Source organism: Cyclopterus lumpus, chromosome 6 (genome assembly GCF_009769545.1).
Source record: "Cyclopterus lumpus isolate fCycLum1 chromosome 6, fCycLum1.pri, whole genome shotgun sequence".
NCBI lineage: Eukaryota > Metazoa > Chordata > Actinopteri > Perciformes > Cyclopteridae > Cyclopterus > Cyclopterus lumpus.
In genome coordinates, this window is record NC_046971.1 from 21,359,978 (window position 1) to 21,495,133 (window position 135,156).

The 135,156-nt window shown below is 42.5% G+C and overlaps 4 protein-coding genes across 7 annotated transcripts; 2 read left to right on the plus strand and 2 right to left on the minus strand.

The window, feature by feature from the left end:
- Positions 1-19,378: 19,378 nt before the first annotated feature.
- On the plus strand, positions 19,379-34,519 carry n4bp1 (nedd4 binding protein 1). Of its 2 annotated transcripts, XM_034534871.1 has the most exons (12): positions 19,379-19,905; positions 22,537-22,764; positions 22,933-23,106; positions 23,927-24,438; positions 25,124-25,469; positions 25,809-26,144; positions 26,763-26,998; positions 30,259-30,389; positions 30,548-30,644; positions 31,318-31,425; positions 32,091-32,192; positions 32,360-34,519. In XM_034534871.1, exons 1-12 carry the CDS (start codon positions 19,594-19,596, stop codon positions 32,724-32,726), a joined length of 2,949 nt encoding a protein of 982 aa, XP_034390762.1. In that variant the 5' UTR covers positions 19,379-19,593; the 3' UTR covers positions 32,727-34,519. The 2 variants fall into 2 exon arrangements, with proteins under 2 accessions (XP_034390762.1, XP_034390763.1); XM_034534872.1 differs by lacking the exons at positions 31,318-31,425; positions 32,091-32,192; positions 32,360-34,519 and adding an exon at positions 31,094-31,289.
- Positions 34,520-44,336: 9,817 nt separating this feature from the next.
- On the plus strand, positions 44,337-64,555 carry siah1 (siah E3 ubiquitin protein ligase 1). Of its 2 annotated transcripts, none has more exons than XM_034534882.1 (5): positions 44,337-44,483; positions 55,897-55,953; positions 60,799-60,980; positions 61,343-61,639; positions 62,292-64,555. In XM_034534882.1, exons 2-5 carry the CDS (start codon positions 55,944-55,946, stop codon positions 62,661-62,663), a joined length of 861 nt encoding a protein of 286 aa, XP_034390773.1. In that variant the 5' UTR covers positions 44,337-44,483; positions 55,897-55,943; the 3' UTR covers positions 62,664-64,555. The 2 variants fall into 2 exon arrangements, with proteins under 2 accessions (XP_034390773.1, XP_034390774.1); XM_034534883.1 differs by lacking the exon at positions 44,337-44,483 and adding an exon at positions 44,709-44,786 and having other exon boundaries at positions 62,292-64,325.
- An 8,435-nt stretch (positions 64,556-72,990) lies between these two features.
- lonp2 (lon peptidase 2, peroxisomal) lies at positions 72,991-97,016 on the minus strand. 2 transcript variants are annotated; one of them, XM_034534876.1, is made up of 18 exons: positions 96,885-97,016; positions 96,515-96,792; positions 94,612-94,747; positions 93,926-94,039; positions 92,206-92,337; positions 91,299-91,421; positions 91,055-91,212; positions 90,740-90,834; positions 82,502-82,620; positions 82,253-82,392; positions 80,157-80,298; positions 79,709-79,859; positions 78,988-79,114; positions 77,848-77,987; positions 75,355-75,440; positions 74,847-75,054; positions 74,554-74,744; positions 72,991-74,451 (listed from the first exon to the last, which is right to left on the minus strand). In XM_034534876.1, the coding sequence occupies exons 2-18, from the start codon at positions 96,745-96,747 to the stop codon at positions 74,221-74,223; spliced, it is 2,526 nt and encodes an 841-aa protein (XP_034390767.1). In that variant the 5' UTR covers positions 96,748-96,792; positions 96,885-97,016; the 3' UTR covers positions 72,991-74,220. The 2 variants fall into 2 exon arrangements, with proteins under 2 accessions (XP_034390767.1, XP_034390766.1); XM_034534875.1 differs by lacking the exon at positions 96,885-97,016 and having other exon boundaries at positions 96,515-96,839.
- A 9,039-nt stretch (positions 97,017-106,055) lies between these two features.
- On the minus strand, positions 106,056-120,273 carry il34 (interleukin 34). The gene is made up of 7 exons (XM_034534888.1): positions 120,228-120,273; positions 111,409-111,512; positions 110,733-110,810; positions 110,288-110,365; positions 108,904-109,011; positions 108,475-108,658; positions 106,056-106,090 (listed from the first exon to the last, which is right to left on the minus strand). Exons 1-7 carry the CDS (start codon positions 120,271-120,273, stop codon positions 106,056-106,058), a joined length of 633 nt encoding a protein of 210 aa, XP_034390779.1.
- Between the last annotated feature and the right edge of the window lie 14,883 nt (positions 120,274-135,156).

Sequence of the window (135,156 nt, forward strand, 5' to 3'; positions counted from 1 at the left end):
TTCATCCGCTCGTTTGGTACATTGTCGAGATCAGCTTTATGCACGGCACTGATGGTTCCATGCAGGGCGGGGTGGTGAAAGAGGATTGTTTATGGGTTTACTTTGTCAAAGCAAAGGTTAAAAAAAAAAAAAGAGAAAAAGTCTTCCACAGAAAACTGTTTGAAAAAGTGAAAGCTTTTTAGTTGGCCGAGGTCATCAGTCAGCCCTGAATCTTTTATAGCACATCTATTGCTCTCTCACCACCATCTCAAACACACACACACACACACACACACACACACACGCACACACACACACACACACTTCCTGAAGATGGTCCATCAGGCACAGTAAACCAGAAGCACACACATTGACTGGAGATGGGCGTACACATACAGTAGTAGCCTGCTGTTACCCGCACTCACACGCAGTCCCGGGTTGGATGGGCAATGAGAGTTCACCACGCACACACACACGCACACACATAGCATGGACCCAAAGCGCTAGTTTGCCCGTTTGAAGGGCAGAAGGGCAGAGTTGAGAGGTGACCAGCATCCAGGTGTGCCTCTCCAATTATCTGCCACTGCCGGCTCTCAAAAGTATACACACACACACACACACACACACACACACAGATGCAAGCACATGCAGAATCACACACACACACACAGATACAAGCACACACACACACACACAGAAGCAAGCACACACAGAAACCCACCCTCCCATCTCCAATTCCCTTCTCATCTCCCCGCCACACAATTAAAGCACCTCCCCGCTCCAGCACCTGGTCTCCCACTGTGGGGAGGCAGGTAGAGGGGGAGAGAGATCAATTTGATATCCTGTTTGTATTGCCCCTCTCTCTCTCTCTTGTCTGCATCTCAGGCCACCTTTTATTTCTCCTTTATTTGAAGTGAGATGGCAACCTGTGAGAGGCGACCCGCGTGGTCCTATTTGGCATGCCAGCGACTGCTATTTGACTTTGAAAATATGAAATCCGTGAGGAACAGGGGGATACGGCTGTGGAGGAGGATGGGGAGGTGCGGAAAGAAAAGATTGAGAAGGAGGGGTGTGAACACACTGATGTGTTCGTGTGAAGAGGAGAAAGAGTACAGGTGATGGAAACAATGTGGCGGAGGCAGGCGAGGTGGAGGTGAACGGGGGTGAAAAAAAAAAAAGAAAAAAAAAAGTTAAACAAACAGAAAGTAATGACGGGAGCTGAACGTTAGAACATTGTGGGGGATGAAAAGGAATGCGGGAATGGCAGCAGATCAAAGCGCAGAACGGCGAGGAGTGAAATGGTGAGATGAAATAGGAAGCGGAGAAAAGACGGTCTAACAAAACAGGTGAGGCGGAATCTGGGGGAGGCAGCATGAGAGAGGTCGCTTGCCATCCACCGGGGTCAGAGGTTAAGATAGCGCACACACACTTCCTGAGGCTCGTGCTACGAAGCAGGATTTGGGGTTAGCGAGGTTACTTTAATTAACCCTGAGTTCACTTCTTACCAAGGTAGATCACCATGGTAACCTAACCTGCTCCTCAGATAACGGCTCAACTAGTTAGGTAACTATTCCGGTTTCAAGTCTTCTTCAATCCAGCATGATGTTCATTTCGTAAATTATGGTCCATTTAAAGTCAAATAGGTCAATAAGCACTTTGTAGGAGCGTGGCTACCATGTGATTGACAGTTGATGTTACCACGGTGTTGTCCTGTCTGAAAGTTGTTTGTATTTTTGTCTTTGAACTTTAAGCGTGTTTCCAGTTCATGAAAGTAAATTGTAATCTTTTTGGTCGCAGTTGTGCTAAGCTCCACCCCTTTGTATCACTTCTGGTTGCAGAAAAACCAAGATGGCGACGGCCAAAATGACGAACTCAAGGCTTCAAAACAGCAGTCCTCAAACTAATGGGTGACGCCATGGTGACAACGTCCACTTCCTCCAGTCATGATGACATGTGGTGTCAGGCGCATTGAGTGGTTGGAAGACTAGAAATTAGCTTTTTTGAAAAAGAGAGAGACTGAACTATTGCATAATGTTCCTCTAAGTTATGTTAAATAAGAAATGCAATAAGTCAACGTTATGAATGAACCATTTAAGTACTGGGTAGGCTGCAGCTCGATAGTACCAGTCACACAACACTATTTTGAATTTGACAAATGTGGAATTAGGATCGACAAGCTTTTCTTTCAACAACTTCTTTATTTGACTTCTTTTCAAATAATTAAAAATGGAGGCTATTATATGGCTATTGACGACTGTCAAAAAAAAGAAGAAGCCCACAGCGAACCCTGCTCTCATGCACGTAAGTAAGGCAAAGGTAAGTCTCATAAGGCATTCTGTTGTTGCATGAGTAAAGATACCAGATAATGTGTCAATATTCTGACGCCAGCTCACAACCGTGACTCTTTATTGTTCAGTAATTAAGTTCTGGTATGTCATTTAGTGGCCCTTGCAGACCCCTGCATTAAATGGTTAAAGAACAAACGTGCTAACACATTAGCATAGAAAGTGTTAAGACACTGTGATCTCTCGCTCTCTCTCTCTCTCTCTCTCTCTCTCTCTCTCTCATACACTCACAGCTGGTAGCTGCAGGCATGGTGATGCGTGTATGTGTCTCTAATGTAGGTGTGATTACAGTGTAAATCATGTGTCACGGGTGTGTGCATATATTTGTCTTTATTTGTCCTGCCACATCTGCAGTGTTGGTGAACATGTACCGTGTGTGTGTGTGTGTGTGTGTGTGTGTGACTGGCCCCCTGGATGTGCGTAACGTCATTAACGATGGAACCGTCCTCCCAGATAAGTGAAGTGGTTCATCTCTGTCAGTTTAGCTTCTCACCTGCACCCTCCCCCACCCCAAGCTGCACACACATACACACACGCAGACAAACACACATGTGGCACAGCAAAGACATGCTCATACATAAGGCCTTCGTATGAGAAAGCTGGATTAATGGAAGGAGGCGATGTGCATAGACAGATGCTGTACTGCCTGAATCTCCAGTTGGCGGGGCTGGTTTTGGCTGCAGACGTCTAACTGCACTTCAGCTGCAGATAGCACATTACACACAGACGTTTGTTATTCCCAGTGAAAGGATGTTGTATTTTATTTGTCTTCTATATTTTTGCAGGCATCTGTTAAAAATGAAATTAGCGTGTCTTTTCCTCCACAGTAGTTTTTTGGTTACCTACATCTATACTCATAATTTTGAAGTGGTGGGAAACTTGATGTATTAACACATTTTTATATTGCTCTGTATATGCTTAATCCTTGACCGTGTCATTGTTTATGAGGTGTATTGTTCATGTGCCTGTTGATGATAGCTTTGGTATTTATATTGATATATTAAGATTTTGATATGTTGATAATACACATGTGATATATATAAATAACCCAGCACCTTTATCTTACAGTCTCTCTCCACCTCCCTACACTCGGGGGTTTGAGTGTAATCCATTTGCCTAAACAAAAAAAACAAAAAGATGCACAATAAACAAAGTTAAAGATGAATTTGACCGTTAGCATTATTACTTCTCAAAGTTTCTACAGATAACGCAATAATATCATTCTTGTGAATTGTTCTGGCTACAATATTCGTGTAGTAAAAATCTGATATTGCATCAGCCCCAAAGTGTAATATGCATAATCTTTATTATGGTCATGGTATCCCATTTTTGTGTTTGCAGTTATAAATATATGTACAGTAAATACACCAATGTGATCACCTCGCTGTTCAAATGCACTTCAGGCAAACGCAGGAAGTTGTGTACCCTGTATGTAGAAAGGCGGGTCTTAAGGGTGTGGAGGTCTGGGTGCATTCGTCCCTAATATTAACCATAACCATGATCTTTCCCAACCACAAAAGCCGGAAGCAAGAAGACACTATTTTCCGCTCAAGTTAGAACACTTTGGTTCAAGACTTATGTCACAAAATAATGCACCAATCAGAGATGAGCAATGTTTGACTTGCCTGCTTCAGACAGTTGAGGGCTTGTTTGCTGACGTCTGCAGACCACCGTCTCGATGAAGTTTTCCTTCTTAAGCTAGATCCATTTTTTTATTTGTTGGGGATCTACTGGAAAATGCATCGCAGAACACAGAACAGAACATCTTATCGAATAACATATTGTTATATATAAACATCTACAGTACAATGCAATATGAAGATGAATGCTTTGCCATAACCCCAATCTTTCTCTGTCCTTAACCGTACTATAGTTGCCATGCGAGATGTTGTCGAAAACAAGATTCTTTAAAAACGTGGCGTTGGATGCCAAAGAGTCCCAGGTTTCTGAGAATCTTCCTGTTATTTGTTTACAAATAAGGTTATTTGTTGCAACATTGTGAGGCATTGTAGGGACGCCTAATGCTCATCTTCATTTTTTTTTTTTAAGTTGCTTGTGTCGGTCCGAACGCACCCTGAACATTCTGGTTATATTGCAAAAGAGTCAAACGGATGCTTTGTAAATAAAAGATCTTTCACCGACAAAACCTTAAATACATATTTGTCTTATCATAGCTTTCAGCATTAATCTGAAATGGACTCTTTTGAAATGTCAGAAACATTAATCTTTTTTTTTTTATAGATTTCACCTGTTATCTGTTTGAACGTCCTGCAGCCGACACATAATACAAGGAGTTATATGCCATAAATTCTTAATGAGTAAGGAAAAGCCAGACAGTCACAACACACACACACACAGCACCAAGCTCTGTAGGTCTTTACTTAATGAGCTTCATGCAGCTCTCCCCTACTGCGCGGAATAGGAGGAGAAAGATGGAGGCATTAGAGAGGAGATGAGGGAGGAGGAGACGTGGAGATGGGGGGATGAGGGGGAGGAAAAGGTGTGGATGAGGAAAATGGAAGGAGAAGAGAAAAGGGACATGATGTCTGAATTGTCTGGATGAGATATCACCAAATGTATGTTTGTTGGTCTTTATGTGGTGTTATTGTGAGCGGTTGAAATGTAGTTTTTTTTTTCCTCAGGGAAATGTTAACTACTCAGTGAAAGGATCTGAAAGGAAAGTACGCCGTGTACTAGAGTCTCCATTTTTGGGTAAAAAACAGAGCAGCGCAGTGGAAATGACAGGAGAGACGAGCGGCTGCAGCTCTGTCTTAATGTGTTGCCTGGTGACACTTTCACCTAGAGCACATTTTAAATCTCGTTTATTGGATTGATTGCCAAAGAGTTTGTCGTTATCGTCTTTAAGTCACCCAGTGTTAAGCTCTGACACTTTGTTTGTCAGTGAAATAAAGACAATAGTCTTTCCATCCATTATCAAACCTGCCACCGTGACAGCACTACTGCGTCTTTGCAACAATTTATTTGTCAACTTAACGCAATTTCTTTACCCTTAATATTTGTTGCAACATAGTACTCCCGTTCCTCTCAACTCATGAAAAAACACTTGGAATTGCAATTATAATTTGTTCTATTACCGGTTATTAATGCTGCAACAAAAGAAACAGGATGAATCAATTAAATTAATATTAAAATGTGTTTGTTGGCATCGATCTTAAAATAAAAAATATCACATATGTAGTGCAGAAACGGTGCACATTATATTTTTTTAGAACGATTTTTAAAGATTCCTACTTAGAAAATGCTGTATACAGTCAGATTTGTGTCGCTGTATACAAACAATGTGACTTTACGAAAAAATTCTTCAACAAAAAATATTTGGATATCATTTATTTGATAAAAGTCAAGCAAAACCTTCAAATGTAACACATGATTTTGTTTCACAAGAAAACCAAAGATTGTCAAGTTATACTGGGAAAACAATCTTCTTTTTCTTTATAATTATCTCATTATCACAAGAAAACAACTTGTTATTTTCAAGTTATCTAGAAAAGATACTGGGATCTCAAGATAATGGGAAATATTATATATTTATTATAGCTATTGGATAAATCACTTAAAGCCTGCGTTATTATGATAGAGGCCCAACGGATTCAGTATGAGATAAATAAACAAGACATTATAGATAAACATAAATACTAACTAATAAGTTTATAATGTAACCAAAACACTTAGAAAAAATCGAATTACAGTTTTTTACGATTGAATATACACTCAAATCAAAAGTATTACACAATTATCCAAGGAGCAAAACTCGGCCCAGATTTGCGCCACTATAAGCGTAATGTCTGATCACACTGTTTGCAAAACAATACGCACAGTGATTTGCAAAACACTAAACACGCTTCTATCCATTACACACAGAAGTATATCAAGATGTCACTTCCTGGCAATTCCAAAGCACTGAAAGACAAATGACCACGCCTCTGTGCCAATTGATTAAACACAGCAGTCAGGTGCGCAAACACAAGATTGCTTATTTGTAGACACACCAATCAGGTTTATAAGCACAATGAAATGCAGCAGGTGAGTTCTATCTTCAACCAAGGAGGGTGATGCATGAAAACTGGGACATGTTTTGGTTGAGACTCTCCAGTCTGCAGCATTGGTCTTGTGTGGTGTCTAATGTATACTGATCAAGTGTGTTTAGTGTTTTGCAAATCACTGTGTGTATTGTTTTGCAAACAGTGTGATCAGACATTGTGCTTATAGTGTTGCAAATGTGGGCGATGTTTTGCACTTTCTCTGTGTACTTCACAATGTACTTCGAATTGCTGAAAGTGTTTTAGGTTTTCAACAGCAGTGTGTAACTGGTCCAAACCAAATTAAGTCATATGCAACGTGTGTGTTTCATATGGTAACAAAATATGGTTTTGATACATTAGTGTATAGTTTTTACAAGAGTGTTTCATTTTGCAAAGGATCTGAGGTGTTTTGCTAATTGGGTTTGTGAGTGTGCTAATTGTGTGTACTGTTTTGAAAAACAAAACAAAACCATCAAAATTGTGCTTAAGCAATCGAGAAAAACTGTAAACTCAGCTCAATAGTATTTAATTTGATTGGCCAACCGCTAATTCAGACCAAAACAGCCAATCACATGGCTTGATCTATCTGGTTTTCTTGATCTTGATTGGCAGAAAAAGACTGTGATTGAGGCCTTTTTTTATAAAAATTTTTTTGAAAAAGGATATTTTGAAATAAAACCACTTGGAATTGCAATTATAAATTGTTTTATTACTGGTTATTAATGCTGCAACAAAAGAAACAGGATGAATCAATTAAATTAATATTACAATGTGTTTATGTGTTTTCTCTGTATACATCATTATTTATTGTATAATGTCTTAATTATCTAGTATTGAAAAACTTGTTAATAATTTTGTTATGAAATATTAGATCTATAATACAGGAAGGGGTGACCAAATGATAATGAATCTCCTGCTTTAATGAAACTTCAGTCAAACAATCGTTCTGCAGGTGTTTGTTATACAGTGTTCATCTTCATTTTTAACTTCCTTGTTGCTGCGATTGTTCTCCCCCAGACTCTCATCCGTACAGCAGCTGTGTGACGCTTTCTGCCTCTTTCCATTTAACTTCCTTCTCCTGACCACTGCATTAAAAGCACCGTGGCAGCCTTGACATGCTCAGACCCCCCCCCCCCCCCCCCCCCCACACACACACACACACACACACACACACACACACACACGCACACACATTTATAACCCCCCTGTCCCATGTTCTCTCTGACTGTCCTGGCTCCAGCTCCAATTACCTGGTGGCTACGGCGACAGGGCCCTAAATGTGTTGTAGCACCGAACAAGCATATCTGCCATGGATTGCCCAGTGGGAGGGAAGGAGGAGGAGGAGGAGGAGGAGGAGGAGGAGGAGGAGGAGGAGGAGAGAATGCTACAGAGAAAATGAGTGAAAAACAAAGGGGGATGAAAAAAAAATGGAAGTTGAGACCGAGAAAGACGAGAGGAGGTATAAGAGAGAAATGCAAGACAGGAGAAGAGGAGGTCCTTGAGAAGATTCAGAAGCAGGGCGTAGGAGGAGGAGGAGGAGGAGGAGGAGGAGGAGGAGGAGGAGGAGGAGGAGGAGGAGGAGGGGAAATGTGCCACCTGCCGCTGGCTGGCAGAGAATTCAAGAAAAGGGGAAGAAAAAACGAAGACGAGGAGGCTACAAGATGGAGGCACGAGGCCAATTCGTCTCAGTTTTGTTCATTCAATATTTGATACCATCATTATTGCAGGTTTGAATGGCGTGAATGCATGTTCACATATTGATGGCCGTTGATGTGTTGGATTCTCGTTCTCTCAGGGGTCCAACATCTTTGTATCATTCCTCATTTTTTCCTCCCACCCCACAGCACCACGATATTAATCTCTCGGTGTTTTCGACCACTTCGCTACCACTCTGTATGTTTTCCTCTTGTCTTTTTGCTCTAATGCCTCTTTTCTCGTCTCTTCCCTCTTGTCTCTTTTCAGCGTGTGAGGGGGGTGAAGGACAAGGGGAGGAGGAGACAGAGGAGGCAGAGGAGGAAGAGGAGGCAGAGGAGGCAGAGGACACAGAGGAGACAGAGGAGGAAGAGGAGGCAGAGGAGACAGAGGAGGCAGAGGACACATAGGAGACAGAGGAGGCAGAGGACACAGAGGAGACAGAGGAGGAAGAGGAGGCAGAGGAGACAGAGGAGGCAAAGGCCACATAGGAGGCAGAGGAGACAGAGGAGGCAGAGGAGGCAGAGGAGGCAGAGGAGACAGAGGAGACAGAGGAGACAGAGGAGGCAGAGGAGGCAGAGGAGACAGAGGAGGCAGAGGAGGCAGAGGAGACAGAGGAGGCAGAGGAGGCAGAGGAGACAGAGGAGGCAGAGAAGACAGAGGAGGAAGAGGAGGCAGAGGAGGCAGAGGAGGCAGAGGAGACAGAGGAGGCAGATGAGGCAGAGGAGACAGAGGAGGCAGAGGACACAGAGGACACAGAGGAGACAGAGGAGGAAGAGGAGGCAGAGTAGACAGAGGAGACAGAGGAGGCAGAGGAGACAGAGGAGACAGAGGAGGAAGAGGAGGCAGAGGAGGCAGAGGACACAGAGGACACAGAGGAGACAGAGGAGGCAGAGGAGGAAGAGGAGGCAGAGGAGACAGAGGAGACAGAGGAGGCAGAGGAGACAGAGGAGACAGAGGAGGAAGAGGAGGCAGAGGAGACAGAGGAGACAGAGGAGACTCAGGAGACAGAGGAGACAGAGGAGGAAGAGGAGGCAGAGGAGACAGAGGAGACAGAGGAGGCAGAGTAGACAGAGGAGACAGAGGAGGCAGAGGAGACAGAGAAGACAGAGGAGGAAGAGGAGGCAGAGGAGGCAGAGGACACAGAGGACACAGAGGAGACAGAGGAGGAAGGGGAGGCAGAGGAGACAGAGGAGACAGAGGAGGAAGAGGAGACAGAGGAGACAGAGGAGACTCAGGAGACAGAGGAGACAGAGGAGGAAGAGGAGGCAGAGGAGACAGAGGAGGCAGATGAGGCAGAGGAGACAGAGGAGGCAGAGGACACAGAGGACACAGAGGAGACAGAGGAGGAAGAGGAGGCAGAGGAGACAGAGGAGACTCAGGAGACAGAGGAGACAGAGGAGGAAGAGGAGGCAGAGGAGACTCAGGAGACAGAGGAGACAGAGGAGGAAGAGGAGGCAGAGGAGACGGAGGAGACAGAGGAGACAGAGGAGACAGAGGAGACAGAGGAGAAGGAAAGCAAGCAGAATAAATGGCTTTTACCATTTATACTGTTTTTAAAATGCAGCTGTCCTGCCTTTACAGCATTATTATGGTTCCATTGAGAATCGAGGCATCACGAATTTCCCTCACAAAACAGCAGTATTTATTTATGTGACAGTAAGTAAGTACGCTTTATTGTCCAGTTCAACAAAATGTGCTTCATATATTTTAACATGACGCCAATGTGGTAAGATTTTACTTTAGTATATGCTGAACACTGAATATGCAGTTTATAACACAAGACTTAAGGATATTTTATATATATATATATATATATATATATATATATATATATATATTTAAGTTTTTATTAATATATTATCAATTAATGAATGATTGATAACTCTGAATACTGTAAGTCACAAAATAGAATATGATTATACCCAAATAATACAGTTTGTAACCACCTACTACAGTTTAAATGAGTCCAAACCTGATATGTGGAGCAGCTTAGCTTAGTTCAGTCAGATCTCATGGCTAGATAAATAAATACTTCATGATTAAATAATACCATGTAACTAATTATTACATATTTCACAACAATGTAAAGTAGAAAGACATTTTATGTGATTATTATATTGTCAGTTATGTATTGTCTTTTTCAGATACTTAAGAAAATGGCCTTAGGTCTTGACAAATAGTTAATATCCTTATATCTCCTAATAACTATATTACAGTGTGTTATAAACAATATGTTAATGTTTATTCGCTGCCTATCAATGTGAGTATCCTGACAAACATCCAGGAAGTCATTATTCACGGTTAAGTGAAACACGAGCTGACGTAGCAGCCGGTGTCTCTGAGAGTACTTTTAGTTTAACAAAGACAATCAACATGTTACACTTTACTGCATCTTAAAAAACTTAAAAAACTGAGGCTTGTTCCTGTGTTCCTGTGTTTCTACCCATCAAACGGTTACACCCTGTATCCTTCTGTGTGTGTGTGTGTGTGTGTGTGTGTGTGTGTGTGTGTGTGTGTGTGTGTGTGTGTGTGTGTGTGTGTGTGTGTGTGTGTGTGTGTAGATATATATATATGTCACCCTACTTCTACAACCAAAACAATAGTGATGGAAATATTAGACCAGTGGTGATATTAAAGACCACACAACAGTGAGGGCAGTCTGAGTGTTAGGTTGGTGAAGATGTCAAGGCCTAATAAATTATTACAAATTATAATATGTTTGTGATCCTGCATCTTTTCCCCCCCCCCCCCCCCCCCCCCCCCCCCCCCCCCCCCCCCCCCCCCCCCCCCCCCCCCCCCCCCCCCCCCCCCCCCCCCCCCCCCCCCCCCCCCCCCCCCCCCCCCCCCCCCCCCCCCCCCCCCCCCCCCCCCCCCCCCCCCCCCCCCCCCCCCCCCCCCCCCCCCCCCCCCCCCCCCCCTCCCTCTCTCTCTCTCTCTCTCTCTCTGTGGTAAACACATAAAGCAGTGTAATGTTAACATTAAGTGACATTAAAGAGGGCTTTTAAGTGTCATTATTATCACAGCATTCAACTCGTATTAAAGATGTACAGACTGACAGGTTTATTGGTGGAGAGGAATGAGGAACACCTGAGTCTCTGTGACAAAAGAAATCACACAAAGATTACATATAGCAGGAATCAGCAACTCTGCTTGTCTGCTCTGTAAATATTGGGGGTCTGCATTACTTTCAGTAATACCCAAGACACAGATGCTTGAAATAAAATGAACCTCAACCTCCTATGTATGTCTCTGAAAGCCACAGCGACGTGTAAACGAACAGGGGTGCTTCACGTCATGGTTAGAGGTCCGACGGCCCTCATTTCATGCTCTTTAGATTACATGCAGGTCTGATACCGACTCCAACAGCTGGGTCCGGTATCGGTGACAATGGGGCCGATCTGGTATTTGGATACCATTATTTGAATGAATCCCAATTCAGTCAATTCATATCTACGTATTTATTTGTGACATTTTGTTTGACAAATTCACTTACACACAGCGAGGCCAACAGTTTATGGATTAATCTCTGGCATCGGCTCGGTACTCGATGGTTGAAACCCAAAGTCCAGGTATCTGTGTCGGCTACATGATGTCGTGTCATATCTGGTATCTAGGTAACAATAATGAGACCACAATGTAAATATACTTCAAGTAAAAGTCATTCATTGAAAATATATCTATTTAATTAACAATACGACACAAGCAGAATACTCTGCATTCCTCACATTTTCTAGTTAGATGACGCAAGTTTGATCTGCACATGCAGCAAGAATGTGAATCGGAGGTCATGTCTCTGGTATTTGGTCCTGGAATGTGACAGAGGGATTGTTTTATAAGAGTTGATATATGTAGTATATATGTAGTATATATGTAGTATATATGTACGATTTTAGGCCAATAAATGACACATTTGTTTGAAAGGTTTTATACCTGTAGTGTTGAGATTTAGATCTTCACTCTGGCACATCCCTGAACTTCAGTTATATAGAAACAAAACAACACAAAAAAATTCTTAAAAGCTGCTACAATCCCTATATTTTACTTACCCATTTTAGCAACCTTCAGCTGGTTGTTCTGGTTGTCCATGCCACTTACCGCTGGCTGGTTCAGTACCTGCAGAGCGTCAAGCAGCAGACAGAGTTAGCGGCAAGTTGGTGAACATAGAGGTGCGTTTAGCTTCTGCAGAGCCAGATATTTCCCCTCAGGAGTTGGTGAAGACACACACACACACACACACACACACACACACACACACACACACAGCTACTAAAAGGAGAGTGAACATGAGATTTGCATTCACCAGGCGGCCATGACTGAGACTCAGAATGAATGCAAATATGTCTCCGTATCTGCAGGATGCGTAAAGTTGGCCGTATGAATTGAAAAGGTGATCAAATGTCGGCGGTGTGTTTACAGCTTGTTTCTGCTGCCCCCATGTGGCCAACCGAAGACTAAACATCTCAATCAAGATGTTCCCCTGGGTCCACACGTCTGTAAATGTTCCTTCTGTCTTCTCTCCGTTATCTCACCCAGTGAATGTGTGTTTTTCCACGTCTCCATATTTTCAGCATGACTCTCTCGTGTTCTTCTTTAGCATGTGTGGGCGGGTGTCTGTGTGTGTGTGTGTGTGTGTGTGTCTGTGTGCTGTGTGTGTGAGTGTGTGTGTGTGTGTGTGAATGGGTAAGTGACTGTTTGAGTGTGTGTCCAACACCAGTCCCACATTTTGCATCACCATTCATCTCAATTTAACGGTGCTCAATGCGTGACTCGCTGCTGTGCAAGTGTGTGTGTGTGTGTGTGTGTGTGTGTGTGTGTGTGTGTGTGTGTGTGTGTGTGTGTGTGTGTACACACCGCCATCAGAGCCTGTATAGATGTATAAATCATTGGTTGAGATTACGGTTGTTTTATTATTCATGATGCAGGCCTTTTATTGCCAGTGATATTTATCTCTTCGCTATCTCCCATGACCTGCAAGAGAAAGAGAGAGGAGGAAGAGGGGGAGGAGAAAGAGATAGAAAGAGGGAGGAGGAGGAGGTGGAAGGAGGCTTTAGCTGAGCTGTACATAAATAAATGTGTTAAGTGGGCAGGTGTGGTTGAATGTTTGTGTGTGTGTGTTTTGTTATTGTGAGTGTTACCTTCAAATCTCCCACCATGAGTCCGAGAAACCAAGCGCAGTAGTCCTGCATGACACATTTTGCTTTTCCCTCCCTTTCGCTTTTCTTCCTCTTCACAGACACAGTATTGTTTATCAGGGGGGGATGAATTAATTATGAGTGCGTGTGTATTAAGTGAAAGTGTGCTGTGTAATCTGCCTTTGCTACGATACAATCACTCATTCCTGCATGTTGATCTGTTTCCTGCCTTTCTTCCTTTATTCAGATGCTGTAGATGATGGATCAATATTTTACTATCGACCGATTTGTTTTTAGAGGCCTGAACTTGTGGATAGTTGCTCATTCATTTGCTCCGTCCATTAAAATCCCTTTGGTCCAGTTTCAGTCTCTACGAGACAGTGGGGGGACGATTTGTCTTTTTTTCTAGTGAGCCGATTTGACCTTAGCTCCAGTGTCAACCAGTCATGGGGCTCATGGTGCATCTTCGGCCTCTTGTGGCCTAAACGAGTACTACAGCAACAAACACTTGACAAACAACAAATGTCACAGAATTACAAAAATCTTATTTTTTCACCTGTTACCCAGATAGTCCCAATAAAACCTTTTTTCTACATGTTCTGAAGTCATAAACACAGAAAAGAAAACTATTTCAGATCAGAATTAGAAAATGGATGACACAAATCATTTTGTTCTCATCTTTGCCTCTCAGGGCTTCCTTAGTAAAACACCTCTTCCTGAATCATGGTGGAGTGAGCTGCTGCAGCAAATAGCACTCGCATGAGCGAGTAATAGTGAGTCAAATTTTTCAAAAATCCAAGCAGGCGTTCATCATAGTAAGGAAAGGTGTTATTAATAACATTAACGGTGGCTCTCAGTAAATCATGTACAATACCAGGGATGTGTCCCAATCATTCCTTTTATTATCAACACCTGTGCTTTTCCTGCTGTGATGTGTAAAAAAAAAAAGAAGAAGTCTCCTTTACAACAGGCCAATATCTGTGCTGATGATTGGACGTTAATTGTTCGCCGATAGCCAGTGATGAATGAAACAAATGATGCAAGCTCACCTTTAGCGCTCCGCCTGTGCTCGTTTCATTCCATTTCCGTTTTTATTGGTCGTACAAGCACACTCCAAGGGGGAGTCTGACCTGTGAAACTCCAATATAAGTCAGAACAGACAGAGACAGAGAAAATATTTGTATGCGAAATGTAACGTGACCGGGGCCTTAACACCGTGCCTCATGTCTCAAGTCTGCAGCTTTTTCTGCCAACGTCTATGAAGCAAACATGGACATAAGATGTATGTGCTACTGCAGAGATCACACATGAGCATTTCAATATGCTTGTAAAGCTCACTAAATGTCAGCAAAGCAATGGACAGTTTCCACCAGTGCCGAAAAACAAACCACTGAAAGCTTCTGGAACACTTGACGTGTTTTGCTTCCAGGTTGAACTCATGCACAAATAAATAATGTCCGTTTTCTCTGCGCTCCCTTTCATTTCCTTCTCTCGGGCTAAATTTGCTTTCTGATTAATTTTTTAGGACAGAATTAAAATAATTATTAATAAAGATCTAAGACCTGCTTGTGCCTTAACAGGCGTCCGCTTACGTCGTCCTATGGATATTCAAACCATGGCTGCAAAATCCAACTTCTGCTGGGTGTTTGAACAAAGTGGTCCCCAAGACGCTGCAGTGGTCTCCATCCCTGAGTGTCTCTCTCTCTCTCTCTCTCTCTCTCTATGTGTGTGTGTCTCCCCACCTCTATCAAACACTGAAACACACACACACACACACACGCACACAGTCATGTGAAACTAAAGAGGAGCATGTGTCGCAGGTCAGCCTCAGTTTCACCTCACAGGTGGCAGTCACAGCTGTTCTTCGCATACGCTCACACACACGCTCACACACACACACACACATACACACACACACACACTGTAACTGCAGTATGGAGCCCCCTGTTGAAGCACTGAGGCAATGGGAGGGTGTTGACTCGGTTTCACTGGAAGCCCTGTTTCTATTTGGACTCCTTAATATTTCCACTGACAGCAACTTGACGGGAATTTGATATTTATTACGTTGGTAAATATTGCTGTGTTTTCCTACATGCTAGAATTCTGAATCATGTGTCTGCTTGTCCACTAAATGTAACTGATGAGTGTGATGTCTTCGACACACAGCCACTGGCAGGATTTGGACAACTTTGTCGACCGACAGCCGGCCCCATGACAGGAACACTGCCACAACCACAGTACAACGGTGGATATGAAAACCTCCGCCTGTGGTTTTCTCCCCCTCTCGCCACATAATACATCACGATGAACTTTAATAAAGACAATATTCCTTTGCTGATGCGTCTGGACCTCAAATAATGAAAAATATTGATTTGAAACATCTTTAAGTCGATATTACTCTCTGTCGTCAGGGAGCACGGACAGAAGAGAGCTGGGTATGAAGTGGCATTCCGAAGGTTACAGCACCATCTAGTGGCTGCTGGCGATGCAGACAGCTTCAGTCATAATTCACTGCCACCCGGTCGCGGCTGCTTTCTGGCCCTGAGCAGCAGTGATGCATATCACAGCTTCCTGTAGAGAGTCACTTAAAGACATTTACCCCCGAATGTTTCAGACCGTATAGCTGCAAATAATGGCATGGCAGCAGGAGCAGAGCTGATCTATCAACAGCAAGTCAACTCTTTTTTATTAATTGGCCCTGACGAAGGTTGCAACGCTCGACTTTATCATGAAATACTTGCGTTGGACGTACATGTGCAGCGGCTTCCGTTCCCCGTGCTTCATATCGTTGACCTTCTTGTGGCTCGCCGTTGTTTCACGAGTGTGACGATCCTCTCAAAAATGCAATGCTGGGTTCCAAGGCAGCAGGGTCACATGTTCCCGTGGCCCCCGAACGCTTCAGGGGCAGCTGCAAGGGCGGAACAAGGTGGGTGAGTCTTTCTGAGTGTCGGCCTACTGTAAGTGTAGGTGCAGTGGAGAGGATGAGCTCTGACTGTACTTAGTGGAGGATGTGGTTTTTCAAGGCACATTATTATTTAGATATTTTTCAGCCTTTTGTGATATTGTGTATACCTGACTGAATAAAAACACGTGGGATGACACACACCCGCCTGGCAACTGCTTGGTTTCACTCACCCTCCCACCTTTTCTTTCAAGTCAAGGTAAGTCACTCCAGAGGTGGATGATGTCACCACAGTCTGGTGTGACCAGAAGCTTCGAACCTGCTGGACTGGCCTTGGGTTGTTCTCCGGCTTCCTAGTGCAGTCCAAAGACATGCAGTTTAGATTCGTTGTTGACTCTAAATTGCTTGTCGGTGTGAGCGTGAATGGTTTGCACGTGTCCAGCATGTGATGGTGTGGCGAACCTATCCAGGGTGAACCCTTCGCCCAGTGGCAGCTGGGATCAGCCCTTTTTCAACCCTAAATAGACAAGCGGTCACAGACAATGCAGTGGTTCTCAAAGTGGGATCCGGGCACTCTGCCCTGCAGGGGGTGCATCATTTGTTATGAATCACAAGCCTGTGGTGTGTCATTAAAAAATGTTTATCATTGTTCAGTTGAAGAACTTTACACTTTACACATCTGGATTTATTTGGACGATGCCAGTCTAGCATTGGTTAATTTTCTAAAAGCTTTTTAGATCAATTACTTGAAAAGTATAAATGCTGTCAAGTTGAGTCCAAATGCAATTTGAATGAAATGACCCTCTGTTTGAAAGTGTGCAAGGAGTGTTAACAGGATTCTCAATGAAATGGGTTTCTTTTGTATCAATCTATAACAGGTCTAAAGTATTTAGGTTGAAAGGTTTTGGAACACAAATAGCTTGTGGCTCTAAAGTACAAGTGGTAGTTAGCTAATGCTTAATCTGTGTTATGATTATGAGGGGCCCTTGGCCAATGATCTCAGCTGCAAGGGGTCCCGGGCCTCAAAAGGTGTGAGAACCCCTGAGATAATGGTTGGATCGATATGAGCTTTAATTGTGTTGAGGTCCACTGGAGACTGATTCGGAAATGAATTTGGCTCATCAATAAAACTGGAGAGATTTGAAAATGCATGTTTTGAAGAATAATATTGTAAACTTGTTATTTGACATTTTGTATAAAAAAACGTGACGTTCAACTTTTGATTGAGATGCTTTTTTGAAGTTGGTTGTAATGCTGTGTATTACATATTTACGGTCATTTATATTTTTCTTGTAAACCTTTTTTACATATCCATCAAGTTTTTTATTCTATAAATAAATAAATATATATACTTTATATATGATGGTGTTGATTCTTAAGTCACATAATTGATTGGCCATAATAAAACCAATAACAACATCAGACACCAGCCTGATGAAGGAGAGACAGCAGGAAAGTTTTGGGCCTTGACGCACGGTGCGCTGAGAGAAGAGGAGTGAGGTACGAGTGCATCCAGGTTGGATATATTTAGTTTCCATGAATGAGGGGAAATACAAAACATCCACATGGTGATACCTTTACAACACAACGTGTCCCTTTGCCACTCTCAGCTAATGTTAGAGCTCGTCATTTAAACTGATTTCAACTCCATATTTGCTTTCTCCAGAGAGCATATCGTCCGATAACAAGGGCCTTTGTCTCCATCATTGCTTGTCAAAACAAATACAAATACAGGTTGATATGACAAATGGTGTCTGAGTTTTTTTTTCTGAGGCAACAGAATCATTTTGAAATTGGTGCAGATTAGTAACTGTTTATGGCAGCACCCCAATTCAAACATGAATATTATGACGTCACTTGTTTTAAGTTTCCGTTTCAATCTGGTAAATGGTTGACAATGTGTTTGCTGTTGGCTTGTTTGCACGTGAATGAGCTCATCAACTGATTTCATGTCGCATTTTTTATTTTTTTGAGGGTGTGTGTCTTGATTTGGTAGTATTCCAGACCATCATTTAACACATGGATATCACTTTACAAAGGTGAAAAGTCCCAACTTTTAATTCTAGTAATTAATGCATTGCCTTTGGCTTTTGATTTTTTTTATGTCAAGTTAATCACAGACTTATACAATCTTAAAAATGTCACCATTTATATTAATGATTATTACAATTACATTGAGAAGTACTACATTATGCCTCAGTAAAAATGGTTACATTTGACGAACACAATACAGCAAAAAGCCCAAACAAACTTGGGGGGAAACCAATCTTTCTTTGTGCTCTATTTGTTACTGTCTGCTTTCTCCACATGGTTAACCAAATAGGATCTATACGGTGTCATATGATGTACCGAGTTCCAGACCATGTTCAACTTAGTCTACATTCAGCCGTTTGTAATAAAGTGAATGTTTCATCATCATTACTGGATCTATTAAAAGCATTTGTGGTCTGATATGTGCTGTATGTCCTTCTTATGTAGTGTAGTCTAGGAACTACTGAGTTGTGTTGTGAAATACTGTAAGAGATGGACAAACCTGGTCCTTCATCAAAATCATTTAGGGCATGGGTTTGCTGCAACACTCTATGGGCCCCCACTGAGCTCCCACCGCTCTGCACAATGTGACTTGTACCTTGTCGCCGTCACGTTGACGTTCCCATCAAGTCCAGTACAACCAGTACTTTGAGTAAACACAAGGCAATGTCATTTTGTGCTGATTCCGGTGACCCTTGTGGACAGAACCGGTAGTGTTTCCACAAGCATCAATGCCACACAATACACTTTAATTACATGCACACACTATTGCTGATATTTTCATTTAGTCATGAATAGTTGCGAATAATAAAATTAGGAATATGTGACTGTACGTGTCTTGTTTGCATTGTGTTTCCACAACAACAGATAATGAAAATAAAGGTGATGGAAAGTAACTAAGTAGGCTACATTTACTCAAGTACTGTATTTAATTGTGAGGTAGTCTACTTTACGCATCTCCATTGTATGCTACTTTATACTTCTACTCAACTACAATTTAGGGGGGAAATAGTTTATCTGTTTTACACAACTACATTGTGATAACTTCATTTTACTTTCCACGTTCAGATTAATTCTGCTAAATTACTTTAAGTAAATGCCAATACTAATCATATGCACTTTTACTTCAGGCAAATTAAAAGTGCATGACTTTCCGCACTTTTACATAAAATATTCGAGTACTTTCACAGCTGCAGATAATCATCTTCGCCGTGCCGTGAGGAGCACAACTGTCGTGTTTTGATGACGCCATCACTGGGACTTTCCGGATACGTCATTCGGGGCTTCCGAGTTATTAAGCTAGCTCTACCTCTGTGTTCATGTCGTTAGACACTCTAAACGTCGCCTCGTTGCTCCGGGCTACACACCAAAAGATACCATGAAAACGCAAAAGGCCCCCAACAGCGCCGAAAGGTCTGAATATTGAGACGTCGGTGTCGGGAGCGACGGTCAGACTGAGAGGCGGAATGTCAACAACGCGGCCCCTCCTCGGAATGAGACGAGTCACCGAGCTAACGTGCGCCGAGCAGCCGGCCAGCAGGCTCCCTGCTACCGACGGGAGGCAGCAGCTGGACGACCCCACCGTGGACGAGTTTACGGTGCTGGAGGAGAAAGAAAACGAGCTGAAATGCGCAAGGCCGCGAATGGAGCAGGTTTTCAAAGTAACATTCAATATTATCGGTCTGCTGGACCACACGGGACAGCCGCACGGCAGCAAAACATCCCGGCAGATATGGCTGCAGCTCCGAGGAAACCGAGACGACGTGTCAAAGGCAAAGGTGAGGTCCCGTGAAAGCCGTTTCACATGCACTCCGTCGTTAAGCCAGCAGCCCACTGCGACGCGGAGCTTGTGTTTTGTCTGTGTTGTTATCCCAAGATAACACTACTTAACTACCACGCTCCGCGGTCCTCTCAACGTCTGCCGGTTCGTGGCTAACGAACAAGTGTGTCGGTTTGCGCCTGTCTGCTCTTTTGTCACCCAGAATGTTAACTGCCGACAGGCGATGATGTCGTATTGAGACTAGGTATGGCGCGTCCATTTGTGTTTTAATGGGCTATAAATGTTGCCTCTGTAAGATGAGAGATACAGTTAACTTTTACACCATTGCTGCCACGACCTCTTTAGCCACCGCATCCGCAGTGCAAACGGTGTGTGTGCGTGTGTTTTCTCGTCTGACTTCAGTTCGCGAGGAAGGAATCCACCAAATGACGTCATGAGTCGCAACCCCAGTGGACATGGATGGGGGTCCGTTCTGTTAAACAAAATGTTTCCGTTTACATGTTGAGTTTGTTTGTTTAAAAAGAGGTCAGACTCCGTGCAGCTTGTCACACGCATACACGGTTTGTTAGCCATTTGTGGGTGTGGGGGGATGTGCACAGACATTACAACATATTGTCTGGTTTTCTTTTTCAGTTGGAATTCCTTTTATTGTGGGGGTGTTAATATCGAGCACGGCGTATTGTACTAATAATAGTTATACAACCCTTATTTCTAAATTAATACTTTCCGTCCACAAACGGCAATCGTATAGGATTTTGGGTCCTGGGGATGTTCGCGCAGGAAGTGTTGTTGCGGATTTATTGTAGAGTTTTATCTGACATCTAGGATGGCTGCATATGATCCTGAGTATAGTAGTCATGTATGCACACGATTCCTTTATGTCTTCCTTTTGTGTATCATGCACTTTATCACTGGTGGCAGCACTCCTAAAGTTAAAAAAAAGCAGGGCTCAGTGTTACTGAATCACACAAACTGACACTAAAGTGAACTTCACAACAAGATTACTTTTTTTTGTTGTTGTTAAAAGCACCTGGGCCTGCAACGCATTTAGAGATCATACACTGCACTTGCATATGCAAAATAGCTGTCGGCATCTGGGGCATTTATTTATCCCTGTGTGATTTTCCCATGCATCTGTCACACTTCTGCATCTTGTGTCATGGGTCTCTTTAGTGCAGGTTGCTGCCCCCCCTCCTCCCAATAACCAGCTGTTCCAAGCTCTGCCAGTCAACCGAGACTGCGCTGTGGAAATTTTAACTTTGCTGTTGGTCTTTTCGAGTCATGATAACAATGATACAGGAGTCATAAATGGCTTGCTGCCTGATCGTAATAAGGTGGTGCTTCCTCTAGTTGGGAAATCACTGCCATCATTCCCATGACAACCTTTCTTGTAATATAGTTTCACCAGTTTTCATCTCACTTGACCCACGAAAAAGAAAAACAACCTGCTCCGCATGATTGAAAATAGCACCGTTTGTAACTCTCTCTTTCAATAATTTGCCAAAGCTATTTGAAGCTGCTTCTCACGGCACTGATGATAAAAAGCTATCTGCTTGAATCTGGAAAATTAATCAATAGCTGATACTTTATTATAACATGATTTGCTTTATAGTGTATTTTTTCTTCAAATAAACAAGAGGGAGAGTTTCTTAGACACTTTGGTTTAATTGTTTGAACTTGAATGTTGATTCTTTGAAGCATATCTCTAAATAAAGCTAAAATACAGCCACTCTGTTTCCCCTCTATACTAAAACATCAGACCAGAATTTCATTCCCGGGGCTTCTTGCGGCCTGTTTGATTTGGTGTGTTGTGTGTTTTGCTTGAAGTGTCAATAGACAAATATCAACCATTTCTACCAGACGCCTGTCTGTATGCTGCTGTTTATGTTTTTGAATGCATGAACTAAAAATTACTGCAGTACACTGACTTCACTGCCAGCAGAGTTTGCTTCCAAAAATGTCAACTAAAATATAGTTTTCTATAAATAGTTATATTTCGGCTACAATCAGCCCATTTGGTGGTTATTGCCGAGGGCCATACCTACTTAGAACCCAGAGTCATTTTATTGGTTGTTTGATTTAAAAAGCCACACCCAAACATGTGTGATCTGGTTCTCTTTCAAGTCTGACGTCTGTTCTTTCTTTCTTTCTGTCCCACTACGTCATTGTTGAATCGTTTTACATTCATTCTCAGTATCGAGTTTTTTTTAAACACATTAATGCTTAAGAAATGTGACACGGTATCTGTGAGGAAGTAACCGCACCCACCTGCAGCTGATTCATCCGAACATTTCCCATAGCCAGGAGATTCCCTGAATCATTGACAAGTGTTTAGTTTCAGTGCGTTGTCAGCTCCGCTGCTCTACAGCGAGTTGCGCTGTGTGCTCGTGTACCGAGAGAGCACGTGCAAGCAATTTTGGCACCAATCTTGTAAATTTCATTTTGTGCCTTATTCCGAATTTTGCTGAGATCACAGATATATTTGTTTAGGAGCATGTGTCACTAAACATCATGTCTGGCTTCTGTTTTTTGTTTCAACAAGGTTTCATTTTTATTGGCAAAAATGTGCTGTTTGTTTGGGAGCTGAAACAAGCAGAAATCACAGTATTTTCCTCTCCTTGTCACGCAGGAATATGTTCGAGGACTCTGTGACCCAGAGCTACAGAAAGAAGAGAGGTACCCAGCGGACATGCACTGTATTTTTGCTGGTGCCCGGGGCCTCTTCCTGGACAGGCTCATACGCGACACAAGTGCCGAAGTTGTGGTGCCTGAGCCGGGCCGCCTGCGGTTGTTGGGCCGGGTAGAATCCGTAGTGATGGCCCAGAGCAGAGTTCAGCAATTTGTAGCGCTGTTCCAGGTAGGGGTGAGAATGATCTGTGGTTTACTATGCAGTAGTTGGGTCCAGTTATGGGGTGGTCATTTCTTGCACAGAGGACTGTTCATGTACCATTAATCCAGTAGTTGCAGAAGGCTTTACATTAACTTTCCTAGTCCCATTTAAAGTCTGTGTTTGTGATGTACCCAGGAAAAGCGAAGTCTGCCAAGTGACAGAGAGCCCACAGTGAAGCGAGCGTTCAAGTCCTTTGTGGAGGAAAGGGATGACAAGTACACTATGGAGCTTCTTCTGCTGCCCAGTGCCCTGAAGGAGGAGTTACTGGGACTGGCTCATAGCCCCACTACAACAAACGCATCCTCCCTGGTTAGTGTATTCCTTTTTATTTTTTACAGTACAGCAATGACCACTGTGTCTAGCGGAAATTCCTTAGAGTTTCTTAGAATGACTTTAGAAAATGTAGAAAACAGTGGCTGGTTTCCAAGTTGCATTTATAGGACATACTTCAGCTGCACTTACAAAGTACGCACTGTCCGTGCAGTATGCATTCAACTGGGACATACTTCCATATAATATTGCACCTTAAACTTTGACACTTTCGCCTATATACCGCTTGCATGCTGCAAAATGTAACCGGATACAGTAGAATATCCTGGTATTTTTTTGGCATTTCACATACTATGTATTGGGACATGCAACATCTTTTTCTGGCTTACTTATTTTGTGGTAGTGGGTATTTGAATTCACAGTCAAATGTATCTACTGGGTTCCAATTGTGGCGATATGTCTGTATGGCATCAGTCAAAGATCTCCAAATTCTGGGTTGTAAGAGTGAGTTTAATTGTAACTTTGCAACTAAGATGCAAGGATTTCATTGGTCTTATTTCAATAAAGTACATTGAATCAAGACAATAACAACGCGCAAAGGATGTCCATTCATAAATATCTCACTCTGACTGAAGTAAAGTTACATCCTGCTCTAGTCGCTGATGCAGACGCATAGCCACGGGTATGTCTCTGGAAAGGCCCAGCCCGAGCCTGTGGTCAAACCCAATCAATCAAATTTGCCTTTTTTTTAACTGGTTCTGAATATTATTGTTACGATATGCATCAAGACCTTTGACCTGTCCTTCCTAACCACGGTGATGCAATGTTGTGTTTCCTCTACCCGATTCTGCTCAACCAGACGCTGCATCCCAGCATGGCAGAGGTCGACCAGGACCGCTCGCAGAGTAGCACCCCTGTGACGGAGCTCTCCAACCGCATACTTGGCACCAGCTTTGAGGAGAAAGGGAGCACCGCGGCATCTGTCAGCGGAGGCGGCAAGGCAGGGGGAGCGACGGGCTCGGGTCCCGAGGCCGCCCTGCTGCTCAACGGTACTCGGCCTTCGCACAAGCGGCGCTCGTCCGGGAGCGAGACCCGCGACACAAAGAGACAGTACTCCCTTGAGCGGAGGGACGAGTCGCCGGAGAGAGCGCGAGAGAGGGACCGGGAGGGCCGGGGGGGCAGTAGCAGCAGCTGCAGATCCAAAACCCCCTCGTCTTCATCCTCCCTCTCCTCCTCCTCCTTCTCCTCCTCCTCGGGAAAAGCAAACACAGTAGTAGGAGCGAACATGTTGGACTCCAGTGAAGGAGTCTTGGATGACGGGGAGGCAGTAAGCCCAGAAACCAACCTCCGCTGCTTGGTCAATTTCTTCAGGTAAAGGTTGTCACAGTTTGAAATGTTTGCAAAGGAATTAATCCTGATTACATGATGCCCATTAAGGGTTAACCGGATATGTATCGTTCATCTTAATTGTTTCTTGTGTGTTTTTAAAGGAAAGGTTTTCATATTTTAAATCTGTATTAAAACCGTGCTCATAATCCCATATGTGCAGGGACAGACTGAACTGCTGCTATAATTGTTCCTCCATTCCATACTTGTCATGAAGACATACCTTTTCATGAAGGGATGTCAGAGGTGGGGGCTCAAAATCCACAGTCCACTTTCTGTGCAAAAATACATTCTAATGTTCCGATGAGGCTCAAATTAGGCTTCAGCGGGCCGAGTTGGGCAAATCAACTGTATTTCCTTTGCTGAGCAGCAGTGGTAGAGTAGTCTAACTGTCACTTCATATTATAGATGGTTGGATTTTTTTTAGCAGTTCTGATATGAATAAACATGGGAACAGGTTGGGACTGGAGTGTAAATCCACTTCCGTGTCAACCTTTACTGTGGAACTGGCCCCCATCTGGTATGCGTTGGGAAGGTAGCCAAGATGGAAAAGAAGAACACCGACCATTAAGTCTTTCAGTGTGTATATGGGCATGTGAGTGTATATTCAAAACATCTGAAGCCATCCTCAACGCCTCTCTTACTGCCAATTAAAACTCATTTTCTTCAGAACCATGGGTTACCAGCAGGAAGTGGTGGAGCGTGTCGTCAAGGAGACGGGACAGACGGAAGATACCTTCCTCATTCTGGAGAAAATCGTTGATGAAACCAAACGCTGTGAAGAGGGGTCAAATGGGGGGGGGAATGAAAGACGATTGAACGCTGTGCGCTCTCCAGACACTCCCTCCTCCTCCTCAACCTCCTCCTCTATGGTCTCTCGATTCAGAGAACTGAGCAGAGCGTTGGTAGACCAGGGCAGGTCTAAAGAGAACATTAAGCCCAGCCAGCATGGAGGCAGTAGTAACGGTCTGGGCCACCGGAGGCAGTGCAGTGGCAGTGAGACCAGCACTCAGCAGGTAATAAACACCCCTGTCTCTCTCTCAAAAAAGAAAAGTTCAACCTTCCCCCCCCCCCCCCCCACCCCCCCCATCACCCAAATTCAAGCAAACCCCCTTGGACACGAGAGAAAGAACAAATCTCCATTTTAAGTCCCCGACTAAGTAAAAAGTTTTGTTTTGCTGTTTTGCGTGATACATTTCAGCTCATATCAGCGACTATAACACAAAGGTCTTCACCTCAGCACCTGCTCTCGCCTGTTCGATGGCCATTTGAAACACAATGGGGCACAATATAATGCACCCTTTTTGCTTCCAAATGAACGATAAAAAAATATATCCTGTCCAATCTCGTTTCAGGCCATCACCATCAAGAGAAGCTCAAGTGCTCAAGGAGGAGCAGGAAACTACGAGGTTATTACCATCGACGACGACGAAGACGTCGTCCTCAGGAATAGCAGAACGGCGGACAGTCGGACGTCCCGGATGATGACAGTGCCGCACCTGGACACCCGGTCCGGATCCAGAACAGACTACTTGGCGCGGGGAGGGGGCAGCGTCTCTCAGAGGGACTACCTGTCGAGGGGTGGGACTCAGACTTTGGGGGGAGCGGTGAAAGTTGAGACTATGACAGCACTGCGCAGCACGCCTCAATGGCTGACGGCCACCACCAGCTCCTTAACGTCGACCCCCAGTGTAGGTATTGCCTTCAAGTTCGCTCCAAAAAACCTGTTGTGCTTTTAGTTCCTTCTCTCGGCGGTCTTGACAAATGTATATTTTACACCAGTGTGACGTGAAAACTCACTGAACTTTAGTATAAAAGTATAGTATAAGAGTGTTTCCGTATGTCTTAAAGTGTGTCTTAAGGGGAACCACCATAAATAAGTCCTGGAAGTTAACGCAACAGATGTTGGATAACTTCACGATTGGTTGCCTTACATTCCTGCTGATGAATCATTTCTGGTTGTAGGCTAGATGTTTGAAGAACCCATTCTACTTCTGAATGAAACGGATGAATAATGAAAGAAAATAAGATTTATATAATATATTGTATGTCAGAAAGAAATCAAAGTATTGATCAATGGATTTCTTCTGAAAACAGATTGTTTTCATTCCATAGAAATAAAGAACGTCTACTTGTTTAAGCCGTGTATATTAACACTCGGCTCCTTCCCACAAACATGTTGCACTACAGAGCTAGGAATGAGATCTTAAACGTTCCCACTCAAGGCGGTTGTTTCCGATTTCATTTATCCCCTCATGTCTTTTTTTAAAATTATTTTACAAGCCATTGTTTTCTATTTCCCCCCTCAGTCAGCTCAGCCCATCCCCCGGCCCTCGGCCTCTCCCTATCAGACCATTGGCCACATGGGGTTCCACGGTGTGGGAGCCAGGACTCCTCCTGCCAACGACCCCCCGGCTCCCCCAGTGACTGGTTTCGCTCGTTTCCATCAGTCGCTGCGGACTCCCTACACGTTGAAGTTGCCCAATGACCCGGGACGCCAGGAGCTCAGGCACATCATCATCGACGGCAGCAACGTGGCTATGTCGTGAGTCTGCACCACACACAAACATAAGCTGTCCTGGCGTCTTTGCACTGGCAAAAAGTGACATATTTATTAGCGTGTCATGGAAGTTGCATACCGACGAGAAACCTTCCTGTGGCAGTAAAATAAATGTCTATGCAGAAATAAGTGAGTCAGTGCACTTAATATTACCGTATTTTCCGCACTATAGGGCGCACTGGATTATAAGGCGCACTGTCAATGAATGGTCTATTTTCGATCTTTTTTCATATATAAAGCGCACCCGACTATAAGGCGCATTAAGCGAAACAAAACAGTCAGTCAGTCAAACTTTATTAAACGTGTTCACAATAACTCCCAACCTTGTTCAGTTGTAACACGTAAAAAAACAGTCTGATAGCGCTAAATCAAACATTAGCGTAACTCTGTGTGGTCTTCTTTACTTGGCGCAGGTCATCTTCTTGCTTCCTCCACTTCCGTACCATTGATTCATTAATGTTGAATTCTCTCGCAGCGGCTCTATTCCCATGTTCTACTGCATGACTGATAGCCTTGCGTTTGAAGTCCGCGTCGTAAGCGTGTCTCTTGACAGGTGCCATTTTGGGGTCCTTATACACACACACCGTGCTGCTGCTCTGGTAGCGCTGGAAGCGGAAGTTATCGAGGTGTGTGCACCTCTGTGTCTGTCCATATTTTGGGGTGCCCAGTTGCGGCTGCACTGCTGCAGCCCGCCACAACTCGGCCGCAGCTTGTCGAGTTTTGTTTTTGTTGTATATTATACAACAACTTCCAGCCAATTTTTTGCATACATCATCGCGTGTTCTTGAGTTGGAATTAATTGTGTTTTATAACCATTGTTTGAGTCCATCCCCGGCTGTTCGTTGGCTCCCTGTTTTGGCCGGTATGTTTGGCTAACCGCTAACGGAACTACCAGTGACTGTCTGTGCTTTGTATGATGTGTCTTTATACGACGACTTTGAGGCGCTTTCCTCCCTTTTTATCGAAGCGTGTTGTTCATTGTTTGAGTGTGGTTTGCAGTGCATGACAGGTCTTTGGGGTCGGGGCAGGAGGGTGAGCCCATCGTGGGTTGTGTTCATGCAGTCACAAAATACAGCAGTGGTCGGTGCGGACACGACTACTGAGTTTATTTGGTGATGTTCTTGTATATTTGCACGTCAAAAAAACAAAAATCCCTTTACACATTAAGCCATCAACATCGCCATCATTATTATTAGTTAAGGACACACTCTGTCATACTTCTAAATGAGCAACCTGTTGCGCAGGTCGCAGCTGCAACCCTTATTGTGTAGATGCACCAAAACTTAGCCCACGGATTCACACAATGTTGTTACTCATCACCTTTGTTTGAGAGAGAGAGAGAGAGAGAGTCTGCTGATGTGTCATCACAGTCTTCAACCCTGGGTGACTTTGTCGTGACTTCTCTCTTCTTTTCACGTTCTGTTCTGTGTCACTCTCCCTCCCTCTTCCCTCCAGTCCTCCTTGCCTCCTCTCCAGTCGACGGGCTAAACAGAAACACGGGATGACCGGAAAGATTTTTTTTAAATTATTGTTCTTATTAAAATAATGCGAAGTCCGAGACACAGTTTTATGTCTGGTAGCCTGTGAAACCACAGCACCCAAGACAACAACATATTGGAAATATTTTCTTGGATCTTATGAATCTAGTTATTGGCAGGGTTCAGTTTTCTTCTTGTTTGTTTACTTTTATTAGAAACAAAAGGCCACAACTGCTTCAAATTGATGTCCAGGTTTCCACGGTGATTTTACTGCTTGCATAATCTCTTCCTGCTCTGGGGTCACTTTCTTTTTTCAACAGTCAATGGAACTTCCCTTTTGAGTTTGCATTGCGTGCGTGTGTGTGTGTGTGTTTTCTCTCTCTCTCTGTGTGTGCTATGTCACACAAAATAAGTAAAGTAAATACTGGGACAGTGAGTGGTAAAATACATCAGTGTTTTTTTTGCACCACTGTGTGCTTGGGGTGTCGGGTCTACGTCATTTTGCTGGAGGCCTGCTGAATATTTAGTGTGCCACCACTGTGTGTCACGAGCAGCCACGCAGACCGTTTGCCGTGCGTCTCTGCTTCACCGCAGCTCAAGCGAGGCCAGATTGATGATCAAGTTAGTAACCCAGAGCGAAAGGGAAGTTGCCAGTAGTGACATAACTGACAGAAATGCACATGAAGAGTAAAAAAAAACAAGAGGAAAAAAAGGGCGAACAGAAGCTCCATTTACCAGTTTAACCTCTCGGAACAATTTTGTCATTTATTTCTCTGAAAACTGAAATACTCCTGCAGCACTACCTCACACTTCTTACAGGTCGGCATATCTCGCAGGCCATTCAGGATTTAGTTGTATTCCATCACAACTCCAGTAAAGAAAAGCGGTTATTAAGGCAGCCTTGGTTTTCTGCTTCTAGATAATAATAATAATAATACATTTATTTATATAGCACCTTTAAAAACAGGGTTTACAAAGTGCTCTACATAGAAGCAAGGTAAAAACATAACATCAATAAAAGAAAACATTTCAGAAAATACATGAGGCAAAGGAGACAATGCCATATAGGCAATAAACACAATAGAGGAATAGAAAAATGCAAATACAAAATAAAGCAGAACAGACAAACTAAAATAGGGGAAACAAAGAACTACATAAAAGGACGACATCACTTAAAAGCAGTTCTATAAAAATGGGTTTTAAGAAGTGATTTAAAAGAAGTTACTGATTCTGCGAGCCTTATCCCCTCAGGTAGGTCGTTCCAAAGATGGTCGCTATAATCTTAAAGGATTGCAACTGTTATATCAGATTCCATACACAGTCAAACATAATTGATTGATTTATAATAACAATAATACATAAATATATCTGAACATTTGAAAACGAATCATTGCAGAGGACGTCACTAGTGTTTTGAATCTGCCTTGCAGCAGCTGGCTTCCTGCTCGGCGAGGCTGGCTGCTCTCGGGGAGTTTCTCATCTTTGTTGTGTGTGTGTTTTTGCGGTTTTCTGTCCTAGCAACCCATTTGTTGTATTACAGCTGTGCGTGCGTGTGTGCGTGTGTGTGTGTGTGTGTGTGTGACACCTCAACTCGTACTCTCTGCCAATACAATGCCAGTGCTTCCTTTAGCCAACATTTTATTTAAATGTTTTTACAGTGACATAAGACCAGAGATGTCTGTGGCAGCCCACACAAAGTTGGTGGCCCAAGACTTCGGAGTGTTTCCGACATCTCACCGTGCCCCTCTCTCCTCTTCTTCTCTCCAGTCACGGCCTTCATCGGTTCTTCTCCTGTCGAGGAATAGCGCTGGCTGTGGAGACCTTTTGGAGGCTGGGTCACCGGGAGATCACAGTCTTTGTCCCCCAGTGGCGCCAGAAAAGAGACCGACTCACAACAGGTACACCTGTTTAAACGGGGCTTTCCACATTGTTTCTAATGAAGTGGGGATTAGCAGGTTCAAGTGATGGCTTTGAGTTTTACGGGTGTTTTAAAAGTGGCATAGACCTTTTTTTTCCATCATGTAATAATAATAGGATTATTGTTATCTTATTACAGAGCAACATTTTCTAAACCAGCTAGAGGACCTGAGGCTGCTCTCCTTCACTCCCTCCAGAGAGGTGTGTGGCCAGAGGATATCCTCACATGACGACAGGTACACACACTTTGCTTAAGCCTTTGATCGAATCTGACTTGTTCGAGGAGCGAGTCCACCAATCTTGAGTTCTTTACATCCAGACAGCGACATGTAGACAGCGGAGACTCAGTCGAGCGTGCTTCTCCCGAACCCAGGGATTGAACCACTCGGTTCCATTATGATCTCTCTCTGGAAGTATCCAACAGTGTGCTCCTTACTCTCATCCCACCCATTGCCAACGACAGTCATGCTGTATTTTCAGAATTGAGATGTGCTCATTAACGAGAGGACCGATTCCACCCGTCCCAAAAAGAAAGTGGCGTAATAGGATTTAAAATTCTGCAACAACTGCTCTGTAATTGAAGCCTGATTGTGAAAGCCAGATCTCTCTGGACCTTTAAATTGATCAGCAAATATATAAGTTCTCGCAGATATGATGGGGAATATTGTGTTTGGGGTTTGTAAAGAGTAACTGAAGACGGATCGAGACTCAGTAATCCTCTACCGGTGGATTCCCCTCTCGGTGACGCAGCGGCGGAATGAACCCTGAACGAGCTTCTGACCTTTTGAGCGAAAGGGAAAATCCAGAGGGTCTAATATATATATACATATATATATATATATACATACATACATAATACATACATACATACATACATACACACACGCTCTCTCTCTCTCTCTCTGTTAGGTTCCTGCTCCATCTTGCCGAAAAAACAGATGGGATCATCGTAACCAACGACAACCTGAGGGACTTTGTCGACACCTCGGACACCTGGCGCAAGATAATTCAACAGAGGTAATTGTGTGTAACGCACACACGGCCGCTCAGTCATTCATTCAATTACCCAACGAGAGGCTGGAAAGTCCACTGAGGCCAGCGGGGTTACAAATGTTAAGGGCGTCAGCTTTTATTGGCTGCCAGTTTATTTACAGTTACGAACATTCTTGTCTGAAGCTGAAAGGAAGAGCAAATGAAAGTGCAAATTAACAGGGGGGGGGGGGATACAAGAGTTTGATTTTGGTGGGGCAATTGATTTGTGTTCATGAAGCCAGGTAGGATAATGGAGATCATCTTCAGGCCACTGTTCCTCTCAAGTAGACGCGTAGCGGTTCTGTTAATTCTACTCTGGAGTCTGCTCACAGGACGCATCTCACACATGTGCAGTAGATCACAGACAGTATAAGTTCATCTTTACTATGACACTTACCTGTGTCTCACGCTGTTTTTGGAAGATTATTGCACCTATTATTGACGTTCTTTTATCAGTTGATATTTGGTTGTTGTTTTTTAAGGGGCGATTATTCCCCACATTTGCCCTGAGGAGTTCAGAGGAAGGAACACAAAGGCCTTCATTCTGAGCCCTGACACTCTGAGTCCAAATTTGTTATCAGTTTAGAAATTGGAATCATCTCTGTGAACCTTTTGTGAAACACTCCTATTTCTTTCCTCGCCACTGATAGGTTGCTTCAGTTTACCTTCGTGGAGGACCACTTCATGATCCCCGATGACCCTCTTGGGAAGAACGGACCTCACCTAGACATCTTCCTGCGTCGAGACAACAGGTGGGTTTTGCCTGAACGTGTTTGGTCAGGTTGGAGGCAAGAGGAAACCTGCTGATATTGATCCTTTATTTTGTGATCGTAATGTCATGTAAATCCTTTCACTCGTGATATGATGACCAAATAGATGTTGACTTGTTGTTGTGGCATTCTCTATTTCTCCCTGTCAGGAGGGCCCGAGTCACTCCTCCCCCTCTGAGACCCCCAGACATCCGGCTATCCACCCAGCAGCAGCCGGTTTACGTCCAGGCCCTCCAGTCCACCCCTCAGACCCTGGCCCCCACGCCTCGGCCCCCTCCCTCCCTGACGCCCCACCCCAGTGTGCCCCACTCCGGTCCCCCCGAATGGCACCCACCCCGCCGCTCCCCTTCCCCCTCACCCTCGCCCCCTCCACAGCGGTCACCGGGGGAGACGTCGGAGCTGAAGAGAAAGCTGTACGACATCTTCCCCGACCAGAAGCAGCGGATCGACCGCATCCTCAGCGACAACCCGTACATGAGAGACCTGAACGCCCTGTCTGGGCTGCTGCTGGGATAAAGAGCCGGCTCACACAGTACATATGAACACATATGCAAGGATATATACGTGTCGGCACAAACATAATTTATTTCACCATTTCTTCCAGCCTGGAGGTCATGTGAAGTTTTTTGATTTTAATATAATTTTTTTAAATAAGCTGCTATTGGCCGATATTTTCCTCTTTGCTCTCAATTTAATTTAAGGTGAACGACGCCGGTGTCCACACGACCAAAATGATAACAAATTGGCCAGTTTGTCAAGCAGCAAAGTCTTTTTGGTTCCGATGAGCATAAATCATTGCAGATCCTCGACAACAGTCCAGAGGGCCCCTGACTGTGGAACCAGCACTAGGAGACTCTCCAGAACCTTGTTTACCACCAGACTCGAACACGTTCTGAATGAACAAGCTCTGAGCTTTTTATGTACACAAATTGGGACAGGTTTTCAACATATTAGTTTATACCCTTGTTATGTTCTGTAACAGTGAATTCACAGCTTTTGAACTGTCAGAGAACAGTTTTCAATCGTCAACAGTACCACTGTTTCTTTTCTTTTTTTTGCAGTGTTTTTCTAGGAAGCGTGATGAGATCACCAGCTTTGGCGTCACACAAATCACTATTACTGACAAAAAAATTCCCCGAAAGTCATATTTAGATATTAGATACAACTTACTACATTATGGAAGAACCTATGTGCGTGTTTTTAAGCTATATTGATGGGCAGTTATGACAATTAGGTCCTCTATTATACACAATGTATACCTGCTGAGTTATTCCCAACTCCATTTCTCATATTAAAGCAGCGCTGCCCATCTCTATGCCTTTTGAAATGTTAACCCGTACACGCCACAAAGGATTACCTGACGGAAGCCAATTCTTTACCAACTGTCAAAACGATAACCGCTAACTTATGAAAGGCGTCGTCCTTCCTCAGTCACACAGCTTGTGTTTTGGATGAATGTCTTCAAGGTTGCTTTCCTATAGAATTTTCATTGTTTTGCAGAAATTCGCTCAATAATCGAAGGGAAATGGAGCGCCGCCACTGTGACATAACCCCCACATCCCGTGTTCTCTGGCAGCTCCGTGTTGCTGCTGTTTCTTCCTGATCTCTGTGGCGGACTTCGCCCCCAGCATCCGTTGTTCCAGTTGTATCCACTTTGAGCCTGTGTTTTCAGGAGGATGCGGTCACGAGTTCTACGTGAGCATTCACTTAGGGGGAGTTATCCGCCTCGGCCTTTTCCGGCCTTTTCCGGCGATACGTTTGTAAGTCCACAACACTACAAGACTTTGGATTTATCCATTGAGCTCATGGTTCCACTTTAATTTGAAATCGCACACCGTACGTTTGCGTGCCAGAATAAAATCTTGCAAAAACGACATTTACCATGTTGCATTTGTAATTAGTGTTTAATAGCTCAATTTAATGCACTGAAGGCAAGTAACGGTGATGTGAGTAAACTGAGGTTTCATTGATGAATCGTCAGGTCTTGTGGTGTTTTCGTTTCTTTTTTACCCTCATACAGCCAGAGAATGCAGGCCGCTGCATCCGAGTTTTGTAATATACACAACATTTTATCTCCTTGTAAGGAAAAAGAATCTGCACAAAACTTTTACAAGGTGTCTCAAAGTATGTTTTGTTTGTACTTGCCATGTTGTTGTAAGGATTACTGAAGGATTCTCTTTTCTTTTTTTTTTGTATTATAGTTATTGTGTATATCAATCTTTTTCTTTTTTGTAAATACATGCATTTTTGGCTACGGTGCACATATGGTGGGGGGGAAAAAGGAAATAAATATGGCAGTCCCCATAAAACATTTTTGTGTGAGTAGTTTGTTGTTCGTTCACTCATCTATCATGTTTCAAATGATTGTTCCTTTTAATTAATTTATCAAGTTTATTGCCATAGATGAAAAAGCAAAATTCAAATGAAATGAAATGCATCTGCCCCAGCTCTCTTGTCCCTTTTAAAAAAAACACATCCTTACGGGCAATTTCCCAGAGGAAAATAATGAAAGGAGACCACGTGTTAGGACATGATGTCATGTGTTCAGCAACCTATAAAAGAACGTCCACGTTCAGGGTTGTCTCATCGAAATGAATAAAGACCCAAAAGAACCGCCGTGTACATTGATTGGTTTCACAATCCCAAGATTGCTCTATTTTCTCTCTCTCTCACAGAGAGCGAGAGAGAACATCTTGTTCTTTCTGGATATTGAGAAATAAGTCATTAAGAAACAGAAGTTCTCTGAAGAAGCCTCGTAATGTTTTAAAGGTGCCCACTTTGCCCTCGTCTCCTTTGCATGTCTTTGTGTGCCTTTTTCAGTTTTGATGGTTTGCTTGAATGTGTTTCAAGTTAAGAGCGTGAACTCTGGATTACTTTAGTTACTTATCTGTTTGTGTTCAAAAAGCAGGAAGATGGCAGATGTCGCAGATAACTAGAAACAGAACCCCACGTGCTCCTCTCCAGTAACCATGGCAGCGTTATCCCAGATGTTTGCTTCTGCTGCGAGTAGTTTCATTTTGATTTGGGCCTGTTGCTGGAAATCCCACCTCCCAGCTCTGATAGCCAATCAAGCGCAAGCTTTTCCGCATATTAGGAATAATCAGATATTAATTATATTTCCAGTAGTTTCTACTGGAATACACAACTCAAAATGACAAAAGAGTTATTGCATCCCCTGGTGCATGTTCACAGTCATAGGACTGCTTCACATGCTGTTTCAGACAGTGCACAGCCGTCCTCTTGTGGTCATGGTTGGTGTTCATTTGTGTTTATGCTTCTACTTCCAGTAAAAGTAGTTTTTTGATGTTCATTCTAAGGATAAAGACTCTTTATTGCTATTATGAAAACGGTTTGAAAACACTCACGTTAATAGCACAGTAAAAATAAAGGATTGACATCATGTGCCACTGGTTAACTTTCTCTCTCACTTCCTCACACACTGTTGCAGCATTCACATTGAAATCCTCCCACGGCACAACAGGCCGGAGTCACTTGCGCGTATTATTCACTAGGGGGCAGTGTGCGCAGTATATATATATATATATATATATATATATATATATATATATATATATATATTGATGTATTCCGTTATATTTTTGACTGCACAGAAGCTGGCTGACAGTCACATGTACAGTTAAATATATGGCTTTGTTTATTGTAATAAAGGCCAGATGTTAGTTGTTATGAGGACTGTGACTTTACTTTCCAAATTTGCATGCTGCCATCTTTTTTAGCTCTTTTACCAGCATTGTTTTTTTCAATTAGATTCATTGCATGGCACATCTTTGTGAGCAATGTTTATAGTGTGATAAAGTAGTAAAGCGACACTGTTTGCGATGTCTCTATCAGTTGGAGGGGGGCTAAGAATACAGGATGACTTTTCTTTACAATGCCAAAGCCCCCTGAATAACTGGTTTTAAAGTTAGTTTTTCTGTGAGGGTTATATTTTAGTAGGGATTTGGGATAATCCTTTTAGTCTGGCAAAGTTTGATAGTCTGACAGTTTTGACTAAAACTGGGGTTTTCATTTTAAACATGGCCTTTAAAACCATGTGTGTCTTTAAGTTGGTCCCAAACCCAAACAAATGTACATTCATACATGTTTCCTGTGTGAGTGTGCTGTGTACAAACTGTGCCTTCCTTGACTCTCCTGTTTGGTTTCTTTGGGGCGGGACCAAACGTCACCTTTTTGCATTTAGTTGATCAGGAAACACTCGGCTTCACCCAACGTGAACCTGAGCAGAGGTCTAATGAGCCTGCATAACTGAAAACACCTGTTTGGTTGTGAAAGGCCTTTGCACAAGTAGCATCCCCCATCCCACCTCGTCTCCGACACCCACATTGCAAAAATACGTTGCATTATTTTGTGAGTAAATTAAATATTTAGCTGGTACGGTATTTTTTTTTTTATGAGACTAGGTTTTTTTTCTTCTATTTTTAACCTTTTCCATACATTTTTAAACAGACATTTAAGATCCTACCAAATTAAATTAAAAAATCTGAGGGTTAAAGGTTGTGAACATGTTTACACAAGGGATGCCAAAAGGAAATCCATCCTGCTGGACTGAAACTTTATCGATGCACTTCCTGGAGGGATTTTAAAGGCCCTGTAGGTGTAAGGAGCGTGCACCTTGCAGCCGCTTTGCCTTCATGCAAAGTGACGTGTACCAGGGGCAGGATTACAGAAGCAACGTGCTTTTCGCAAACCTGGCTCTCATGATGCAAATGCAGGTGTCTTTTCAGGCAAAGCCACACATTGTGTTAGTCCAGGGATTATTCCTCGTCTGCAGAAAACAATACATATATCTATATACAGATGCTAATCGTACAGGTCTGCTTCAGCCAAAAAATGTGCCTCGGGGGAATTCCCTGCAGGCCAGGTAGTTTAATTTGAGACAGATTTGGGGTACTTCTTGTTGCATTAAGAGGCCTTTGCATGCAGTGTGTACCTTCTGCACGACGTTGACAGAAACACTCATTACACAAAGTAACCCTTAGACTACACCACTCTTTAACAAAGTGCTTTTGTGGTACATATGACACCCCTAAAACCTTTTGAATTTTTATTTTGAATTTTCACTTTTTAAATGAACTCTTTTGAAATGTATAAAATGTGGTTTAATTCTTTTTTTTTAATAACTAGGATAATAACAATACTTTTTCATTAAAAAAATATTTAAATAATCCAAATCACTTCAAAGGACCACATGGCATAATTTGTAAAGGCAGCACTCCCACACACACACACACACACACACAGACACACACACATACAGGCAAAATTGGTCTGGCCTGGGTTTATGCTCAATTTAGATCTAAAGTGTGTTTTCTAATGTCATGATGTGTGGCATCTTTTTTTTCTGTCAGACACTCTGTGTCTCAAAAATAGGAGTCTGTCAGGCTTGTGGGCGCAGGATGTGATTGTGCCTCCCACTGCCACTTCTAAGCAGAACATGGGGAAATACTGGTGCCTATTACAGAGTTGTGGCTTTTGTACACTTAATGAGGCCACTCAAACTCAAAGTCTGAGTCAGTTAATTTCCTTTCTTGTTGCTCCGTGATCTTGTGTGTGTCATACACAAATCCGTATATAGTTATACAGACACAGACAGTGCCGTTTGTGCTTTTGATCACTGCCCCACAGACCATAATTTAATAGCCGGATTTCATGATCACATAATTACATGAATCCACCGTAAATTCCGTTGGTGCCCAGAAGATGTTAGGCGGGTGGGAAACACATGACATAATGTAAAGTGGGCCAGAGTTTCTCCAGCCAAAGAATGAACTTCTTCTTGAGCGTGTCCTCGTGTGGGAACCCCTCGTGCAGCAGCTATGTCATGTGACACATTTTGGACTTTGGCACATACTAGACCAGACTCAAGGCGGGAAGTTGAACAGCTAGTCCTGTGGTGCGGTCGCAACAACCTAGAGCTGAACACGCTTAAAACCGTAGAGATGACAGTGGACTTTAGGAGGAGCCCCCCAGCACTGCCCCCCCTCATCATACACAACACTACTGTGTTGGCTGTGGAATCCTTCAGGTTTCTGGGATCCACAATCTCCCGGAATCTGAAGTGGGAACCCAACATCAACACCATCATCAAGAAGGCCCAGCAGAGGCTGTACTTCCTGCGCCAGCTTAGGAAGTACAACCTGCCTCAGGATCTGCTGACCTTGTTCTACACCGCAGTCATAGAGTCTGTTCTGTGCACCACAATCACTGTCTGGTTTGGATCGGCCACCAAACTGGACAAGAACAGACTCCAACGGACAGTCAGGTCTGCAGTAAAGATCATTGGTGCCAACCTGCCCACCATCCAAGACCTGTACACCTCCAGAGTCAGGAAACGGGCAGGAAAAATCACTGCAGACCCCTCACACCCCAGACACAAACTATTCAAACTCCTCCCCTCTGGTAGACGCTACAGATCAGTTAGCCAAAACCTCCAGACTCAAAAACAGTTTCTTCCCCCTTGCCGTCTCACTACTGAACAAATAACACCACTGTAGCATATATATATATTTATATATATATATATATCCATCCATCCATCCATTTTCAATACATATATATATATATTTATATACTTTAAATCCCTGCACTTCTCGCACTCTCCACTTCTTCTTGCACTACTGCTGTGCAACATTCCACAGCCACTGTATATAGCCATTCCGCCTGTACATACTCTTAAACTCCTTAGTCCATTGCACTGTTTGTTTGTATTGTATTGTATATTGTGTTGTATATTTGTATTAAGTTGTATATTTGTATACTGTATTGTATTGTATTGTGTATTGTATTGTGTTGTATATTTTGTGTAAGCACACTGAGAGTCACCTTACCAAGTCAAATTCCTTGTTTGTGCAAACTTACTTGGCCAATTAAACCTGATTCTGATTCTGAAGTCCGTCCCAGAGAAAAGGGATAGCTGGACCTTGTTTTGGGGAAATGTGCTTATGTTAGATGAGAAGACTGGCATGTCTGTGATGAAAATGAAGCTGCCGCCAGTTAGCTTAGCTCAATTTAGAATTAAGACATGGAGAGAACAGCTAGCTTTAACCAAAGGTAATAAAACCAGCCCATCAGCACCTCTCATGGATTATATTTAAATATTTAGCCAGCTCCCCGCCTCATTACCAGTCTTTTTTGACATACTAGGCTAACTGATTGCTTCGGAGTATCTCAGAGCTGCCAACTCTCACGGTTTCGCCGTGTGACACACGCATTTGCATGTTTTCACACGCACTCACGCCACACGACCAATTTCTCACGGCAAAAAAAAATTCAGATTTTGGGCAGAGTGGGAGGTCTGTCCCCGAGACGCGTTCGTTCCTTTTCAAACTCCCCGACGATAGGTGGCGCTAAGGAGCGCATCTGTAACCCTATTCGCTGCATAGACATCCTATTTATCCCAAAGAGTCCCGAAGTTAGCAACAGAAGAAGATTTTCAAAGAGACACTCTGGAGGAGCAGAGACTAAGGTATATTAACTCTCTTAAACTTTAAATCTTGAAAGAAATGATTCGTTGTGTTTTGTGTGGTGAATGTAAACTCAGCTGTCATAACAAGCAGCATGAGAGCACCTTGTTAACCTCTTGTATACTGCATGCTCAAAACATCATAGCATTGTTTATTAAGGCTTCTCACATGGCATTTATCTTTTTATTTACAGGCCAAAGAAAAGGACCCTCTCAATCATTTTCCAAACAGCACTTTGCACAGGTAAGATGTATTCCAAATAATTTAACATAAAGACAGGAAATTTGTGCAATAGAATTAGGCATGTTTTTTGTAAATGAGAGTAGTTATTAAAAAACATTTTAATTATTTAAGGTAGCAAAGATGTCTCGTAAAAGACCTTTGCCAGGCCGAGGACAAAAGAAAAATGTATTTTATTATTTAAAGAACCAGCCACTGTCAGAACAGCCAGAACAATGTATAGAAACAACAGGACAACAGACAGAGGAGCAACACACAGGACAGAGAGAGATATGGACAGATATGGACAGCTTCTGGGCTGGAATGGCAACAAGGAAACATAAGGTATACATTTTTTTTGGCAGGTGTGGCTTGACTACATCTGTTGCTTTTATTGATGCATGCATATATTGTGTCATACATGATGCAAACTATGCATGTTATATCTGAAGTGTGTTACAGTATACTTACAGTATTAATGAAAAGAAAATATGGTATGTTTTTCCATTTTTTTCCTGGTTCATTTTCAATAGGTGACAGGAGCCAAAGAATTTCAGAGGCTTGCTGCCGTCGCCAAGCTGGTCCTGGTGTTGCCCCATTCAAATGCAGATGCTGAGAGGGTGTTTTCAGTTGTGGGACTAAATAAAACAAAGACCAGAAATAGGCTGTGTCCTTCATCATGGCCATAAAGATGGCCGACCTGGAGCCCTGCTTCAGATGGGAGCCCCCCTCAGCGGTCATCAAGGCCTCCAAGAAGGCCACAGGCCAGTACAACCTTGCCCACAAATCGTAAAAAAATTCTGATCTCTGATACCTCATTTTTTGTTATTTTATTTATGTGTTGAACTATTGTTTTGGTTAAAAAGGCTACTGTTTAAGCACTTTATTTGTTGCACTTTTTTGTTTCATAAAGAAAAATATTTCTCCTAACTAATCTAGTGTCATTTTTTGCTTTTTTGCTCTTAAGAATACAATTATTAACAATATAGGTTAGGTTTCAGTTAAGTATTAGTTGAATGCCATTGTAATCAAAATGTCAATCAACCTACCTTGGTCAAATCTTAAACACAGGTCTATTAATTAGGCTATATTGTGGTACATAGACAGTCAACAATAGTTTTCTGGTTGAATGTTCAGCTCAAGTCTAGAAGGCCCTGCAAGTCATGAGCAGATGAACATGAATCAGAATAAGTTCAGGTATTGCACATCTTTAGCATACCACCCAAAAATCCACTAGAATGCATGAAATAACATCTACTTAAACCAAAATTGTCTTCACAGAATGTAACCAATGTTGTCCATCTCCAGTAGGCCCTATCAACGACTATGGGCCCCACAAACCACCAGAATGCAGGGCACAACATGGGTACAACGCCAAATTAATTCCAATTTCCTGATATTTGAACCACCAACGTGCGCGGCAAAATTTTGGTCACCCACGACAAAATCTCACTCCAAGGTTTTTTGAAAAGTTGGCAGCTCTGGTATCTTCATATTTAGCTTACAGGCATGAGAGTGTCCTTTTGACAGTTTCACAATACGAGCTGCGACAACAAGCATAATGAATAAGATAAACAAACATATCCCGAGAAAGATGCTCTTGCTCTGTGGCACGTCAGTGGCACCCAAACAGCAATGCTTCAAAAGCCGATCCAATCCGCTGGTTCCCACGTTTGACCTCCCCGGTGACAGACGGCATTCTTGAGCTGGAGTTCAAAGGACAGGGGTTCAAAACCACTCCTGTCAGGGGTTTCCCACAAGAATCTCAGCGGTGCACAAGTCCTCAGTGAGAATCCTGAGAAACCCACAGCTAAGAATTTGCATTGATTGAGGGTCAAGCGCTGCCAGACAACTTTATGTCTGGAATTTGCTGAATTTCTGCTCCGTCTTCCTCTCGCTCACTCTCTCCTTTCATTTCACACCCCACCCCACCCCACCCTCTGTCTCTGCTCCTCTCACCCTCTCCCATGCCTCCATCACGTCCGTCGCTTCCTTCCTCCCTTTCTCTTAGACTCTCTTCTTGGCCCCCCCTCTCCCCCTCAAACTATCTCCCTTCCACATTTTCCCTTTCCACAAACATCCCTCATTGTCTTCTTCTTATCATTTGGATGTGGAAAAAAAATAAAACAACATGTATGTCCAACCAGAAATTCAAATTCCAGCCGCATACCATGGCAGCTTAACATTCTCTTGGGTTTGGATCACCCCACTTCATCTCCCTTCCTTCCACCAGCCCCTCTCTCTGCAGTTTCATTTTTTTTCATCTCATCATCACAAGGACGTGCGCTCACTTCATCCACAACTGGACACCACTCTAATGATGAGTTAATTATCCCTTTAAGTATTAACGACATTTTTTATGATGAACATGTTTTATTTTTCTTCTTTTTTTTCATACCGACTGCATTGTTTATTATTCAGTAAAGCACAACTTAAATTTGGAAAACGTGCCCTATTATTATTATTATAGCATAGCAGAAGTAGTGTAATTTGTAATATGCTGAGGAGCCGTGCATGCTGTAATTACAATGTGTGCGGTTGAATTCTATATTTTGAAAGGGAAATATACATTGGAAAAGCAGCATTTTAACGGTGCTTTGAGAAAAATGGCCGGACGATGGCACTAAGTAGAAAGTTAGGGGTTTACCAAAGGTTTTACAACTCATTCTGAGACATGGATGTCTGTAAAAAAAATTCCATGGCAAAAGTTCCAATATCACAAATCCCACAAATGTCAACCTCTAAGTGATACTGGATGAAAAGTCAATGGATCACTAAATGCACTTGCACTAATCCACCATGAATATATCCACCAAATTAGTAATCCATCCGGCAGTTGTCAAGACATTTAATAAATGAATCATCATGATAGTGACTTTCAAGGGAAAGTCTAGGGTTTACCAAACAACTGTATAGGCTCCATCCTCTGGAGACCATGAATGTCAGTGCAAAACGTTATAGCAATCCATTTTACAGTTGTTGCGATAGTTCAGTCTGGACCAAAACAATGCCATCCCTAAAGCCTGGCAATAGCGTGGCTAAAATATGGTATACAGGGCAACTGTGGGTCAGTGGTCAGTGGTTAGCAGGTCCGTCTTTCAATCAGGGGGTTGGTGGTTCAATCCCCGCCCTAGTCGATGTGTCCTTGAGCAAGACACTTAACCCTGAATTGTTCCCTGTAGCTGTGTCTACGGTGTATGAATGTAACATGACTGTAAGTCGCTTTGGATAAAAGCGTCAGCTAGATGACATGTAATGTATGATGTTAAGCGAGAACATAGCATATTCACATAGGGGAATTACCAGGGGGGAAAAAGGTACTATTCAACCTATAACTCTTTAGCAAAATGTGTTATGCATAATCCATATATCGGTTAAGGAGGTGACACACATTTGAGAATAATTTCCATCCAGCAAAAAGAGATAGTTGTACACTCAACAGTGGTCTACTTTGTGCTGTTCAGAGAAACATGTCCTTCCTCTCTGCCTGATTACAGTAAGAAGTACAATCACAGTCCCTGAGCCGCTGTTGATGATAGGATAATTGGCTTAGCCCATATTTACAAAAGTCTGTTACTTCTCTCACTTTTCTCGCCTTCCAATGCGCTCAGGCGGCTGCTGGCCTGCTGGGACAATACATTTACATAACCAATCCCTCTCTGTAATCCAGCCTGTGTAGCCACTCCCACCCCCCTCTCCCCTCCAATCTCTCTGATGGTGGTGGTGGTGGTGGTAGTGAGGGGGGGGAGACTGGTACTCCCTTATATCCAGATTACTATGGAGGAGGCAACATGACCTCTTAATCTAATCTCACCCAGTTACATGTTTAAGTATCAAGACTGAATCACATGGCTTCCTTCTCAAGTGCTGAGCCACTGGAAGTGTACTAGTTTCAGTCACCTTGCTGTTCAAAATAAGGACATCTCCGAATTCCTAATGCAATGCTACAGAAGGCATATGGCACATAGAGGCACCTGTCTCAAGACAACCAGATGCATTTCTTGACTTGTTGTCAGATATATGTTTTGGTGTTTAAGCACGAGCGTTTTTATTTTGTTATTTGTTAAGTGAAGGCCACAATGTGAAAGTAATTATACGTAGACCGCACTGCTGACTGCCAACCTCGATTCTCTGGGGATAATGCAGGTGTGTGTGTGTGTACGTATGGTGGTGCGTGCGAGCGTGCGTGCTTTCATATATGTGTCATGGGTTTCGGTGGGATTATTTATGAAATAATCGATCGTAATTGTTTGGGGTGAAAATGATCTAAACAATATTAAGAGTAAGAAACTGAGTGCGTGGCAGATATGTATGCATATATATTATTTTTTTTGAATTGTCCATTTGGACGAATATGTACAATGTGCGATTCGTGCAGGGCGCGTTCCCGCGACAAACTTCAACAACTGTGCGCGCTCTGGAGCGGCTGGTACTTAAAGCCTGGCGTCTCGTCTCTGTTACAGGAGCACTGTGAATATATACACCGAACTAACAAATGAAAGACGACTAGGAGGGATCCCGCGGCTAGCACTCCATTAATTGCAGTGAAGGGAAGGATATTTTGTCCGAGGTAAGCGGCTGTGCCGTGGCGAGCGAAACGTCGGGTTTTCGAGTGTAGTATGTGTTGGTGGGAAAACAACAGCCCTGGTGTAGCAGCCGTTAGCTTCCTTCATTAGCGCGGTGCTAATGTCGGCTGTTAGCTAGCTGTGCTTGGGGGTGGGGGTAAAGCTGGCTAGCCGTGTCAGTAGCTCAGCTTGTTTTCTTGTCGTGACGTTTCGAAATGCACACATCTCTTGCGTTTTCCAGTCGACTGGCAAGCCGGCGGAGCGACCGTGGTTGTCAACGTGTCCCTGGGCTGTGCACGAGAAAAAAGGTGAAGGTGTCAGCTCCTCGGCTTGTTCGCACACTTGCTAAGCTAACAAGTCACCGATTCAGCTAGCTAGTATGCTATGGGCCACTGCTTTACTGCAAGACGAGGCCTTGTGTGTCTGTAACGGTTGATGCTAGCTCGGCTCTGCCGTTGTCCGCCTTGCCAGACGCACAAGGCCATTTTGCTCTCTATGCGTGTTAGTTCAGGTCATCAGAAACCCACTACGGCGTTGTTTGGCCGTCGCAACGTTACCGGCATCGTGTCTGCTGTGGAGGAGGGAGGTGGTGACTAATTTGTACTCAAAGTAACGACCGCGGCTGCTGTCAGAGATCCACCTGGACGTGTGTGTGTGTGGGTGTGTGGTCGACCCGTCTCAAAGGGGAGGACTGGTGAACGTCAGCTTTCGCTTGTTATTGTTCATGTGGTGGTTCTGATCGACTTTATTACGCGCTCGTCTCGTCTGTGCATCGCGAGTGCAACAGCTGAGCAGGTCTCGTTCATGTTTTTTGCTACCATGGACACCTGTAGATGTGTTAACTATGCTGTCAGTATAAAACGACACAATGTATCTCGTGGTTACCTTACCTAAGTCAAGTAAGGGATTGATAACTTTTTTGGTTTGTTGTTGTTGTTCTTAAAGTCCTCTGCTCAGGTTGAGGTGGGATGGAGCTATGCTGGAAATACAACTTTTAAAGAATTCACGATAGGGACATGGTGTAGCTTGTTGTCCAGGGCCATGATGTGAATCAGCTGTTTGGTAACTTTTTGAAGTGATATCATTGTTTTCATCTTGGCAAAAGATCCAGATGCATACATGCAGCAACATAAAAGGCACATATATATTCCGTTATAATTTTGACTGCACAGAAGCTGGCTCACATGTACAGTTAAATATATGGCTTTGTTTATTGTAATAAAGGCCAGATGTTAGTAGTTATGAGGACTGTGACTTTACTTTCCAAATCTGCATGTGTGTACAAGTTTGTCTGACAGCTTTCACTCATGGACTAATAATTTGACACAATATGCAGATACTCTAATTTTCATCATTGTGGGTGCACCCTGCAGGGATGGCAGAGGATTTATTCACACTTTGGAATATTGAATATCGGAACACTTTAAATGTGTGATGGTGTTATAAGTCATAGGACAGGCTGATGAGCCTGGTTGGTTAATGTTTTGAATCACTAAATTATGACTGCATGTGGAGAGAGTAATGTTTTAAGAGCAAGGGAGATGCAGTAAGTGGTCAGATGTGGCTCGATGGACGACTAGGCAAGTGCAGCCACATCATGGGCTTTCTGCATCTCATCAATGGAAATTACATGAATATTTAAACGTATCTAGCATATTTCACAAATGTGTATAAGCTGTACTCGTCTATAACAAATTAGCTTGTCAGAACAACTTTCGAGTTAAGACTACTACACAGGATAGCTCTGCTAACCAATTTACTGGGGAGAAGACCCGTGTCAATCTGAGTGGACTATTGTCAAACTGTAGCTGGAGAACCTCAATGTCACCCCTATATGGCTGATGCCATTGCAACTACCAATAGCACTGAAATTATGCCTCTATTAATTGATAACTACTTGCAGCACATTCGACGGCTTGTTGAAATGGGTGAGAAATATTAACACCGGCTCATTGGTAAGCAGGGTCGTCCTTCAATCAGAGGATCAGCGGTTCGATCCCCGGCTCTGCTAGCCCATGTCGATGTCCTTGGATGATGGACACTTAACCCAAATATTGTCCCGTAGCTGTGCCTACGATGAGAATGCTAGTTGATGGGCAGGTGGCTCCTCCCATCAGTGCATGAATGGGGAAAGCTTTGAGTGGCCGTAGACGAGAAAAGCGCTATACAAGTACACGTCCATTTACCATTTAAATCAGCCCCTGATTGTATGAAATGAACACCAGTGATGCTAGTATTTAAAATATTAATTAAATAAACAAACAAATGTCTAAAATAAGCAAAAAGCATACATGAGGAAAAACAAGCTTTTAGAGAGGCTTAGTCATTTGGTAATGTAGCCACCGGGTCGGTTTTCATATGTGGCTGGATGTTGACAGATGCCAAGATGACAGGGATTTATGTTATGGATGGAAAAGACTCACTCGTGAAATTCTCATACACGGTATTAGTTTGCCATTTCATATTTTATTCAGCCTGGTTGAGTTTCTTTTCAATTGTAGAGGAAATGCATAATGTCGACGGTGACTCCTGCGGCACATCTTTCGACTCTATTATTAATACAAGGGCTGCAGCTAATTGTTTGCTCTATATAATATCAGTAACTAGTAAATGTCTGTATGATTTTCTAAATTCTGGTAATTTGATAAATAGTTTACATGAAGTAAACACAGGGTTGTGTGTACTCGTGTGAATAATCACATTTTCTGAGAGAGTTCAGTTAGTAGTGTTGTCAATGTAGGCTACGTAATTGTGTATCATTATGATTTCATATCGAGATAATGGATTTCCATTGCAAGGCAATAAATCATCATATTGAATTGTCACCCAGCGATACTGTCTGTGTTTATGTGCTTGAGGTAGCGCACCGCAACGGCTCATTTAATATTGTTTTTCATCATAGAGCCCGTGCAGTATTCCGTTTTTTCACGTCGGCCTGCTTTTCCCCACCACTTTCCACACACTACAAAAGCATGTGCCTGCCCACTGTCCCATGGCACAACATGGTTGGTTTTACTAGATGCATATGGACTTAATACTACCAGTGATTAATGATCCTACTTGTGTACACACCTTTAGGTTTATATTATGGTGTATTGATTCAAGCTGCGGATTATATTTTTTTTCCCCCCAACACTCATCTTAAGCTTTCCATAGCAGTGGCCTTCACATAATTTGAAACTCTGATATTTCTTGCTGAAGTGTCGGCGTCATTAATGTATACTGTGACATTTTTATCAACGCATGCTTGTACCTTTTTGACACTTTATCAATAACTAATATGTCTTAAGCAGTGTTTTTTATGGTTTAATCAGTAGAGTTTAATCCTGATTCAAGCCGTAGAAGAGTGACTCAACTGAGTCATGTAGCGTTGTCTATATAGTAAAAAAAATAATTAAATGACACTTTCAGAAAGAGCGTCTCTACGCTGATTCGCGTTGGGCGAATTTGTTCAACTTTGGCGACTGAGGTGAATTTTTCGCTTCACTCTATTCGCACCGCGTCATTCGCGTCTGTGCATTGACTTTGCATGGGATCTGCTGGCGTGAAAAATTCACCGCTTTTTTTTTTGGTGTGAACGCAGCGTTAGACCTAGCTTGTCGGCATATGTTTTTTCTAAATTTTACTGTACTGGCACAGCAGCACATGTGCACTGTATAGAGCCTGGATCCTCTCAGGTGAATGACAGCTGTTCCTGCAGTCCTGATCAGTGTGTAATTGAAAGAGAGAGATAGTGACTCATTGGCTCTGTATCAGTGAGGTAATTCTAGATCTGTTACTAATACCAAAGGGAGTCCCTGCTAGCTTTATTGCTGTCTGTGTGTACGCTGAGGGAAAACTCAACTCCACAAGCGCACGCACGCACACACACACACACACACACACACACACACACACACAAGCTTCACACTTTCTATAGTTTGTGCAGTTGAGTTTTGCCTCTGCCCTGATATCTCGACTCTGCTTGGCTTCTTCGTGGTAACAAGCTGCACAGTTACTGTTGTTTTCCCTGCTTTGGAAAAGATGTGGCTGCCAAAGCAGAATATGTTACTTAAGTTACCCCCAATAGGAAACTGCTCGTGGGTTATTTACTGTTTTTTATATTCTGGGCCAGGGCTTTACACATTCCCAGTGATATTCCGGCACTCTTGGCTAAGACAAATGTCCTTGACTGTGCAAAAACTGCAACCTGAGACTGAGGGACAGCGGAGTACAGTTACTAAAGAAATTGTCATTCAAACGGTTCACAAAGTCTGCACTCTAGCAAGCAGGTCTGATCTTCCGAAGAGGCCTACAAACAACCTAAGAACTAATCTAATGCTAATCCTTTGCTCCATGAATAGAAACAAACTTGTACCCTACCCAAAGGACTTGTTTTTGTCTTCTTGTAAGAATACTTTATAAACAAACATCAGGACCTGAACCACAATGAATTGTAAATGTAGACTAAACAAACCTGAATTCCTGAATTTCCTCTGATACCTTACCTCGCTCTGAGCCAGACGTGGAGTACCTCATTGAAAGTGAATTGACTCTTTACTGTTGCATTTAAAAACGTCAAGCTACTCTCTCGCTCGCTCACATATACACATCTAACCTTTCTCTGTAACATTGACAGTAGTAGCCTCAGACTGTGCCTACTATCATTCTTTTTGGCAGTTGGGCCTTTTTGCTCTTATGTGCAAATTTTACTTCCACATTTTATGCCCTGGAGGCGTTGGATTAACACCGGTGTTTGTGGGGCCAGTGATCTGCAGGTCAAAGGTTGTAAATGGACTTCCCGTTCTCCCCCGTTGACCTATATTCTGCAGGGGTCATTCTGTATTTGGAAAATATGACTTGCGTTAAATTCATTATTTTTTTTTTTTTAAATTAGCTGCAGGATGAACTCTGTAATGATGAAGAGATTGACACCAACAAAAGCTTGAGTGTGATAATCAGATCTTCCAAAGCGTTGTTAAATGGCACGTGTTTGGCAAGTGATATTTTCTTGCAAACCAAGTCTTGATGAAATCCCCAAAATGCAACTCTTGGCAGATAACGGAAGAGAAGATATTTCTGCTTCAGTTACTAGCATTGGGTTAATGCCGAGCAGCAGCAGCAGCGGCGGTGGTCATTTCATATGGAAATGTAGGCTTGCACTCGACCCTATTCCAGCATGTTTTACAACCTCCCCGGCATGCTTTTTACATCTCTCACTCGCTTGTCCTGTTGTCTCCTGCTCCCTTTTAATTTCAGTTCAGTAATGCTTAATTTGCATGACAAAAGTGCATTGAAGATGTAAATAATGTCTCTTCCTCTTTTGTGAACCCCTGGCTGTAGGTGATGAAGTGTAAAGGTCTCCGGTGATGAACTACTGCTAGGTCCAGATGGCTCATTGTTGCATCTGCTGCCCTTCCCCTTTAATAACACACTTTTGGCGTGTGTGTGCGGCGTGTTTGTCACAGTGGGTTCTCTTTGTGCGCACATTTTTTTTTTTTTTCCGCTGCTGGGTTTCTGACTGCATTATGTTTTATATTGTCTGGTGATAATGTGAACAGATGCAGTGTAACGCTGGAGTGAATACAGCAGAGGGAATGCAGCAGTAGTCCTCCTGTCTTCTCTTTTTAAGCTAAAGTTTAAAGGAGCTTTCACACTGTTGGTTTATCCAAAACTCAGGAGCTAAAATGATGCCATTGTGAACCCCTGTTCCAGACGCACTGGTATGGTTTGGATGCATATGACCTTTGCCTGCGATTTGTATTTCTTTGGTTTCTCTGTATTTTGTGACTACATAGAAAAGGGGTTTGTTATTTGCAAGAATATTTACAAATGCGTTATAGACAGCAATTATCACTTATGATACACTAGGTGTGTGTGTGTGTGTGTGTGTGTCGGTCCTCTGCCTGGCTTCTCTCTTCTTTTGCTGTGTTTGGGACTCTTCTGGGTGTCAGCGAAGAGCACTTGGAGCCCACGTGGGGGTGTAACCCCGAGCCAATAAGCAGGGTGTGCAGCCCATTCTCTTTACCATGTCAACCACCACTGCTTTGTCATGCCCCTTTAGTGTGCCGGCGCACGGGTCGTTACATCGTTTTTTTTTCATGTGTGCATTTGTTTCCTCCTAAGGATGTACCGAGAGAAAAAATAAATAAATATATATATATATATATATATATATATATATATATATATATATACATATATACATACATACCACATTGATTCATAACTTTTTTAAATGTAAACATTTTTTCTTTCTAGGAGGGCATCCCCCCTCCCTCCATAAAGGGTATGAGGTTCACCCACCATAGTCTCATGAAATCCTGTGGGAAACACAATACTGGATTAATATCAATATTAGGGAATAAAAATATCCATCAATGTGGCCTCAGAAAAAAGAGAAGGTATGTGATAGCTAGCCTGTATACTCAAAGATAGCTATAATTGTATCGTCTGCAGATGGATGGAGCAAAGGAGGGGTGCACAGCTAGACTGATTATATAAAGTAATAAGTTAACATTCTAATCCTAATGATGGATGTGAATTTAAGAACTGGATCTCGTTGTTTTGATCAACAAATTAAGGCCATTAGATCAATTTGGAAATGTCCGAACTCAGTGGTAACACACACACAACACCAAGTTGTAACTGCTTCTTTTTTTTTTTTTTCCATTCAGTGGTGTGAATTATGATTTTGAATGTGATGATTACACTAATTGCATTGTGGCAAACCGTGAGAGGGGGAGTCAATAGAAGGGCTGAATGAAAAGAAAAAGAAGCAAGAAAGTGAGGTATGGTGTCAGTGAGGGCAGCTGGTGGTGCAGCCTCCACCAGACTCGGCTGAAATATGACACTTGCACAACCTCAGAGCCAGAGGGAGGGGGCAGAGAAGGAGGGCGAGGGCCAATGTCCACCGGAGAAAGAATGCAAAACAATCTATGCTGGTGTGGGGCAGACTGAGGAAAATGAAGAGATACTGATGAAATGTAGCGGGGCAAATAAAATGAGTAAGAATCAAGTCATGCGCTATGTGAACAAAATAAATTGTGGAGAAGAAGAGATTATGCGTTTGGCTGAAGGGGGAGGGGGAGGGTGTGAGTGAGCATGCTCTGATTGGACATTGCTGGCTTAGCTTCTCTCCGTCTTGAACAGAAACACACACCCAGCAGCAGTGACACCGTTCACACTCTAGGGGACAGAAAGAACATGGCTTGAATAAAAGAAACGCAGAGGAGAGGAAAAGGAGTCAGAAAGGAGAGTTACTTTGTTGGGGACTTTCCCTTTTTTTTTCTCTTTTTTTTTTTTTTTTTTTTTTTCTTTTTCTCTTGAGCTCCACAGCCCTCTTCTTCCACTGGGACAGCATGAGAGCAGGGCTTTGTTTTCCAAGGCAGCCAAAGGATTGTTCTTCCAGCAACTCTGTCTTTCTCATAGAGACCAGCCCTACGTTTTTGCCGTGGAACGTGAGCGTCTTGTGTTCTTCCGAACCTGTACGTTTTGGACAATGACGATGTTGGAAGAGGATATACCTTTCTGAATCAGCGGCAAACAGACCCCGAAGACCTGGCTTTGGGCGGGGGGAAACAAAGGTGGAACCTTTTGTGAAAGGATAGTCATCCAGTGACGGAGACGATCTACAGTGACTTGGCTAAAACCATCTGATGTTGTCATTAGTTCCTAGTGGCTGATTGGGAGGGGCCAGGGAGTGTCAGGTTGAACACACAATGACAAGCTGCTTGCACACTTTTGACTGAATTTGCAAGGCCTTCAGTGGCTCGGACATAGACATTGGCGCTGTGGTGTTCTGCTCTCGTCCCGGTCCCTCTTGGGCTGTTTTTCAGGGTGTTTGGCATCTCTGCTTGTCCTTGTTCTGGACACAGCCCTCGTTCTTTTGTAATCTTTTCCCGTACCCTCACAAGCTTATGCTTCCCAAATGGGGGAACAGGAGGAAAAAATGTGATCCCCTGTTTTGTGGTGTGTTCTGGCCAGCGGTGCGGTTTCCATGGAAAAGGCAGAAGAAATATGGCGACGAGGGGCTGCGTGAGTGCTCTACCCCTATGTCTCTGGTCCAAGTGAAATCCAAGCCAGCTAGCGTACTGCAAGCTCCGCCCTGGAATTCCTGGTTGAGACTCTTCTCATGTGTAGCCACCAGGAGCGTGCACAGGACTAAAGGTGAACAGGCTTTTAAAAAGACAATGCACATGGGCTTCTGGGAATACTGAGCTCCCTTTTCTCCCTCATCGACCTCATGCGTTAGCTGCAGCTGAGGCGTGTTGTAAATGCCCGCACTCAGTCCAGCTGTTGATCAATTGATACTTTTGTTTACAGGGAGCTTGGATAACAAAGTGTGTGTGCTGTGTGTTGTGACAAGACTGCGTGTTGTATGGCTTGTCCGGGTACAGAAGAAGCTTTGAGCCTCTGTGCATTGTAAATTCTATGAGTCGAAGTGTATGAACACTGTACTTTGTGTGTGCGTGAGAGAGACACTGAGAAAAGAGTGGGCTCTGAGTTTAGAACAAAGAATGTCATGTTTGTGTTGAAGCCCAGCTTGTTTTCTGCTCGCGCTCCGTTCATCTGTCTCCTGTCTCTTTCTCCCGTCGTCTTCCATATCCTCTTTACTGTAGCCTTATCTTTTATCTGTTTGCTACTTGTTTTGTTTCCCCCTTTTTTTTGTTTTTCTTTAGTTTTCTGCTCACTTTTCTCAGCGCCAGTGTATAATTGACTGTCTCGGGATTCTGAAAATGTGCCTCCCTTTTTTATTTTTATTTAAGTACATTTTTCATCTTATTGTGCGGAAGGCATTTGTGTGCAGTTTTTTTCCTAGAGTGTGAATGTTTTTAGTTTGTCTATTTCAAGTTGCACTTGCTGCAGGTTAACTTTATTACTTAAAGTAAAGCTTTGTTTAGATGGACTGGTGTTAAACCTCACCATAAACTCCCCCTGAGATCGGTCTCTGCTGTGAAACCCACCGACACTTTGCACATTGAAAGAACTCTGATTCCAACCTCTGAAATTGAAATATGTAGCAAATGGGTTTAGGCCTGGGACAATAACTTTTGTTGCATATTGCCCAAGAATAAATTGTGATAAACTATATTATTGTCATTTTTATAACTATTTTATGCCACTGAAATAATGATAATATAATATTAATAATGATAATGCAAGAAGATTCTTTCAAAGAGCAATGAACTTTCAATCGTTAAGAATATTCAGGCAATGTAATACCTTTTTTTTTTTTTAAAAAGGAAAGAAAATAATACCTTTTAAAATATTGTAAATAAATTAAACATGGATAAAATAAAACGCACAACCAAACCAATAAATACGTTTACACACACTCAATAATCCAACTCTCCAATTAAGATGTTAATGTGTGTCCACACCCACACACACGCCCACGCATATAAACCTAAAGACGACAGGTTTTACTCTCTGGAATCTTTCAGCCTGTTAAAAGTGGATGTAAAGAGAGAATGCACTTTTTAGTGTTAGCCAAGGGGTCAAAATCTCTAAAATGAATTACAAAGTTAATCTGAAGCTCCTCTAAATTTAGATTGATCAATATCATTTAAAGTTAAAGACATTAAGTGTAAGGACGGTGTTTCTTTGTTAAGCTGCAGTGGAGAGACTTCTGACCGATTAGTCGACTGTTGTTAACCGATCAATAACCACTGACAAGATTAGTGCCTTGCATGCAGGGTTGCTGTTGTGGTTGAAGTTCCTATTGAGCTGCAACAATAACCAATGCACGACTGTTGAATCCATAATTTCTCACAGGCTACAGCGACCGAGTCTCCAGTTGGCCGGTCTGGGAGAGTTGGCGGCTCCGGTGTTGCGTGCGTTGCGGTGGACACATGGCAGCCACCTTCCCTGGTTAGTCTCCACTGCAGTAATTGGCTGCGAGGTTGTCGGTTGTGCGTCTGCTATTCTGTCGATATTGCCTTTTCAATATAGATATCGCTTGTGCAAAGGTGTTTCTCCTTTTTTATAAATATTCCCGTTCACAGGGAGGTTTTGTGGCCTTGAGGGATAAGAGATGGCAGACTGGAGGCGCTGTGCCTTCCCACTGCATGTGGCATGTGTTGGCGAGCAGTTTGTCTGCCACCTGTGGCGCATAAAGCAGCAAAGAGTCTGCATTGGAGTTGGAATGAGCAAAGATTACTTTTTCTTTTCTAAATGTTGCTGAAATGGAAAGTCTATGCATACATTTCCATGTTGATGCATTCTCCTGATGTAAAACAAGTGTGCTGACAAAGTGTCATGTTTAAATGGGCGCCACCTTACTTTCATTACTGGCTCAGTCACGTCTCCTGCTCCGTTTTTCCAGCAACAAATTGACTTCCAAAGACATGCAGGCTTTGTCTGCTGGGTTGTGGTTTTAAAACGGTGGAGAAGGGAAACTGGCAGACTGTTTAATGGTTTACACTTTATCAACATGTTTTTTTAAATGTATTTAATTAGGTTTCATGTCCAAACCTTGTAACAATGGTCTTATACTGTGGACTGGACTATACGTATGCATTTTTTATTCTGAATATCAAAGTATCGTAAAACGTGATCTCTAATCCCGATACAGGTGTTTCACACTCCGTAACGGTTGTTAAAGCAGTGTAGGATTATTTATTTTTTTATACATATAGTAATATTCGTTTATTTCCTTCAGTGGAGAATGGCTTCTTTGCCGCCGGTAATGGATTCAGTGGCTGCAGCAACAGTGGTGATGGGCATTGAGCCGAGAGCGCGAAAGCATTGCAAATTACCACCACGCGTTTGAAGTCGCTGTTTGAACGACAGACATGGAATATACTGCGGTCAGGATGACATCATCTTTGGCTCATGTGGTCAAAAGGTTCTCAAGAAGCGTATCAACTGTTTGGTCACTTCTGGAAAGTGACGCGGCGGCATAATACGATCCTGGCACGGCACTCAGGAGCCACAAAATGTAGCGCACGGATGTAGCTTCGCCATCTTTATGAAATATGAATGAACGGGTCTGGGAAACCAGTGTGGAGTCAACAGACTGCTCAGCAGGCCGTTTTATGGAGTCTGGTCTAATGTACGTTGCATTAGCGGGCGCAGTAAGTGGCTTAATGCCTCAATGAGCGTTGCTCAGTGTATGAGTGCACAAGATGGGCAGTGCCTTTCCCGGTCCCTTATGGCCGGTCTCCACGGCAGAGATGACCACCGTGAACTTTAGACTTGTGTCATCATGTCAATCGGAGCTCTTTTCTATGCGAACTGATACGCCCTGTCAGAAATGACAGAACCAGGTCATCATCACACAGATTCATTCGCTGGCATATTTAGCTCGTCGTTACTTTTCTCTTGTAGGTTTACTGTTGTGGTGGTTTTTGGTATGATTCTCAGCCACTGTTTTCTAGCTTTTGTTACTCAGTCATGTTTGTTTACCCTCTTTTCTTTTTTTTCTTCTCTTTTCAGAGGTCCCCACATTTCAAGAGAAGACAAAAGCCTTATTTGGAAATCTTATGGACGAAGGTTGGTATTTGTTTCCTTGTCGTCTGTCAAACTGCCCAGTTTGTGCAGCACCACGTACTCTTTTCTCCACTCTTTCTCTGCCACGAGCATGCACAGCCGTAACATCCACAATCCTTTCCCGTTATGTTTGCTGCTTCTGAACTGGGGGCACTGCTTGTGTTCTTCTTACCGTCATCATCCTTCCCCTCCCCTCCTAACACGGAGCAGCGTCGTGCTCATTGTGCTCTCTCTGCCTGGTTAGCTGACTCACTCTTTGTCGCCCCCTCCCCCCTCCACTCTGAGCTCATGCTTTCAACTCCTCTCGCTCACCTTCTGTTAACTGTATTTCATTTTGTTATCAAGGTCCTCTGTGGATGTATCGTTCCTGATGGATGGATGGATAGATGTGTACTTTATTCATCCCCAGGGGGATATTTGATTGTTGCAGCAGCAAGCAAAGTAAAAATGCACAACGTATACAAGCTAATAAAATAGCAGAGCAGGACATATTGAATTTAAGAAAAATTAAATAATAAAGATAATTCAAAGTGTATACAGTGTGTGTGTATATAAAGTGAAAGCGGTGCAAGGTTTATTGATGTTCAATTTGAGGAGGATCTGGTCAGAGGTGATTTATTCTAAAGTCTTATTGCAGTGGGCAGGAATGTTCTCCTGTATCTGTCCTTGTGACGGCAGAGCTGAAGCAGTCTGTTGGAGAACAGTTCTCCATGTCCACAAACCCAGAACCACGTGGACCGTAAATTCAGACTGTAAAAGCCGGTTTTAAGCCACCTGCTATCAACAAAAGGTTGCTGGTCCATGCGGGTTGTTTACTCTTTTCTTTATCTTGGCAGTCCCCATGTGCAACTGAACAAGTGATACTCTGTTTATCCCCCCACCCCCCCACACCCCACTGGCTCTCTTTAGCTGGGCTTGCTGCTACTTCTTGTTGCTGTATATGCTGCCAAACTAGCTATTGTAGCCGGTGTAAGCCAGGAAACAATTGTGTCAGAAGTAATGGGTAACTGCCAAAAAAAAAAATCAGCATGTGTGTCTTCCAGCGAGGGAAGCTTGTTTTTGATGTCCTCATAGCTATTATACTATCCCCAACTCTGCCTATTGCTGCTGGTGGTGCTTTGCGGGCCCAAATCCTGTGTGCGTGTGCGTGTGTGTGTGTCAGCCAATCGGAAGCAATGTGTGAAGAATCAATCGCAACCGAGTTGGCTGTTTCAAACCTTTCTGGGAAAATTGGTCAAGGATGATCTCCTTTCTCTTTAAAAAAAAATTGTGATTTTATAATATCACACAGTTCAATTGAAACGATATGTTAATTCTCTCCTGTAGGGACTGGGTGTGGCAGCTCAAACATTTCTCAACTCTGAGACTGTAAAACGGGCCCCCTTTGCTGGCCTCCAGTGTTGTTCTATTTCAGTAGAGTATGTTTAGCCGTACAGTTGTTCTGCTGACTGAGCTGCTGCCCGTATGCTTCATGTTGTAATAACTCAACCCATTCCCATTTCCCCTGATTTAAGAAAAACTTGGTTTGAGTTGCAAAATTGGATGCAGAACCCCCCCGCCCCCACTATTATTAACCCATTTCTTAAATAAATACTTTGAATTTGGAATTGTCTGTCTCCGTTAAGCAATTGTATTGGTAGGTTACAGACGGCCAGTACAAAGCTAGTGTTAGTTATTTACAATCCCGCATGCTAGCTGACCGTGACACCGGCCTTGGCCCAGCTGAATGTCCCGAGCTAATTTGGTCCCACTGCTCTTAGCGCCGCTGTTAGAATGCTAGCCATGCAAGCCAGCTAAGAAGTTCTATTAATAGCTGCCAAGGCATTATGTCCACCACAGCAGATGTGTTTTCAAGCCGGCGGACACAGTTGCAGCTATCCAATACTCCTTCATTAGGTCCTGTTGGTACCGTGCAGAGGCCTTTACCCGAACAGATGCACTAACAAGAAGTGCCCCCCCTCCTACTTGCTGCCTGTGACTAAGCTAGATGTTTAAAAAAAGGAAATGCAAATCTGGGAGTAGTCCAAAGTGTCAACGTGAAATCATAAATCACTGACATTTGAAGCTTTTCCCTCAATGGGAGCACCGTAAAGAAGTACGTACTTTATAGTGCGGCATTCAGGAAACTAAAACTGACCTAACTGCTTTTTACTTTATTTTCTTAAGCTTTACAAAAAAAGTGAATTGCTAAGCATAGAAGTTGTCAAGGAATTCCAAAAAAATGGATAAAGAATGACTTTCAATGACCACACTGCTCCTCATGCACATGCAAAGACCACCTATGATGTTCTTTGACTCTTGCAATATCCTCTGACACTGCGGCATTGATTTTCTTTGTGTTTCTAATGAGCATCTAAGCATGGCAAATTGATCAGTCATTACTAAAGCTTTGGCTGCATTTTCCCAGCTGTTGAACTGTGTGTACGTATTGCTGCGCTGTCTCACCACCTGACTCCTCTTTTTTTTTTTTTTTTTTTGTGTCTGACTCTCACTCGTACTATCTACTCTCCCACATTTTTCTCTCCTCCATTCTGTGTCCCCCCCTCCTCCCCCGTGCTGCATATGTCTGGGTAGGGCTATAAAAAGGATGAACTCTGCCAGGTAGCAGAGTGGGTGGGGACTCAGGCATGCACAGTCAGCCCACCCCAAACCCTGTACTGCCCAGAAAAGACCAAACAGGTGAAACACCCCCTTATCCACCTGTCCTTCCCTCCCCTTTAAAAAACAAAGAATCTCCACACAACACTGCTGTGGTCACTTTTTGCTAATTTGCTTCCTTTTCTCTCCTCCATTGTCCTCTGAACCCACCCTCAGTGTCCCATGATTTTTATTTTTTTTTTCTCTGTCTTCCACTGCTGTATTAACCCTGTATGTTTCCAAATGTCTCATTCCTCTTCCTACACCCCCCCTCCTCGTTTATCATCTCCCTCCCTTGTCTCCAATAGCGCTCCTTCTGCCCTCTTTCCTCAACGCATGCCTATTCTCACACCTATCATTTTCTCTGCTCCTCTTCTCTGCGCCACAGGCCGCCCCATTTAGACACAAACCCGTTACCAAGGAGATAGGAAACAGCAAACACACACACACGCAACACATCTGAGTTCACTTTAGTGTCTGGTGTTTCTTTTTTCCTTTCTTTTATGTATATCTGACCAAGAAAGTCTGTGCCGCTCTCACTCGTTGCTGTGACAATAACAGACATGTTGCACACGGAAAGCTCAGACTGCGGAGAGACTGACGGAAACAGTCATGCTCAGATCATGGTGTGGAAAGATGGTAAACCCCTCCAAATGAAATCCACATGCCTGCAGTTCCCAGTGTCTTGACTCCCAAACAGTCAAATTGGTTTGAAGCGCTGTCAGTGCAGATGTAACGTAGCCTACCGCAGACACGCAAATGTTAAAGTGCGGTAGTATGACTGGTCTACAGAATCCGATCGCCTCTTTACAGCAGTAAAGCTAGTCTTTGTATTGTACGATAGTGTAAAAGTTCAGAGAATCTCGAGCTACCTGGTGCTTGGAAGAAGCTCCGAAGCTAGAGATATATAATAATCATTATTTAATCATAACAAACAAGAGTCATCTGTATACATACAGTCCAGGCCCGGACGCGCTCACATGGCTTCGCTTCCACAGTCTCCTGACTTAGCCAGCAGTTACTGTCTGGCGTCACCACGTAAGAGACCAAATTCACGTCTTACAATTAGTTTTATTCGCAGTCCATTCGCTGAGCTAAGCTCCCATTGGTTAGTGGAGGTATTCATGCAAATACCTTTCAGAGACACAGCATGCTACGCTGACCAGCGAATAAGACATAAGGTTCACACCTGAAGGTTAGTTCCATTGGCCACTTCAAAGAATGCCTCCAATCGATAAACTAGCGGGGTCAAAGCTCACACTTCCGGTCAAGGACAGGAAGTTCCTCTTCAGAATAAAACCCTATTATCCTGCCTTCAGAATAAAAGCAACATCTCAGGTTTCAATCGGCATCCCTTTAACTATTGTCTAAAGTTTAGACATGGATGTTTTATTGTTTAGACTCTAAACAATAAAACATCCATTCATTCTCATGCATCATACAATTAATCATTACATTTGTCATTAACAAACAGAATAATAAAACAGTGATCCTCTCTTATGCTTAATACATTCCTCAGAATATTCCTCAAATTAATTATAACTTTCTTTATGTATTAATTTAAAACATAACTTCTCTTATCTACATGTGCACGTGTATATAAAATCCACTACAACTCAACAATAGCTTCAGTACGTGTGGAAATCAATCGGGAATGTAGTCGTCCGATAAATGCCATGTTTAATCACCGCTAGTGGATGCTTTGTTTATTGTTGATGGCTGAGCCTGCACTATGGCCAACACACGCGATGGACTCTGCTTCTATTGCTGCTAGAGCTGTTGAGTTACTGACGAGATGTATATTAAAAAAAACATAAGTTTGGCATGTGATCATGCAGACTACTGCAACTAGTGTTTTTCCCGCAGCCCAAAATGTGTTCAATGGGGGCCAAATGAAAACGGAAATCTAGAATGGGCGTTTCAATATTTGTACAATACAATACTCCCAAAGGTAAAATTTTAGTTTTTTTTTCCAGAGTAACTTTTTTGCCCACGTCACTTTTTAGTGGACCACCTAGGCTTTGATGTCGAGGTGTCAGTTCTACAACCAGGGAGGTCATAACTCATAGATGTGCTGTAAGGAAAGTAAGAAGGGAGGTCGAGAACTGGCCTTCTCTCTGCTACAAAGACTTTGTATCTCTGCTACAGTACCTTTTAGAATATGCTGAAAGCTTTAACATGGCGCATTTTCCTTCCTCTCTCTTTTGTCAGAAATGAGTCGCCAGACTGCCACCGCGCTGCCCACAGGAACCTCCAAGTGCCCCCCCTCCCAGCGCGTGCCCACCCTGTCAGGCACCACCGCCTCCAACAGTGACCTGGCCAGTCTGTTCGAGTGCCCTGTCTGCTTCGACTATGTCCTACCCCCCATCCTGCAGTGCCAGTCTGGACACCTGGTACGTGCTGTCCGGCCTGGGAACTAACAGACGGTTTTGGTGTGCAGTGTGTTTTTAGGAACAGTATATTAATGTCCTAAACGGTTTTGATCTTGAGTAGACAAAGTGGCCAGACTGGGCCAAGATAAGTTGTATAACTCAAAATAAAATGTTCCGTGGGACAGCCTTAAAATGTCAACTTTTAAAACTGGTGTCACTAGAACGAGTTATGTTTTACTGATAAATGTGTTATTAGACAACCAGAATATAGAAAATTCAAGAGATTATGATAACAAATGTTGGGTGCCTGAGCATCTGAATACGTCTCCTAAGATGAGAACATCTTGTGGCGGGATAACCGCTAAACTTGTGTCCCTTCCCAGGTGTGCTCCAACTGCCGGCCCAAGCTCACCTGCTGCCCCACCTGTCGAGGCCCCCTGGGCTCCATCAGGAACCTCGCCATGGAAAAGGTGGCCAACTCTGTCCTCTTCCCCTGCAAATACGCCTCATCGGGCTGCGAAGTCACCCTGCCCCACACCGACAAGACGGAGCACGAAGAGCTGTGCGAGTTTCGGCCGTACTCGTGCCCCTGCCCCGGCGCCTCCTGCAAGTGGCAGGGCTCTCTGGACGCCGTCATGCCTCACCTGATGCACCAGCACAAGTCCATCACCACACTGCAGGTCAAACATTGACTCGTCTCCTCGGTGCTTTTTATGAACTAATTCAATTCAATTCAATTCAGTTTATTTTGTATAGCCCAATATCACAAATTACAAATTTGCCTCAGAGGGCTTTACAATCTGTACACATACGACATCCCTGTCCCAGGACCTCACATCGGATCAGGAAAAACTCCCCAAAAATAACCTTTGACAGGGAAAAAAGAGAAGAAACCTTCAGGAGAGCAACAGAGGAGGATCCCTCTCCCCGGATGGACAGAAGCAATAGATGTCATGTGTACAGAATGAACAGCATTTACAAAGTTACATAAACACATTACATGAATATGACAATGTATGAATGGAACTCCAATCCATGAAACAGAAGGAGGTAGAGAGGAGGGGGGGGGGGCATCAGCAGGGCCAAGGTGGGAGGCTGGCTCACCAGGCATCAGACACCTCCAGGTCCAATGGACCCTAAGTGTACAGTGACGTTCGTCAGAGTGTTTCGGACAGTGGTAGAATGTCCGCTTGTTCATGTATTTAAAATTGTGCTAATTTGGAAAATGACTACTGCTACTACTAAAAAAAGAAATATGCAGTCTCCGTGACAGTGTGTGGTAGTGACAGTGAGACATGATGGTTTGACCTGTGTGCGTGTGTCTCTAACCAGGGGGAGGACATTGTGTTCCTGGCCACGGACATCAACCTGCCGGGCGCGGTGGACTGGGTAATGATGCAGTCGTGCTTTGGCTTCCACTTCATGCTCGTGCTGGAGAAGCAGGAGAAGTACGACGGCCACCAGCAGTTCTTTGCCATCGTGCAGCTCATTGGGACCCGCAAGCAGGCCGAGAACTTTGCGTACCGGCTGGAGCTCAATGGGCACCGGCGCCGCCTGACCTGGGAGGCCACGCCGCGCTCCATCCACGAGGGCATCGCCACCGCCATCATGAACAGCGACTGCCTGGTGTTCGACACGTCCATCGCACAGCTGTTTGCGGAGAACGGCAACTTGGGCATCAACGTGACCATCTCCATGTGCTAAGAGCTTTCAAGAGAAGATGGTCAAAATGTTACAGATTGTCAGGGGGCATTCCTTTTTTCTTTTTTTTCTTTTTTACATGGGGGTGGGGGGGGGGTCAAATCCGTTGTGACCTCACAGCGCCCCACCCCACCCCCCTCCCTCCTCTCTGCCTCACCCCTTGAGACGTGGAACTGGACTGTCTGATCGGGCAGCCGTGGATACCCAGGGGGTGGGATGGCTGGATGAGTGGAGGAATGAATTAAAACATGGACAGAACTGTGTAGCGATGGCTAAGGACTTCTAATCACACACACACACACACACACACACACACACACACACACACACACACACACACACACACACACGCACTCGCACTCGCACACACACACAAACGTATATATGTGAGACTTGTGCACGCACTTGCGGTCATGCCCTGTCTGGGTCATGAACAACACGGACACAAACTGAAAGGCTGTTCAGGCAAACACGTCCCAAGTGATTTTCCCACCACTTTATTTTAGTGTTTCTCTTTCTTCTCTTCCCTCAGTCCTCCCCAGACATTTCAGACACTGCGGCTCTGCCCTGACTGCGACACACTGGGGAAACCTCAAGCTATATTTTAACACGGACTCCCGGTCAGTGCTAGCCAGCTATCTAGTGCCCCTCTTCCCCCAATTCCCTACTGTTTATAATCCACCTCAGAACCCCTCAGACCTCCTGCTCCTGGGTTGACCGGCTGACGACATGGCCGTGGCAACGGTTTCACCAGGGTGGGTGTCTTCACGTTTGTGCGAGCTCGGACTGGAACCCAGAGCTCCATAGCGTCACCTGTGACCGATGTGGATATCGGTGGCTGGGGACCAAAACCACCAACCGCAGACGTGGACAGCTGTGGCTCCCTAAACCGTAGACGCCCAGTCGTGTTCAGGCTGGCGGTCGGCAGACTGAACATTCGTACAGGCTCATCCGGTTTCCCTCCGGTCCACAACGGTCCACCCAAGGCTAAAGATTGAGCTTCGGACGCTCTTTAAATAGTTGACTGTCGTCGTTGATAGTTCTTAGAACAGATTCTGCGCTCGTACTGTATGGATTTAGGAAAGCTCTCAGCTACAGCATCCCTAGATTTTCTTTTTTTATTATTATTTTCTTGGAGTCCCACACACAGCACACACCATTCATTACAGACAGTGTGTGCAAGTGTAATAGTGGATTCAGTGTCAGAGCATTTTTCACTCCGTATTAGTAGGGGGGGGGGGGGACTTTTTTTTTTCTTCTCTCTCTCTCCTTTCAGGACAAGGAAAAACAAACACTGCGTTTCAGTTGAGTCAGTTTTCTTTCGGGTTTATTTTATTTTTTTAAGTCTTTCATTTTAATTATTTTATTTTGTCTTTTGTATGAGAGGAGAGAACTCCGTGTGTGCATGTGTCCGAGATGGACTCTTTCTCCTCTCTCCGCTCTTCTTTCATTTGTTCTGTCTGCCAGTGTCAGCCTCAACCAGGAAAGAGGGACAGTTTCTACTGTTGCTATTGTTATTATTAAATGGAGATTATCATAATTATCTTATTTTGTAATGACTTTTAAAAAGAGAAATCAAAAGGCAGTTGTAAAACTTGTGGCTAAACTTCAGTGTTTGTAGTTAAAAAGCAAGTTGTGTTGTCCTTCTGAAGGTTTGTCTCCCCCCCCCCCCCCCCCCCCCAGTTGGATTGTTTTTCCTCATCTATTTGTCTCTCTGTCCTCTTGTTTGTGTTGTAAGTCCTTTATTTTTTTATTGTCTGAGGAGGGAGGGAGGTCAAGCCAATCTTCTCTCCCTTTCTCTTCATGTGGAGTCTCAGAAATGTTGCTGCTCTCCCTCAACTCCTTTACTTTTTTTCTGTTTTAATTTGTCATTAAATAAATCTATCTTTTTCATACCTGGTGTCTTTTCTTCTTACAGTAATTGCAATTCTGATGAGTACCAATCTGTATACTTGAAGTTTTTTTTCTGGGTCTTCTCATCCATGTTTTGTTAAATACAATTTCAGCAAATCTTTGGCTAAATATGTTGAGGCTGCTAATTCATACTTCAAGGCCGTTCATCATGACCCACGTGAACTCTTCAGCTTGTCATCAAGGTCAGATAAACGCCTCGATACAGGAAGTTCAAACTAGATCAATGCGGTTTGCCTGAGACTGAGGCGAGAGCCAGTGAAGCTGTCCCCAGTTTCTGATTGTGTTTATATGCAGGGCAGATCAGTCGTGTGCAGAAGAGCTCGACATCTCTGAAGAACGTAGAGATGTGAATGTTTGTCTGACGAGTCTCCTTTCTGCTTGCAGGTTGCACAGTGAGCTCTGTCCCAGTCTGGAAGTAAGAACTATTTGCATATTTCTATGTAAACTCTACAATTTAAGGATTTATTTTTGCTGATATTTGGAACATTGGAAATACAAACTGAGTGTTTTTGATGAGTTGTATGTTGTTTTTGTCCAGTTTGAAGGAAGTGTTTTTGAAGAGTTAACGAGGTCCTGGTTCCTAAAAGGATCAAGTTTCCCTTTTTTTTTTTTTTTTTTTTTTTTTTTTTTTCAGCTGTACCGGAAGCCGGTAGGTTCGACTTGGCGTAAAACTGGGAAACTGCTTACCTTGCTCTGCGAAGGTGACTAATATATTAATGTGTTTTAATATGCACAAAAACAAAAGGCAACCAGGGGAAAACCTGACTTTCAGGTCCCAAATTGTTTTCTCTACCTTGATAGTTTTCACAACTATGCGTCATAAACACAATATTTATTCATTTAATATGCCTTGAGTAAAATTGAAATATAATTCACATTTTGCGAAAAATGTTCCAAGTAGAGGAGCACCATGAAACCTGTTGACAGCGACTGTTTTAAAGTCTGGAACGTTGCAAATATAATCACTAATTCCTGCACATATTCTCCTGTCTCCGGGGTAACTGCAACCAGGACACCCGAAGCTTTGCTCCATAAATCAAGTGTGCACAAAACGGTTCAATATCTGTTTATTTAATAGATGACTCAACTTTAGCTGTATTTGTTCTCTCTGGCAGTAAGACCATGCGGTCGCGTGAGTGATCCAGTGTGCTCCACCGTGTCCGTCCACAGCTCATCTCGCTTTCTGCTGCGGCAAACGGCCTCGTGTGTCGGGTGGCCAGTTAGGGCGGCATGCCCAGTGACCTCTCGTGGTTATGGTGACTCCCACTTTCCCACACACCTTAAACACCTTGTATTGCAATGCTTTACAGCCCATTGGTTGTATACATCACTGGTTGTTAATTGTCTCGCCGCTACAGCCGAGTGACTTAAATTCAATTTGGGGAAAGATTGTCTGTTGTGTCTCCTGCGATGACTTCGAGCTGTTTGCCTGCATACGTCGTGTGTTTTCAACATGGCGTCTAGACGGGCAGCTAGCGAAACCTGGATTGCATTCATTCAATCCGACAATACAACAGCCACCAGCCATCTTTGAGTGCATATTTTGAGTTTGATATAAACTTTGATATAAAATCCCATCGCTTTCATATTTGTTATTTTGCCATTTTAATGGGCGGATCAGCATTTCCCAGCACCCCTCCACACCGATAATAACTTTCCTTCGCCAATACTGATCCTTCTCCTTCATAGGAGCACATATTAGTTTATGTATTTCATCACGTTAAAAATAATGTGGTGCACAGATATACAATATGTTAATCTCAAGAACTGGACAGTATCATCTGCTAAATGAATTTATGTGTAAGATAAACCCTGATCTGTTTGTTCAATACTGTCTGGGGATTCAGCTCGTCTGCAGGGACCACACCTAAAAGCAGCTGATGCTGATGCTGATGCACACTGTGTGTGTGTGCGTGTGTGTGTGTGTGAGAGGATGCTCTGCCTTGTGAAGTGGGCACGCTGCCAGTATTCTGAGCCCACCACAAGGGCCTCTGGGTCATACATTAAGGTCCTCAGCTCACGAGAGGGAAATGGGTGCTGCTGGTGAGGCTGAATGTAGAATCAACTAAGACTGGTGTGTGTGTGTGTGTGTGTGTGTGTGTGTGTCCGTCCGTCCGTCCGTCCGTCCGTCCGTCCGTCCATCCGTCCGCAGTGAACTGACTGACACGCGTGCAGTGTTCATATATGTTCATAGACATCATAAAAGAGCCGCATACACTTTAATATTCCGGCTCAAGTGTTTATGTTGCGACCAAAAAAAGAGGGCTGTGGAAGCCCAGGGTATGGTGGTGATCTGTGTGGCGGTGAAGTAGGACCTCTTTGGTGCTTTCCTTTCAGACTAAATAGCGGCCCCTAGAGGCTGACATCACCATTACACCAACAACCGCACATTACAATCAGGAGGCGCTCAACTGAAGAGGCCTGTTGGATTATGAGATGTCTCGTGTGCAATGTTGACATTTTAAACTGTTTAAAATTTTTTGGTCCTGAAGAGCATTGGATTCCTGAACATTGGATTTGATAAAAATTAATTTAATTCATTTATTGATAGACGGTTTACAAACCATTTATGAAACTTCCTTCAAAACAACTTCCTTCCCTCAAGAAAAGAAATACTTCAGAAAATGATGCTTTCCACTTGTTTGTTAGGAATGATATGTTAGTGCATAGACGGCTTCGTGGTTTGGGAACTGTTGAAGGGAAATGGTTCCCACGTGAAGCTGCACACAACAAGGTCTGTGGATTATCTTGAGTAATGGTTTCTGTGTGTATTGCTTTGTCACGTTTAGCACCATAAGCCCTGAGGCATGCAGTCCCATTATATTGCAGAGCAGGCAGACATCTGGACAGCCGATATCTATACAGCACTCGGCAACTCTCACCAAAGCAGGTAAGAGGAAACATTTAGACTTTTATTGACATGTTTTATTGAACTGTTCCTTTAAACTAAGCCAGTTTAACTTTAATAAAAAGTGTAGTTGGTGTTATGTATTCTCTTTATTATGATTGTATTTAGCTACTGCCTGATTTATGTAGAATAAAAAAACTAAGATGTGGTTTTAAGCTTTAGACCAGGTTAAGGTTAGCCATGTCTGTCACATGCTGGCTTTAAATGGGCATACATGTAGCTCTCCCTTGCTTCACTATACAGTTCAGTTATAGGTTATAGGGTACAATTCTATAGTATTTTGCTTTGAATGATAAATAAATAACATAAATGGCTGTTAATAAATTATTTCATTTTCTTCATAAATACTATTAAACAATGCACAGCATAAAGAGCAGGGAGAAACATTGTGTGTGTGTTTATTTTTCCCAGTTTATTAGATTATCTTGTTTATGGCCACTTGTTTATTCATGTTTTTCCTGCCTTTTTTTTCTTATGACAGAGTTGACTCCCAGATGGGGGCATATCAGAAGAGAACCAGCAGCAGCACAATGAGCTCAACAGCAGAGGTGCGGCCACAATAAAGACCGTTTTGTCTTTATTGAACCCAAGTAAAAGTCCCTTTTAATAACTTGCAGTACATTTACAAAGCCTGTGTACATAAAATATGAGATAGTTGTCGTAGACTCCCAAGGTGCATTTTAGCAAGAAACATCCAATCAGAGTTTAAAATGACTGAAAACACAATCTAAGGCTTAAATCAATTGATTCAAAATTCTGAGTCAATTTTGGGTGACTTCAGCAACGATGGCGCCGACTTTTGTTCTTAACGACAAAGATCATTTTATTTTGCTACGACTCTGACAACAGTGGCAGAGGCTCATGGCGTTGTAGGTCCTTAAGATGGTCCCAAAAACACCTAGAAATTTGAACCCGGAGATTTGTGTATGGATTAGCGTTTCCTTTTGTAATTTCAGTATTCATAGTTCTGTGTTGGATAGGGTTGTTATACATATTTCCTAAGATTAACAAGTTAACGTTTCTCCCAAAGAGTGACTGACAGTATCCCTGTTAGCAGGTAAAAGCTCCCCAGGGAAATTGTGACTGAAATATCCTTTGTCCACTCGCTAGTTTAACCAGAATTATTTATAATCCATGTCATTAAAATGGGTTTCTTGAAGAATTGTGCTTTTTAATTTCTATAGAAAACAGGAAGGTTGATTTTCTTTTAATATCATCGCCCAGAACCCTAGTACTAAGAGAAGCATACAATAAAGTAGTATTAAAGACATTTACAAATGGTGAGTACACTTATGACTTTCTTGGCATATTACATAATGTATCGACGGTGACCGCTATATATATAATGTACTATACAAACACATATATATATATATATATATATATATATATATATATATATATATATATATATATATATATATATATATGAAAAATGACCGTTTAATAAAAATATCGGTACACGTGTAGACGGAGTCTTTCAGATGTCAGTCATAAAAACATAGGTGCACAATATAAATATACACCATGATAGATTGACAGATACTTACATTGAACAGAACAATCAATGCAGAGACGCAAATATTTGAATATATAGCTTTTTATTTATGTTTTTTGTTGTTGTGTAGATGCACATAAGCCACAGCCATAAAGTACACAGCCACTCCTCCAGACTGCATTGTTGCATTGCTTCTAGGAGCATCCTGCATCGTACACCTTTAAGACGTTCTGTATTGACGCGTTTGGTTGTTTGGACTTGTCAGCGAGGGGTGGGAGGCGGATCGGTTCGGCGGTCTGCATCGTGACCTCTTTCTCTCCGGACTGCCTGTGCAGCCCGGTGGAGCGGGGCGGCACCGGGACGGCGCTTGAGTTCTCTTCAGGCTCCTGCTTGGCTCCACGTCTCCTCAAGGCCTTCCTCAAGTCTGTGTTCTGCATTTTCCCACTCAGGTACTTCTTCTTCATGGCCACAAGCTCATCCACCAACTTCTCCCTCTCTCTCTTGTCCTCTTCAGCCTTTAAGTAGAGCATCTTCACCTGCGCCACGAGCGAACGCACCTTCTGACCCTGCTCTCTGCTGACCCTCTGGCTCTCGGGGTTCAACTCAAAAGGCAGCGGCCGTGACACGAGACGCTCCTTATTCTGCTTCTCCATTTCCTTTATGACGTTATCTTTCAACTCCAGATGTTTGCGCTCGGCAATCAGCTTTCCTACCAACTCGATGTGCTTGTCGTACAGCACGGCCACGTCAAAGGGCTTGTCCAGGCAACTCTTGGTCCTTTTATTTGGTGGCATCTTGATGTGAAGCTCTTTCAAAGCCCGTTCCAGCTGCTTCTCAAGCTCTGAACACCTCTCTTCTGTGACAAGTGCTCTTTGTTTTTGGGCAACTGCATGCTTGTGGTCTTTGCTGGTCTCCTCCTGAAGTTTGTTTTTATTCTCCTGAAGTTCTTCATTCTTCCTCTGAAGTTTACTTGTCTTCTCCTGAAGTTTCTCCACCTCCAGCTTGAGGACATGTGTTTTTCCCATGAGCTGTTGCTCCTGCTTGCTCATGGCCACTTTGAGGTCTCTGTTGTTCTTCCTTAACTGAAGGCATTCTTCTTTGTACGGCAACTGCCTCAGTAGGTCTCTGTCTTTGGCCCCCAGTTGCACCTCCAGTTTCAAGAAATGTTCTCGTTCGTCCTTCCATACTTCACACATTTCTTTTCTTATCTTTAGCTGCTTCCTCAATTCAAGGATCTCTTTCTTGAAGGACTTAGTGTCATCATTTTCCTTTTCATTTAACTTGTAACTATTAATTTTAGTCTGGAGTATAGAATTTTTCTTCTGAACGTTCTTCATCACCTCCAGTTGATCTACGAGACATTTGGCCGTATGTCTCAGCTGGCCTCCGTTTGCCTCATGTAAAGCATGCCACTCCATGTTCTTTGCCTCCATCTTTATCCTATCTGATGTTGTACTTTTTCAACGAGAACGTTTTGTTGCTTAAGTCTGATCTAAAATTACAATCCAGTAACCGCAATTTGAATAATGCTCGATGACATTACCACATTTGTGTTGGCAACACAGCTGTTATGCATCATCACACTCTGCTCTGAAGTTCCTAGACATGAAGCCTTGATTAGGTATTTAGTTCTTAATCATACGGGTGATATGAATTTTAATGACATAGTATACTATAACTTTCAGATATATTTTACGATGACATTACAATGACCTTTTTTATGATGTTTTATAGCATATCAGTGGAGAATCATGCCTATCAGAACGGGACCGTGTTGAAAAGAAGTCCTCGTCCAGAATTTACCAAACAATCAAAGTACTGAATGTCGTAAGAATGCACAAAGTGGTCGTAGTTTGGTATTTAGTAGAGAAAAAAGACACGTTCTCTCCCCTCTGCTCATCTCCCTGTACACCAACGGCTCCGTCACCAATCTGTCTGAACACCCTCATTGGACTCATCTCTGGTGGGGATGAGTCCGCCTACAGGGGGAGACGAACCATCTGGTGACCAGGTGCAGACAAAACAACTTCAGAGCTCAGCGCTCTCAAGACAGTGGAGATGGTTGTGGACTTCAGGAAGAACGCAGCCCCATCCGCCTCCATCACCCTGTGGGACTCCCCGTCAACGCTATGGAGTCCTTCCTCTTCCTGGGCTCCATCATAACTCAGGACCTCAAGTGGGCGCTGACCATCAGCTCCATCACTAAGAAGGCTCAGCAGAGGATGTTCTTCCTGAGGCAGCTGAAGAATCTCAACCTACCAAAGACAATGATGGTGCACTTCTACTCCTTCATCATCGAGTCCATCCTCGAGTCCATCCTCTGCTCCTCCATCAGCGTATCATCCGCTCTGCGGAGAGGGTGATTGGCTGCAATCTGCCTTCCCTCCAGGACTTGTTTGCCTCCAGGACCCTGAAGGTTGTCGCCGCCCTGGACACAAACTGTTCGAATCCCTTCCCTCTGGCAGGAGGCTGCGGTCCATCAAGGCCCGGGCCCCCACTGACTGGCATTTACATATCCCTGCACAACACTTTAAATATATACATGACACTTTAGCATACTCGTATTTGTTTGTTCATTTGATCGTAAATTTGAATATTTTATTTTTAAGTTGTCTTAATCTTAATGTCTTAAGTTGTTATGTGCAATATTGCCGTGTATGCAAACTTGTCAACAAACCATTTTTAATGATATTACTTTTTTCAACATACCATTGTAGCAACATCTCTTTTCCACTAGAGGTCCATGTCCTAATGCTGGCTCTGTCTTTCAGGATGTTGATCATCAGCTGCTGATCCTGAGCCAGCTGTGGTTCCAGCTGCAAAGTCTCTCTGCCTGAACATGTCCGGCCTCTTCCTCAGCCGACATGGCTGCTGTTTACGTTCCACACGTCCACACACACCGACTCTCCGTGCCAGTTGTGTTTATTTATAAGTATTCTTTTAATAAATTCCATGATTGATGTGATAAAGGCAATACTATTGTTTCTGATAATACGTCTATGTATAGGTAATATCCTTGTTTATTTTTATATTTGAAAACTACACTGATTTATTTCTGAATTGGGAATTAGAACCAACCCAGTATTTCCTATAAGGTGGTAATAAGCCTACAACCAACAAAATGCATTTTTCCACTTAATGTGATTAAAGCTGTGAATCATCACAGAGGTTATTTTGTCAAATAAAATACTTGAGTTAGCAGGGATTGCATGTCAAGTTCGAGAGTGGAGAACTGAGTGGCGAGGTTGTTTATGCCATCAAAGTACTCTTATTACTACTTTTATTAGATTATCTCTTAAAGCAACTATGATCAATAGCAAGTTAAAATGTGACGCCAATGGCACATGGGAGAGGTGTGCCTTTAGGACTTTCTGCCAGAAAGTGTTATTTTAATCCAAACCATGAAAACCTAAACCAAGTAGGTTTGTCGCCTCAAGATTTCTGGCAGAAAGCCAAGTGGGCAAACTTGTCGGCAGCTTCTTACCGCTGCCCCAAAGTGGCCAAAACCAGTAATTGCATGTTGGATGTATATTTGTGTGCTTCTCATCAATGTAAGGCACATAATGAGCTGCGTGCTACACATTTTCTTTACTTATGTTATCGCTTGACAAATTAAAAACACAATACATCTCCACATTGCTATAAAATGTCACGGCTGATGTTTGCTTATTTTCTTGCAAAAAAAGTATATTTCTATAATTCACACATGTGCTGTGCCCAAATCTGTACCCACAGAACTCTTGATGCTCTTTGCTTTAATATAGGTGTCCGTGCAAAAGGACCTGCATTAACCTCGTCATGGCTGTCTAAATAAAGTGTGTGTGTGTGTGTGTGTGTGTGTGTGTGTGTGTGGGGTGGGGGGGGGGGATACTGCACGCTTGTGTTTCAGATTACATCGCTACAGGGGAGAGAACAACAATCCCATCTGTTTGCAGAGTTGTGTGATCGATACAGCTACTCAGTGAAGGCAGACGGAAACACTTTCAAAATGTCAAGCATATTTAATTCAACTCTGAATTAGTTATGTAGAAGAACAAAAGTGCGTTGTGTTTCTTTCTCGCTTTTTTATTATGTTTATTATTGATGGATCCAGTTATGATTGGTCTGACCTTTTTTATTTGGTATTTTCGCTCCACACAATGTCAGCTTGGCACACATGATGCACAGGACTCCAGGCATTAAATGGGTCTGAACATTTAAAATCTGTTTTGTTTATTGAAAAATATAATTTTACGATTTTAAATGGCTCTTATACACATATATATATATATACTATCTGTTATTCTTTATTTTTTCGACTAGTCAACCAGCCTCCTGTGTCTGTTTGACTTCCTGTCGGCTGCAGTCAAATAGTCCTTTTTGCTTCTGAAGGTTGCTCACTGAGTGAAACGATCCGAAGTATCTAAGAAGCCGCCATGATAAGAGCTGTTCAAATTCACTTTTCCGAACTCCTCGTGAATTCTCCTTCCCATCTTTGCTTGACCCCGTGACGTTTTCAACAGCGGTCAAGGAAAAGTGGTTAGGAATAGACGTTAGGAGGTCAATGTTTTGACTATTCGACCGCAGCCCTTTTCATGTGATCACCTGTGTTGCAATAGTCCCGTCAGCCTTGCTGTTCCCTTATGTTTCCTCCACCAATCAGCTTTCAGGCTGCAGTTTCTGCCCACCTGTGTCTTGTGGTCTGATTAGTTCCTTGTGTATCCATGGTCCTGTCTTTTTGCCTACTGGTTGTTGATTCGTCTGCTATGTTCCTGTTGGTCGTGTCTGCATTACCTGATCCTGTTTGTGCCATTTTGCCCGTTCTGTTTTGTCTGTTGGATTTTTCAGTGACTCATTATGGCTCCCCTACTTTGTACATTTTGATTTGGATATTTGTTTATTATAATCACTGTTATTCATCCTTCTGCTCCCTGTGTCTCTCTGCATTTGGGTCCATCCCCTGTTTCCTGGGCGGAACATATCATTTATTAAATGTATTAACATGTGTTTTATCATGTTTACACCATCACATTCACAACGTCCAGAAAATCTGAGGCTGAACCCTGAAAGGGACCAACATGACAACACTCTGAATAGCTGTACTGCCAATACGTGATGAACAAAGATGCCAGACCAATACAACCTCGCATAAAGAGATCGTAGCTTAATTTATCTCAAATTACTACTCTGTTCGGTCTATTGAGGAACACAGCCTTCACATTACATTATTAGTGTGTACGTGTGTATTTTTCATCGGTGTGTTACAGTTTGCTGGTCAGCTGAGGCTGGCTGTGTGTGCTGGCTGTCCCTGGAAATCCTCCATCAAAGGCGGCGTTCAGCACCTCGTCGAGGTTTGCGGCTGTGACAAAGTCCAGGTCGGCTCGGACATTGGCTGGAAGCTCCTCCAGGTCCTTCTTGTTGCGCTGGGGAAGGATGACGCACTTCACTCCTGCCCTGTGGGCCGCCAGGACCTTGTCCTTGATACCGCCCACCTGAGGAAAACAGACCAATCCAGTCGGTTAAAACTGGGTGTACATTTCTTTTGGGAATCAAAACGTTTACCTATTATTATGTGTTGAAATGTGACAACTCACCGGTAGCACCAGCCCTCTCAGTGTGATCTCTCCTGTCATGGCAACGTCTGATCTGACCAATCGGCCGCTAAACAGTGAGGCTAGGCAGGTTACTATGGTAACACCTGCAGAGGGGCCATCTTTGGTGACAGCTCCAGCTGGGAAGTGGAGGTGGATGTCTGTCCCTTCTAGTGGGTCTGGACCGCCCACCACTGTTCAAATCCACACAAATGTCGGGTTCAAATGCATGTTAATGAGCCTATTTCATTATTTACCTGCCGGCATATTCAGTTTATATATCTGTGTGAACTCACTGTTGGTGAGCTGGTAGGTTTTAGCATTTGCTCTGAGCCAGCTGATAGCCAGATGGGCGGATTCTTTCATAACGTCCCCAAGCTGACCGGTCAGAGTGAGCTGACCTTCTCCCTCCATTCGACTGGCCTCCACAAACAGAATCTCCCCACCGAGTGGGGTCCAGGCCAGACCCACTGCCACACCTGGCAGGGTGAGCCTCTCAGACACCTTCCAACACACACACACACACACACACACACACACACACACACCAGGGTGAGAGGTGAGAAATATGTGGAGAAGAAAGACAAGTGAGATGAAAGACACTCTGAAATGAAAACTACACCTGACACATTTCATTGTGTTTCCTATTATACTGCATTATCTGTCTTTATGTACAGCAGCTGTGAAGCTCTGAGATTAATGAGTTGTGAGAGCTTTATAGACAGCCAAAGAAAAAAAAAGGGGGAAATTCTGCACAGGTCTCTGTAATTGTGGATTGTGGACCCCTGTTGATGTGTTGCCTACCTCCATTTCAAACAGAGGAAGACCCAGGATGTCCTTTAGGGCAACGTTGTCGATCACTATGGGCATCTCTGGGGGGGCTGCCTTGTCTGAGCACACATGAAATTAAATGTATTGAATCCTTTTGTGAAGAATTGATGTTAATCAGACGAGTGTGAAGAATAATGACATCACTAAAAGACATATAAACACACATATTGAGAGAAACAGAACTTTGGAGTTAATTATGAGGGGCCGTTTAGGCCATAACTATTGAGACACTCTCACACTCACTACTGAAATACTTACACACATACTAATGAAACACTCGTACATTCACTATTGAAACGCTTGTACACTCACTACTGAAACACTTACACATACATACATACATACTCTGTAAATATTCTTACGCATACATATGTGAAACACACACGCATACATATATACTTCTGTGTCATATACACATACATATGAAATGCTTACATGCATACAAGTGAAACATGTATACGTATCTATCTGTTTTCAGTTATATGTATGTATGCTCTTACATGAGGATGTGCAAGCGTCTCACATGTAGTATACATGTGAGACGCTTGCATGTGTATGTGTACTACGCATGCAGTACACATACAAGTAATTTCAGTAGTGACCGTGAGAGTGTTGACTCCAAATATTGGCTCCAAAAAAACAACCGTCTCTCCATCAGGTCCTTCTCTCGAGCGAACCATAGACAACATAGAATTTAGGGTAACGGTGTGGTCATCAAGCTCTCTCAAACATCTCTCTTCTCCTGAAACTTGCTGTAGGCATTGAACGCAGCGCAGCACCCTATTGAAAAAATCAATGATGTCATCGCGATTGCCAATTACGAATAAGGCCTGCAGACTGATTAAAATATATAGAAGTTGCACCTTCATATTCAATCGCAAAAAAAAATATTGATTGGAATAACCTTGAAATGTCACGCTCTTAAGATTGGCGCTTTGTCGCTGTTCAAAACATGCACTCTTTGCTTCCGACTTCCGGTTTAACTGAAATACCTTCCGTATGCTAGTGAGATGTCGTTCATACATACTACTGAAACACTCGTACACTCACTACTGAAACACTTACACACATACTACTGAAACACTTACATACATACTACTGAAACACTCGTACATTCACTATTGAAACACTTACACACATACTACTGAAACACTTACACACATACTACTGAAACACTTACACACACACTACTGAAACACTTACACACATACTACTGAAACACTTACACACATACTATTGAAACACTTACACACATACTACTGAAACACTTACACACATACTACTGAAACACTCGTACACTCACTACTGAAACACTTACACACATACTACTGAAACACTTACACACATACTACTGAAACACTTACACACATACTACTGAAACACTTACACACATACTACTGAAACACTTACACACATACTACTGAAACACTCGTACACTCACTACTGAAACACTTACACACATACTACTGAAACACTCGTACACTCACTACTGAAACACTTACACACATACTAATGAAACACTCGTACATTCACTACTGAAATTACTTGTATGAATACATGTGAGACGCTTGCACATCCTCATGTAAGAGCATACATACATATAACTGAAAACAGATAGATACGTATACATGTTTCACTTGTATGCATGTAAGCATTTCATATGTATGTGTATATGACACAGAAGTATATATGTATGCGTGTGTGTTTCACATATGTATGCGTAAGAGTATTTACAGAGTATGTATGTATGTATGTGTAAGTGTTTCAGTAGTGAGTGTACAAGTGTTTCATTAGTATGTGTGTAAGTGTTTCAGTAGTGCGTGTGAGAGTGTCTCAATAGTTATGGCCTAAACGGCCCCTCATAGTTAATGCCTGAGAGAGAGAGAGACAGACAAAGAGGAGAGGACGCATGCCTGACATCAGTTACCTGGCAACCTAGAGGGCTTTCTGACAAAGCAGTACAAAGTGACTCGCTGATATCCTCCGTTTGTCCCCAGCTCTAATTTTCACTCTTATCTCTTTCCTTCCAGTCTCTTTCTAAATATCTGAAACTGCACCTTTAACACTCTGCAGTATACAAATCTGGTCACTTTTGCTGATTCCCTTTCAACTTGAGTGGTGTCGTTTTGATTTATGATTACCTTATCTAAGATTGTTTGATTGTTTTTCACTAAAAAGAAATGTTCATGTTTTTCACTTTGCTTTTTGATCAAATCAGTCTGAACATTTTTACACTCCAAAAGTTATCCAATAAAAGATGACATTTCAAAGTATTTAAATAATAGCATAACTTCATTCGTATTGATAAGCCTTATTATTTTTTTGTGAGTATGTACATGTTCGTAGATTATTGTGAGTGAGAGTGCAGGTATGCGCTGAAATGCGACAAAGGATTTGACCCTCTACCTCCCACCAATCCAAACATCCCATTGAGACACAGACAGGAAAGAGAGCCCGGGTTCTCACCGCTCTGCTGCGTCGGACCCGCGGCGGTCGAAGCATCTGTCATGGTGACTCTGTGACCTTCAGCGACTTTCACAGCCACCGCTCTGCAGATGGCCCCGAACTTCCTTTCTAGGGAGCGCACGCCCGCCTCACGGGTGTAACTAAAATAACAAGCACACACACAAACACACACACAAGCAAACAAACAGCAGATCATTAGACGGATGTGGGGGGTGAGGTTTCATTGGTGCTGTAGCTTGGGTTGTCAGGTTTGTGACGATGTAAATGATCAGTGTGCGTCAGGTATGTGATCACAACACAAAACGGAGGAAAACCAGTTGATTTTAAACAAGCTGTTTTGGGCTGTCCTGCAAATGTGGTGCCCCTCCAGGGCCTGAAAATCCTAAAAGTTTGTATTAGTCCCGCATTATGAACAAATCAACATCTTTCACATTAGAAATTAACTAAGATTATATGTTCATATGTGAGGACACTTTTATTCACATGGAACTCTTCTGTTTCTCGTTGTTTTAAAGAGATCAGGAGTATCCCTCTAAGGATGAGCACCAAGCTGTCCGCTGTTGGCCGTTTCTATAGTTACCAGCCTGCAGTGAGGCAAGTGTTGTACAGAGGCTCTGCAGGTCTGCAGGCAGCATACGGCTCGCCGTCTGAAAAGACTGAGAGCCTGGGTCAGCAGCTCCATGTTTGCCGATTTCTTTTTTAAACACGCCAGACAGTTTAAACAGGCTGTTGTGTAGGCCAGTTGTTAAAATATGAATATTAAAGGTTACTATCTGGTTGAGAAGTCAGAAGCACTGCTCATCATTCCAAACAAATAGCCGACAAACCACTTAACACCTTAATGACTCACTCTCGGACACTCTGATGACCAGAAGTTTACTTTTCTATTTAATGTTTCTTCATGCTTGTCATCAGTGCCACTGGGTGTATTGCTGGGCCCATCGGAGGAAAGGGAGGCACAGGAAAACCAGAATCATCTGTCAGATCCTGCTGCAGTAAAATGAGAGGTCTGAAGGGAATCTGGCGCTCAGAAACACTACCGCTCTCATCCACAGGGAGTGCTATAATAATCAGTAGGAAATGAAAGTTCCTTGTGGTAACTTTGAAAGAAGCTAGTTTCCATTTTTTCATGCTGAATACCTGCTGATTATATCCTGCGTGGTGTCCTGTGGTATATGCAGCTGTTGGGGTGTTAATCCATGCTGCTCCAGCTGGTTTGGGATCAGATGACGGTGAGCTATCTCCACCTTCTCCTCCTGAGTGTAGCCTGAAACACGAACGCACGCACTTTGATGTGTGTTTTTTGCTTGTTCTATTTTACTTATGTACTTTTTCCTTCATTCATCATGTCCGTGCTATCCCTGTCTTTACACTGTATATGTATGAAAAATGAACTCAAATAAAATAAAATAAATGTAGCGGTAGGATCTCAAGTTGCAGGATCCCGTAGCTGGTAGGGTAAGTTTAGGAGGTGCACAAATAGCAGCTAACAGATACTGAATGTTACAGTGTGTAATACAGAGTAACAAAAACAATGCAGCATGCGTTTCAAAGGAAATATCTGTACCTGACTGTAGGTAATAATGTAACTTATCATCGACGGTTCGTTTATCTCCGCCCCCTTAACATTCTCACTTAGTATCCATCAAGTGCAGGTCTTGGACTAAGAGACGTGGATATACTTCATGTTGAGACTCTTAAACACAGTGTTGCTTTGTCCTGACTACACTGCAGAAACCTCGAGAATACAAATGCACTCAGTTTTGGAATTGTTACATCACCAGAACAAGAGTTTGGCTTCAAGAGCACATGGAAACAGCATAGATGAGTCCTGGGAGTGCCTCTCTGCACCTAAACTCACCTTGAACCTGCAGCACCTCCATCCTGTCCAGCAGGGCAGGAGGAATGCTCGCTGTGGTGTTTGCAGTGGCAATGAAGAGCACTTGGGAGAGGTCAAAGGCCACGTTGAGGTAATGGTCTGTGAAGCTGTGGTTCTGCTCTGGGTCCAGTACCTAAGGGAATATATAGAGACTGTTTCATTGGGCGTGTTTTTAGTGCTTAGTCAAACTTAATTTAATTTATCTCAATTAGTCGGTTATTTCACAGAACAAACACAAACATAACAAAATGCTTATTAGCAATGATACAGTTACGGTATGAAGTTGGAAGGATATACATGTTAAGGTAGAGAGAATAGATCTGATACTGATAGAAAAGGATCTGGACTTAAATACACTCTTCACATGTGGCCCTAAGCCTCTTCCCCAGATACAACTACACGTCATCTCGGAGAGAGAAACAGAGCTGACCTCGAGCAAGGCAGCAGCAGGGTCTCCTTGCAGGCTCTTCCCCAGCTTGTCCACCTCATCCAGGAGGAACACGGGATTATTTACAGCAACCGTCTTTAAACCGTTGATAATGCGGCCGGGCATGCTCCCGACATAGGTGCGTCTGGAGAGTGATGAGAATGATTTGACTTGATCCACTGGGTAAATAGTGACAGCAGAGAAGGTGAAAATCCTGTTTGTTCTGCCACGATGACGCACTGGTCCTGCTCTTGTCACATGACAGTAATTATAGAGTGTACACACAAAGTTCAAATGCAAGCTGGCGACAAGAACTTGCAAGCTGAAAGCTTGTGCCAGAAAAAGGATATAAACAAAACAAATGGAGTGGTCTACCTTTCAGAGTATTCCTATTCTAATTAGATAATTAACTGAAATTACACTTGTGCTGTCGGTGAAGCGAGACACGCGTTTCTCATCTGGCTTTTAAAAAGGTGTCGCAACTCGGTCCTGTCCTCCTCTAAAATACCAGGATCAGCTCCGCCACCTGGGATGAGTGTGTGTGTGTTTTGACGGAGATAAGACTCATTCGGGACTGAGGCTGTAAACAGGCGGATCAAAGGCGAGCTGAGTGATCTGCCTGCCGAACTCTCGTGACTCTTTGACCGACTCAGTGTGAGTCGGTCTCCGGTTCACTAGGATGTTGTAGTTTGTGTTGCGGTCAACTTTACTCGATGTATGATTTGAGGAACACAAACACAGTGATCGCTTATCTCCACAACTGAAGTTCTTTGATTCAGTTCAAATGTATTCAATTCCTTGAAGATTAACAGGGTTGCACTTTTCACAAGAACAGATGACCCCCATCTGACCTCTGACTGAGGTTACAGCGTAATTGATTGAATTGATTGTAATTTGACAGCGTGGTCACTTGTTGTTGACCACACCACAAATACAATTCATGTTGTGCTCTTTACATAAAACAAGCTTTAACCAATACCACATTACATAATTAAAACATTGAGAAATAGCAGACTTACTATACATTGTGTAAAAGGGAATAGCATTTCTATCCAAAGTGCTTAGCGAGAGATAATGAAATCTTGGCCAAATGCTGAAGATTGTATAAATGATAACATAACTGTGGATATGCGAATTGTTTTCCTCTTCTGTGCCTTTTCTGAATTAAGTATTTAATTTGTTACACATTTGGAACCAATCTTGGATTGCAGCAATTCTGTCAATGATTATTTCCACTAAAGTAAAAATGACTTACTTTTTATATGGTGAAAGGAAACAGCATTTTAAAAAACAATGATTTAGTATGAGGGTAGAACTGTGAGAGTTTGTGTAAGGGTGTCAACTGTTATTTTGAAAGTCATTGTGTTATTATGACTATTAATGCCTCTTGGTTTAAAAACATATGCTTGTCTTTTGAAAGATATATTTGATGTTGAATTGAGTTTTGATAGAGAAAAGTCTTTTTGGTATTTTGAATATTTGTTGGTATTTAATGAACAAAATGTGGTTTTGTGAAGAACCAACTATGTAGCTAATGGTGTAATGTACTGTAGGTGTGTTGCTGTGTCAATAATTGAGAACATGTAAGTAAGTAGAGGTTAACACTACAATAACATGTTTCATTACTTTAATAGAGTGGCACAGGGATGAAATATTTTTGGGATATTTTAAATCTCTAAACCACAGGCCATTTTTCAGGCATCTAACCAAAAAGGCATTTAAAGAACAAAAATGCTGATTCTTGCACCACTTTATCTTTTAAGAAAAATAAATTTATTTTTTAGAAGTATATTTAAAAATGCAATCAATGAACTTTAATCACGAGTGCTCATGTTCCACGCAGCAGCACTGAGCTCCGATACACATCCACAGAGCTTGTGTAAGCCACCGAACAATAGACTCACACTGCAGTCAAATTGTTACATCCAGTGTTTCACTTCCCGTGTTCTGAAACTAGATCATTTTGAGACAACTCAGGACTTAATGTATATTTATATGTAATTTATATGCTTCTATGTAATAATACGTCATCCATATCTGTGTTGTCCACTACTACTGCTGCTATAGACTCTCCAGTAGAGACGCTGTCTTATGTATACCTGTGTCCACGGATGTCAGACTGGTCACAGACGCCTCCCAAAGCGATGCGGTGAAACTCTCTGCCCAGGGTCCTGGCTATGGAGCGTCCTACACTGGTCTTACCAACTCCTGGGGGCCCCACAAAGCAAAGGATGGGTCCCTAGAGACAAAAACAACAGCATGAAATCCACAGGTAAATATGAGGTACATCTCAGAAATCCCTGACTTTTTGTCTTTCCACACTTTATGTTCTGATCTATAAGACACACCTTCAGAGAAGTCTTCAGCTGTCGAACAGCCAGGTACTCCAGCACACGCCTCTTCAGCTTGTCCATGGCATAGTGATCGTTGTCCAATAGAGTGCGAGCAGCTTGGATGTCCAGGCAGTCTGAGAGAGAGAGAGAGAGCAACCCTCCAAATCGTTAGATGAAACAGTTATTTGGATTTATTTGCAGGATATACTTGGTTTTAACTCCTGGGCATGCAAACAAATACACCCTGAACATTGAAGTCTCCACTCTCGGAGGTTATCTATAATTGAGGCAGTCTGTGGTCACCAGCAGAGACAAAGCAAAGAACATCAGCGGGGGTACCGACATTCTGATGTGATGGCCGGCCACCACAGATACACTATACTGTATATCTATATATGGCTTCTGGTGGGGATATACTATTGCCTTGGAAACCTCTGGTTTCACATTTGAACATGAACGATACAGGATGTGAGACTTAAGAGGCGTAAGTAAAGTACTTTATCTATTATAAAAATAGATATTTTTATGGGGAAGGGGCAGCAGAACAAGCTGTAAACGCACCACTGACATATTATCAGCCTTTAAAGTTGGTATGACTCTTATGTTAGCAAAACAGTTAAACAACCAGCATTTGTTTTTTTACAACAGCTGTGGATGGAAACTGGGTGAGATTGAATGAGAGTGGTGAGACTGAGCCAAAACAGTCAAAGTTGTGAGCTGGTAAAACTGAACAAATGAGCTGAGAAATGCTACGACACTCGTGAGGCTGCACTCACACCAAATCGGGGTTTGCGGGTGAACGTCAGTCCTCTCTTTCCTTAAGCAGTCCGACAACAACAAACTCTCCAGTGCATCTGAGCTGTGAGTCCAGTTACTTTTGGGACTTCCTGTATCTTGCTGAGTATATTCTTTAAAGAGGTTTCTCTGCTATATTACTACTGTATCTGCTGTATTTAGGTAGGTATGCTAGTCTGTACTGTCTTTCTAATTTGAACATTTTGAGCTGCGATTTCGTGCTTTTTTACACAAGTGACTGAAAAGGCAACCAAAACAGCTAGGATTTAAGTATTTGCTCTGTAATCCAAATGTACTAGGGACTAAGCTATATTCTACTTTCTACCTTGAGGTAAAACTGACCTTTGTCCTTAATCAGTTTGGCACAGAATTTCACATTCTAGCAAACTGAGACTTCACTGGTGGAAAGGTATCCCCTGCCTGAGTGCCGACTCATACCAGTATCGATCGATAAGTGAGCAATTCCTTCAACAACCTGTGGGCGGGCTCATCACAGCTGTAACTAATTATCGCCAACTCAGGTGTATAACCAGGTGGGGGCTTGAAGCATCAGCTGAAGCGTCAGGGAAGACTCCTCGTATGAAGACTCGGAGGATAAAGACCTAGGAGTCTTTCGTGGGAGTCTTCGGTGGTGGCTGAGGGCGGCTGAGTATAAACATTTCCCTGTGATAATGTGTTTTCTTTCCATACCTGTGTGCACATCTACTCGTAGATACTACAGTCTGCGGACTCGTTCACACATGCATCAAAATCCCCACTCTCTTATTTATCCCACCCGCTCCACACAGACCCAGCGCCTCGTCACAGGGGGCCTCTGGAACTGCCAGTCAGCTAACCGCAAGGCGGACTTCATCTCTGGCTTCGCTGTCAAGCAATCACTGGACTTCCTGGCTCTCACTGAGACTTGGATCACACCAGACAACACATCAACCCCTGCTGCTCTCTCCTCTGCCTTCTACTTCAGCCACACACCCAGACCCTCTGGTCGGGGTGGGGGCACAGGTCTACTCATCTCACCCAGTTTTTCTCTCTACCCGCTTCCATTATTCACCCCACTGTCTTTTGAATTTCATTCAGGGACGGTTACTCATCCGGTTCAACTAACCATTGTTGTTCTCTACCGTCCACCTGGCTCCTTGGGAGACTTCTTGGAAGAATTAGACGTCCTCCTATCAAACTTCCCAGAAAATGGCCCCCCGCTCATCCTTCTGGGTGACTTTAAGATCCAGACAGAGAAGTAATGTGACCTGCTACTCTTACTGTCTTCCTTTGCTCTCTCGCTCAGTCCTTCCCCTCCTACTCACAAAGCTGGCAACCACCTTGACTATATTTTCACCAGAAACTGCTCTACATTTAACCTCACTATAACTCCACTTCATGTCTCTGACCACTTCTTCATCTCTTACTCTCTCCCACTCTTTGGAACTGACAACCCTCCCACAACGGACTCTGCACCTGTCCGTCGCAACATCCGCTCCCTCTCACCCTCTCACCCTCCTCTCTGGCCTCGTCTGTTCTGTCAGCCCTCCCTTCAACTGACTCCTTCACACTCATGCAGACTAACTCTGCCACTGACACTCTCCTCTCTACTCTGTCTTCCTCTCTTGATTCTCTCTGTCCTCGTACGACTCGAAAGGTCCACAAGTCCTCTCCGGCTCCGTGGCTGTCCGAACTAGTGCACGCCGAGAGAGCCACTATGCGAGCATCGGAAAGGAAATGGCGAAAATCCAAACACGGCAGCGACCTGCTCGCCTATCACTCTCTTCTCTCCTCCTTCTCTACCTCTATCTCTGCAGTCAAAAGTATGTTCTACCAATCCAGAATTGAATCCTCTTTGTCTAACCCCAAAAAGCTCTTCTCAATTTTTTCCAACCTCCTTGACCCCCCTGGTCCCCCCCCCCCCCTAACCTCCACCCTTCTACCAAGCCACTTTGTTGACTACTTCACAAAAAAGATAGACGACATACGCTCCTCATTCACTAATCCATCTTCTATAACTACACCTCCATTAACTTCATCTTCTTCCCCCTCGTTTTCCTCTTTTATACCCCTGTCTCCTAATCAAGTTCTTACCTTGGTAACCTCTGCCGGCCCAACCACCTGCCCCCTTGACCCCATCCAGTCTCACATTCTCCAGTATATTGCTCCGGACCTTCTTCCCTTTCTCACCCATCTTATTAACACCTCCCTCTCAACAGGCTGTTTCCCTAACTCTCTGCAGGAGGCAAGAGTCAACCCTCTCCTGAAGAAACCCACTCTCGACCCGTCTGAAGTCAACAACTACAAATCTGTCTCTCTCCTCCCCTTCCTTTTCAAAACTCTAGAGCGAGCTATCTTTAACATAGTCTCCTCCTATCTCCACAGCAACAACCTTCTAGACCCCCACTAGTCTGGATTCAAGGCAGGCCACTCAACAGAGACTGCCCTCCTTGCTGTCTCTGAGCAGCTTCACAATGCTAGAGCAGCCTCTCTCTCATCTGTTGTTATCCTTCTAGACCTTTCTGCTGCCTTTGACACAGTGAACCACCAGATCCTTATTTCCTCCCTACAGGACCTGGGTATCTCAGGCACCGCGCTCTCACTCTTCTCATCCTACCTCACCGACCGCACTTACCGGGTAACCTGGAGAGGATCTGTGTCTGAGTCTTGTCCTCTAACTACTGGGGTCCCCCAGGGCTCAGTCCTTGGTCCTCTTCTCTTCTCTCTGTACACCAACTCTCTCGGCTCTGTCATTCGCTCGCATGGCTTCTCCTACCATAGCTACGCTGACGACACCCAATTGATCCTCTCGTTTCCCCAATCTGAAACACAGGTAGCAGCACAAATCTCTGCCTGTCTGACTGACATCTCTCAGTGGATGTCCGTACACCACCTGAAAATTAACCCGGACAAGACTGAACTTCTCCTCCTTCCAGGAAAAGGCTCTCCCACCCACAATCTGACTATTAACTTTAACAACTCAGTGTTGGCTCCGACTCCGACTGCCAGGAACCCCGGTGTGACACTCGACAGTCAACTCTCCCTGACTGCCAACATTACCACAACAACACGCTCCTGTAGGTACATGCTGTACAACATCAGGAGAATACGACCTCTTCTAACTCATAAGGCGGCACAGGTTCTGGTCCAGGCTCTGGTCATCTCACGGATAGACTACTGTAACTCCCTCCTGGCAGGTCTACCTGCTAATGCCATTCGACCGCTGCAGCTCATCCAGAATGCAGCTGCTCGACCGGTCTTCAACCTCCCGAAATTTACCCACACTACTCCGCTCCTCCGCGACCTTCACTGGTTACTGGTGGCCGCCCGCATCCGCTTCAAAACATTGGTACTTGCGTACCGTGCTGCAAACAGATCGGGTCCGGTCTACATCCAGGACATGGTCAAACCGTACACCCCACCTCGTTCACTTCGCTCGGCTTCTGCCAATCGGCTTGTAGTTCCGTCACTACGAGCTAAACACTCGATGAAGTCACGACTGTTTGCTGTGCTGGCTCCTCATTGGTGGAATGAGCTCCCCATTGACATCAGGACAGCAGAAAGTCTCTACACCTTCCGTCGCAAACTAAAAACACATCTTTTTCGACTATACCTTGAATAGGGAAGGTAGCGCCATAGTAGCACTTTGGTAGCACTTAAATGGCTCTTACCGATAGCACTTTGTAGTTTAACACTTTAGTAGCACTTAAATGGCTCTTACTGATAGCACTTTGTAGTTTAACTTTATTGAAGAAAGTGTACTTGCTTGATTCTTGTTGTTCTGAGTTAAGACTCATGGTTTAATGCACTTATTGTAAGTCGCTTTGGATAAAAGCGTCAGCTAAATGACATGTAATATAATGTAATGAATGTGGCTAGTGAGTTCAGGCTGCGGCGGTGGGGACAGCAGGGGATGGCAAAAGAACTACACCAAAGGCTTTGCGGCAAAAGCCTGATTTGGTGTAAATGCAGCCTTTGTGTAGTGAATGCAGCCTTTGTGTAGTGAGTCTAGTGACACTTCCTGTGGGTTCCTCACAAGATACATCTTTCACATTACACGCCGTCACGATATAAATATTGATTAGTGCAGCAGAATGTTAGTATGAATGACGACCATGTGGGTGCATTGGTGTAATCTGAGTTAAGGGTATAAATAAGTATGAGAAGCAACCTGGGCAGTGAATGTATCAAAACGGTTTAATCCTTTATTTCAGCTAACTGGCCGTGACATGTTATTATTTGAGCATATTCATTAATATTTAAATCTGTACCAATCTAACACCTCCATTTGGTGAGTCCAAAGACAACAGAGAGCTTCAGCAAACAAAATCTTCAAAGCAAAATCAGCAAAGACCAATTACGTTTAAATATTGGGCACAGTTTTAGGCATTACATTTAACCTCACTATAACTCCACTTCATGTGTCTGACCACTTCTTCATCTCTTACTCTCTCCCACTCTTTGGAACTGACAACCCTCCCACAACGGACTCTGCACCTGTCCGTCGCAACATCCGCTCCCTCTCACCCTCTCACCCTCCTCTCTGGCCTCGTCTGTTCTGTCAGCCCTCCCTTCAACTGACTCCTTCACACTCATGCAGACTAACTCTGCCACTGACACTCTCCTCTCTACTCTGTCTTCCTCTCTTGATTCTCTCTGTCCTCGTACGACTCGAAAGGTCCGCAAGTCCTCTCCGGCTCCGTGGCTGTCCGAACTAGTGCACGCCGAGAGAGCCACTTTGCGAGCATCGGAAAGGAAATGGCGAAAATCCAAACACGGCAGCGACCTGCTCGCCTATCACTCTCTTCTCTCCTCCTTCTCTGCCTCTATCTCTGCAGTCAAAAGTATGTTCTACCAATCCAGAATTGAATCCTCTTTGTCTAACCCCAAAAAGCTCTTCTCAATTTTTTCCAACCTCCTTGACCCCCCTGGTCCCCCCCCTAACCTCCACCCTTCTACCAAGCCACTTTGTTGACTACTTCACAAAAAAGATAGACGACATACGCTCCTCATTCACTAATCCATCTTCTATAACTACACCTCCATTAACTTCATCTTCTTCCCCCTCGTTTTCCTCTTTTATCCCCCTGTCTCCCAATCAAGTTCTTACCTTGGTAACCTCTGCCGGCCCAACCACCTGCCCCCTTGACCCCATCCCGTCTCACATTCTCCAGTATATTGCTCCTGACCTTCTTCCCTTTCTCACCCATCTTATTAACACCTCCCTCTCAACAGGCTGTTTCCCTAACTCTCTGCAGGAGGCAAGAGTCAAACCTCTCCTGAAGAAACCCACTCTCGACCCGTCTGAAGTCAACAACTACAGATCTGTCTCTCTCCTCCCCTTCCTTTCCAAAACTCTAGAGCGAGCTATCTTTAACATAGTCTCCTCCTATCTCCACAGCAACAACCTTCTAGACCCCCACTAGTCTGGATTCAAGGCAGGCCACTCAACAGAGACTGCCCTCCTTGCTGTCTCTGAGCAGCTTCACAATGCTAGAGCAGCCTCTCTCTCATCTGTTGTTATCCTTCTAGACCTTTCTGCTGCCTTTGACACAGTGAACCACCAGATCCTTATTTCCTCCCTACAGGACCTGGGTATCTCAGGCACCGCGCTCTCACTCTTCTCATCCTACCTCACCGACCGCACTTACTGGGTAACCTGGAGAGGATCTATGTCTGAGTCTTGTCCTCTAACTACTGGGTCCCCCAGGGCTCAGTCCTTGGTCCTCTTCTCTTCTCTCTGTACACCAACTCTCTCGGCTCTGTCATTCGCTCGCATGGCTTCTCCTACCATAGCTACGCTGACGACACCCAATTGATCCTCTCGTTTCCCCAATCTGAAACACAGGTAGCAGCACAAATCTCTGCCTGTCTGACTGACATCTCTCAGTGGATGTCCGCACACCACCTGAAAATTAACCCGGACAAGACTGAACTTCTCCTCCTTCCAGGAAAAGGCTCTCCCACCCACAATCTGACTATTAACTTTAACAACTCAGTGTTGGCTCCGACTCCGACTGCCAGGAACCCCGGTGTGACACTCGACAGTCAACTCTCCCTGACTGCCAACATTACCACAACAACACGCTCCTGTAGGTACATGCTGTACAACATCAGGAGAATACGACCTCTTCTAACTCATAAGGCGGCACAGGTTCTGGTCCAGGCTCTGGTCATCTCACGGATAGACTACTGTAACTCCCTCCTGGCAGGTCTACCTGCTAATGCCATTCGACCGCTGCAGCTCATCCAGAATGCAGCTGCTCGACCGGTCTTCAACCTCCCGAAATTTACCCACACTACTCCGCTCCTCCGCGACCTTCACTGGTTACTGGTGGCTGCCCGCATCCGCTTCAAAACATTGGTACTTGCGTACCGTGCTGCAAACAGATCGGGTCCAGTCTACATCCAGGACATGGTCAAACCGTACACCCCAGCCCGTTCACTTCGCTCTGCTTCTGCCAATCGGCTTGTAGTTCCGTCACTACGAGCTAAACACTCGATGAAGTCACGACTGTTTGCTGTGCTGGCTCCTCATTGGTGGAATGAGCTCCCCATTGACATCAGGACAGCAGAAAGTCTCTACACCTTCCGTCGCAAACTAAAAACACATATTTTTCGACTATACCTTGAATAGGGAAGGTAGCGCCGTAGTAGCACTTTGGTAGCACTTAAATGGCTCTTACTGATAGCACTTTGTAGTTTAACTTTATTGAAGAAATTGTACTTGCTTGATTCTTGTTGTTCTGAGTTAAGACTCATGGTTTAATGCACTTATTGTAAGTCGCTTTGGATAAAAGCGTCAGCTAAATGACATGTAATATAATGTAATGAATGTGGCTAGTGAGTTCAGGCTGCGGCGGTGGGGACAGCAGGGGATGGCAAAAGAACTACACCAAAGGCTTTGCGGCAAAAGCCTGATTTGGTGTAAATGCAGCCTTTGTGTAGTGAATGCAGCCTTTGTGTAGTGAGTCTAGTGACACTTCCTGTGGGTTCCTCACAAGAGACATCTTTCACATTACACGCCGTCACGATATAAATATTGATTAGTGCAGCAGAATGTTAGTATGAATGACGACCATGTGGGTGCATTGGTGTAATCTGAGTTAAGGGTATAAATAAGTATAAGAAGCAACCTGGGCAGTGAATGTATCAAAACGGTTTAATCCTTTATTTCAGCTAACTGGCCGTGACATGTTATTATTTGAGCATATTTATTAATATTTAAATCTGTACCAATCTAACACCTCCATTTGGTGAGTCCAAAGACAACAGAGAGCTTCAGCAAACAAAATCTTCAAAGCAAAATCAGCAAAGACCAATTACGTTTAAATATTGGGCACAGTTTTAGGCATTACTTAGCACTATAACATGAGGCTGGGTATAGTATAGTATTCATCTCATACAGTATCTGAGGCATGTGACATACTGTATGTGGCTTGTGGACCTGGACTAAGGTTCACCTTCAGCTTTCTTTACCTTTGGTGCTTTTGCTCCATGGCAACTCTACCATCAAATCCAAGTAGTTTCTGGTCAGGGCAAATTCAGGCATGGACTGAGGCATCTTCTTCAACCTGAAAACATATAAATAAGATTAACCAAAACACGGGTCAGACTGTGGACCAGGACTCATCAGTGAAATCAAGCATTAAACAGTGAAGGAGGATGGGCTGTGTGTTCAATTTTCAAACTGTGCAATCAAAGGTCAAGTTTGCCCAGAAAAGATACTAAGGTAATTACAGATAATTAGTACAGAGAGAACACACATGACAGAGCTTATCCGGGCAAGTTCACCTCTTGAGCTCTTTGAGGCAAACTTTGAACGCAGCATCAGGCATCTTGGCCCCATGGATCTTCTTCTCCAAGACTGCAGTGTCGTCACCATCCTCATCTTCCTCATCTAGGTTGAGCTGCCGGCCCGGTAAGACTCCACCTTTACGCACTGATAACACCTGAACAGATGCGACACAGAGAGGTAAACAGGCATATAAATACAGACATGGTTGAAAGGAAAAGGATAAATGCAAATGTTTGTTACCCTCTTCTCATTTTCAGGACTTGATTTCCTGGTTTTCTGCAGCAGTTTTAGTCCCTCTATCTGTCTGGTCAACATGGGCAGAGCCTTCTTAAATCGCTCCTCCAAGGTCAGCGCATCCAGGACCTTTACAGTACACGTGGAAATACAAAAAAAATCATTCACAATGAATTCACCTCAGAGAAAATCTTTACATTAAGCCTATTCTAATGTATGGACTATTTAAAAATGTTTCCCCTCACTTGCGCCATTCGGTAGTAGCTTCAAAAAAAGACTGTGGCAGATGTTCCAATACACCCCTCCCCCCACATATCTAACCCAGGAACACCGATGGGCAAGTTCACAGAGAACTATCTCAAGGTCCGAATCGCAAACTAAATTGTGCTGATAATATTACAGCGTCAATACAGTTTGACTGTTTTTGCGTCTGTTTGCAATTATCGATGTGGAATAAACATCAAGAACAACGGGAGAGAAAAAGAAAAATACAGGTCCCGACCAACCAGGTGCAGATGCACTCAGTTTAAATTGACAGAGAGCAACCTTATTTGCGGTTACACATCTCAGTCTGTCTGTCAGAGCTGTAAAACAACATGCAGTGATTTGAAGCAAAAGAACGGAAAGGAGGAAAAAAGAAAGAAAAATATCATTCAATGCCGCCGTGGTCAAAGAAAAGTCTGTGTATGACCTTATTAATGCACTTCAGCTGCCACCAACTTTCTGAAGACGCTAATACTTTCACTGTAACTGACTGTGGCTATTAGCACATTGCACACATTTTCCCAGCGATTGGCTTGTTACTCTACTACATAAATTGTTACAAATATGTTCCATCTGAGAAACATGCTGTCATCGCATTAAAAAGCCCACAATAAGTGGCTTTAAACACAGATCAAACCGTTCACCTCACCTGTAGTTTTTCCTTGTTTGAGGTGCGGATCATGGAGGCTACCACATCAGGTAGAGTTTCTCTGGGCAGACTGTCCAACAGACGCCTGAACTTAGCCACCACTGGAACTGACATGTCCAACATACCTAACAACTACACACACACACACACACACACACACGGTGAAATTTGATTTATGACATAATAAGGCTTTCTTTCAAGGCCTAAGTCCAATCCATCAGTGTATTACTTTTCCTTTTTAAATGCCTCTCCCTTATGGAATGCATGTTGAAATGCCTTGTTATTGAAAGGTGGGAGACAAATAAATGTGCTTGCCTAAAACAGATAGGACAAATGTTGCTGGTTTCATGTGATACACTTTTATTCACATTAAATGAATCATCTATTTTGCCGACTTCATTAAGTGCTTATAACTGCAACCTGCAGGTCGTCCCATAGCAAGATGAGATAAGATAAGAAGGTTCTTTATTCATCCTGAGGGATAGTCCTGTGCACAATGTAATTCTGCAATGCAAAGTTCAGATCTTTGTGTTTTGGAGAATAACACTGAATGTAAACATTTCTCTTTAAGAAACTCCACAGGACAACACCAGCAGCCCCTGTTAGGATTAGTTAGTGAAGAGTAGTTAGTGAGGAGTAGTTAGTGAATGGTAGTTAGTGAAGGGTAGTTAGTGAGGAGTAGTTAGTGAGGAGTAGTTAGTGAGGAGTAGTTAGTGAAGGGTAGTTAGTGAGGAGTAGTTAGTGAAGGGTAGTTAGTGAGGAGTAGTTAGTGAGGGGTAGTTAGTGAAGAGTAGTTAGTGAGGAGTAGTTAGTGAGGGGTAGTTAGTGAAGGGTAGTTAGTGAGGAGTAGTTAGTGAGGAGTAGTTAGTGAGGAGTAGTTAGTGAGGAGTAGTTAGTGAGGAGTAGTTAGTGAGGAGTAGTTAGTGAGGAGTAGTTAGTGAAGGGTAGTTAGTGAGGAGTAGTTAGTGAAGGGTAGTTAGTGAGGAGTAGTTAGTGAGGAGTAGTTAGTGAAGAGTAGTTAGTGAGGAGTAGTTAGTGAAGAGTAGTTAGTGAGGAGTAGTTAGTGAGGAGTAGTTAGTGAAGAGTAGTTAGTGAAGAGTAGTTAGTGAGGAGTAGTTAGTGAGGAGTAGAATAAAACCGGCAATAAAAATGTGTTTTAAGAAAGTGTGAAACACCGTTACCACGAGAAGGCCTCAAGCATTCAGCCATAACTGACCACCCAAAATATTGTGCAGTTTTGCTGCAGAAGAATGGGAGCCTAGACACATACTTGCACACTCGTACACGCACGTACATGTACACACACGCACACAAATACACACGTACACACACACACACACATACACGCACACACTTCATGTTCTAGCATATGCAACCGCAGAAGCTAGATGTGGAATCAACCCCAATTGTTCCACATTTCTAATAGATGTCCTACTGCTCTAAGTTTTCTGAAGGACAAACCTTTCAGCCCACATGGGATCTGAAAATAAATGATCATTTCTGGGTTGAGGAATCTCACCTGGGAAAAAACTAACTCTGTTGAAAGGAGCTCTATAACTGATTTATTTTACAGGCAAACCATGTGAAACCTGTAATATAAATGTGTATGAATCACAAGAAGCTAATTTTCTTCCTTTTAAATTAATCTATTTTATTGAATATTGTGTGTAACCGTTATTGAATTATTTCATATTTCACACACACACAAACACAAACACACCTGTACAGCAGCCTGGTAAAACTTGTTAGACAGCTCCCCCAGATCTCCATCTTTGGCCGTGGCACGCTCTGTTACTGGGGTTGTGTAATGCTCCAGTTGATCCAATTGCTCCACCTGCAATTCATTTTCATCCACATTTGTACGTGTTACATATTAAGTGACAGGTGTTTTTGTACGATACTGTCAAAGAAAAGGAAGCTGTGAGTAAGGACCCCAAACAGGAATGCATCTTTGTCACTGTTTCATTGGAAAAAGCAATATTAGGAGATGTAAGGTACTTTTTTGATTTTTTTGCTTTGGAGTATTGTTTTTACAAAATGGGTCCCCGCTTTGGTTGTATCATGGAAACGCACAAAAACGCTTATGTACACGTGCATGAAAGGGAGTGAAAGGACACGACACGCTGCTGCTGCTGGTTGTTTGTTTTATGCCCGGACAAAAACTCCACAGCGCACCTTTAAGTACTGGCTAATGGTGGTGAGTTTGACCAACTTTCACTGGGTGACTGGTATTAGATGAAAAGAAGTGATTAGAGACATCAAGTACACTATGGGCCAACATCTGTATGAACGGGTCCCAGTTTTGTTTCTCTCATGTATATGCACAAGGACCCTCACAGGGCATTTTAAGGATGATGGGGTTGCTGATTAAATTAACTACTGTCTGATTTTATTTTAAAAGTTTACCTCTGCCAGGACAAAGGGTCGCCCCTTTAGCAGACTTGACACACTGAAGCGGCACAATCCAGTGATGAGGAGGGTGTAGTGGGGCTTTGGCCAGTTGCTGCCCACCACCTGCACCGCTATCCCTGCTGTACCGATTCTACAGAGACAGAAACAGAGAAAGTGAGAGTGAGAGATGACAGACGACTCAAGCCTGTCCAAAGCTTCACAGCGGCATTAACTTATGGTCAACCATAATCAACCAATATTTTTTTCCTGTTTGTTCAGATTCAGTCTTCACACTGTGGATCTGACCAGGACCTCACAATGAATTCCTGTTTCGGATCAGACAACTTTATTATAACCAGCGGGTGTGCTGTAGTATGTGGTAGTCTCTAATTTGAGTCTCCCGTCAACAGCCACAAAGAGCCGCGTGCTCATTTCTCCTCCAAGTGAAGCAGTTTGTTTTTCTCTTCCAGGAAAACAAACTAGATTGTGATTTGGGACTCATTATATACCATATGTATGTATAAATACTCTATACGAGTGCTGCTGACACTTTGTCAAAACGTGCAGCATGGGGGCCTCAAGCACTGCGACGTGAGACACGGTTTACTGACACAAAATTAGGAAATCTTTTAGTGGGACAGCTCCAATAGTTATTATAAGCTCAGAGGCCTTAAATATGGCCATGTGTGAGCATGACCGTGCAGCAGGACATTATGGTACTTCTAGCTGCGTCCATTCACCGATGAGCAACAACCCCCTTCTACACGCATACAAGATGTGCTTCCGATTATGGGCTTGCAGTGGCTAGGACATCAATTTCTGATGTTAATGTCAAGTGGTAGCCACCACAGAGTAAAAGCCTTTTGAAGACACTTGTACTGTTGAAAGGGAAAAGAGGATTGGATAACCAGCATTATACACCTCTTTCCCCCTCACATGTACAACACATTGCTGTTCCTTGTGTTGCTGTGGTAAACCAACACAAGGAACAGGGGCACCAGATTGTCTCTGTTCTTTTTGTTTAAAGGTTCCCCCTTCTGCATCATGTAGCCTCTAATCGAACTGAACATGCTATTTAGGAGCAATAGGGGGCTAAAATGTCAAGTTGGGGGCCTTACCCAAAGGTACTTTTCCAGTAACTGTGATTGAAAAGAGAGACAAACTGTCCAGAGACAATTGCTACTTAGTAACCAGACTGACCTAGTAGACAGCTGGTGAAAGGTTGAAGTCCACTGCGCTGTGCTTGGCTGCAGGGCCACTGCTAAACTGTAACTGTACTGCTAAACTGTAATATATATATATGAAATACTGGACATGGAGCATGTTAACATAAGTATACAAACATTGTATTTTTGTTTATTCATGTATATTAAGCCCGACAAAAGACTGTTATTTGCCCCTCCAGTCATTAACAATGATAGACAACGCTTGCGATACAAACCACAGAACACAACTTCATCTAATCTGTGAGGAGTGACTTGGCTTTTTTTTTTTAGAACAAATTTAGAAATTAGAAACTGAAACTTTCTGTCATTAAACATAAGTACTGCGCAGGAAAATACCGATATGATTTAATGTGACTCCTTTTAGACACACACAAAAGGATAACAAAAAAAAATCCCATTAGAATCATACACTTGGGACGAGTTGTTCCCTAATAGTTAACCATGTCTAACATATGTCTGTATCTGTTTTGGCTTGGCTTTCACTTCTCAAATTGTTTAATTTAATATATTTCTTTAGAGGCTTGAAGAGGTAGAGACTCTTTAGTTTGAACAAGAAGATGGGACATTTGAGAAACTAGGTGGAGGGGTCCTGACCCCCGGTTGGAGGTCCAGAACCTGGCATGCCCCCCTCCCCACCACACACAACACAACAGCCCCCCTTTGAACACCTTATTTGACTAAATGTGTATTACTTGTGTAAGGTGGGCAGGTCGTCGGTGTCGTGTTCTGGGTCTCTGGTGTTGGGAATTACTCCTATGATTGTGCTTTTCAGAGATGTCCCCTTCAACAGCCGTTGGCTGACCAGGTGCATGTTCCGCGGAGAGTCCACGCTGAACCTCACGGTGGAGCCGGGGAGGAGCACCCCTTCGTGGCTCAGCAGCAGCGGGAGGCGGCTCGGTATCTGGATTCCGTCGCCGGGTGCCATTATCCGTTGTTTCCAGAAACCAGGTTGCTGCCTATGACACAACTCCTGAGAACAAATACGCAGTCCAGTCAAACAGACCGGACGAGAGTAAACACAAGACTTCCGCATAGTGTTTTCAAAATAAAAGGCTCACTGACCAGCCAAACACACAATTGAGCTTACTATGTGTGTAAACGACGCATGGGTTTAAAGATATTGTTTCAGAAATTAAAAGATGGTTGGTTTTTTTTTCTCAGTCATGTAAAAGTCGCCGTTCTTTACTCCGAAATGTAACATTTAGGATGTTGTCGGCTCTTACTGGGGCACCCTTTTACTTCTGGTATGCTCTGGTTAGGCTACGGCAAGTACACATGGACAAACTGTACGTTATTGCTGCAAAACAAGTTGCGTTCGATTCCAATGAGTAAGTTAAGTTGAGCCTTCTAAAATGTTCCTGTCTTTTGTAAAGCCTGCAAATGTAATGCTGCTCCGTTTCAAGTGATGAGATACTTGTACCTGCTTGTACACGTTGTTTTGCTAATATCACCCATATTTCATATGTTGATATCAGATTTTGTCTATAGGCTTCTTGCTACTTTACAGATTACAATTGTACATACAAATAAAAGACCGGTTTATAAAAAACACCATTACAATGTTACTTACATGTTAATACATCAACAATACTATTACAAGATAATATGATCTGACAGTGTCCAATATGCTGCATTATGAGTACATTTCACAGATGATACATTACATTACATTACATATCATTTAGCTGATACCCATCCAAAGCGACTTAAAATAAGTGCATTCAACCATGATGAGTACAAACTCAGAACAACAAGAATCAATAAAGTACAATTTCTTCAAGAAAGCCAAACTACAAAATGCTATAAGTAAATTCCATGTAAGTGTTTTTATTCAAGGCATAGCCGGAAAAGATGTGTTTTTAGTTTCCGGCAGAAGTTGTAGAGACTTTCTGCTGTCCTGATTTCAGTGGGGGGCTCATTCCACCATTGAGGAGCCAGGACAGCAAACAGTCGTGATTTTGTTGAGTGTTTAGCTCGAAGTGGAGCAGCTACAAGCCGATTGGTAGATGCCGAGCGAAGTGAACGAGCTGGGGTGTATGGTTTGACTATGTCCTGGATGTAGACTGGACTCGATCTGTTTGCAGCACGGTACACAAGTACCAATGTTTTGAAGCAGATGCGGGCGGCCACCAGTAACCAGTGAAGGGATTCTGAATGAGCTGCAGAGGTCGGATGGCATTAGCAGGTAGACCTGCCAGGAGGGAGTTACAGTAGTCTAGGCGTGAAATGACCACAGCCTGGACCAGAACCTGTGCCGCCTTATGAGTTAGAAGAGGACGTATTCTCCTAAAGTTATGCAGCATGTACCTACAGGAACATGTTGTTGCAGTAATGTTGGCAGTCAGGGAGAGTTGACTGTTGAGTGTCACACCGAGGTTCATGGCAGTCGGGGTCGGGGCTAACAAAGAGTTGTTGAATGTAGTCAGGTCGTCGTGGGTGGGAGAGCCTTTTCCCGCAAGGAAAAGTAGTTTAGTCTTCTCAGGGTTAATTTTCAGGTGGTGTGCGGATATCCACTGCAAGATGTCAGTCCGACAGGCAGAGATTGGTGCTGCTACTTGTGTTTCGGATTGGGGAAATGAGAGGATCAGTTGGGTGTCATCCGCATAGCTATGGTAGAAAAAGCCATGTGAGCGAATGATAGAGCTGAGAGAGTTGGTATACAGAGAGAAGAGGAAAGGACCCAGGACTGAGCCCTGAGGGACCCCAGTAGTGAGTGGACAAGGCTCAGAGACAGGTCCTCTCCAGGTTACCTGGTAAGTGCGGTCTGTGAGGTAGGATGAGAAAAGGGATAGAGCAGAGCCTGAGATATACAGGTCTTGGAGGGAGGAAATAAGGATCTGGTGGTTCACTGTGTCAAAGGCAGCGGAAAGGTCTAGAAGGATAAGGACAGAGGAGATAGAGGCTGCTCTAGCAGTGTGAAGCTGCTCAGAGACAGCAAGGAGGGCAGTCTCTGTTGAGTGGCCTGCCTTTAATCCAGACTGGTGAGGGTCAAGCAGGTTGACTCAAGCCTATTAATGAATCCTAAACTTAAACTAAACTACAACTCATTTGAAAGCCTTGTTCTTAGTCTTTTACATCCAACCTGGAAAACATTACAGCCAATCCTATGTGTTATACTGTACCGGCGTCTAGGTCCATATTCAGAATTTATATCTGAATTTTTTGAGTTTTTATCAAGTTTAGTCCTTAAAACTGATAAGGTTATTATTGTAGGAGATTTTAATATTCATGTGGATATTGATAATGATTGCCTTAGTACTGCATTTATCTCATTGTTTTACTCGATTGGCTTCTGTCAGAGAGTACAGAAACCCACTCACTGCTTTGGCCACACCCTCGACCTTGTTCTTGCATATGGCATTGACATTGAGCATTTGGAGGTCTTCCCACAGAACCCTCTTCTGTCAGACCATTACCTCATAACTTTTGAGTTTATACTCCCGGAGTATACACCGTTAGTCAAAAGTTTCTACACCAGATGTCTAACTGACAGTGCTGTAGCTAAATTTAAAGAAGCAATTCCTTCTGCATTTGATTCAATACCATGTCTCAATGTGACGGAGGACTCCTGTGCTAACTTTAGTCCGTCCCAGATTGATCATCTTGTCGATAGTGCTACAGGCTCACTGAGAATGACACTAGACTCGATAGCCCCACTGAAGAAAAAGACAGTGAGGCAAAGGAGGTTTGCTCCCTGGTATAACCCTCAGACCCGCGACCTAAAGCAAACTTCGCGAAAGCTCGAAAGAATATGGCGTTCCACCAATCTGGAAGAATCAAGCTTAGTTTGGCGAGACAGCCTTAAAACATATAAAAAGGCTCTCCGTAATGCCAGAGCAGCCTATTACTCATCAGTAATAGAGAAAAATAACAACAACCCCAGGGTTCTCTTTAGCACTGTAGCCAAGCTGACAGAGTCACAGCTCTGTGGAGCCATGTATTCCTATAGACCTCAGTAGTAATGACTTCATGAACTTCTTCAATGAAAATATTTTAACTATTAGAGGCAAGATTGATGATCTCTTGCCCTCAACTACTGCCGATCTGTCATCAACAGGAGTGGCCTTGGAAACGGCTGTATGCCCTGGTGTATATTTGGATAGCTTTTCTCCCATTAACCTAGACCAATTGTCCTCAACGGTTTCTACTTCTAAACCGTCTACCTGTCTCTTAGACCACATCCCAACGAGGCTGCTTAAAGACGTGTTGCCTTTAATTGGCACCTCTCAGCTGGATATTGTTAACGTGTCTTTGCTAACAGGGCATGTACCACATTCCTTCAAAGTAGCTGTAATTAAACCTCTCCTGAAAAAGCCCACTCTTAATCCAGAGGTGTTGGCTAACTACAGACCGATCTCTAACCTTCCTTCTCTAAGATCCTTGAGAAAGTAGTCGCAAATCAGTTGTGCGACTTCCTACATCAGAATAGTTTATTTGAGGAGTTTCAGTCAGGATTTAGAAAACACCACAGCACAGAGACAACACTAGTGAAAATTACAAATGACCTCCTAATTGCATCAGATAAAGGACTCATCTCCGTATTGGTATTATTAGACCTTAGTGCTGCGTTCGACACCATTGATCATGACATCCTATTACAGAGACTGGATCAGTCGATTGGCATTTCAGGTACCGCACTAAGTTAGTTTAAATCCTATTTATCAGATCAATCTCAATTTGTATTTGTAAACGATGAAGCCTCAATGACCACCAACGTTAATCACGGAGTTCCACAAGGTTCTGTGCTATGACCAATTTTATTTACCTTATATATGCTTCCCTTGGGCAATATTATCAGGAAACAATGCATAAACTTTCATTGCTATGCAGACGATACTCAATTATATCTATCGATCAAACCAGAGGAGACCAACCAGCTTGCTAAAATTCAAGAATGTCTTAAAGACATAAAAACATGGATGACCTGCAACTTCCTGATGTTAAACTCAGACAAAACTGAAGTTATTTTACTGGGCCCTGAACACCTCAGAGATCAATTATCTGGTGATGTGGTTTCTGTAGATGGCATTTCCCTCACATCCAACACCACTGTAAAGAATCTAGGCGTTATCTTTGACCGAGACTTGTCCTTTAACTCCCACGTTAAGCAAATCTCAAGGATTGCATTTTTTCATCTACGTAACATTTAAAAAATCAGGCACATCTTGTCTCAAAAAGATGCAGAAAAGCTGGTTCACGCGTTTGTTACTTCCAGACTAGATTACTGCAACTCCTTATTATCAGGCTGCTCTAATAAGTCTCTTAAATCCCTCCAGTTGATCCAGAATGCTGCAGCTCGTGTACTCACAAAAGCTAAGAAAAGAGGTCACATTACTCCTGTATTAGCTGCTCTGCACTGGCTCCCTGTAAAATCAAGAATCACATTTAAAATTCTTCTCCTCACCTACAAAGCCTTGATTGGTGATGCACCATCATATCTTAAGGAGCTTGTAGTACCATATTGACCCACTAGAGAGCTGCGCTCACTAAATGCGGGGCTACTTGTGGTTCCTAGAGTCCTAAAAAGTAGGATGGGAGCAAGAGCCTTCAGTTATCAAGCTCCTCTTTTATGGAACCAGCTTCCACTTTCAGTCCGGGAGGCAGACACAGTCACCTCATTCAAGAATAGACTTAAGACTTTCCTGTTTGATAGTGCTTATAGTTAGGGCTGAATCAGGTTTGCCCTGGCCGAGCCCCTTGATATGCTGCTATAGGCTTATAGGCTGCTGGGGGATGTTTTAGGATACACTGAGCACCTATCTCCTCTTCTCTCTCCTTATGGATGAATTTACATCTCTCCATTGCACTTTATTAACTCTGCTTCCTCCCCGGAGTCGTTGTGACTTCACGTCTCATAGGGTCCATTGGACCTGGAGGTGTCTGATGCATGGTGAGCCGGCCTCCCGCGTTGGCCCTGCTGATGCGCCCCGCCCCCCCTCCTCTCTACCTCCTTCTGTTTCATGGATTGGAGTTCCATTCATACATTGTCCTATTCATGTAATGTGTTTATGTAACTTTGTAAATGCTGTTCATTCTGTACACATGACATCTATTGCTTCTGTCCATCCGGGGAGAGGGATCCTCCTTTGTTGCTCTCCTGAAGGTTTCTTCTCTTTTTTCCCTGTCAAAGGTTATTTTTGGGGAGTTTTTCCTGATCCGATGTGAGGTCCTGGGACAGGGATGTCGTATGTGTACAGATTGTAAAGCCCTCTGAGGAAAATTAGTAATTTGTGATATTGGGCTATACAAAATAAACTGAATTGAATTGAATTGTTACTGTGGAGATAGGAGGAGACTTGGTTAAAGATAGCTCGCTTGAAAGTTTTGGAAAGGAAGGCGAGGAGAGAGACAGGTCTGTAGTTGTTGACTTCAGACGGATTGAGTGTGGGTTTCTTCAGGAGAGGGTTGACTTCAGAGAGTTAGGGAAACAAGTAGTTGAGAGGGAGGTGTTAATAAGATGGGGGAGAAAGGTAAAAAGGTCAGGAGCAATAGACTGGAGAATGTGAGACGGGATGGGGTCAAGGGGTGGGGGGGGCAGAGGTTACCAAGGTAAGAACTTGATTGGGAAACGGGGGAGAAAGAGGAAAGCGAAGGGGAAGAAGAAGAAGTTGATGGAAGTGTAGTTATAGAAGATGGATTACTAAATGAAGAGTGTATCTCATCCATCTTGTTTGTAAAGTAGTCGACAAAGTGGCTTTGTAGAAGGGAGGAGGGGGACATGGGGCGGTTGAGGAGGTTGGAGAAGATAGAGAAGAGTTTTCTGGGGTTAGAAAGAGGATTTGATTCTGGATTGGTAGAAAGAGATTTTGGCTGCAGAAATAGAGGCAGAGGAGAGAAGAAAGTGATAGGCGAGCAGGTCGTCAGCGTGTTTGTATTTTCGCCATTTCCTTTCTGATGCTCGCATAGTGGCTCTCTCGGCACGCACCCAGTCAGACAACCACGGAGCCGGGGAGGACTGGCGGGCCTGCCATGTCTTAAAAGGACAGAGAGAATCAAGAGATTAAGACACAGTAGAGAGGAGTGTCTGTGGCAGAGTTAGGATGCATGAGTGAGAAAGAGTCAGTTGAAGGGAGGGCTGACAGAACAGACGAGGCCAGAGAGGAGGGTGAGAGTTCCCGAGAGTGAGAGAGTAAGAGATAAAGAAGTGGTCAGAGACATGAAGTGGAGTTACAGTGAGGTTAAATGTAGAGCAGTTTCTGGTGAAAATATAGTCAAGGTGGTTGCCGGCTTTGTGAGTAGGAGGGGATGGACTGAGCGAGAGAGCAAAGGAAGACAGTAAGAGTAGCAGGTCCAATGACTTCTCTGTCTGGATCTTAAAGTCACCCAGAAGGATGAGCGGGGGGGCGTTTTTAGAGAAGTTTGACAGGAGGACGTCTTTCGATATATGTGTCCTGCCAAAACTGAATTAAGGACCAAACTCTATTTACCTCAAAGGTAGAAAGTAAAATAGAGCTTAGTCTCTAGTAGAATTGGAATACACGTCAAACACTTTAGCCCTAGCCAGTTTCCTTCAGATACTTGTTTTCACATAAATAATGGGGTAACGTACATATGTACTATAGGTTTTAGAGAAATAATATGACCAACACAAGATTTAAAGACCTGCATTTATTATGCAAAACAATTGGATACATTTAAATAATAATAATGGCAGCGTATTTAAAGACTCACTTGAATAATGACTGGACACTATACACAGGGTTGGTTGATAAAAATAGCTATTTAATATTTCTTTCATTAAAGTATTGTCACATAGAATAATAAGTTTAAAAAAAATAAATACATTCAATATCTTGTGTATAAACAAAAACTGTTTCTAAAGACCACAGACAACCACCATCCATGTGTTTACATTTATTATCTCTGTTGTTGCAGTCAGCTTTGGGAAATAGCACTTTATGTTCACAATAAGGGATCTTTAAATACATCTTCAAATGCTCTTCGGGTTAACAAACAGACAACCGTGATTAAGGACAATACAAATACATGGGTTGCATTTAGAGCAATGCACCAATAATTGTCATTAATTTATTACATAATTAAAGCTTTCCTCATTAAAATTCCTTCTCAAGAAATTGCTGTGTATATAACATAATCATTAAACATTCTCCCCCTGAAGAGTGACACAAAGAGCCTTGGAAGACTTTCTATGCGACAAATATCTGAAGATTATATGTGAAACACCACATTACATTTAAATTGTGTAGTGCCCTTTCATGTAATGCAAAATACAACTGCAGCTACTTTGTATATTTTATTTGTTGTTGATTTTTGATTGAATGTATATCTTCTTTTATTTTTGATTAACACAAACATCTTACAACATAGTAGTTAGTTACCATGTAATGACTTTTTTAACACGGAAATACTTAGTATGAGTGTATTCTTAACTCCTATGTTGAAAGAGAAAAATAATAATTTGGATGTGTTTTTGGATGTGTTTTAGAAAGCCACGATGGTAACAACTGCATGTGAAATATGCTTTCATATAAAACACGGTTGGCCCAAAGTAAGGAAGAGATAATGAAATGTTAAACTATATAGTGACTAAACCAGCAAGTCAGGATTTGCAGGCATTGAACCGGACGCATAACTGAAAGTCGCCACCTTGCATGCGTGAAGTAATGAGCAAATAATCGTGAGCCCCAGATGTTCAAAAGACTCCAAGAAGGCCTAGTGTCCTTCACATGCACAAAGCATTATGCAAGTTCTTTCATACATTTGCATTATTTTTTATACGTTGAACGCCATAATCATAGTGCCTCTTAAACTAAAGTATGATCTATGTGATATGTATGAATATATTGTATTTTATTCCTAAAAATTAACAAGATGACCTCGAGTTTAATTGCTTGAGTGGAAATAAATAAAACAGTAAAGCTGACACAACCTGAGAGGCAATCTCGTACAGAAAACAACAATAGAATAAACTGATTTGCATAGAAGTATAATATTTTTGTTGAAAGTTAAAAAGATTTGGATCTTGAGTTTGCGGTTAAACTTTTACAGATTTCATTTCTAGCATGTTTAGAGCTGAAATTCTTAAAAGAACTGAAAATCCCTCAAACCAGCCTCAGAAGCCAATTTAGTTTGCTGTGGCAAACTGTAACACACAACAAACTGCACTTATTTTCTTTATAGAACATTCAAATAATTAAGACAAATCTATTTATTAGGAGAATAACTCAATTGAGAGAATCAATAGATTTGGGAACTGAATATAAACTTCAAACAAATGGGACTGTGAGCACACTTCATATTTGAAATGCTGTTTAAGATTTAAGATTTGAACAGGTAATTGAGTCATCAAAATAATCAATTGAAAAAAACAACTCCTAACATATACACAGTAAGTATAAAAATGCATGACTTAAACGGAGAGAGATGCACGAAAAGGGGCAAAAATTAATTCCAACTTGTTTTGACAGCTTTTGGATATGCAATGTGCACAGATCTAGATAATAACGCTCTAAATGTAAGCTGCAGGTAAGAAATGCAGTCAACAACTGACACTGGTGGTTAAAGGAGGGAAACCCTTTCCACAATGCAAAATAATACAAGACTACCCGGCACCTTCTCCAATACACACACCCCACACCCTGGGATTGAAGCTTTTACTTTTACACTGTACCCAATGCATGTTTCAATCTTGCCATGTCACCTAATGTATTAAGTTATGTTTGCTGTCACGTGCCATGTCTTGTTTCACTGAATAATAAAAAAGAAATGTAATTTAAAAAAATTAAACAAAGGAAACAGTAGTAATCAGTTTGCCTGTAGGTTTGAAGTTCAGTTCATGCTCATTGCGCTTGCTCTAGCTCATTGATGTCCAACACACTCCAACACCCAAGTGTGAAAGCATCAAACTGAGCTGCCGCCGAAAGAAACACATCTTAAGAGTTTGAGCGTTTACTCCCAAATCAGCTTTATTACATTTTAGCAGAAAGTCCATATGCTCATTTAAATCGCCATGAATATCGTTGCTGTGCATACAATATTAGTTGGAGAGTGTTGGTGTCTTCGTCATATCATCGAGACAATCTTAGCTCTGTTTGATGGATTTGGGAAAGACGTATGTTCACAAATCAGACCTGAACTTGGTTGTTTCCGTGTGGCTTGTCCTTTTACCCCTCCCTCTATTGCTCAAGGGATATGATAATACCAATCCCTCCTTATCATCAGGGACAGCTTCGACCCGCTGGCCTCTTCTCAGCTTTCGGTATGCAAGTCCGTCTATCTGCCTTTCCTCGAATGGAAAACAGCACAGTCTGAAAAGAAGACAAGAGAAACTTGAGTCACGTCATTTCGCTATATGTTTGACTGGCATGTTTTATGGATTTGAACGTTGGGCAACTCAGAGGTACTCAACTTAAGCACAACTTTACTCTCAGGTTTCACATGTTTTAGGAGTCACAGTGAAAGTAGTTACAGCTGTTCTTGATGAACTGCACTACTTCTCCCCAGGAAGAAAATGTTACTAATGTTTATACACAATGAAGCTTTGGGAGTATTTTGAGATTAGAATATATTTTAAAAACGACATCTTGTTTTGATGAACAAATTCAGTTTTCTTGCATTTCAATTCTTCTGTTCCAATGTCTACTGACAAGCACAATGGGTCAGAGGATAAACTGGCACCTAAGTAAAAGTACAAAAGTATTTGCCACTGAGATGTAGTGGAGTAGAGTAATAAAGTAGCATAAAGTAGGTGAAGTCAAGAAATTTGGGACAAATACAGTTCTACATCTTGGGCTTAGGAATGCATGGACTGAGAGCGAAGATGGACACTTAACAACATCCTCCAAGATAAGTATGGGTATGTACTGTCCTGACTGTCAGTTTTGGCTAATCTAATCTGGCACTATTTGGTTGCTGATGGCATGTGGCATGAAGAAATGACACAACATGTTTGCTCCACACATTTAACCCCACATGAGGCAGATCATAGTCAGAAACGTGGAGATAGCGAAGCCACGGTCCACAGTTAAGTGCATCCTGGGGGCCAGAGCGGGCAACATTGAATCTTGTTTAAAACTGCTGGCTAAAGATGAGCGTAGATACACTAAGATTATAATACACGCCGGCGGTAATGACTCCCGACTGCGGTGGTCGGAGGTCACTAAAATGAACGTGGAATCGGTGTGTGCTTATGCCAAGACAATGTCGGACTCCGTAGTTTTCTCTGGCCCTCTCCCCAATTTGATCAATAGTGACATGTATAGCCGCATGTCGTCATTCAACCGCTGGTTGTCGAGGTTTATTTACCTTATATATGCTTCCTTTAGGCAACATTATCAGGAACCACTCCATAAACTTTGCAAATGATACTCAATTATATCTATTGATCAAACCAGAGGAGACCAACCAGCTCGCTAAACTTCAAGAATGTCTTAAAGACATAAAAACATGGATGACCTGCAACTTCCTGATGTTAAACTAGTAAAGTTATTTTACTCGGCCCTGCACCTCTCCCCATTTTTTCATCTATGTAACATTTCAAAAATCAGGCACACCTGGTCTCAAAAAGATGCAGAAAAACTAGTTCACACGTTTGTTACTTCCAGACTAGATTACTGCAACTCCTTATTATCAGGCTGCTCTAATAAGTCTCTTAAATCCCTCCAGTTGATCCAGAATGCTGCAGCTCGTGTACTCACAAAAACTAAGAAAAGAGATCACATTACTCCTGTATTAGCTGCTCTGCACTGGCTCCCTGTAAAATCAAGAATCACATTTAAAATTCTTCTGCTCACCTACAAAGCCTTGATTGGTGATGCACCATCACATCTTAAGGAGCTTGTAGTACCATATTTCCCCACTAGAGAGCTGCGCTCACTAAATGCGGGGCTACTTGTGGTCTCATAGGGTCCATTGGACCTGGCGGTGTCTGATGCCTCCTGCCTTGACTTGTTGCTCTCCTGAAGGTTTCTTCACTTTTTTCCCTGTGAAAGGGTTTTTTTCTATTATTTGGGAGTTTTTCCTGATTCGATGTGAGGTCCTGTGACAGGGATGTCGTATGTGTACAGATTATAAAGCCCTCTGAGGCAAATTCGTAATTTGTGATATTGGGCTATATAAAATAAACTGAATTGATTGGAATTGAATCATAAACAAGCTCCCCATTAACATCAGGACAGCAGAAAGTCTCTACATCTTCCGTCGCAAACAAAAAACATATTTTTCGACTATACCTTGAATAGGGAAGGTAGAGCCGTAGTAGCACTTTAGTAGCACTTAAATGGCTCTTACTGATAGCACTTTGTAGTTTAACTTTATTGAAGAAATTGTACTTGCTTGATTCTTGTTGTTCTGAGTTTGGACTCATGGTTGAATGCACTTATTGTAAGTCGCTTTGGATAAAAGCGTCAGCTAAATGACATGTAATGTAATGTAATGACGTCAGTGTCTTGGCCAATGGCTGACCCAACATGAAAAAGGACTCTTTGCCATCAGGACTCAAACATATTAGAATGTTCTGCTTGGGGTGTTTAGAGTTGTTGTTCTTTGCTTTAAATTGTTCTTTACACAGCCTGCACTGCCAGTGTGTTAGTCTCTGTTATTATAGTACAGTACATTAGAAACCATATTTTATCTTCTAAATTTTAAATTACAGACTGCAGTTTCACCAGAGGGTTTCCTTTGTTATACTCACAGTCCTGCTGCCCTTCTGTGCTGGCAAAGCACTCACTGAAGAGGCAGTGCATGGTGTGGCAGAAGTTGTCCAGGAGAAACTTCGGTGAAGCAAATCGCCAGCTGGACTTTGGCACTCTGTCAGTTTCTTCTGTTAAATGATCCCAAGTGTCCTGGATAGTCTCTGGAAGCTCCTGCTGGAACACCTGGACAACGTGTGAGTGAGAGACAGCCAAGTAAGCTTTCTGGGGGGAGACCTTCTGTCAATGTTTGACTTTGGGATAGAATTCTAGTGAAAATCAATGATTAGAGATTTTATTTTATTTTTTAATTGCTGCTACAACACGGCCAACATGGTTCGATGAAGACACATGTTACAACTGATTACACTGTGCTTTATTTGAAAAGAAATGAAATACAGCTGTGGTACAAATAATGAACTGAAGCTTACCTCAGTGGGATGTGACTGTACAAAGACCCCCTCCGCATCCCTAAAGCGTCTTTCCAACTCAGTGGTGTATGGACGTGAAGGGTGTCTCTCTGGCATAACTCTGATGATCTGAAATTTCAAGACAAAAAGATGCTCTCAAACTTAAAGACTGCAGACAACCCCCTCAACTATCTTCTCCATTCTCCGCATTGTATTTAGACAAAATGTGTTATTAAAAAAGGGAAAAAAAAACTTTGATCAGTGAAGGGATTGGAATTCCCAATTCATTAATGCACTTTAAGGAAATGTATTTAATAAAAATGTGAAGAAAAAAGTTTGTGGAGCCTGCAAATCCTACACAGTTCTTAATTAATACAATGAGCATAATACAAAAAAAGAAGAGCCGTCCTCTAATAAGCCAAAGATTTTTTATTTTTAATGTTTTACACATATAAGTTGTCTCTAATGCAAATGGCTGGCTCTTTACTTAAGCTCAGCTTCTTTTTCAAATTTCAAGATACAGAACAAATAAGAGAGACACAAAAATAAACCTAAAACTGGACAACATGCGATGAATCTGATGAAATCCAACTTTTTGTTGATTACTGGTGATGGGAAAACTAGCTACTTGCGGTCAACCGCTATACTGGTGTGATGCAGTAGACTGGGATGAATCGAGTGAATTAATTAGCTTTTGCAGTGTGAGCATCAGGATAAACCAGCAGAGAGAGAACCCAGCGGAACGAGAGAAGACGAGAGAGACCAACACCAAACCCAGTTACACCAACTCCATTGGTGGTTATTTGCAGTCAGTTCCCACTTAATTCTAAGGATTACATAGGTTCAAGCCCTGTGGGGTTTTGGAGACACCAACAGAGTGGAGAGAGCAGAAGGACCTCATCCCACTAATTTAACTTGTCTGTCTTTGACATACAAAATGTGTGGGTGCCACAGCACCACTTGAAGCTCTTATCCCTGGACAGCATACAGTTAGTGCCTGTTCCCGTAATCAGTCAATGACTGACATGTCGTTTTCAAATTCTGACCCAATTTGGAGGATTCATCCAGACTTAGTCCTTTTGATTCAACTCAAAACTGCATTTTATCGCATGTCAAAAGTGAGTTTCTGACTGAACAACCGTGGCCCTTTTCCTATCCGAACAGTGTTTGATTTGTGCCGTGCAGTGAACCATTTTATGACCATCAACCAATTTAAATACACTTGTTATAGCAGACAAATTTAAAAAAAACATTTGCGAGAGACAACACATGCTTTATGTTACAAATATCAATGACTGCACTCAATATATACTGCAGTGGTACAATCATTTTGACATCTCAGCTAAGACTGGTTTTAACACATGACACAAAATAAAAATAAAAAGCATTTCTACAATATTCCTACCTTTTTTAACACGCCTTGGTTGACCTGGAACCACAACCGCTGGAGAACCAGTTCATCCAACCACTCCACCTGTAACCTCTGATGTGTTAAGCAGGAGATAAATGTTATCAGTAGGTTTATCAGATGATGTGAATGTGCGACACAAAGAAAATGTTTAAAGTTTGATAAATGCATTCAAACACTAAACTGTGTATATATAGAAAGGTTATGAAGGTTCAGGTAGGAGTTGTGTTAGTCCCATAGCCAGACCTTTGTGACATAAAGGAACACATTCCACTGACCAAGTGTTGGTATTTGAGTTGCAAATGAGAATGGGTTTCATAAAGTCAGACTTTAAGTCTTGCATTGTGAAACTTGTAAGGCACAAGGAAAGCATCATGTGAGAACACTCCTCCACCTTGTCCTCTGACAGGAAAAGTAAAGGTGTCTATAGGTGTCAATTTACCATGCTGTTGATGTCTGACAGTTTAAAGATTTCCTTATGATGAACCCTGATGGTGTAGTTGATGGGGAAGTTGTGCTTCTGTAATGAAAAGAGAGAGAGAGAGAGAGAGCTAATGATATATATTTCTTAACTCAGATAGCTTTATACCTTGTTTTTCTTTGATTAATTGACTATGACATTTGCTAACTAGAACAAAACTATAACATAAAAAAATGCATAATCAGGGTAATAAGCCATTCATGTGTCATGATCATCACATGACTCATCTGGAGCAGTCACTAATGAGTTCCACATGGGTGAATATGACATTAACATAGTGTTGCAGTGAAACATGTCCCAAAAAATATCACTTCTTGCATCTCACATTACTGGCAAAGAATACATTTAAGAATGTACTTCTCTCACAGGCGAGCACAAAGTCTGGCAAATAGAATTGATGAGAGTGTCCCTTTAAGTTTCATTGGTACAGAAAACAATGTTTCATTTGTTGTGGAAAATCTCTTGCTGTTTATCTGTTTTCTGATTATTGTTCTCTCCTCTATGTGTCCAGTTGGCTAGAAATCACCAACTTCCATAGAAGTGGACAAAGCTTCTAAAAATGACCCTAGATGCTCATATTTAAGCTTGCTTCCAAAACAACTGAGACACGCTTGCAACCGTGCCGTTGTTCTCTCACCATGTACCGTCGCCTGTGGCTGAGGCTGTCGTTGAGCGTCCTCAAGGGTGTGCACATGCTGGCTGGTGTCGGGGCCATTAGAACAGGTGATAGCGGAAACAGGCCTACAGAAGCCAGAAAACACAGAAGATGAGATTGCATTCGCTATCATTTTATTCTTACTTTTCACACTGCCCACTGGGGAGGGGGGAAAGAATACCGTCAAACGAAGGAAGGAAGCACACTACCTGTCGCCTGTCTCATTACTCCCTTGTTCTTTATAAATACAGAATTAGGATCTGACTAATTCCCTACACCCTCACTGCGGAAAAGGAATTCTGAGTTCAGGCCAGTCCTTAGGACAAAGAAAAGAATATACTGCAGCCTATGTCTTACAGGGGAAAGTGGGCAACTGTGTCTGTGTCATTTCGTCAAGTCTAATTAGCCATGTCATTATTTTTACCAGATGCTGAGTCAGTAAAGAGTCCAGCTCTTTTTTTGAAATACGACGATAGTGCTTGTTAATATCGTCACTGTTATGTTTAATGACTGTCCTGACCGACGGCGTTGTCACAGAAAAACTTGCGCTTTCTTTAAAAACATTTGGATTCTATGCATAAGAGAGTTGTTGGTGAAATCAACCTGTTGTTAGACATTTCTCTATTGAGTTGTGTAGTCACCAGTTATCAGTATAAACTGAATGATAATTCTGACCAATCCATCTGTGAGATGGGTTTCTTGTAAAACAAGAAATCTGATTTCAGTTTGTGTAGATGTTTCCATATTCTGGCCCTTTTTGCAGGTAGACAAATGGACAATTAGAAAGACAGACAGACTTATAAGCTTCTTTCACACAGATAGTTTGCCGTTATGCCATGCCGGCTATACCTTCTCACACAGAAATCAGCTTAGCTCTGTCACAACAACTCTGTCCCCCAATTGTGGCTCCACACCTTTCATACAGAACAGGTTGTCACGACTCGGCCGTGACTCATGTCCTTCTTTGTTTTTTCCCTGTGTCTCTTGTGTCCCCTGTTCGTTCCCTGTTACGTGTGTGTGTGTTTGTGCCGTGGGCGTGGCTTCCGGCACCTGTCTTCAACCACATTATCAGTTCAAACACCCCGGCTTCCCTCTCTTCAGTTGCCAGATTATTTCACCGTTTCCAGTGGTACTTAGACTCTCGGCCTCTCTAGGATTTTGATTACGCTCGTACGTTACATTGTGTTTGACTTCTTACTAACCCCTGTTCCCTCTACCCAGGATTCCCATGCCTGCACTCCTGCTGACGCCACCTCACTGCTCTGCCTGCACTCACCTCCTGTCCTACCATCTCATCAGTGTTCTGTCAATAAAACTCATTACCTTCACCCAACCTTGCCGTCCCAATGTCTGCGCTTGGGTCCGGCCAAGATCGAACCCTTACACAGGCTGTCTAAAAGGGGCTTTTGACAAGCAGACAGATCCAACAAGGCGTACATCTAGATATGCAAGAAGACGCATTATGGAATCCTGTATAAAATAATTAAATTGATCCATTTAGATTTGAGTCATTGTTGTACGACTTCACTTTTCAGACCAGGAGGTTGCCTCTTGTAAAACAAAAGCCATAAATCATTGACCCTCCTTACAGTCTGCACTGTTTAATACACCATAAAGCATCCCAGCGTAACAAGACTGCAACACTGGCCCTGTATGTATGTTTGTATCATTGAGAGACTCCGTTGTCTACTGCAACCCATTTGTCTGCATTGTCTCTACAGAAGACCATATGTCAGCCAGAGCTTATTGTTTACATTTTAACAAAGTCACGCATGTATAGGTATAATAGATTCTCTGACAATCCAGATACCGTCCTCTTATTTTGATCAAGGTACAATAATAATTTGCAAGTAACATTTAACAGATGCTCACATATTATTTCTGCTCAATTTCCCTGCAGTATGCTTCAGTTTCAGTTTAACAAAAGGTGCATGGTACTGTGATCAGGAAATAACATCTTTGTATTAACTTGTGTTCTGGCTTTCGATGTCCAACTGTGTTCCTAGAAAGCTCACTGATGTAGACATCTGAAATCAATTGTTGGGAAAGAGAGATTAAAGTATTTTTTTTCCAGAGGCTGTAATGCTTTGTTCATAAGATTTTAGGGAGATATCTTTTGAGGTATTACATATACCTGTACTCAATGCCAGTGTAATTAAAACATGACATGTATATAAATGTATATAAATATCAATGCTCTTCACTTTAGTTTGTCAGCATGCTTTTAAGGCCAGACAATTATGAGGACTACATAATCACATGATTGTCAGGGGTGAAGAAAGTTTTGATATTTCCCTTTGCTGCAGGTTTTGGACATTAAAACCAAACATAGCAATGTGGGGTACAACGCATTTAAAAAGGTCACCATTATAGAGGAAGAGTTACCACTGAATGTTTCTAATAATTAGATGTGTGTTTATCTCATCAGTACTTTTCTTTGGATGAAATAATGTGTTAAAGATACATTTAGACAGAGTTGTATCTGTCTTCAGGCTTGCCTGTTCATTCATATCCATCCATATCAATGCAGCCATCTATCTCCCAGTTTACATACAATAGCAGCTTGAGCCATTAAGCAACACCTTTAATATGATTTTAGTGTGGAAAAAGTTGCTAGTTCTGCAGAAGTTGACACAGCTCTGTACAACTGACAGCAACTTTACATGTGACTGGTGAAGAAAGTTAATCTCATTTAACAAGATGGAGGATTATCAATTTCTACTGTGACCAGACAATTTAATTATTTGTAGCATGAGCAAATTAGTGCCAACTCACAGAAACATTGTTCTCCAGTTAGTGCATTGTATAACAGGCTTGAGTGTCTGCTTGTTTCTTTGAAAAAATAAACACCACTTCTTATTATAAAAATATAAGACCAGGCTGTGTGTTTTTTCTCTAGATCTCGCCAGCTGATTGCATCATGGCAGTTTAAGCGGGTTACGCAGTCTCCACTTTTACTCAGTTTGTACTAATGAAATTATCACTGATCGTAAACATGGGCTGAAGGATATGCAACTATCCTCATTTCAAATTAAACTTTTTACTTCCTGAAACTCAAATGCTCCAACCCTTGACATCTAACGTTGTGCAGCCTGTGCCGGTGAGCTAGGCATAATCGTAGCAAAAAGTTCAAACAGAAAGGTAGTAGTGTGGAGGTAGCCTAAGTCTTTGGCCCCTGGGATATGATCACAGGGGTGGGTGATCAAACAGCAAGAGTTTGATACACTGATGTTGTGGAATGGAGTTGTTTGACTGTTACAGGAGTTGAAACTCTCCTGAAACAGAGTTAGGTCCTTTGAAGCCCCAAGCTATTTTCTAGGTTTCTGCTCGAAATATCATACCCAAACTAAAAAGGGTGTATCTCTGCAACCACAAAGGCCATTTGAATAATATTGGTGTTATAATAAAGGTAACACATGTGGGCTTCTGTTCAGATGTGTAGATATTAGTATATATGTTACTGGTTAAGAGTAAATACAGATGAAAGACAGCAAAAGTAAAGCAGAACATAGTTAGAGAGGTTTTAGTACAGATTAATTAGGTGAAATGGGCATTTGGGCAATTTGAATTTTCTCATGTACCAAACCATATATTTCACTTTTATATTACTTATGGTGTTCAATACATCCAAATATAGCAGTCTTTGTTGATTAGAAGAAGAAAAATTATTTTTTTCCAAAAAAAAGCCAAAAATAAGCAACATTTGTGACTAAGCGCTAAATCGATTCATGTTGCTGTGTTCTTTGGCTCATATCTCAGAGATGCTTTGGTGTAGAAGGATTTTGAGACTTACAAATGAAAAAACAAAGATTCACAAATGCACGCAGAACGACGTGTCTGTGTTCATTTATTTGTCAATCGCACTGCATTTGTTTGTGGATTCTTCACATGTGTGTGTGTATTTTAGACTCCCCTGCCGTGGTTAGATCCGCAAATGTGTTTTTTTTTTTTTAAACAGACCTATCTGTAGCCAATCAGATGTCGCCCTCATTTTCAACCAATCACATGAGCGTCATTCGCTTTATTTGCGCCTTAGAGGGGCGTGGCTTATCTCCGTGGCTTTACTCCGTGGAAACAGTTATAACTTCAGTCATCCACTATTTCTGCTTTATACTTGTTGTGGACATCCCACAAACGTCGGAACATCTAATGCCATCGTGTTTGGGTTCATAACATTAATATCATATATATATATATATTTATATATATATATTTATATTTATATTTATACATAACATCACCTGTAGTCTCACACAGCTCGGTGACTTTCACCGACGGCATCTGAATGACTGCGGGCAAACTTTTTGCTTCGCTCTATTCGTGTCATTCGTGCCGCGCCAAGATTTTCTACTAGATTTGTAAATCTCTGTGTGCATTTGCAATTATTGAGACTGATCTGACCCTATAAGTTTTCTTGTTTAATTTGATGTATAACATCAATATATTAGCTCATGTTTTTTGTAAGGTTTTACACAGTCTAACTATGATGTGTAAATCTGCGCCCAATTGGGCGCCATGGGGCTTAAAAGGTTAAATCAACCCTCATTCTCACAAAAACATTAACACGAAACAATTCCACCTTCAACTTAAGAACTGCATCATACACATGAAGCTTTGAAAGGAAGTTCAGCTCTTTGCTCTCGTTCATTCATTCTTTGACTGAAATACATGCACTGCAGTCAACCTGCATCTATATGTCAGATGAGCGAGTACACCTAATGTTGACCACGCTGCATGTCACTCTACATTGCAAAAGAGACGCTTAAAGTAGATGGACCAAATGTTTAGAGAAAAGTAGAGAAACCCATTTACCAATCATAGTGGGTGTAACAGGTTCCTAGCTGTCACATGCAGGTTCCTCCCCCCCATCACCAAAGGATCTGCAAACTCAAGGGTATATTTGGTAATATGCTTTATTGTCCGGACTGTGTCTCTGCTCCCCTCTCTCGTGCCTCCACCTGTGTGCACCATATATAGGGAAAAGTCACTCAGGCCTTGATTCCCTGCAGCTGAGGCCAATTGGGCCTATTCCCGGCACCTGTTCCCTGAATCACTCCCCCACACCCCTCCGCAGCTGAGCCTAACCACGCCCCAGCCACCACAGTGGGGTTAAAAACAGTTACCATAATTGCACAGTCCTTCCAGAAATAAATCTTTTATCATAAATGTGGTTTAGTAATATAAACGTTTAATATGTGATGGAGAAAATACATACTATGCCACACTGTAGCAGTTAGTTTTTTATCACGTCATTTCACCAAATATCTTCCATGAGATCAGTTGCAGTGAAAGTACTGTATGCTGACAAGAGTAATGGCTTCAGTGAGTGTCACATTGAAGATGATGTCATGGCAGTTTATTGAGGTGTCGTGATGCCAATCTTCTTAAACTCCTACCACTTAAAACACTTCAGACTTGCACAGATTAGTAGTGTGTCTGCGCAAGAAAAAAAATAATCTCCGGCTTTCACAAGTCTCCTCATGCATCTGGCAAACGATGTGTTGAAGACACTTGAACTTGGAAGACTACAAAGTGACATGACAGGTTGTATGCTCTCTGCCAACCCTCTCTCTCTCTCTCTGTTCAATTACTGAATATGGATTATAGCTCTGCATTTAATTCAATAATCCCCACAAGAATCTTTATAAGGGCACATTAAAAAAAAGTATTAAATCTTAAACAAGCCGCCGCGGGTTATACGCCGCTAATTTAGCGGTACCTGACAAACTCTCGAAATGACCACCGGTAATGAACGGAACAAAGCAGCAGCTGCTCTGCAGCTTAGAACACAAGTGAAGTGCGTTTTCTCGTGCCCCGTAGTTTTCACAGATACTGACGACTCGCCTTTCTTATTCACAGTACGAGTGAGAGGAAGATCGAAGGTCAATGGAACCTCATCCAACCTCATATTATCCAATGAAATGTTCGGCTATTTCCTCGTTTGTGAAGGTGGACAGTGTTTCTTTAAAGTCCACAGGTAGCTGTTGGCAGAGAGGCGTGCGTCCTCTGATGCTCCGGCCTTTTCGTTTTAAGAACCGTAGACACCACGATGGTCTGCCTCTGAAATCCTCAATGTTCTTTTATGCCGCGATCGCCAGGGAACGAACAGGGGAGACGAGACACAGGGGGGAAACTAAAAAGGACAGAAGTGTCACGGCCGAGCCGTGGCACTTCTTGCATCTTGCCAGTTCTCCCTGCTGCAGTCTCCAACGTCTAACCATGGACTCGTTGATCTCATGTTCGAGTGCCGCAGCTCAGTTTCCCTTTTCAATGGCCTTGTCAATAGCCTTTAGTGTGTCGTATGCGTTACGTAAATAAATAATAAACTGGATATCGCAGGGTGAAATATCTATAATCCTGATTTCAGACCGCACTAATTATTCACAGACATCTTCAATGATTTGTCAATACTACAGTAGCCTATGTAAGACAATTCATTTAATAATGTAACACAAATTGACCTGAGCAGATGTATGTATGTATGTATGTATGTATGCATGCATGCATGTATGTATGTATGTATGTATGTATGTATGTATGTATACGTGTTAGGATGCCCGAGCGGCCAAAAAGCAGTTTTTGATGAAGCTTCATTTTATTTTCCGTTACATTCAACCACCACACAAAGGTTCTACTGGTGTCCACCCGTCCTCAGAAATTGCTCTAGAATAAAAAACTCAGAAATATCTTGCACAGTGGCGCTCTCTGGTTTTACCCATTTGGTAAACATGTCCTTAAAACGCACATACAGTTCACGTGGTGTTTCACCATGATCAATGTCCAGTGACCAGAACCTTTGTCTGTAGGTCTCAGCTGTGATCTCATTTGCCTAAAATAGCTTCTTTGACCTTGTCATACTCTTCAGACTCTGCTACTTCCATAAGCACTGCATGCGTTACCTGTGAGCAAAGGAACAAGATGTATAGCCCACTCTTCTTTTGGCCAATGGCAGACCGTAGCCATTCTTTCAAAAGTTGTCAGGTAATGTTCAATGTCATCATCTGCAGCAATAGGCATCAACGTAGGGTCTCTGTGGATGCCTGGGGCTCGCTGTGATGGTCGCTCACTCTGCCGGCTGGCCATCCTCACCAGACCTCCCTCCTCTCCGTCCTCATCAATGCTTGCACTTTCCATTTTGCTGTCTAATCCAAATTTCATTTCAGTCACCTGCGCTTGAATCAGATGAACGTTGAGCTGCATACTTCTTAAATGTGGGGTAAATTAATATGGATATTTTGGGGGTTAGTAAAAGCGTGTAAATATTTAGTGTACATATGTTGTGATAGATAAACTGACCTCTAGATGGTAGGTCTGGTCTAATTAGTCACCAGGGGTATAAAAAGAGCTCAATTGTTTGTGAGGGGACGTGTGGAGACCAGTAGAGACTGGGAGAACCTTTGTGTGGTGGTTGAATGTAACGGAAAAATATAATGAAGCTTCATCAAAAACTGCTTTTTGACTCCTGATCGAAGCGACCGGGATTAAGGACACCAACAGCATAAATTTGGAACAATAAAAAACCTGTAAGAACTGAATCCTGTTGTTGTCCTCTTTTGTACCTGCCCGAGACTCACAGGGACAACGAAGGATCGTTACTGTATGTATGTACTGTATGGAGGTATGTATGCATGTATGTATGTATGTATGTATGTATGCATGCATGCATGTATGTATGTCCTGTATGTATGTACTGTATGGAGGTATGCATGCACGTATGTATGTACTGCATGGAGATATGTATGTATGTGTGTGTGTATGTATGTATGTATGTATGTATGTATGTATGTATGTATGTATGCATGTATGTATGTACTGTATGTATGTAGGGTCCATTGGACCTGGAGGTGTCTGATGCCTGGTGAGCCGGCCTCCCACCTTGGCCCTGCTGATGCCCCACCCCCTCCTCTCTACCTCCTTCTGTTTCATGGATTGGAGTTCCATTCATACATTGTCATATTCATGTAATGTGTTTATGTAACTTTCTAAATGCTGTTCATTCTGTACACATGACATCTATTGCTTCTGTCCATCCGGGGAGAGGGATCCTCCTCTGTTGCTCTCCTGAAGGTTTCTTCCCTTTTTTCCCTGTCAAAGGTTATTTTTGGGGAGTTTTTCCTGATTCGATGTGAGGTCCTGGGACAGGGATGTCGTATGTGTACAGATTGTAAAGCCCTCTGAGGCAAATTTGTAATTTGTGATATTGGGCTATACAAAATAAACTGAAACTGAATGTACTGTATGGAGGTATGTATGCATGCACGTATGTATGTACTGCATGGAGGTATGTATGTATGTATGAATGTATGTATGTATGTGTGTGTGTATGTATGTATGTATGTATGTATGCATGTATGTATGTACTGTATGTATGTACTGTATGGAGGTATGTATGTATGTATGTACTGTATGGAGGTATGTATGTATGTATGTACTGTATGCATGTATGTATGTACTGTATGTACTGTATGGAGGTATGTATGCATGTATGTATGTGTGCATGCATGCATGTATGTGTGTATGCATGCATGTATGTATGTATGCATGTGCTGTAGGTATGTATGTATGCATACATGTATGTATGCATGTACTGTATGTATGCATGCATACATACATGCATGTGCATATGTATGCATGCATACATACAGTATGTATGTATCTCTCTGCAATGGCTCAGCAAGCAAGCCACTCAGACATACAATTACATTTTTTACACTAGGACAAAAACAAAAATCAGCTCGGCACCAACTGCAGCGGGAAGGGCCACTACACAGACACACAAAACACATGCAGATGTTTCTTACCCAAAAGGCCTCCCAGCAGGTAGACTGAAGTAGACAGTTGGACCATACTCTTGAGCTTAGGTCGTTGACTTTATCTCAGCACAGTGTTAAAACACAAACACACAGGGCCGGCCACACACACGACACTGATGTCTGCAATGTTTCAGTGTGTGTGTTCGGTGGGACACTCATGAGTTATTGGGTTATCAGGTCTTCATTGCACTGTTGAGCATTTCTGGAACATGCCAGCAGAGACAGATCCCGGGTTTTAGGGCTCTTCCGCTTCGGCTGTCTCCCTGTTGCTGACCGTCTGAAAGCAAGACACAAAAAGGACACAGGGAGCCAGATAAGGAAATAAGCAAACAGTTAAACAAAAAAAAGTATATATATATATACACAGTGCTGTGAAAAGGTATTTGCCCCTCCCTGATTTTTATTTTTTTTCTCCATATTTGTCACTTAAATGATTCAGATCATCAAACAAATTGTAATATTAGACAAAGATAACCTAAGTAAATACAAAATACAGTTGTTGACATGTATCAGTCTGGAAAGGGTTTGGGACTCCAGCAAACCACGGTGAAAGACATTATCCACAAATAGAGAAGACTTGGAACATTGGTGAACCTTCCCAGGAGTGGCCGGCCTTCCACGAGCGCATCAACGACTCATCCAGGAGGTCATAAAAGAGCCCAGAACAACATCTAAATAACTTTAGGCCTCACTTGCCTAAGTTCAGGTCAGTGTTCATGATTTAACAATAGGAAAGAGACTGGACAAAAATGGCATCCATGGGAGAGTTTCAAGGCGAAAGCCACTGCTGACCAAAAAGAACACAAAGGCTCGATCCACAAGACTTTTGGGCAAATATTCTGTGGACTGGCGAGACAGAAGTTGGACTTTTGGAAGGTGTACGTCCCATTACATCTGGCGTAAAACTATCACAGCGTTTCATAAAAACAACATCATACCAACAGTCAAACATGGTGGCGCTGGTGGTGTGATGGTCTGGGGCTGCTTTGCAGCATCAGGACCTGGACGACTTGATGGAACCATGAATTCTGCTTTCTACCAGAAAATCTTGAAGTCAGTTGAAGTGCATTTGGGTTATGCAGCAGGACGATGATCCCAAACACACCAGCAAGTCTACCTCTGAATGGCTCAAAAAGAGTAAAATTAAGGTTTTGGAGTGGCTGAGTCAAAGTCTCAAATCCGATTGAGATGCACATACACTTATATACACACACATACTGGATAGTTTGTAGAATTATAGCGTATTTGCAAATGGATAAAGACATGATATTTGTATGGTAAATATCAGATGGTCACCTGAGTATGAGGATAACATTATTATCAATATATATATATATATATATATATATTGTTTTCAGCCATGTTAGTGGCCTGGCTCTGAGTAAGCCAATGCTGGCCTGACGGCCGGTCAGCTGATTGGGAGAGTTGGTTCATTTTGGGCTATTGGAAAGACTTTTGAACATAAACAAAGAGTAACTGAGACAGATCGTGACTAAGAAGCTCGGGGAGAGTGGGTTGTTCACTGCAGAGGGGTCAAAGGAAGTTGATGTGGAGCTCCTAGATCTGTGCCGTCCGTCACACACGCTTCCCTAAGCTTCCAATTACGCCGGCGATGTCAGCTGATCAGCTCCAGCAGACATCGCATTAGAAAGATGGATGTGAGGAATCGGGATTTAGAAGTGGAGGTTATGCACCTTAGGGTGAGGGCCTTAGAACTGGAATGCCAGCCTGGTGTCGCTCTCCAGTCGCGTATAATAAATCAAACCCCGCACTCTCCCTGAGATAGCTTTGATGTGAGCAGGCATATTGCACAGTTCTGTCACTTAAACAACATTGCACTAGTCCCTTGAAGTGTATGTGTTTAATTATAAAAACAGTTGTAGGCCCTTTTCAGTTTGAGAAATCCTTCAAATGTCATCTTCTAATTAGCTGACTTATGAACAGAGCTGCTCATAGCTCCGTATGCAATGTCTGTACCTTCATGAAACATCAATACTATACATGAGAATCCGTGCCTGTTACATGTGCTAATAGGGATGCTCCAATCTGATATTTTCTACCTGATACAACTTCCGTTGGCTAAATACAGATTTTTATCATATGCTGGCTGCCTAAACTGGTACAGACTCATCAAAACTATGAGAACTCCTGGATGGAACCGGACTGGAGCTCCACTTATCTCAGTAAACCGTCTTCAAATATCTGCATAACTGTAATGGATGGAACCTCGCATGGCTGATTTTCCTCAAAATCAGAATCAGCTTTATTGGCCATGTCAAAATTCGATCTTTGGCTGGAGAGTTGCATAGTCATCCCGAAATGTTTGACATAGTGCTGAAGTCTGGTGGAGGCTAAGGTTGGAAGAAGGCACACAACACACGTCTTGTTCTAAAACAGATTTAACGCTTTCCAGGCTGGATCCTGTGATGCTGCTTGGTAAATTGATTGTGACGACAAGGTTTATGGGTGCTGAGAGGTGTTCTCCTTGAAATTTCCTCTTAGTACCAAATGCATTAATTTCTTGTTTAACTCCAAAATGAGTGCACTCTCAACATCAGTTTAAATTGTTAGTAAAACCTAATTTTGAATCAACTGAACAACTTTACAGCACAAGCTCAGCATTTCTGGGGAATCTTAAGCACTGATGCCAGAAAGACTCAACTGGTTGGTAAACCTCAAGAATGCCTGCTACATTAAAAATGATTTACTATAACCTAATTTATAGAAGGTAATGGTAACTTCTGATGAAGGCGAAACAATTAAACATCTCAGAAATAGAGTTGGTTTTGGAATATGAAGAGGAAAATGAGTAATACAGTATTCATAATTAATCATTTAGACTGGGTTGAAGGATTATTTTAATCTATGATTAGTTCTAGTCAACTATATCAAAACTAGGTTTACAATAAGATTTCAGATTAAGCAGAGCTCTTAGTAAATCTGAGATTAAACTAATTTACTCCAAACTTCCATATGGAGATGCTGGCTTATCTATATGAATAAATCACTAAATTATTTATTCATGTGCTGTCACAACCTAGAAAGTAGGCTATACAAATAAAAAGATGGAACTGTTGACTTTTGTGTATTCCTTAACAAAGCAGTTTTGGGCCTATATAACTGACCTGCTTTGCATTGTCCAGCAGAACTTCATATTGTTTCTCCGAGCGATCTAGACGCTCGTCCTGACTGTGATTCCTGTCTGTAATAAACTTTATTATACCAGAAAGAACAGTGTCCGCGGAGATTCCTTCATCGTCATTCTTCAACATCACTGCCGCTTGAAAGATACGACAAAATCACTGATCAAGGCTTTGTGGGGGGTTTTCTAACCAGACTGCTTCGATCATGTCCACATCTTTGGCAGCAGTAGCGTTAACCGTACATACCAGGACTAATTAAACTGGACTATTCATTAAGCATCAGCATCAATGCATATGTTCCAATCTGCATACATATCTGCAAGAAACACAGAAGACACATCCACCCATCCTCGATACAGTCACTACTCCCAGTAAGCTTGAACTTGCACATTGTCAACTCTGACCAATGTTTGTCTCCCAGTGTGCACATATGGATAACAGACATGCCCCTAATATCGACAATATTATCACATTAGGCACACAGCCAATCTTAGACCTAGCAACTCTTGAACTTAGTGCAACTTCAAAGCAAGCGGCAGCAAAATCAGAGAGAAGATCGATATAAAAAGCAAGTTTATTAATTTCACACCATCAGAGAGGTGCTTAGTCAGCTCTCAGGTGTTTTAGAAGTTGTGACGTTGTATTGTTGTCTAACCCTGTTATTAGCAATATTAGAAACCTTAGCAGAGGCATTCCATGTATAATTCAGACTTTCAGAGCAACACACCGTCACACCGTGTGTCACATCAATAAAATGTTCCAATCTCCAGTCGACTCAAAGCTCAGGAATGCTTCTGATGTTTTGGTAGAAAACACAGGAGCTACTGTCAGCTGCATAATCACCAGTTAGTGGCACCGATTTGTCACAATCACTGAAACCAAAAGTGTCTATTTTGGGACAGAACATTATGGGTACACTTCAAAGCAACGTACTGATGACGTGTGAATAATATTCTTCATAGCTAATACAATTTGATAGTCTTTACCTAATATTGATATGCTTTATTCACCCAGACAATATCTGACTGATATGTCATTCCTTCCCTCCCTGTCCTGTTTATCTCTCTCTAAATAGTTACCTTTCTTCTGTTGGGTTGTAGTGGATTTTATATGCACTTGCACATGTTAATAAGAAGTTTATGTTTCAAATTAATACATAAAGAACGATATGATAATTAATTTGGGATATTATGAGGACTATTCTGGAGGAATGTATTATGAAACATAAGAGAGGATCACTGTTTTATTATTCTGTTTTAATGACAAATGTAATGATTAACTGTATGATGCATGAGAATGAATGAATGTTTTATTGTTTAGACAATAGTTAAAATGGATGCCGATTGAAACCTAATGTGTAGCTTTTATTCTGAAGGCAGGATAGTAGGTTTTATTCTGAAGGGGAACTTCCTGTCCTTGACCGAAAGTGTGAGCTTTGACCTCGCCAGCTTATCAATTGGCTTAGCGAACAGAACTGCGGCATCCTTTGAACTGACCAATAGAACTAACCTTTAGGTGTGAATTCATTTGCATGACCATACTAAAGACCGAGCATTTGTTCTGGGGAGACATGGTTCTACTGGTCTGGAGACATGGTTCTACTGGTCTGGAGACATGGTTCTACTGGTCTGGAGACTCGAGACAGCCCCGGTCTGGTGCTCCTTGGGAGCTGCAGTCCGTCTGTGGAGAGATCCTCCTTTCTGGCCCCACGATCGTGAACGCTATATGAATGTTATCTTTGCCATTAAATATTGTTAAACTTTAACTCATTGAATCCTGAATTTCCTGCGGCCACGGGACCCGGAGCTCTGAACACAAATCTTAGACTTCTCATCTAGCTTTTGCAAGCTCATTTCAGCGCTCCACAACTGCACATGGCACCTCAGCCATGAGACAGCTGACAAGCTCAATGACTTCCGAGTTGGTTGAGTGTGCCACCAGTGGTGAGGTCATGGCGTGGCAGGCAGCCAAGATGCAAAGATCAACAAATGACTGAAACCCCCTGTTCGTTTCACAGCCGGCCAAAATGGAAAAGTATGTGCGTTATCAGTACAGCTTGTGTGGTCACCTCATTACGCAGCAGAGGAAGATCGTTTTCATTAAAAGGAGCAGTGTGTAGGATTTAGTGGCATATAGTGGTGAGGTTGCAGACTGCAGCCAAATGAACACCCTTCTGCATTTCCTAGTGTGTCGGACAACTACCGTGGCCTTCAGGTATAATGTAAAAACCTGAAAAGGCTCTAACTAAAGCCAGTGTTTGGTTTGTGCATTCTGGGTTACTGTAGAAACATGGCGGTGCAACATGGAGAACTCGGTGAGGAGAAACGGCTCCATGTATAGATATAAAAGTCTAAGGTAACAAAAACTAGAAGTTTCAGGTGATTATTATCACCTTGATCTCTAAGCCGGACCCATGCAGCCTGGGTACAAAACAAAAGAGTGTTGTGACTGTAGAGTTAAACCTTAAACTGGTCCTCACAAGTGTATAAGTGCCTATAGGGGCACACAAAGATTAATTGCACTGACTCAATGTGGTTTTCCTTTTATTTACTTGTGACCTTCTGTTGCCCGAAGCTAAGTATTGAACAGATCTGGGCCTATGAGTCACATATGGGCTGGACGTCTAATTCTGCTGTAATAAAAGCTTTTGCCTTGCAGAGTCTGCAGCACAGGCAAGATAAAATACCTGGCAGCATTTGCATATCCAAGCCAAGAATTCCCATTTAATTGCATCAAAAAGAAAATAGCAAATGCATTTCCTGCAGATGTGCATTGGAATGCTGAAATGAATAAAGCATGGCTGAAAATACCGAAATGTAAAACTGTCTCTCTTAAAAAATTTAAATCCCCAAAGGATTAAACTACACTGCTTAAAAAGCTGAAAACCTTGAAATGTATAACTGGAAGATTTGGAAGCTAAACTGTATTATCCAAAGAAGCTAATATCTCAATTAAAATGCAGGAAAAGCATTATTAGTAGTATACGTATAGTGGTAGTGATAGTAGTACGAGCAGAAGTAATACTCGTTGTAATAGCAGTAGTAGTGATTGTATTAGTAGTTGAAATAGCAGTAAGAAGTAGTTGTAGTTGCAGTTATAGTCGTAGACATAGTAATAGGAGTATTGGTAATAGTAGTACTAGTAGTAGCTCCTTAAAGAGCTAAATATTGTGGTAGTTGAACGGTTTCTCTAACTGAAAGTATGCAGAAGTATAGAGTCCTAAAAACTTACGGAAGAAATATCATCATTTAAAGAAGTTGAATAAAGATTGAAAGACTTTCCCTTGAGTTTTCGTAAATACTGTACAGTAAAATCACATGAAAATAGACATGGATATAGTAAGGATCATCATAAATAAGAGAAATGTACTATAACGTCTCAAGTAATTCCTGTAATCAAGGTTCGAATATGAGGAAATTCTGAATAGCATAATTTAAGCCGACTTTCCCTTTAATTGCCTCAAAAACTGAAGTAAACTCACATTGGACATAGTAGTAATCATCTTAATCAAGAATCCATTGAAAGTGTCTTCTTGGTTAAATAAGGGGAATTATGAATGTCATGCCATTTTAGCTGATTTACATTTCATTTTCTCAAAAACTGTAATTTGACATGGACATAGTCAGGGTCATCCTGAACAGAATTACAGTGGAAATTTGAGCTAACAGGAAAAAAGGAAATGTTTTTCTATTAACCGAAATCTCCAAATGTAGATTTGCACTTATTAAACCACCTGAGTCGGATTGCTAACTGATTTTCACTGGCTTGTCTCAGCTTGTTTTAACCAGCCGCATGGCGAGGTTACTTCTGAATTATGAAACCTGAATTCCCCCTCAGCCTTGAAATAGTTTGATGCATATGTTACATCTGCAAGAGTATACGCCCTCCTGTGATCAATGCGTTCTCACATTACTGGCCATGATCTATGTCAGCTGATGCAAACGTTGTTAAGTTACGATGGGGTTTGCAAATAACTCCAACAGCACCTTTTATTTTGTACTTGCAAACCGCTTTTTTACAGCGCACCCACGTTGCCACAAGAGAAGCGTCCATTGACGCACCTGACAAAAGTGAAAGTGCTGCTGGACAAATAGCCTAAAGTCGACCAGTTGTAGCCACCGCCGCGTGCGGCATAAACAATAGGAGCACACCTGTGTGGCCAAGAAGAACGTTTGAGAAATAAAAATGTATTCATAAGAGCGCATGCAGACTCATGGATACACACGCACCTGGAGGGTCCCTGTTGCCCCGGCGCCAGGGATGCGTAAAGGCTATGTCCGCTCAGAGGTGGCACGTTGAAATGAGCCTTTGTTGAATTAGAAGCAAACCCGATCCGATAGCCATCCAATCATGAAAATAAAAAGCCGATAAGTCAGTAAGGCAAGTCCTTAATGGCTCCGTCCATCGACGTTGCTGTGGTGCGCTCTGTCTGAGTGTGCTAAGAGCGCAACAGGCTGACAACGTCTCCCTCTCTCTCTCCCTCTCTCTCTCTCTCTCTCTCTCTCTCTCTCTCTCCCTCGCTCTCTCTCCATCTCTCCCCCTCTCCCTCTCCATCTCTCCCTCTCTATCTCTCCCCCTCTCTCTCTCCCTCCCTCCCTCCCTCTCTCGGAATAAGTAAGAAGTGGCATTAGGCTATACCTGATAAATATAGTGGATGGATTTTTAAAAAAAAAGTATTGTGTGTGAGGGAAACCAGGGGGACAGGGGAGGAAAGTATGGGGTGCATACTTTATAATTTATCAAAATGAAATAATTGATATCATATCATATATCATTCATATCGTTTATAGAACATCTTATCTTCCCTGATACAACAGCGTCGCAAGGAGAAAATGGAACAGAAGCCAAAGCAATCCCAGTAGGTCAGGAGAAAACTAACTTAAATACCGAAATTAAATTCTCAGAGAAATGCACCTTTCAGGTTGAGTGAGAATTTGAGAACTGTCCTAATGTTTCTAACAGAACCCCCAACCTCAAGCCTGCATTGTGCTCTTCAGCGTTCTTGCTGTGACCAATCAGTGCGATGCCTTTTATCATCACGTTTCACACCGTTTTGCCTTATCGTGTACAGATGTGCACTTCTCTCACTGCGGGGAAACGGCATGTGGTTTCACGTAGCAGAGTCCCTTGAAATGTCTTTTCTAACCGGAGCTGTTGAACTGGATCCTGTTTGACTTGTTAGTGTTTCACACACACACGACTGTGCTGCTCTCTTCATCAAACACACACCAGACTCCACCAAAACCGCCGTTAGGTCTGCAGAACATAGTTTTCATTCAGCACGCCTCCATTCACATAGATTAGATAGAAGCTACATGGAGTATAGTCAAAGCCTTGGTCCTCGCTCCAATATATATCATTCTCTTTTTCTATATTATTTTCTAGAGGGTAGCTTAATTGATCAGAAGGACAGGCATTTATTTATGATTTCTGCGTGTGCCTTTTCAGTTATATTGTATAGTCTACACTCAGTGTGATGGATGAATAAAAATACTACTACATTGTACAGTTTTTCCTTTCTCTTTTTGTGGCACAAATGTTTTTTTTTCTGTATTTACTGTCTGTGACTTAACATGAGCGAACAAAAAGGTGAAGATTCTGTTAACAGTACATGTAACACAATCCTCCACAAGGTAGCATTTAGCTAGACACCATTCACAATAATGTAAGCTGTCAGCGTCAACAACAATAATATAGAATATAAGAAACATTTCCAGGCTTGACTGCCGTGGTGAAAAGACTTCTACGGCTCACACAATGGCACGACAACTTTTCCCTTTCATTTGCTGACAATAACTTGGGTTTCAATAAGCATGGATTCAATGTTTTGGGTTAAAACTACCTTGCAGACATCGGTTCATGTTGCGATTTCCCACGAAACAGTTGTGACAATTGCACTTTAGAGAATGCCTACGATGGACTGCAGAGGGTTTCTGGCTGACTATGATGGAGGGATGTTACTGCGTTATTATAGTCCAGTGCCAGATCACACAGACACAGTCGGAGCCAAACCTCCACCACAAACCGCATGAACCTCCAGACTGGCTGCTGAGCTCAAAGGGGAAACCCAGCAGGAGCGCAGGAGGCATGGACACAGCCAGCTAGACAGGCCATTTTTTAATGAATATTTCCATTTAGTCACAAGATCTTCTTTGATATTGTTTTGGGCCAGATGTAACAAAGTGACATCATCATTCCTACTTCAAAGAGCTGGTTAAGAAAAGCAACATAATGGGAGTTGCAAACCAAATCTAGCCGTTAATGTAAAATCAAACATATTAATGGGTTAAAATATGTTGTACAAAAGGTCTTGTAACTAATGTGTTAGTTACTAAATTGTAACTAATGACCTTAATAATGGATAATACTATATAAACTATATCCAGCAAAACGTTGCGGTTGTGTAAACTCCCTTTATCTGTTTAGTTTGTCAGGTGGGCTGACCAGGCAAGCTCATTTTTCAATCTAAATGTTTTTTGTGATCAATGGCTGATGAAACCCTTTAAAAATACATTAAATGTAAAACAATAAAATAAAGAATATCCTGAAAGAAAAATGCAAAAGTCAGTAAAACCCTAAAAGCTGTTGACACCAGCTCAAGAATCAAGAGCCGCAGAATAATGAAAACTCATACGGGGACTTTTGGCCTGAGGAACCAAAGTGAGTTCCACAACCTGCTTTTTAAGTTGTTGACACGGCAGACTCTTCATCACCCTCTTCTCACTGCTCCTCACCGCTCTCAGTGGTGTGTGATGGATGAGTCATACAGGAACACCACTTCTGGAGCAGTTTTTTGACTGGGGGCAGAGTTGGGCTGGCAACTCAGACTGGGGACTCAGCCATTTGTCACAATGCCATTTGTCTAATGTGTGTTTCTTTAAAAAGCTACTGAACCACAACAAGGTTCAACCGGGAACTTTTTCTATGGATGGCCATGGTCTGTTTTTCCATTTGTCATGGGAGTCAGTTATGCTTCTCTGTGAGGCTTTAAAAACCTTTAAATCAAGAAACATTTGAACCTAATATATTATCCATTCACAAATCTACATGAAATGTCTATAAAAGTAAATCAGAATAAATTAAAATAATGTAACCAAATACATAACACAAGCACAGGCCCACATATTCACTCCAATATACATAGGAACATATCCATATCATCGACCAAAAAATCCTAAATAAAATGTATTGTTTATTTTGTCTCACTTAAGTTATATGAGAGTACTTCAGGGTGGCTTTGGTTACCGTGTTATACTGCTCTCAATAACCATGCTAACATGCTGATGTAGCGCGGGTATTATCTTTTTCATTAGCATGTTTGTGTCCTTACATTTTGTACTCAGCATCAAACACAAAGTACAGCTTAGGCTAATGGGAATGTCATTGGTTTTGCTGATAAAACAAATTGTTTTTAAAACGTTGAGGTGATAATTGATGGACAATATATTCAACAATGAATGTCTTTGCTGAAATTTCATGGAAATCCCTCAAAACCACAAAGATCAACTATGGGGATGGTGAAGTAATTTGGCTTCATGCCTTTGGCCAAATTAGGCAACAAAACATAATGGATAAGATATGCAGACTCAGTCAATATTATTTACCATGTAACCATGCACCTGGAACACACTTAAAGACGCTTCAAATTGACCAAACAAAAGGCAAACAACAGTGCAAAATGAAACACAATAAATTCCAAACCTTTAAGAGACGGCAGCAGAACATATAAAGGTTTTTCAAAGGAATGTTCTTTAGCTTCGATGCTACAGGCAGATGTCACCGCAAATAGTTCCCCCTGTGGTCAATAAGGTCTCACATTACCGGGCATGATCTATGACAGCTGATGCAAACTTTGTGTTTGCAAAGGCCTCAACTTCAGACACCTAACTTCAATAAAAAGACAGCCGATCCCTTCCTTTGATGGATTGGGTATTAAAATACCACTGTTAGTTCACAAAAACACATCATGTTTTAGGTCTAAAATACATTTTAAAAACACTTGGACGACCAACCGAAACAAGCCAAAAAGATATTTAGTAGCAGAATAAATACTGCCTAAAAATGTCTGCCCGATGCAATGGCAATAGATTTAAATTCTTAAATTGCATGTCAACGACTGCCCTTTAAGTGTGCAAAGTAATGATTTGTGGTTATTTAGGTGTCAAGAATTGTGATTCTCCAAAACAATATTGACGAGTCCTACATCTGAATGAATTCTAGAGTGCAGGCCACCTCTTCTTGATATTAAAGGTTGGATGGCCAACTAAGCAGCAAGTCACATCAAAAAAGTTGGTAACAAAGTGATATAATACGACCCTCAAGCGTCCAGTAGTGTCTTGCCCTGTTCCTCCTGAAACTTCAAGTAATAGCAACATTAGAATGCATCTGGAGTAAACATCTGTAAACTCAGAAAACAATGGCCAATCTGACCAAGCAGGTAGAGTGAGGGTTGTCTTTACATCAGCTGGGGTGGCAAACACCTTTAGTGTAACATCCAGACCTCTTGGGTAGTTTGGATTGTCACGGTCTAATTCTGTTGGTTTTTCTGTCACTCACCTTGTCTCTCGTTTCAGACTCCTCCCTCCTTGTGGGCCTTCCTCCTGTCATTGCAAGCCCCGCCCTCATTGTTTCCACCTGTGCCTAGTTGCCTGCCTTCCCCTTAGGGCTAGGGTTGGGTTAGGTTAGGTTAGGCCTGAAGTATCCTGAGTCAAGCTGCTTTGAAAAAATAGACATGTCTTTCAAAATAAAATTAAAAACCAGAGCAAATAAGAGAATATAAACGTACATCTATAAGAAGGACCAGCCCAGTTAGTTTCTCTTCAAAGTGGGCCATGAGCAGCTGAACAATACGAAGTGCCATCTCACAAGGAGAAAATGGAACAGAAGCCAAAGCAATCCCAGTAGGTCAGGAGAAAACTAACTTAAATACCGAAATTAAATTCTCAGAGAAATGCACCTTTCAGGTTGAGTGAGAATTTGAGAACTGTCCTAATGTTTCTAACAGAACCCCCAACCTCAAGCCTGCATTGTGCTCTTCAGCGTTCTTGCTGTGACCAATCAGTGCGATGCCTTTTATCATCACGTTTCACACCGTTTTGCCTTATCGTGTACAGATGTGCACTTCTCTCACTGCGGGGAAACGGCATGTGGTTTCACGTAGCAGAGTCCCTTGAAATGTCTTTTCTAACCGGAGCTGTTGAACTGGATCCTGTTTGACTTGTTAGTGTTTCACACACACACGACTGTGCTGCTCTCTTCATCAAACACACACCAGACTCCACCAAAACCGCCGTTAGGTCTGCAGAACATAGTTTTCATTCAGCACGCCTCCATTCACATAGATTAGATAGAAGCTACATGGAGTATAGTCAAAGCCTTGGTCCTCGCTCCAATATATATCATTCTCTTTTTCTATATTATTTTCTAGAGGGTAGCTTAATTGATCAGAAGGACAGGCATTTATTTATGATTTCTGCGTGTGCCTTTTCAGTTATATTGTATAGTCTACACTCAGTGTGATGGATGAATAAAAATACTACTACATTGTACAGTTTTTCCTTTCTCTTTTTGTGGCACAAATGTTTTTTTTTCTGTATTTACTGTCTGTGACTTAACATGAGCGAACAAAAAGGTGAAGATTCTGTTAACAGTACATGTAACACAATCCTCCACAAGGTAGCATTTAGCTAGACACCATTCACAATAATGTAAGCTGTCAGCGTCAACAACAATAATATAGAATATAAGAAACATTTCCAGGCTTGACTGCCGTGGTGAAAAGACTTCTACGGCTCACACAATGGCACGACAACTTTTCCCTTTCATTTGCTGACAATAACTTGGGTTTCAATAAGCATGGATTCAATGTTTTGGGTTAAAACTACCTTGCAGACATCGGTTCATGTTGCGATTTCCCACGAAACAGTTGTGACAATTGCACTTTAGAGAATGCCTACGATGGACTGCAGAGGGTTTCTGGCTGACTATGATGGAGGGATGTTACTGCGTTATTATAGTCCAGTGCCAGATCACACAGACACAGTCGGAGCCAAACCTCCACCACAAACCGCATGAACCTCCAGACTGGCTGCTGAGCTCAAAGGGGAAACCCAGCAGGAGCGCAGGAGGCATGGACACAGCCAGCTAGACAGGCCATTTTTTAATGAATATTTCCATTTAGTCACAAGATCTTCTTTGATATTGTTTTGGGCCAGATGTAACAAAGTGACATCATCATTCCTACTTCAAAGAGCTGGTTAAGAAAAGCAACATAATGGGAGTTGCAAACCAAATCTAGCCGTTAATGTAAAATCAAACATATTAATGGGTTAAAATATGTTGTACAAAAGGTCTTGTAACTAATGTGTTAGTTACTAAATTGTAACTAATGACCTTAATAATGGATAATACTATATAAACTATATCCAGCAAAACGTTGCGGTTGTGTAAACTCCCTTTATCTGTTTAGTTTGTCAGGTGGGCTGACCAGGCAAGCTCATTTTTCAATCTAAATGTTTTTTGTGATCAATGGCTGATGAAACCCTTTAAAAATACATTAAATGTAAAACAATAAAATAAAGAATATCCTGAAAGAAAAATGCAAAAGTCAGTAAAACCCTAAAAGCTGTTGACACCAGCTCAAGAATCAAGAGCCGCAGAATAATGAAAACTCATACGGGGACTTTTGGCCTGAGGAACCAAAGTGAGTTCCACAACCTGCTTTTTAAGTTGTTGACACGGCAGACTCTTCATCACCCTCTTCTCACTGCTCCTCACCGCTCTCAGTGGTGTGTGATGGATGAGTCATACAGGAACACCACTTCTGGAGCAGTTTTTTGACTGGGGGCAGAGTTGGGCTGGCAACTCAGACTGGGGACTCAGCCATTTGTCACAATGCCATTTGTCTAATGTGTGTTTCTTTAAAAAGCTACTGAACCACAACAAGGTTCAACCGGGAACTTTTTCTATGGATGGCCATGGTCTGTTTTTCCATTTGTCATGGGAGTCAGTTATGCTTCTCTGTGAGGCTTTAAAAACCTTTAAATCAAGAAACATTTGAACCTAATATATTATCCATTCACAAATCTACATGAAATGTCTATAAAAGTAAATCAGAATAAATTAAAATAATGTAACCAAATACATAACACAAGCACAGGCCCACATATTCACTCCAATATACATAGGAACATATCCATATCATCGACCAAAAAATCCTAAATAAAATGTATTGTTTATTTTGTCTCACTTAAGTTATATGAGAGTACTTCAGGGTGGCTTTGGTTACCGTGTTATACTGCTCTCAATAACCATGCTAACATGCTGATGTAGCGCGGGTATTATCTTTTTCATTAGCATGTTTGTGTCCTTACATTTTGTACTCAGCATCAAACACAAAGTACAGCTTAGGCTAATGGGAATGTCATTGGTTTTGCTGATAAAACAAATTGTTTTTAAAACGTTGAGGTGATAATTGATGGACAATATATTCAACAATGAATGTCTTTGCTGAAATTTCATGGAAATCCCTCAAAACCACAAAGATCAACTATGGGGATGGTGAAGTAATTTGGCTTCATGCCTTTGGCCAAATTAGGCAACAAAACATAATGGATAAGATATGCAGACTCAGTCAATATTATTTACCATGTAACCATGCACCTGGAACACACTTAAAGACGCTTCAAATTGACCAAACAAAAGGCAAACAACAGTGCAAAATGAAACACAATAAATTCCAAACCTTTAAGAGACGGCAGCAGAACATATAAAGG

Coding starts and splice junctions, on each gene's coding strand:
- n4bp1 (XM_034534871.1), top strand. CDS start 19,594: ATGTCAACAACGCGGCCCCTCCTCGGAATGAGACGAGTCACCGAGCTA. Junction 30,645..31,317: donor ATATCCTCACATGACGACAG/GTACACACACTT, acceptor TCTCTCTGTTAG/GTTCCTGCTCCATCTTGCCG. Junction 32,193..32,359: donor TTCCTGCGTCGAGACAACAG/GTGGGTTTTGCC, acceptor TCTCCCTGTCAG/GAGGGCCCGAGTCACTCCTC.
- siah1 (XM_034534882.1), top strand. Junction 60,981..61,342: donor AGTGCCAGTCTGGACACCTG/GTACGTGCTGTC, acceptor GTCCCTTCCCAG/GTGTGCTCCAACTGCCGGCC. Junction 61,640..62,291: donor AGTCCATCACCACACTGCAG/GTCAAACATTGA, acceptor GTCTCTAACCAG/GGGGAGGACATTGTGTTCCT.
- lonp2 (XM_034534876.1), bottom strand. CDS start 96,747: ATGGCACCCGGCGACGGAATCCAGATACCGAGCCGCCTCCCGCTGCTG. Junction 75,055..75,354: donor TTCCTCTGTTTGAAATGGAG/GTAGGCAACACA, acceptor GTGTGTTGGAAG/GTGTCTGAGAGGCTCACCCT. Junction 74,745..74,846: donor AACCTACCAGCTCACCAACA/GTGAGTTCACAC, acceptor GGATTTGAACAG/TGGTGGGCGGTCCAGACCCA.
- il34 (XM_034534888.1), bottom strand. CDS start 120,273: ATGGTCCAACTGTCTACTTCAGTCTACCTGCTGGGAGGCCTTTTGG. Junction 110,366..110,732: donor TGTCAGACATCAACAGCATG/GTAAATTGACAC, acceptor TTAACACATCAG/AGGTTACAGGTGGAGTGGTT. Junction 108,659..108,903: donor TACAGTCACATCCCACTGAG/GTAAGCTTCAGT, acceptor CACGTTGTCCAG/GTGTTCCAGCAGGAGCTTCC.